Below are 140755 nucleotides of genomic sequence, written 5' to 3' on the forward strand. Positions count from 1 at the left end.
TCAGCCAGTTCTGCTAGGGACAGCAATTGTGCCCTTGTGGCCAAGAGAGCCAATAGGACCCTGGGGTGCAGCAAGAAAAGTGTGGCCAGCAGGGCTAGGGAGGTTCTTCTCCCCCCTCTGCTCTGCCCTGCTGAGACCACAGCTGCAATCCTGTGTCCAGTTTGGGGCTCCCCAGTTCAAGAGAGACAGAGACCTGTTGGAGAAAGTCCAAAGGAGAGCCAAGAGGATGCTTAGGGGACTTGAGCATCTCCCCTGTGAAGAGAGACTGAGAGCCCTGGGGCTGTTCAGTCTGGAGAAGAGAAGGCTGAGAGGGGATCTGATCAAGGTCTATCAATAGCTGAGGGGTGGGTGTCAAGTGGAGGGGGCCAGGCTCTTTTGGGTGGTGCTCAGTAATATGACGAGGACCAATGGATATAAACTTGAACACAGAAGGTTTGAGCTCAACATGAGAAGAAACTTCTTTAGTGTGAGGGTGACAGAGCCCTGGAGCAGGTTGTCCAGAGAGGTTGTGGAGTCTCCTTCTCTGGAGACTTTCCAAACCCACCTGGATGAATTCCTGTGCAGACTGCCCTGGGTGATCCTGCTTTGGCAGGGGGGTTGAACTAGATGATGTCTGGAGGTCCCTTCCAACATCTAACATTCTGTGATTCAGTGATTTTTATCTTAATGCTATGATTTCTAGGAATTACCTAAAAATGCCCAGAATGTAACTCCTTTTTTTTTTTTTTTTTTTTTAAACCCGTCTGTCTGACTGACTGGTTTGTCCCATATAGCAGAGCACAGCATTCCTTTTTCATTTCCAGGCTCTCAGATCAGAATAAAGCACCCCAATGCCTTTTATTTAGGATTTAATGAAACAGTATTCCTATCTCAATTTCCCTCTTAATTGGCTGAGTACATGTTAAGCTGCAGTGACAGGAAATGACAGATGAAGCCAACATGCACTTTTTATATGTTTTTAGGCAAGGGAACTCAAAATATTTTAAAATCATTAGCGCCATTTTACAGCTGAAAAACTGAAAGACAGGACAGGAAATACTTCATCAGACAGGCACGGGGTGGAGCTGGAGCAGGCACTGCAGCTGCTGCTTTCCCTGCTGCTGCCCAACGGCTGTCAAAATACAGTTTGATTGATGAAACTCTAAACTGATGTAGTAGTGCAACCCTGATTGTCAGTAACTACCTTGCCCCCTTAGAAATAACAAAGAGTTTAATCAAAGCGGGAGATGGGACATATTTTAAAGGAAATAATGCAGCAATTACAGTTTTATAAATAGTTGTAAAGGAATAAGCAGAATGTATTTAATGTACAATGCAAAACAGGAGGTTAGGGGTTGCAAGGGCAGGACCATAGAATCCAGCACAGGTCACACAGGAACACATCCAGACAGGGATGGAAAGTCTCCATCGAAGGACACTCCACAACCTCTGGACAGCCTCTTCCAGTGCTCTGGGACCCTCACAGTGAAGTTCCTCCTCATGCTGAGGTGGAACTTCCTGGTGCTGCAGTTTCTATCCACTGCCCCCTGTCCAATCCCAGGCACAAATGAGCAGAGGCTGTCCCTGTCCCTTTCTTCCTGACCCCCAGCCCTCAGATATGATAGACATTGATCAGATCCCCTCTCAGTCTTCTCCTCTCCAGACTAAACAGCCCCAGGGCTCTCAGCTTCTCCTCCCCAGGCAGTGCTCCAGTCCCTTCAGCATCCTTGTAGCCCTCCCTTGGACTTTCTCTAGCAGATTCCTGTCCCTCTTGAACTGGGGAGCCCAAAACTGGATGCAATATTGCAGGTGAGGTCTCACCAGGGCAGAGCAGAAGGGGAGGAGAACCTCCCTGGATCTGTTGGACACACTCCTCTGAATGCACCCCAGGATCCCATTGGCCTCCTTGGCCACCAGGGCACATTGCTGTCCCATGCAGAACTTGTTGTCCACCAGCACTCCCAGGTCCTTCTCCACAGGGCTGCCCTCTGGCAGATCACCTCCCTACCTGTACTGCTGCAGTTTATTCTTCCTTCCCAGGTGCAGGACTCTGTACTTTCCTATGTGAGTATTAGGGATCAAAACTTTTCAAATTCAAAAGGGATAATTTTGCTTCCATCTTGCTCATAATCACCACTTTGAGCTAAACTTCCTGCACGTGTGTACAGGTGCATTGACTGGAACGTGCCTCAGCAAAGCACTGAAGTGTGTAAAGCCACACAAATTACAGGCAAGTCATCTCAGATCAGCCAGTTCTCCGTGGCAATTGTTAAGCTTATCCTCTAACAGAACAGTGCTTCCTTAGTGCTTTGTCTAGTCTCATTACACAACACGCAAGCAGAGGCTTTCCACCATTTCCCCCAACGATGCAATTTCAGAATCTCCATGTCACTTAGGTTTTCCTCTTGCTTTGCCTACATTTCCCATTACTTAACACAGGAACTTCTTCTTGTTTGCATTGTTGCTCCTCCATGCCTCTACACCAGGTGTTCAGGCCCTGCCCGGAGCAAAGTTTCCCAGCTGCCTCCAGGGTCATCAGGCATAGACACAACACTGGCTTCTGCTGGTGCACCCTCCGTGGCCCTCCCACCCGTGCTATGCCCCGGAGCACACAGGTCAGACCGGAGCATTAAACCCCAATCCAGCGGGGCCTCTTCTCCCCTCTGCAAGACCTATGGCCCTGCGGCACGCTTCAAATCTCCCCTCCCCAGTGAATTTCACAGTGCCCCTCTCAGTCTGGATGGTTGTGAGCAGTCGCCACGGGTGGCTCTCCTCGGGTCCCTTTCTGTCAGACCTGCAGGAAGGGCTGCGTGGCCTGCGGTTTCCTGTGGCACCGCTTTCTGCAGGAAAGAGTGAAGCACTCCTGAGCAGGCACTCCTGCCTGCTCAGAGCCCAGAAGAAACGGTGGCACAGGGGAACCCCCACCACCTCTGTTGCGGGTAAGGGAGAGATGCAGTACGATGCTCGGCCGTTTGCCGGATCCTCTTCCCCAGGGCGTAGGAGACACACCGCCGGGCCAGGCCGGGCCGCAGCGAGCCCGCGGGCGACAGCGCTGCCCCGCCGCCCCACAGCCGCGCGCATGCGTTGCTCTGAGCTCGAGAAGCACAAAAGCCCGCGCTAGCGTCACTCGCTTTCCTCAGCCAATCAGAGGCGACTCCTGGCGGCGGGCGCGTGGAGGAGCCCGCACCCCTTCCCTGCGCGGCTCGGGGCAGGCGGCTGTCCTCTGCGCCTGCGCGACGGCCGCCCCGTCCTGACTACATTGCCATAGATGCCGCCGGGCCGGCTCCTGCGCTTCTTTCCGGTGCACCATGCGCAGGCGCGGTGGCGTCTCCCGCATTGGTGTCGGCGGCCTCGTGCGATGATGACACTGTAGGGCAAGGAGGAGGTGACAGGGCCGGGGAGGCGGTGGCGGCAGCAGTTGCCGCAGGAGGGGGGCGGCGCGGGGCGGCGGGCAGCACCTCGCGGGCGCCGGGGTGGGTGCCGGCCGTTGCCAGGTGAGTGCCCGGAGAACCTGCGCGCCCCGCGCCTTACCGGAGGGGCTGCGCGGCCTCACAGCGGGGCCGGGACTCGGCGGGGCGGCGAGGGGGAACCCCCGCGATAGGGGGGTCGTCTCCATTCCTTCTGCCCCTTCCCGGGGTCAGTGGCGGGGCGGGGGTTTGGGCCGCGACTGCCCCTGGCAAGAATAAGCGGCCGGAGTGCGCGGGGGGAGGCCCGGGGTAGGCGCTGCCCTCGGCCGAGGTCGGGTTTTTTCGGCGCGGAGGGAGTGGGCCCTGCCGGAGCCGACGGGTGACCGGGGGCAGAAGCGAGCCGGGCTTGCGGTCAAGGTGTTTGCCTAAGGACACGAAGGAGCACTTCTTCTCGGCTGGAAGAGGCTTTAGGCCAGTGGAGCACTGTAAGTGGGTCAAGAGCGCCGTAAGTGGGTCTCGTTTGTAGCCTTCTGTACACTTGTTGCTTGTCAGGACATGGAAATCTGCTGCTGCTCCTAAAATCTTAGGGAGGCGATAAAAATAATAACCACTGCGCTTGCACAATACGGGAAACTTGCCTCGCCTGCAGAGTCCTCTGTGTATCTGTAAACACAAGAATTTCCAACAGTAGGTAATGTAAATATTTGACGCCAGTGTAACCACTATTTGCGTGTTCCCAAGTGGCAGTTACATAAACTTTTGAAAAAGTTTTTTTTTACCTCCCCCCCTTTTTTTCCCCTTTTTCAGATCGAATCAGATGCTTATCTCTTACTTGTTTAGGAAGAGCAACAAAGATGTTGAGACATATGGTAATCGACTAGAATACAAGGAAGATATGACAGCTGTTGTTCTTACTGAGCTTTTCAAGCAGTGTTGCTTTCTTTTAGTTTCTGTCTCAGCTTCAAACTCAGTCGGGTTGTTGGCTTTAGTAGATGGGTGTTGTAGGCATTTGTTTAAGAAGACCATTAATATTAATTTGCACCTTCTTTGGCACAAAAGCTTTGTCATTTGTGTGTGTGTAAGCTATCCTATGCACCTGTCACATAGCAGAAAAGCTTTTGGATACTGCTCCTTGTTTAAAGGTACATTTTGTTCTTCATGCACCATCGAAGTTCTTTAGACAGTTGAATTGTCTGTGTATTTAAAACTGTGTTGTGTGTTTTTGAAAATGGGCCAGGTTTTATAATAATGGTTAGGTCCTCTGGGCAAACGCTTCTGAACACAGCCTTATTTTTAAGATTTGAGGCTTTAATGTGTAATTTAAATGCTTGATTTTGCTCCCTTGCTGTAGTTAGTGTCAGGCAGTATTAAATTCTTGGTTCCATTCTGTCTGTGGTCTTCACAGATCTGTTCTGGAAGTTAGTGATGAGCTGTGCACTGCACAGTCCTCTCTCCCTCAAAACTACTGTAAAAATCCTGATTCCTGGAGCAAGGTGCTTGCTTTCTACAGAACCCTGGTGGAGAGTACTTCAGATCTGGTAGTTGGTGTGACAGGAGTATGCGTTCCTGATGAATAGACGTAGATGTTGTGTCAGGGATTTATGGGTGCAGCACAGTCATAAAGCAGCCTGTTTTCCTTGTTATCTTCTGCTATGAGCTAATACTGTTTATACAAGAAAGGAAGTGATCGTGTTTAGGGTTTGCTTTGCATTTTCCTGTAGGGTTGCTACTCAGTCCTGGTTATGAAGATTTTATGTCGTGGCCCATGCAACATACACAGGCATAACTTCTTACATGTAAACTTCACCTGTACTGTGACAATTCAGTATGAAGACTGTGACAGTGTGTTAGGAGGCAACTTGAAAGAAGCTCATTGTTGTGTTGGAAGTGCACAATTAGTTGAAAAAATATGGAACTAACTCTCTTGTCTGAGCTGACAACTAAGTATGGTTTAAAAAGTCCAGGGATAAGGTTGTTGGCAGCTTGATGGTGAAAACCATGAAGAAGAGTTATTGATGTGGAAAACTGAATCAAAGTAAGTAAAGAAGGAGTTTTAAAACTGAATCCCAGTTCATTCCAGATTTTCCAAATGATACTTTATGAGTATAAATTGGATATGAAAGAATAATCTAGCGTGAAAGACAAGAGTGCATTTTTGGTATACTTCAGCCAAACCTTCCATGGTGAAAAGTCCTTCAACAGATTTGTACCTATTATATGCAGGTTCTCAAATATAAAATGTGATGAGTATAGGAGCTTAAACTGTATCAGGTCTTCAAGAAAGCCAGACAAAAAGGATTCCCCCTCACCCCCACCACAAACTTTACACTGATGCAGTTGTATCAGTGCTGTTGAACTAGTGGCATTACTACTGGTTTGCTGAAGGAACTAGTGAGCTTTGGCAATGTAAGTGAGATTCAGGCTTGAAACTTGACTTCTGGGTACAGCATAAAAAGGCTGGAGTTTGAAAAGTCTGTGCTTGCTCCAGGCAAGTGTTCCTGTTGATTTGTCATGATAGAAAATAAATGGGAATGGGCAGGGCATGTAGTGCCAGGCACTTTGGGTCTCTGCTATTATCTTATGGCTTCAGTTGCATGGTCAAGGAGCTGTGTCAAGCATTCATGTACAAAAGATACTTAATGTTAGGCACTGAGACTTTTGCAAGTTTACAGATTTCTGGTTGTGTAACCATATTGTCCAAGACAGTGTGCAAAGAAATCAAGCTTGCTTTTTGCAGTGGAGATGCTGTCTGCACACAAGGAAAATCTTGATAAGGAGGTTGTTGGATTATTATGCTGTCCGCAACTCAAACACTGAAACAGAAGCAGCTCTGAAGTGGGAATAGCAGTTTGAGTATTTTTGATTTGACAGTGTCTGCGTCTGAGTCACTCAGTGAATTTTCTGGCAGACAGTGTTGGTAGGTTTGAAAGACATTACACAAGATAATAGCAGTGATTATGAAAAAGTATTGGGGACAGTGTTTAAGGGGAAGGCTGTTAAACCACATCACACTGATAAAATTTGTGTGAAATGCCTTATCCTTTCTGGAGGATGCTGTATTGCAGCTGGTTGTACTTAACATGATGACCCCTGCCCTTATGTTTGTAAAGACAAGTTCAGTAAAGCAATTGCTTTTGAAAAAGTTAAGAACACGAAGACAGACTAGGTATTAGCTCCGCTTCTTGTGGAGTCTCCCTCTCTGGAGATGTTCAAAACCCACCTGGGTGTGTTCCTGTGTGATCTGTTCTAGGTGATCCTGCTCTGGCAGGGGGGTTGGACTGGATGAGCTTTTGAGGTCCCTTCCCTGTGATTCTTCAGGAAACAGACTCTAAACATTTTGAATTTCTGCTTGTTTAGTCACCTATGCTCCTACTACCAGAACATTTTGCGTTTGAAGCAGGATGCTGCATATCACTGTGTAAACCAATGTGCAGGAGATGAGTTGCTTCCACATGGTTCCTATTGCAATGCTTTGAAAAGAACAACTTCTTTGTGGCATCATCAGAGAGTCAGGCTTTTATCATGTGACTGTGCAACTAAGCTGGAGTTTGAACTTGCCTAGTGATTACAGAAATTTTCTGGATAGTTTGTCTCAATAATTTGACATAAAATCTTTATCTTAGTCCAGCTTGAAGCTGAACCTCAAGCTCTCCTTTCAGGACACAGTAGCAATCTTTTTATATAGAGGAGACTGCTCACCATGTTGCAGTGTGGCAGGTGGTGTGGTGGTAAGCAGACAGCCTTCCCTTGGGGAAGGAGGTGCCCCAGCTTATACTGCTGCTGCCAGAATTGAGAAACAGCAAAGAAGTTGAGGCGAGAAGGTGTTGGCAAAGTTAAGGTGCTCAGAATTTTTTGAAGAGGAAATACTGTATGTTTAATACCACTTTTTGTCCTCTGATTTAAGATGGTTTTCAATTATAACTACTTTGGAATTTTCAGAACCCCATGGAAATAACTGTCCTTCACTGTTTGTTTGGGGGGGGTTATTTATTTTTTTTAAAGTGACATCTGTTTGAGTTACAGTATGGCCAGGATAGGAAGAAAATTACTGCCTGAGGTTTGGGTTTCTTGGTTCCTGTTTGTTTGTTTGTAGCTTAGTGGTCTCTTAAACAGGTGAAATGTTTTAGGGATGATGGGTATGAAATAAAATTAGATGGCAGTTGTATTTGTTGTTGCATGTAGCCATGATTACTCTTGTATTCTAGGGTTACAGATCTCTGTTGCTCTGTTATTGGAGGAGGAAGTGTTTTCCTGGCCTTGCAGGATTCTTTGGCCTTCTGTGAACTGTACAGGTCAGCAAATGCTTCAGGACTTCTCAGGGCTGGTTTGTAGTTAAATTGCTTGCAGAACAGTGCTGTCAAATGTATAGGTAGGTATATGGTTCATAGGATATGCAATATCCATATAGAAGAATTTGCAACACAGTTTAGATGGATTTTGGGAGCTGTGAAAATGCAATGGAGTTTGCTGGGATGTGCCAGCTGCTGTAGCTCTCTGTGAACAGGACTAATTATGCCCTGGTGAGAACAGAAAATAGTCAGGCACTATTTACAGGAAGAAACTGTTGGAACAGGCAGGCAGAGCTATAATCATTGGCTCTAAGGTACCTTTAGAGAGCAGTAAGCAAGAGTAGACAATTTCCTTTCAGAATGGTTTGAAAGGCATTTGAATACTTAAAATGGGTATTGCAGTGTTCTTTTGGTAGATCTGACTACACTGCAGACTTCTGCTGAGGAAGGGTTACTTCCTTTTTTTTGCCTTTATTCTAATCTTTCTGCCATTATTTTATCTCAAGATGGTTAGTATTCATGTTTCTTCATGGTGAAAGCGAACTTAGACTAGATGTAGATGTCATAATGTTACACTATGGTGTGCATTTGAGTAGGTCATGTAAAAGTTTAGCTGCTTTAGCCAATGGGAATTGTTGTTTTTCTCCATGGAGCTATGATCGTCTGCATATATTCAAAGATGAGGTGTGGCTAGGCTGATTTACCATAATTACATCATGTTTCATATTTGTACATCCAATTTTCCTCCTTCTCTTGATTGAATTAAATGCTCTTTTCCCCAGCCTGTTTGGTTCCATCTGCTGAAAGGATTGCAGAGGCTGCCATGCCTTGTTTGAAGCCAAGGTTGGGTTTGCTGCTCAGTCTAGGTCAAGAGAATCACAGAATGTTAGGGACTGGAAGGGACCTCCAAAGCTCATCCAGTCCAATTCCCCTGCCAGAGCAGGATCATCTAGAGCAGATCACAAAAGAACACATCCAGGCAGGTTTGGAATAGCTCCAGAGAGGGAGACTCCACAACCCCCCTGGGCAGCCTGTTCCAGGGCTCTGTCAGCCTCACAGGGAAAAAAATATTTCCTCCTGTTTCCATGGAACTTCCTATGCCTCACCTTCCATGATTGCTCCTTGTGCTGGCATTGGGCATCACCCAGCAGAGCCTGGCTCCAGCCTCTGGGCACTCACCCTGCACATCTTTATCAACATGGAGGTCACCTCTCAGGCTCCTCCTTTCCAAGCTACAGAGCCCTCAGCTTCCTCAGTCTGTTCTCATAAGGAAAATGTTCTACTCCTTTCATCATCTTTGTGGCTCTGTGATGGACTTTCTAGCAGTTCCCTGCCCTTCCTGAATTGGGTGGCCCAGAACTGGACACAATACTCCAGATGCAGCCTCACCGGGGGTGGCAATGTGTGCTACGTATTTTGTTAGGAGATCACTGAGTGGATTAAGCTGTTCTGCAGTGTTTAGGTAAAGGCTCTTTTGGTGGTAGGAGCCTTTAGTAGACTTTGTTTTAATGACAGCATTCTGGGGAGATTCCTTTTTTAGCTCCTTACTGATGGATATGTTTATTGCTTCACTAGTATGATTTCCTCAAAATGTTGTTGTAAGTGTGTTTTAGTAAGTGGGATGTTTATTGATATTTGAATTAACAGGCTGTCCTGGAGGGAACTGTACATGTTATATGAGATGTTTTCTTCATGTCATTTTGCAGGCTTATTTGTGCTCTTTTAATTCCTTGTACAAACTACTTGATGGGTGATGGGTTGGAGGATCTGTTACCATGATAAGGACTTCAGGCCCACAGATGTCTGTATGCTGTTTCTAGGCTTTTGTAAAATGCATAACTTAGGATGGAAAGGGAATAACCGAATCGAGCCAGGCAAAGCTGCCTTCCAAGAGCAAATATCACCTCTGGCTTCTTAGATGAAATCTGAATGCTAAAATTCCTTTAGCTAGTGGTAAAATTCCTTTAGCTAATCTTTGACTCCTTCTTATACTAGAAATACTTAATGTCTGCGTCTCCCAGGCTGCAGTGGGAGTTGTTTTAAAAACCTGTGCAGTGCCAAGATAAGTTTAGCTGAAGCTGTCTATGCTCTCAGTCCTGAGAGTATTGGCAAGCTTTTGCATGCAGGGAAAGAGATTTTTGCATTTGGAACATGGAAATGGCTAGCCAGTAGGATTTCAGCTAAGAGCCAGTGAATGTGCGTTTCAGCTTCTCTTAGCTGAGCTTTAGATGTGCTTGTGTTATGAAGAATCACAGAATTGTCAGGGTTGGAAGGGACCTCAAGGATCATCCAGTCCCAACCCCCCTGCCATGGGCAGGGACACCTCATACTACATCAGGTTGCTCAGAGCCACATCCAGCCTGGCCTTAAAAACCTTCAGGGATGAGGCTTCCACCACCTCCTTGGGCAACCTGTTCCAGTGTCTCACCACCCTCATGGGGAAGAACTTCTTCCTATCATTTCCTAGTGCTCCTGAGATTTGGTGGTTGCCATTCCATTGCCATTTGGTGTAACCTGAAGGATGCACTTTTTCTGTTTTCCTTCCTAATGCTTTAATTTGTCTTGGTCTCCATGGCTGGTAGAATTTGTGGGCATATATACTGGTGCTGTAAAGACAAATTAGTGGTAGTGTGGGAATCTGGTACTTTCTGACATCATGAGATGCTACAGCCAATTTGCTCATGAAGGACTGTGCACTTCACCAATTTTGTTAGTGTAAGTGTATTCCCTATAAGAGCATATAGCATTGCCAGGCCAACAACAGCAACGTTCTGCTGTTGTCAGTATTAATCTTTTAGGCAAATGGTTTTTTGTTTTACTGGAACATATCTGTAAAAATAAGAGGAAGAGTCTATTTGTAGTTCTTGTTAAAGTAGCTATGTGACAGAGTGCCAGCTATTGGCTTTCTGCCTGCTGTAACTTCAGTGGGGAACAAAATGGATTATTTTTCTGAAATGGGTGTCATGAGAGTTGAGAAAGGCATAACAAAGTCAACAAAAGCTTTACTTAGTGGTTTTCTGACCTTTATATAGTCCAAGCTCAGAGGAAGTGGCTGGAAAAAGGTTTGTGTCCTGATGATCTTAATGCCCATGGTTAAGCCCAACTGCTCTTATACTTCCTGCTCTGCCTTTTTAATAATTGGCAACTCTTTGAATTCTGCAGTATTACAGAAACAGTTCAATAATGGATGTATTATAAAAATCCTTTCCTTCATGTGAGCTTCACTGATGTAGGGAAGGAAGTTGCTAGGTAGCTCAGATTTGATTTGTAAGATATTTCTTAAAGGGCAATTTTCAAATACGGTTTTTGGTACAGAAGAGGAACACTAAATTTCTCTGACCAGTTAATAATTATGAATTACTCATTCCACTCTTATGAAGGATATAAAGGAATAGGTTTTGGCAGTAGGTTTCATTTGTTTGTTTGTGTGTTTTTGGTGTGGGGTTTTTTTTTTTTTTAATTCTCTTTTTAGGTCATCCTCCAGAAACACAAAGCTTCATTTGCGCAAGCCTCCTTTCCTTTTTATTAGGGTTTTTCATAGGAGTTCTGGTGTTCTTGAGTCAATTAGGACAATTAGTAGCAAATGATGAAAACTTTCTGGTTTATAAAAACCAAGATTTGATTCAGTAGGTAGTGTTGCTAAAACAGAGTTGATTTGTATTTGGCTTAACAATTGTATGTGTATAACTCTTCTAATTCTGATCCTCTATGCTAGAGCTCAAAGGTAGGATATTTTCTGTCTTCTGCCATGAAGACAAACTTGGAATTTGAAGTTAAGATGATTGTTGTTGGAGAGTGAGAGGGACTCTGCAAGTTTCATAGCACTTGCACAAATGTTTCTGTCCAAAATATCGAACTAGCACATGACGTAGTTGAAAATGCCAATTATGCCAACTGGTTTGGAAGGACTCCAGCATATGGGTCAGTGTGGGGGGAGGGAGATGATACCAGTCTCAAACACTCTGGTAAGGTCAGGGTTGATGTAACAGTGCAGCTTGGCATGACTGTGGGTAACCTGGGTGTACTTTGGGTTTCGAGCTTTAGAGTCTTTAAATGCTATTGGAAAAGTGGTGCAAGAAGGTACTTTAGAAGGGCACTGGTTTGTTGATGTTCCATGTAAACCCTTTTCAGCTGACACTTTATCAGTTAGCCAGTTCAAATACCCCCTTGTTCCACATTACAGTAAAGTCATTGTGAAAAACAAAGCATGATCACAGGACCCATGACTGTTTTCCTCTGAAAACTCATGTCTTGGCTCTGTTTCAGTAGTTCGTTATTACGTAAGTGCCTGAGGGCCTATCTGCCTGCAACACTCACGTGAATGTTTTGTGCAGTCCAAAGTCATCCTCCAAAAGATACAATTCCACATTCCTGTTCTTTTAGCAGTAAGTATGATGTGTCCAGTAGTTTGTGTAGTAGCACCTGGAATCTTACTTCCTGTTGAGAGGAGTTATCCTATGTGTGGATGCTAAAACTCCCTTAAAACTGGATGCCTTCTCCTTGGAGATCCTGTTCTGAGGTAACAGAATAGTTGAATGCTTTCTCATTTCAAGCTGAAGGGACTCCTGGACTGGGTGACAATTTAAGTATTGTCTTTGTAATAATTGAACAGTTCATAAGGATATTATTTGTTACAACGTTAAAAGTCATAAGTAACAGTGATGATATTCATGGTTGACCAAAGCATAGTTACATAATTCCTATAGTTGGATGATGTTTAGTCATACTAATGATGGGGTAATTGAGAATTACTGGCACTTGAAAATAATTGCAGGGCAGACATAAAAAGGAAAGGTGTAGAATGTGTGCATTACTGCTGCTTTCATTGGGGATGTGACAGGTAACAGAGCTGATGGTGATCCAGTCACCAAACAAGCAAACAGGATGTGTGTGCTGAGACTGCTTCTCTTTGGTGATTATCCAGTTGTGTTTGTCTTTGAACTTTTGATTTAATTGTGCTAGAAATCTTGGATCATCTAAGATACCTAGAGAATTGTTTGGTAGGAGGCAAGTGGTCTGTTGGTGAAAACCAGTTCTGCATTCTGTGGAAAATACTGAATAAGGAAGACATTCAACTGGAAACTGTTGGGTGTAAGACTTCATATAGAAATATTTCCAGCAGTTACTGTACATAATGCAATACCTGTAATCTCTGAGACAGTTTTTCTGCCTTGTGTACTACCTGCTGTACAGATGAAGTAGGTTGTATAACCTACAATCTTTCCCTCCTCTGCTGGAGTACAATGAATGTCAGTTTGAAGCTGGCGTGAGTGCTGTGTACTTCAACTCTAATGACACGAGATCCTAAGATAAACTCAGCCTTCATTTAGGGAAATTTTATTGCTCTTAACGACATGCTATGAAGTGAAGCAGAGAAAATGAAAACGAGTTGCAGGAAAAATCTTCTGCATTCCTTGCTGTTTTCAGGCTGTAGTATTTATGTTGTAGAGGATCTCTCTCAAGGTCTGATTCCAAACTCTCATGTGGACCAAGAGCAACATTGTATATGGCTTGAGGAAAGTCCTTTCTGACTAACTTTAAGTGACCTGAGGCAGCTCAACATGTGGATTAATGTGTTTGACAGTCATAAATCAGTTCTAACAAGTACTGAGGCAGAAACCTGTTTGGCAGAGAGTTTGAATGAAATATGGTATCTGGCGTTAATGCTGAACGTTTTGTGGCAAATGAAGTACCTGAGATGATTAAAAAGCTCCCTACTTTCCTTGGGTTTGTGCTGGTACATCTTTATGCAGTTTAGATGTAACTGTGTGGAGTTTTATTTGAGTCCAACTTGTTTTCTTGGTGAGTGAGCCTACAAAAATCAAAAGATTCTAATTTAAATGGAATGTGTGCATTTTGTCATCCACTGTGTGTTTAATAGCTACTGCATAGCACCCATACTCTAGGGATTATTTTGTTCCCATCTGCATAATTTATTACCAAGTTTTAAGATACCTTGGAGAAACATCCTTCAGATTGTTTTCACATCCTTCCTGTAGTAATCTTGGACTGTAACCTTCTCATGAAGAACCAGTGACAAGTTTGAGGTGAAAGAAATTGATCTATGCTTCCTCAGAGGTAGCACAGCTATTTGTCAGAGCAGTAAAAAGTTAGAGAGGAGGAATACTTGGATGTCTTTGGGAAATGTATTTTAGTGGTTAAGATTGAGGCTGTGTGTTACTCCACAAGGAAGAGAAAGGATGTGTTTGTTTTGTTGTACTCAGCTCTGGTGAGGCCACACCTCGAGTGTTGTGTCCAGTTTGGGCACCTCAATCCAAGAGAGATGTGGAGGTGCTGGAGCCAGGGCAGAGGAGGGCAAGGAAGCTGGGGAAGGGCCTGGACAATAAATCTTATGAAGGAGCTGGGACTGTTTAGTTTGAAACAGAGGAGGCTGAGGGGAGACTTCATGGCTTTCTACAACTTCCTGAAAGGAGGTTGTGGAAAAGTTGGTGCTTGTCTTATCTCAGAGGTAATTAGAGAGGGAATGGCCTCAAGCTGCAGCAGGGCAGGGTTAGACTGGACAGTAGGAAGAATTTTATCCAGCAAGAGTGGTCAGGCATTGGAATGTGCTTCCCAGGGAAGTGGTGAAGTCCCCTGGCCTGGATGTGTTTAAAGGTGGTTTGGATGTGGTGCTTGGGGCTATGGTTTAGGGGTGAGCCTTGTAGAGTAGGGTTCTGGGTTGGACTTGGTGATCCTGAGGGGCTTTCCTGCCTGAATGTTTTTGTGATTTCTCAGGAACAAAGCTTACAAAAAATGTTTCTGAAGGGAGGTGACACTTAATGTGATAAGCTTGGCTATCAAACTGGAGTTGCTAGTTGAGGTGAGTGCTGGGTACACGCATGAGAGTATAAACTGGTCAGAAACAGGACTTGAACTAATTTTTCTTTTCCAGTTCAGCAGGGAAAGTGTAGGAGTGCATCAGATATTTAGTAGGGTTGTTTTTTTTTTTTTTCATTTGGAATTATTTCTGTGGGCTTTTGTATGTGTGGTTTATTTGTTCTGTTGTTGTTTTGGTTGCTTTGGGGTTTGTTTTTTGGTTGTTTCATTTGGGTTTTTTGTTTGTTTTCTTTTAAAAATTTTTCCTTAAACTTTTACTCTTCTGAATTTGGCAATGGAAATCAATGACATAAAATTGCTGTGCACCGCTTTAAACATTATTCATGGAACTGGGTAAATGCAGTCAGTAGTTAACAGATTGTATCTAATCTGTATGTGAGAATCCAAACTGGGGCACACTGAGTATCCTGATTTCCTTGAGTCTCCAGAAGAAGATGAGTCATTCCATTGGAACTTGGAATTCCAGGATAGCTATAATATAAACCAGACTAAGTTAAACTAGAAATCCTCGAGGTCAGGATCCTACCTCCATTGTGTAACTGCTGCTTAAGCTTCTTTCCATTGAGGCTCTTGGACCACCCTCTTGTGTATAACCCAAGTAGGTTGCATGATATCCATGCAGTCTGCTTCCAAGCCATGCTGCAGAAACATCTTCACATTCTTGTGCTCCACCTGCTCAGTTTTCTTGCTCGTGTTCCACCCATGCACAAAATAAGACGACTTCTACTTGAATTGGAGAGACTGAGAAGCTTTGAACTGCTTTGTGCTCAGCAGATTCTGTTTCACTAGAGATCAGTTGGTGAGTATTGTGAGAGTTGTGCTAAGGATGTGTTCATGGTATAGTTCACTTGGTGTATCCTGCTGCAAGATGAAATCCTTACATGTGTATGCCAAATGTGCCAGGTTGCAGAACCTCTTACTGAGGCTTTGACTGTGCAACGTCCTTAACCTTTCTATTTTTACCCATTGAGTCTGAAGTCTGGCCAAGTTGCAGGACCACCTACTGGTCCTGGTCAAGCTGGCCATTCAGGGGAGAAGGAAGAAACCTGGCAAATGAGGTTCTGGCAGCCATAGACTATTTCTGTTCTCTTGTCCTCTTACATAACTCGCTGGACAGAGCATCTCAGGGTAGTGCTTACTGGCTTCCTGAATGCCTTTGAGAGGTTATTTGCATCGTTAGAGTGCTTTGCCAAGTGTCCTTGTGAAATTTTATTTCAACTTCCATCCTTTCTTCTGTGTTTTTTTTTTTTAAATTTATTTTGTATCTCAATCATTTGATTTCTTCCCTATTTTAGTTTTATTCATTAGGCTCCTTGATATTTAGCAAGGATGCTGTGGTGGGTTGAAATCGCCCCTCAACTAATTTGGAGAATACTACCCCCAAAATAAAATTGCCAGACTAGCTGAGTTTGAGATGGAAGCAAGTGGAGGCCTATTTACAAGTAAAGGACAATCTAAAAATACGAGATGTAATGAATATGTACAAAATATACAATAGATGTACAATATTTATATATACAATTTGTGAACAACACAAAAGCTCCTCAGAACCCCCCTGGATGGATCCAGGGAGACTGTTCACTTCCTCCCCCACTCTCTCCCTTCTTCCTGTTACCTCACACAGTAGTCAAAACAGAGATACCATGGCAAGACAGAGAAAGTTGCAAGCAAAAGTGACAGAATAAGAAAAGACAGAGAACTGATTATGCCTCTGCTGTATATCCCATTAGCAAGCCAAGGATTTTCTATAGACCTTAGCATTATTTTCCTTTTGCATCCAATGGTAATTTATTTTCAGTCTTTGCAGTCAGGGACTAGGCTAAAGTTCCCCCTTTAAACTGTAACAGATGCCCATATCCTGAGGAAGAAAATAGCTTCTAAGCATGAATATGTGAGTAATATATGATAGACATGCATTGGTATTTAGGGGCTCCTACAGCTAGACAGGGTTTCGTGTGCTTAACACTTTTGGATGGATTTATCCTTTTCCAGTTTCCCCGTGAATGCTTATCCTGCAGCAATGACTTCCAAGGTTTACCTGTTTGCTGCATGAAGGACAGTTTTCTTTTGGTTTGAGATCACCATCTGCTAACTCTGTGACCTTACTTTGGCTGACAGGCAGTGCTTGATATTTTAACTTGTTTTGGGTGGTGCTGTTTTTGACATGAAGATTGGGAAACCTTTACACTGTGTTGAAATCTTACTGCAATTTTGAGTGGTCAGTTCTGGTTTTAAATAAAACCTTCCTTGCTATTGCAAAGCAAATTTTGTCTCAATTTAGTAAACATGTAAAATGTGATTTAAAACTTCGGAATGTGATAAAAATAGATTTTGTATTTCATAAATGCAAGGCTTGTGTTACTTTATATTCTTCTTTGCTTGGCTACAACTGCTTGCCTGTCTACATAGGTCAGGGTTTGCCAGGTTGTCTGAACAGGTCCAATATTTTGCTTCCAGTCTCTTCTAAAATACTAAGTTGACAACACTCATTTTTGTCTTTTCTTAGAACTTTCAAATCTGTCAGCGTCTATTTTTTTTTCCCTGAAAGAATGCATGTAAATACTGAGCTCTCAGTGCTGCCAGTACTGGAAGATTTCTTCATGGTTTTCATAATAGTATACGTGGGAATTTTCATAGAATCATAGAATTGGTTTGGTTGGAAAAGACCTATATGATCATTGAGTCCAACTGTTGACCTAACACCACCATGGCCATTAAACCACATTCTGGTTTCTATGAAACTGACCTGAGAGGAGAACATGCAGCTGTGGAAATACCCTAAAACCACAGGTGCTCCCCTGCAAAACCCCAAGGTTTCTCCTAAGTGCCCCATTAGCTGCCTCCTGCAAAGCAGTACCCATCTAATACCTGACTAGATGATATTCAGAGGTCCCTTGCAACTCCCACTGTACTGGGATTCTGAGATTTTGACTGCAGCAATGACCATGCTGATGGGACTGAAGGGACTTCAAAGATGATGTGTCCACCTTTAGATAGACCAAAATACTTCCAGTGCACAGTAAAATACAGAAAAAAGAAAAGGAGGGGATAAGGCAGAGAGAAGTTCTGAGGAAGGGCAGGATTTTAGAAGTGGATGAGGTGGTGTTCATGCTCCATTAACATCTGACCTCCTGTATAGAGTTATTCAGCTAGGTTTCCAAGTCCATCTTTGGCATACAGGTTAGTCGTTGGTTCCTTCCTGTCACTCTGTCTCAACTGAGAATCTTGGCCTGCTTTTACTCAGTAGGGATGGTAGCTGGCTGTGTACATCAGGTGGATCTGAAGAGGCATGTTGCTTCTTGGTCAGACAGGGTACTTAGTCTTTGCATCGAATTTATCCAAACTAGCCTTTTTTTTTTTCTTTTTTTTCTTACAGAAAGAGAACAAGATCTCTCATTGACAGTGATGATGTAGGGTTTTTTTTCCAGAATAGTTTACCTGAATAGTTCTCTATGTATTAAGACTCCTTACAGATGCAATTTAGGCTACAATAAGAGTACCTCCAGTGAGTGTTTGAGAACTAGGCCAAATTCAGTAGTTTGCTGACCCATTTCTTTTTGTCCTCCTGTGCCTACTGTCTAGGCCCTTGTCCAGGAATTCAACCCAAATTCCTACCCTTCCTACTCTTAAGAGTGTGAATGCTTATCAACTTGAACATGTTTCCTTCCTGTTCTTAGGATTTCTTAAAGCAATTGAGAGCCTTCCATGATGCCTAGGACTTCTTTCTGCAGTCAGAAAGTGCAGACACTGACTGCTCAGCTCACTGGGTTTTATGTTTGGGTATTGTTGTAGGAGTGCATATTACAGATATGAAAGGCCCTTTGATACAAACCAACCTTGACCAGGTCACCCCACCACCTCTGGGGAAAAGTGTTCCAAGTTCAGGTGGCCTGTTTGGTTGGTTTTCCTAGGGCTTTGTTGTTGCATTGTATTTTTCCTCTAATGCTTTAAAGACTAACAATGCTCTTCAGAGTTGCAAAATGGGAAAGAATGGAGGATTCCATCCTTTTTGTTGCATTCTTGTTTATGGCAAAGAGGAAGTACCCCTTTGTGTATATAAAAAAACATGCGTGGGGAAGTCAAACCAAGATTTTATTGTTAGTATAATGGGAAGCTTAGCTTCCCATTATACTCAAGAATCATTACTCTAGATTTAATACTTAAAAATCAAGAATATTGCAATTGGAGTACTTGTATGTGGGAAAATATCACCACAGGCAGCTAAAATTGTGAAGTGGACTTCTTGGGTTTTGCCCTTTCTGCAGTTACTTTCAGCCTTCTGTTGCTGCTCTGGGTATTTAAGTCAGCAGCTTTGCACTGCTGGAGAGGATAATGTTGGGTTGTCAGCCTTGAGGGTCAGTTTTTGGGATGATTATGATGTTGATGTTGCCTATTTCTTCCTCCTAGGACCCCTTTAGGATTTTTTGTATGTTCGTTAACATTCATTTATACTGTTTCTTTCTACATTGGTCTGTAGCTCCTGTTTATGTCTGAATTTACTATGTATCATGCCCTTCATGTATCTGTGTATGGATAAAGCCAAATTTATCCATCTCCATGTCTTACATATATTTTAAGTGACCACTAGTGAGTTATTTATAGCCATAGGGTCTCTGGAGGAAAGCCTATGTCCTGTATCTTTTCCTATACCTGTACTTTTCTGTACCACATCCTGCTTCCACTTCTGAGGGCTTCTGTTGTCACGCTAGGCCAGTGTTGTACATAACCCTTTCATAGAATCTTAGAATTGTCAGGGTTGGAAGGGACCCCAAGGATCATCCAGTTCCAACCCTCCTGCCATGGCCAGGGACACCTCACACTACAGCAGGTTGCTCACAGCCACATCCAGCCTGGCTGCAAAAACCTCCAGGGATGAGGCTGCCATCACCTCCCTGGGCAACCTGTGCCAGTGTCTCACCACCCTCATGGTGAAAAACTTCTTCCTAACATCCAATCTAAATCTAACCATTTCTATTTTTTTCCATTTCCCCCCAGTCCTATCACTCCCTGACACCCTAAAAAGTCCCTCCCCATCATTCTTGTAGCCCCCTTCAGATACTGCAAGGTCACAAGATGGTCTCCTTGGAGCCTTCTCCTCTCCAGACTGAACAACCCCAACTCTCTCAGTCTGTCTCCATAGCAGAGGAGCTCCAGCCCTCTGCTCATCCTCATGGCCCTTCTCTGGACACCTTCCAGCACCTCCAGAACTTTCCTGTAATAGAGGCTCCGGAACTGTACACAGAGCTCCAGGTGAGGTCTCAGCAGAGTGGAGCAGAGGGGGAGAATCACCTCCCTTGCCCTGCTGGCCACACTTCTCTTGCTGCAGCCCAGGCTCTGCTTGGGTCTCTGGGCTGCAAGTGCTCACTGCTGGCTCCTGTTGAGCTTCTCATCCCCCAGCACCCCCAAGGCCTTTTCTTCAGGGCTGCTCTCCACCCAGTCCCTGCCCAGCCTGTTTTGGTGCCTGGGATTGCCCCAACCCAGCTGCAAGACCCTGCACTTGGTCTTGTTGAACCTCATGAGGTTGGCTTGTGCCCACCTTTCCAGCCTGTCCAGGTGCCTCTGGATGGATCCCTTCCCTCCAGCCTGTCTGCTGCACCACACAGCTTGGTGTCATCAGCAGACCTGCTGAGGGTGCACTCAATGCCTCTGTCCATGGCACCAACAAAGATGTTGAACAAGACTGGTCCCAGGACTGAGCCCTGAGGGACTGTACTTGTCACTAGCCTCCACTGGGAGATGGAGCCATTGACAGCCACTCTTTGGGAGGATAAGTGGAGGTGGTATCACACCAAGGTAAATAAAAGTAAAATAAATTAGCTAGAGATATCAAATCAATTAGAGAAGCTACTGTTGCAGCTAAACTGAGTAAAAGATGGGCCCGGAAAAGTTAAGATAGAGCAAGCCTGGGTAATGAAATAAAATAAATTAGGTATGGATATCAAAGCAACTAGAGGAGCTGCTGTTGCAGGTAAACTGAGCAAAAGATGGGTCAGGAAAAGTTAAAATGTAGCAAGCCTGACAAGCCTCAGTCTTGAGGCCTTGCATCGTGACTACAGAGCTTATGGCCTGCTGCTAGCCTTGGCAGTGCTGTATTTCAGGGCTGCATGGTGATGATTTCCCCATGGTTTGATGTCTGCAAATCCCTGCCTAGCACTCACAAATGCAAGAAGGATGTTGCAAACCCTCTTATGACTTGGGCTTCTGAGCATGAACCAATAGAGGTCCATGGAGGCTTTTTTTCTTTCAATCTTCTCCTGCTTTGTGGTGCTTGTGTAGGCCTGAGGGTAAGCAGTAGTGCTTCACTGAGATACAGCCATCATTACCTTGTGTAAGTGCTTCACAGAAGCCTTGTGTTTGCTTTTATGAATTTTATAATTACTGTAAATGCTATAGTCTGTGATAAAGGTAACCAGGGTGTCCAACTTTTTCTTCTTTATGTGAAATTACAGTTTTATTTCTGTTTTCCAATGAGGTATTTTTATAAGTGTAATTATGTCTATTTCCTTTGAGGATTTCTTTTTTACTTAATCTCCTGTTGTTTCTGTCTTCTCTTTGTGAGTCATCTGCTGTAAATAGTTTGACATAACAATTTAATCTTTATTTTCCTTTAATGATGCTGATGTCATTAATCCAATGTTACAGCCAGTCCTCATTTTACTAAACAAGCAGTGTAGCTCTGTTATCAAAGGGTGGATTACAAGCACATACTTCAAAGAAGGGACAGTATATTTTTCACTGAAAGCATATAGAAGTAAAGTGCATTTTTATTATTATTTAGACAATTCCACTGTGACTGAGGAGTGTGTTTGGACTTGGAAAAGAAATTAATTTCATACCACTACCCACTCACCCCCCACCTGAATGGTTATCTGAATGCATCAATAAGTGATACTAAGTCATGCAAAACAATTAATGTGTGTATTCCCAAGATGCTTCCTGGGTTACTGGAAAACAAACTTGAAGCACATCTAGGGTCTTAAACTGTTTCAAACTTGATTTTATGCTAACATAGCTGTCCTGATTAGCTTGCAGGCTTCAGCTGTACTACCAAAAACCTCTTCAGGGAACACACATACCAGCAAAAAAACTGTTATGCCAAGATGGTAAAGCAAATGACAGCACAATGACCTTGTGTGAGTGTCTTTGTCTAGGTCTTGTAGATGTCTTGAGTTTAAGCTGCATGCTGCCTTAAAGGGTTTGCATGTATATGGCTGATAATTTTGCTTCTTAGAATTTTAGTAGTAACCTCAGAGTATTTTAAGTAGAGATGGTGTTTTACCATCTCTCTTTAGTTACAGGACAGTGCAAAGTCAAAGATTAGCATTTGTACTTTGGAGTTCCATCAGTGATAAGCTTTGATATCACTGTGCTTGGTGTTGCATCAGAATTTGAGGTAACTTCAATGCTACCATGGTACTAAATGATCGAGGAAAGAAAGTTCACTCCAGCTTATTTCTTAATCCTCAACAATGATTCTCTTATAAAAAACATTGTTCTCTAGCTATTGCATTAAGGAAGTTAAGATACTAGTTAATGAGTAGCTTTACATGGACTTTTCTAGAACTTCAGCCATTTGACTCAATCTGCTTCTGACTGACATAAGTTAAATGCAGTCTGGTTACAGCAGATCTTTTTTGCTTGAATTTTGGTAGTTAAGAAAGAATTTTAAAAAGATGCTGTAGCACTTTTTTGATCTTGGACTGATAAAATGCTCTGAGTGGATGTTGGTTATTCCTACAGTGTTCTTGTTATACACTTGCTTCACAAAAGTAATAGAGTTTTGAGTTGTCTAACTTGTGACCAAAAAATGTGTTTTTTGAGGAGGAGAACAGATGACATGTGGAGCACCTTTCCTATGGGGACAAACTGAGAGAGTTGGTGTTGTTAATTCTGGAGAAGAGAAGGCTCTGAGGAGACCTTCTTGTGGCCTTGCAGTATCTGGGAGGGACTTTTTCGGGTGTCAAGTAGTAATAGGACTGGGGGGAGTGGAGCAAAATTAGAAATGGGTAGATTGGGATTGGATGTTAGGAAGAAGTTCTTCCCCATAAGGGTGGTGAGACACTGGCATAGGTTGCCCAGGGAGGTGGTGGAAACCTCATCCCTGGAGGTTATTAAGGCCAGGCTGGATGTGGCTGTGAGCAACCTGCTGTAGTGTGAGGTGTCTGTGCCCATGGCAGGGGGGTGTTGGAACTGGATGATCCTTGAGATCCCTTCCAGCCCTGACAATTCTGTGATCTCCAACCAAAGAAATGCTGTTGTTGAGCCTAGGTAAGGGAGTACAATTTCTTTGTTCTTATTTTTTTTACAAATACACAAAATGCACACATTTTGTACACCAAACTCGTGAACCACAAAATAAACCAGAGTAAGCTAAGAACCTCATGAATAAAGCTTACCCAAGATCATCAGCAAGAACTGGGAAGAGCCTGATGGTCAGCCTTTTGCAACCGAGCTTCTGAGATCCTGACCGCTGTGTTCAAATCAGTAATCTTGGTAAGGTTTGTGGTTTGCTGTGACAGTTGTGGTCTGCAGCTGGTCAACAGGTCATAATAGTGGCTGTGATATGTTGGACCACCCCTTTAATTGTCATCTAACTGTCAGTCCTTAACAGATTAGGAGAAGGCTGCATATAAAATACATGAAGTAGTGTTGTCCATGCCACTTCTCTGATAGTGCATTAAGCCAATTCAGTTTGCTGGTTCCATAACAAACAATTGCATCTCTTTCTTCCCCTGGGATAACATTTTTCCAGACTGCCACTTGGAATGGATTGTGACAAATATTAGAGTGACTCTGAGGGGTGCAGCCCTGAGTAGTAGGACTGTTTGCCTACCCATGGCCCCACTTGGCACCAGCCAGCCCTTAAATTTGCATAGTGATGGCATATGAGTACAGAATCTAAGCAAGCACTGAAGCAATCCAAGTAAGAAGCACTGAAGGCAACTGTGTCAAATGCTTTCCTGCATAAATTTTGCATCCTGAAGTGTGTGTATTACTCTGTCTTAAAAGCAAGGTGGAAATGTTTCTCTGTGCAGTTGCTCCAGGCTTAAACGTTTTTCTGAATTGTAAAAGATCTCGGCTCAGTTTCTAGAGAATCAAAATTATCCTTCCTAAGAGGAGAGGGATATACCTGCCAGCATATGGGAATGTTTGCTTTCTGAATTGCTGCGGTTGATCTTGGTGCTGTGTACATTCTAGAGCAAAGGTTCTCTGGTTAGCAGGGTTAACTGAATGTAGCATCAGTTTAGTAGTCTAGCTCTGGATTCTAGTGCCTGCCCCAAACACTTGGCCCAAGCCAACCTCATGAAGGTCAACAAGACCAAGTGCAAGGTCCTGCATCTGGGTCTGGGCAGTCCCAGGCACCAAAAGAGGCTGGGCAGGGACTGGCTTGAGAGCAGCCCTGAAGAAAAGGACTTGGGAGTGCTGGTGGATGAGAAGCTCAGCATGAGCCAGCAGTGAGCACTTGCAGCCCAGAGAGCCAACAGAGCAAGCAGGTAGATTCAGATTGGATGTTAGGAAGAAGTTCTTCCCCGTAAGGGTGGTGAGACACTGGAGGAGGTTGCCCAGGGAGGTGGTGGAAGCCTCATCTCCGGAGGTTAAGGCCAGGCTGGATGTGGCTCTGATGTAGTGTGAAGTGTCCCTGGCCATGGCAGGGGTGTTGGAACTGGATGATCCTTGAGGTCCCTTCCAACCCTGACAATTCAATGATTCTTAATTTTTATCCAACGGTCCTGTGAGTTGAATATCCTTGAGGCAGTAGTTAAAATCATGTATTTTAAATTTTCACTGAAGAGGACAGTAATGTCTATTTCAGTCTTTCACTTTTGGACAGTGTGATACGAAGTGTTACTAACAGGAACCAACTGCATCTTTTTTGTTGTTGGCAACCGTGAAGTTAGTGTGAGTTAGTAACATGCCATAGAAATAAACTCAGAGAAGGGCATAAAGATGGAATGTTTCTCACTTGGAGAAATGGAGCCATTTAGTGAAAAATTAACCAGAAGCAAGTTTTCCAGGTCTGGGCTGTGGGTTTTTGTGGAATGTGATGTGAAAAGAACTCAAACGTCTGTTCCTCGTTTTGTACTGCTCTGGTGACAAATCTCCTGGTTTTGGTTTATTGAAGAGTAAAAGTAATTTCCAGCAGTTATCGAGTCCCTAACAAGCAGATATTGTGCACTGGGGGTGGGCCAACCTCTGACACAACAGCCCAACCCAGTTACAAAACTGGGGTCCAATTTGCAGTACAAATTGGACAAATGTAACAATGTAATGGGATCCTCTGAAATGGAAGTGGTTGCTTACTGAAGGTAGGCTGCTGGCTCCTTCCCTTTCTTTGGATCCAAATGCATTAGAATGTGCTTGATTGTTTGTCCCTGCAGCCTGCTGTGAAATAGCTTAGGCTGAAGTGTCCAGTGGCACTTTACTAGTTACAAAGACAGGTTTTTGGCCACTGACCCTCTGCGGGAGTTTAATCTTTGTTTTGTAGATGCCTCTTTATCTAGGGAAATTACATCTAAGAGAGGAGCTGCTGGATTGCTTCCTCATTGTTAAAGTTGACCTCCAAAGAATTTTTACTGCCTGATTGATACTTTTCCTGGAGGGTACACTGAGAAAACAAGGTTCTCTATGGTTTTTCTCCTTCCTTTGTTCATACATACCCTTCTTTGGTTGGTTTGGGTTGGTGTGGGTTTTTTTTTTTTTGTGTCTGTTTGTTTGTTTTTTAAACTGTAGTTTTAGAGACTATTTGGAGTGTTGCTGTGGATGTTTCGCCCCTTATTTAAAAAAGACAGCTTAATCACTGAGAGATTCCTTAAAAAGGATAAAAATACCTTTTCCAAGTTACACAAGTTCCACTCTTGAATCTTTCAATATTCCTGGTTTGTGAGCTTTTTGGCTGTGGCCGGGGCAATTCACAAATCTATTTAAAACGCCCTTCGGCCTTGCTCCGTGCTGTTGTGGGTTAAGGCTGTGATCCGGTGGGCAGGTGGGGGTCACCGGACGCCAGGTGAGCAGTACCAGATCGGGTCTATCCCCTGCCTCCTCATGCTTCTATTGAAGCCGCGCGGCAGGGGGCAGTTCCAGCCTGGCTCTCTGGCTTCCTGCCTTTGGCCTCCGCAGCAGCCTTGCCTGCAGACTGCGCGGTGGGGCCTGGTGCGCCCTGCCTCTGCGTGTCGGGGCCTACCTCCACAGAAATCCCTCCTCGGCTGGGGCAATCCGTGCCCATCCGCAATGGGGTTGTGTGTATGTATATGTGTATACATATATATATATATATATAAATATATGTATATGTATATATCCTCCCTTATTTTCTCTGTACATTTCCTTCTTCCTCAATACCTGTTATTTCTTGTTAAAAATCACCTTTTTATCTTCAAGGCCGAGTAAGCTGTTTTGTCTACCCTTTTTCTTTCCTCTATGGGGCAGGGGGGAGAGGGAGGGAATCTAAAACTCTGTCCCGGGAGGTTTTGCCCTGAAGCCTTACACGGCTTACTCTGGCCTAGTGAGACCACAGCTGCAATACCGTCTGCAGTTTGGGCCTCCCCAGTTCAAGAGAGACAGAGACCTGCTGGAGAGAGTCCAACAGAGCCAGGAGGATGATGAGGGGACTTGAGCATCTCCCCTTTGAAGAGAGACTGAGAGCCCTGGGGCTGTTTAGTCTGGAGAAGAGAAGGCTGAGAGGGGATCTGATCAATGCCTATCAATAGCTGAGGGGTGGGTGTCAAGTGGAGGGGGCCAGGCTCTTTTGGGTGGTGCACAGTAATAAGCCAAGGACCAAACTGGAACATAGAAGGTTTCAGCTCAACATGAGGAGAAACTTCTTTACAGTGAGTGTGTTACAGTTTTATAGGACAGTATTTGACCGTTTTGAAACCATCACAGAGGGTGACAGAGCCTTGGAACAGGCTGTCCAGAGAGGTTGTGGAGTCTCAATTCTCTGGAGAGATTCAGAACTCGCCTGAATGCATTCCTGTGGAGACTGGCCCGGGTGGTCCTGCTTTTGGCAAGGGTTTTGATCTGGATGATCTCTGAAGCTCCCTTCCAACCTCTAATGTTCTGTGATTCTGTGATATGCTTAATGAAAAAAGACAGCAAAAGATGTGACATGGAATGTGCTGCAAGTCTGACCTCCTCTTTCCTTTACCCAGACTTTATGCCTGCCATGAGTTGGCACTGGTGCTTCCCTGATTTCCCCAATAAATAGACATTTATATATATATAATAAAAGGTGCCATGTAGGCAGAGAAAGAAGACTTTTTGAACTACACTTTCCTTGTTATCTTGAGTGAAGCAGTGTCCTAAATATCTTGTAATGTAGACTTTGACTCCTCTGATACTGTATAATTGGGGTGACCTGCTGAAACATTATTGCCTGCTGATTCTCTTCAGAGACACCTCGAGTGTCTGTCTACTGCTTGGAAGTGGCCCTGATTCTTCTTGCTGTGGGGTTCACTTCTGAACTATGGTGGAGTGAGCAAATGGGAGTGATCATCACTTAGGCTATCATAGGTTGTGTGGTGGCAGCAGCATATTAAGTCAGCTAAAGGAGTGCTGCATTTTGTGTTTATAGGCTCTGGATAGGACTACAATAGTATTCAACCAGTAAGTACTTTGCAAAAGCAGACTTAGTCTTTAAAAGTTTTCTATATTAAAAGCAAAAAAAAAACCCAAACCAACCCACCCTCCTCCCCCAAACCCCTCCAAACACAACAAAAACAAACCCATGAAAACCAACCAACAATAAAACAAAGCAAAAAACCCAAAAAAAATGCCACCAAAACAAACCACAAAAAGTTAACAACCAATAAACCAAACTTGGTGGCTGCTTTTCTCATCTGATTTTAAACACAGTAGTAGCTCTCTTGCAAGACCTCAGGTGTTCTACAGCTTTGCATTTTCTAGTTGTTGTTTTAATGAACTGCCTGGTCTTAGAATGGGTCAGTAAGTTTCTTCATGAAATTTCAGCCATGGTTTTCTGGCTAGATGCTGCTGACCATACTTTGACTTAGACTTTGTATTTTCTTAAGAGGTGGTTTACTGTTGAATTGTTCAAGAACTTCACTGAACTGTGGAGTCATAGAAACCTTACCATGCAAATTAAAGACCATCTGTGCCTTTGCTGTTTGTATCAGCTTGTTTTCTTTAGCTTGTGAACAAATAGTTCTGGCTATTAGCACTTCTCTGCTGGTGGCTCCATGTTGCATTCAGACACGTTTTTGGCTTTGAGGACTGAAAACCAGTAGTTTTTGTACTATCTTTGGGCTTGCTTACCTTTACATGCTCAGTAAAGCAAGCATATTTAGCACTAAAAGGATCCTGCATAAAGGAGGACAACATGGTAACACCTTGTTTCATTGAGCAATCCCACTGTAATTTCAAGAAACAGCATCTATTTATTCAGACCTCTGAAGTTCATCTCTGCTGCTGAATGCAGATCTCACTTGCTGAAAGTGAAGCAGATCTTTTATTTTTAACCTTAGTGATTGCTTGGCAGTGAGTGCTGGTGAAGTAAATCTTCAGGGCCTGATTTAAGAAGTCTCTTGGCATTTTTGAATCCTGTATAAGAACAACTTTTTGCAATTACCTTGTGGTGAAGCCTGTTGAGCTGGTCGTTGCTGTATCTTGCAATGGCATGGAGGTGATGCAAGGACATGCTGTGGTAATTCTGTTGCTTAAAGCTGGTAAAAAGAACAGCTAGAAAAACTTGCTGGTTTGCAAATTGAACAGTCTGAAACAAACAATGGCTGTTTCAACTACTTGTTTGCAGTGGTGTGGAATATCAGGTAGGGCTGTGTGCATGCCTAACTGTTGTTTACAAACAGCTGCTTACTTGCAACTTTAGTTTTAGAATCACAGGATTATTGAGGCTGGAATAGACCTCTGGATCAAGTCCAGCTTATGACCTAACACCACCACATTGACCAGACCATGGCACTGAGTGCCATATCCAGTCTTTCCTTAAACGCCTCCAGGGACAGTGACTCCACCACCTCCCTGGGCAGTCCATTCCCCTTGCCATGAGGAATTGCTTCCTAACATCCAACCTAACCCTCCCCTGGCACAGCTTCAGGCCATGCCCTCTCCTCTTGTCACAAGTTGCCTGGGAAAAGAGCCTAACCCCCACCTTCCTATAACTTCCCTTCAGGTAAAGTGTGATAAGATCCCCCCTGAGTCTCCTCTCCTCCAAGTTTAACAGCTCCAGCTTCCTCAGCCTCTCCTCATCAGACTTTCCCTTGAGTTCCATCACCAGTTTTGTTGTTCTCCTCTGAACTCCCTCCAGCACCTCAATATCTTTCTTGAAGTGAGGGGCCCAGAACTGCTATGTCTTCAGATTGGTATAGTGAACTATACTGAAATGAGTCTTTTATTTGGTGCCTTAATTTAAAAGCCATCTTAGAAGTTTCATTTCCAACTGACTCTTGTTGGATGCTTTTTTTGCCTGTCTTTGCTAGATCAGTTTTGCTGAATGGCAGTTTGACGATGTCTTTGTGTTTCTTGCATAAAAATAGAATTCTGAATTAACTGCTTGAAATACAAAACCAAACCAAAACAACAAACCAACCAACCCTCTCCCCCCAAAAACAACCCCCAAACACATAAAAAATGACACCCCCCCAAAAAAAAAAAAAAAGTTGAGGAGGGGGTGGGGAGAGTGGTGGTGTGCAGGGGTGACATTTCAGTTGTTCTGTGACTTTCTAAATATTTCTTCCTGGTCTTAAAATCCAGTTGTTCAACTTTTTTTCATTGGACTTCCTGCTAAACCTTCACTTAATTTTCATGGTGTAATAGTCCTGTAGCTCTTGTGTTTACCAAGTAAGCAGCTGTAGCTATTTTAGATGCTACTTCTCAGACAGAGGTTGCTGACCCTGTAGTGGAGTTAGCAAAAAGGTGGCCATGCCATCTGCTCTGTTCCATGCTGTAACCTTACCTTGCCTGGGTGATCAAAGCAGTGTACCATCCTGAACTCAGACACCTGAGGTATCATTTAGTTCTGCAGAGCTTGTTACCTTTTCATTAGCAGCTTGCTCTTCTGGGGATTGCCAGGCAGCCATGTGGATATTATTACAAAGTGCTGCAGCAAAATTAACTATAGCACATTTGTCAGGGCTGAGAATTACCTTGCAGTGATCATATGTAAATGAATTGGTCCTTGAAGGGAAGGAGTACATTGTTTTATCGGTGTTTTGGAGGTGACATTGTGTTACAAGACTGCCAGTATAAATCTACCTTTATATTTTTAATTTGCCTTCCTACATTATGACAAAGTTCAGCATTTTTTATTGGGCACTAAAATTCCAATCTAATTATGCATGCTGGCAAGTTAAAACTTGTTAGATGGGTTATCTTAATGTTATGTGTTAGTCACATCTGAGTATTTAAACACTCCAGTAATGGAATGACACCAAGTGATTAGCGCAAAACAGATTCTTATTCAAAGCCATTCAGAAGCCTCAGCTGAGTGCTAATTCGTTCTGATGGTTTCTGGCACTCTTGATTGCAAAATGCTCTGGCTTGTGTCTTCCAAGGCTACCAGCCTCAAACAGGTACCTCTTGATTGGCTGTTGACGTGACCACCGCACAGTCATGTACAAGATAAATAGGTAACCAATAATACTCTTGGATGAGGGCTCAAATTAACAGGCTGTCATTAGGTAATTTTCTGCAAATTTCATCTTTAGCATCTTGAGTTAAATTTACCCCCAAATCCTCTTTGCAGTATTTTAAGTGTAAAATATAGTTACTTGTTTTGAGTGGAAAGCCTGAGTTATGGTTTTCTGGAAGATTTACCAGTTTCTGATTGCTGTGATGCAATTAATAGTGTTTAAATCGGCCTGGTCTAATTCCTTACAGAAGTAGAGGTACAGACCGATTGCTAGCAATAATTGTCATCATGTTAAGCAAGGGAAACATAATCAGTGTGGGTACTACTGCTCTCCTTGCCCTCTGTCTAAAGTTAGTTGCTGCTTGAGCTCTGCTTGCTTGCTATTACCTGAGCAGCTCTACCAATACTTAGTGTCCTGGTCGTGGTGCAACCAAGTCCCCAGAATGCCTGAAATCAGTTTTATTTGTGAATAGTATTAACAGCCCACTGTTTGCAAAATGATTTATAAAATATCACTATACTGTTGTGAATTTACTGTGTTAGAGAGCTTCACTTTCAAAGGATGTTTTACTTCTGTTAGGATGTGAAAGTATTAATGGTCACGAGATGAGAATTCCTTGTCCTGTAGTGTCAGAGTATATGTCCCAGGGGAGTGTTTAAAAGTAGTTGGTGTAGATGTCGTGTAACTTTTAAGCAGCTTCTTCTTCCAGCCAATTCTTACACTCTCTAACTTCAGTTCTGTTTGTCATTCAGAGCCAACACAATCAGCTAAGCCGAACCAAGAGGAAAGAGAACATTTGAGAAGGCTCCCAGCATCTCATGAATGAACTAACGGAACTCGAGAATGCTGGCTCTGCAGAGCCAGGTCTGCGGCTCCGAAAAGGACACATGTCTGACACAGCGACAGCACAGGCGGCCTTTGAAGAGGACAGCTCTGACCAGAGGCTGCTTTTAGGGAAGCCACCTCTGTCTTCTGACCAGAGAAATGTAAGTTTTATGAGTATCTGTTGGATTTACTAAGAAAAATTAGATTCGACTTCACTTTGTTTCGGTGCTTGAAATAAGTTCCAGAGACGTGAACTGTGAGCTTGCAACCACTTTGTGGCTGCTACATAATTGTAATAAACCCAGGAAGATGGCAGAAATATTCTTGTGAATGTGTGTGAACTGAGCTGAAAAGACTTGTATGTGAACTTGGCTGATAAGCAGGAGTTTACCAGCTTCATATTCTTTTATTCTCCCCTGAAAGGAATGGGGCTCCTACTGATTTGTTCTATGCTTAGATGCTGTTCATATCTCAAAAGATTTGTTCTCTAACTTCCAAGTAATCATAAGTGGAAGGAGAAGGTACACTGACTCTAGCTGAGTGCCACCCAAACCTTGGCTAAGAGATCAGGACTGAAAAAAAAAGTCTGTTTGTAAACATTCTTGTTGGTCTAATCCAGTCTGGCCATTGAGTATATCTGGGGTGCATCAAGAAAAGTGTGTCCAAAGCAGAACCTATGGAGGTTCTTCTCCTCCCTCTCTTTTGTGCCCTGCTGAGACCACACCTGCAATACTGTGTCCAGTTTTGGGCTCTCCAGTTCAAGAGAGACCAGGACCTACTGGAGAGAGTCCAATGGAGAGCCACAAGCATAATTAGGGGACTTAAGCATCTCCCCTGAGAAGAGAGACTGAGAGCCCTGGGGCTGTTTAGCCTGGAGAAGAGAAGGCTGAGAGGGGATCTGATCAATGTCTATCAATAGCTGAGGGGTGGGTGTCAAGTGGAGGGGGTCAGGCTCTTTTGGGTGGTGCACAGTAATAAGCCAAGGACCAATGGAGACAAACTGGAACATAGAAGGTTTCAGCTCAACATGAGGAGAAACTTCTTTAGTGTGAGGGTGACAGAGCACCAGAGCAGGCTGCCCAGAGAGGTTGTGGAGTCTCTTTTCTCTGGAGACTTTCCAACCCCACCTGGATGCATTCCTGTGCAGACTGCACTGGGTGATCCTGCTTTTGGCACAGCTTTTGAACTGGATGATCTCTGGAGGTCTGTTCTAACCTTTAACATTCTGTGATCCTATCTTGGACAGCAGCAAGTAAGGAAGAGTAAAAGGATGGGGAAGCATGTTGTGGTTCTTTCTCAGGATACTCTTCCAGCCTGTAGAAATTGGTGGCTCACAGGTTCCTGAGCTAGTGGCAGTGTTTTTGAATTTTTGGTGTGTGAGCCTTTGTAAACGTTCGTGGGCACAGGATGCTGCGGAAGGGCATTCCGCACTGAAATTGGGAGCTATGCAGAGGTCACGTCAAATTACCTCCTGGTAATTAATGCTGCTCCCAGGATATATACAGATGGGTATCAACACAGTTAAGTGGAGGAGGCATTCATCTTAGGCTCACTGTAAATTTATGTAGGCTTCTAGGCAGAAGAGTCCTACTGGTGCTGTAATTTCATTTGCCACAGATTTTGGGTGTGTGCATGGACCGACAGCATGGGTTTAGCTGATACAAGAACCTGTATTAGGCTGTCATAATTTCAATAGTTTGAGCCTTTATGGAATTCAATGTCAAGTGGTCCTTGTAATGAGTCAGAACAGATATTCACAGAATCACAGAAAACATCCAGTTGGAAGAGACCTCCAAGCTCATCCAGTCCAACCTTCCACCCAGCACTGCAGGGGCAGCACTAAGTGCCGGCTCCACACACTGCTTGAACATCTCCAGGGATGGTGACTCCAGCACTGCCCTGGGCAGACCATTCCAATGGCTGAGAACCCTCTCTGGGAAGAAACATTTCCTCGCATCCAGCCTGAACCTCCCCTGCTGCAGTTTGGAACCATTTCCTCTGCTCCTGTCTCTTGTCACCAAGGAGCAGAGGCTGTCCCCTCCTTGCTCCAACCTCCCTTCAGGGAGCTGTAGAGAGCAATGAGGTCTCCCCTCAGCCTCCTCTTCTTCAGCCTGAACACCCCTAGCTCTTTCAGCCCCTCCTGGTAGCCCAGTGGCTCCAGGCCCTTCTCCAGCCTCACTGCACTTTTCTAGATGCTCTCCAGCCCCTCAACGTCCTTCCTGGAGTGAGAGGTCCAGAACTGAACACAGCACTGGAGGTGTGGCCTCAGCAGTGCTGAGCACAGGAGGATGATCACCTCCTGTCCCTGCTGGCCACAGTGGTTCAGATCCAAGCCAGGATGCCTTTGGCTTTCTTGGCCACATGGACACTGCTGGCTCACTGCTGTCATCCAGAACCCCCAGGTCCCCCTCTGAGTTACATCTTTCCAACCACACATCCCCCAGTCTGTAGCTTACCATGGGGTTGTTGTGACCTTTGTCCAATTAGCCTTGGTCCACTGGTCAAACCTGTCCAGGTCCTGCTGCAAATCTTCTGTACCCTCTAGCTCCAGCATGATCTACACAGCCACCCAGCTTGGTGTCATCTGCAAACTTACTGAGGGTGCCTCAATCCCCCCATCCTGATCATTGATAGAGACATTAAAGGGGACAGGCCCCACTACTGAACCATGGGGGTGCCAGTAGTAACTGGGCACCAGCCAAGGCACTGTGGGTTGCACTGTATAAGCTGTGCAGGATGTTCTCATTACCATGGGCACAGGAAATACCCAGAGTGTTTTAATTTGCATTCCCTGAAGGTCATAAAGCACGTGTACAGGGTGCAAATTCTTAACCAATAACTGAGTCTGCTAAAAGAGTTGAGTTGTACTAGCAGATATTTCACACACATCTTTATCTTGACAGTGTTTGGAAAAATCTTTCTCTAAAGGCTGTTTTTATTCCTGTCCCTGACTCTCCTGGTTGAGTAATATGAGTTAGAGCCTTCCAGTACCTGAAGGGGGGCCTACAGGAAGGCTGGAAAGGGATTGTTTGCAAAGGGCTGTAGTGACAGGATGAAGGGCAATGGTTTGACATGAGAGAAGAGCAGATTTAGATTGGATGTTAGGAACAAGTTCTGCACCATGAGGGTGGTGCAACACTGGAACAAGTTGCCCAGGGAGGTGGTTGGGGCCCCATCCCTGAAGATATTCAAGGTGAGGCTCAATAGGGTTCTGGGCAACCTGATCGAGTTGAGAATGCCTCTACTGACTGCAGAGGGGTTGGACTGGATGACCTTTGAAGGTCCCTTCCAACCCAGACCATTCTATGATGCCACGGTGATTAGTGTGAGTTACCTGTTGGCTGCAAATGGATAGCCCAGAGTAAAAGCTTGTGATTGATTATGTTCTATAATTCTTTCTGTACATTTGCTTAGCTAAATAGAAATCATTTGGGTGAGTCAGTATTTAATTTTAGAACTTTGGCAATCAAATGAAGTACTCATTCTCTATTTTTTTTTTTTTTTTGGGCTTCTTAGCATGTGTGTTTTGAGGGTTGTTTGTTTGCTTTCTTCCTTATGTGTTTCTGTGGTGGTGGCTTACTACAAATACTTAGGTTTCTTTTATTTGGTGTCTTCTGTCTCCTAAAATGCTGTCACAGAATTTTGGTTTTGCTATTTCTTGCTGTTCTGTCTTGAATTGCATTCTGGCCTCCTGCTTTTCTAACTTTTTTCAGCCTAAGATTTTAGTCCTGGTCTCTATGATATCTTTTAAGTTGGGGTTTTTTTTGTTTGTTTTTTCTTGGTAAAAGGTCGATGATTCAGATGGATTATCCCCAGTATTCTCTGCTGACAAAAGTACCAATATTAACTTGCCAAACAGCCTTTATTATGTGGCATACTGCAGTGTTCTAAATCTGGGGAAAAAAAAACTTACACTGTGTATCTTCCTCTGTATTGTGTAAGCCTCAGCACAGCTGTTAAATGCCAGCTAGGATTCACTTTTTTATTCTACTCTACATTCTGGCTTTGTGCAGCTGCCTCAGTAGAAATTACTTACTAGTTCAAAAGCATGATTTTATTCTAGTCTTGAAGAAGTTCTTGTTTAGATAACAGTAACATAAGGTTATTGTTCTTCCCTAGATGGCAGCAGTACTCAAGCACACCTGCTAAACATAGCCTTACACAAGGACTCATGATGCATTAGTGTTCTAGTGGCTAAATGCAACCACATTGAAGCCAGTGGTAACAATCAAGAAATGCCTATGTTGGAGAAGGAAAGTGAATTGAGAGCTCGATGGTCTAACAACTGTGGTCATTTAATATGCTTTTAACTGCTTCTACTGGCAAGCTAATCATATTGACTTTCTTGAATGTCATAATATAGGTGGATTCAAATAGATGTGATGCTTCCACAAAATTCGCTGCGTCTAAGACTTGAGTTCTAATGTGAAAATGTGTGTATTTTTACCCTGTCATAATATTACATTGTTGTTGTCTTATGTCCTTGTATTTGTCATTGCAGCTCCTTTATTTACATCTTGTCTCTCATTTTCCTGTATTTATCATTGCTGCTCTTTTATAGAATGGTAGAATTGTTAGGGCTGGAAGGGACTTCAAGGATCATCCAGTTCCAACCCTCCTGCCATGGGCAGGGACACCTCACTCTACAGCAGGTTGCTCAGAGCCACATCCAGCCTGGCCTTAAATACCTCCAGGGATGAGGCTTCCACCACCTCCCTGGGCAACCTGTGCCAGTGTCTCACCACCCTCATGGGTGAACAAATTCTTCCTAACATCCAAACTGAATCTACCCATTTCTAGTTTTGCTGCATCCCCCCAAGTCCTATCACTCCCTGACACCCTAAAAAGTCCCTCCCCAGCTTTCTTGTAGCCCCCTTCAGATACTGGAAGGCCACAAGAAGGTCTCCTCAGAGCCTTCTCTTCTCCAGACTGAACAACCCCAACTCTCTGACTGTCCTCATAGCAGAGCAGCTCCATCCGTCTGCTCATCCTCATGGCCCTTCTCTGGACACCTTCCAGCACCTCCAGATCCTTCTTGTAATAGAGGCTCCAGAACTGTACACAGAGCTCCAGGTGGGGTCTCAGCAGAGTGGAGCAGAGGGGGAGAATCCCCTCCCTGGCCCTGCTGGCCACACTTCTCTTGCTGCAGCCCAGGCTCTGCTTGGCTCTCTGGGCTGCAAGTGCACACTACTGACTCATGTTGAGCTTCTCATCCCCCAGCACCCCCAAGGCCTTTTCTTCATTTTTCTTCATTTTCTTTATTTGCATCTCGTCTCTTATTTCCTTGTATTTATCATTGCAGCTCCTTTATTTGCATAAGATCTGTCCCAATCTCTCCTGTCTGAGATTCTTTTCCTCCCACCTATTTGTATATCCACTTTCTGTTCCACTCGTGGGAGGAAGCAGTCTGAGCTCTTAAGAGGCAGTAGTTGCTTTTGATGAATTATTTGAATAATCTTTTCTGAGAAGGTGTGTGTAAGCACAGTTTTATATTCAAGATTATTTTCCATCTCCCTTCCCCCAGCTTGCATTGTATGCTAGCTATTTCACATTTTGATCCTCTTCAGAAATAAAGCCATCTGTATGGGGAAAAAAAAATGGAGGTGGGATTAAGAAATCAAATCTAGTCCTAGAAGTTTTGGGGTTTTTTGTTTGTTTGTTTTTCTCTTCTCTGAGGCCTTTGTCCCTGGCACCAGTAACCCCCCTGGGTAATTCCTGAAAAACCCCCACACTAAAGATCCTGCTTTTTTGTGAATGGTGCCATTCTATGCAAAAAACTGACTAGCTGGCTTCAGCAAGCTTGTCCAAAATAATGCTAAACCAGCTGCATCCTTTTGTCAGTGCTGTTCATCTGCCGTTTTTGTAATGATGCTCATGAGGAGCATGAGCTGGCAATGTGCCTTTGTAGCCCAGGAGGTCAACTGTGTCCTGGGCTGCATCAAAAGCAGTGTGAGCAGTGGGATGAGGGAGGGGATTCTCCCCTTCTATTCTGCTCTTGTGTGACCCCCACCTGCAGCACTGTGTCCAGTTCTGGTGCTCCCAGCATAAGAAGCACATGGAACTGCTGGAGCAGGTCCAGAGGAGGCCATGAGGATGATCAGGGCTGGAGAACCTCCTATTTGGGGACAGGCCGTGAGAGTTGAGGCTGTTCAGCCTGGAGAAATGGTGGCTCCAGGGAGACGTTGTAGAGCCTTCCAGTACCTAAAAGGGGCCTGCAAGAAAGGGACTTTGTTTACAAGGGCTTGTAGTGATAGCACAGGAGGGAACGGATTGAAGCTTGGGGAGGGTAGATTTAGCCTGGGTATTAGGTATTCTTTACAGTAAGGGTGGTGAGACACTGGAACATGTTGCCCAGGGAGGTTGTGGGTGTCCCCTCCCTGGAGGTGTTGAAGGCCAGGCTGGATGGGGCCTTGAGCAGCCTGGTCTAGTGGAGGATGTCCCTGCCCATAGCAGGGAGGCTGGAACTGGGTGATCTTTAAGGTCGGTTCCAACCCAAACATTCCTATGAATCTATGAATATAAACCCAGTATCTTTTTACATCTGAACCTCTTAGTCTGTATTTTGTTTTGTAACTCTCTGTTCTTTTCTGGACTGCATACATGTTCCTGGATCACCCCTGTCTGTGCCAAAGATACACCTTTTGCTACCTTGCAAAAGGTGTATCTTTGCAGTTGCTGTTGTGGCAGATGAGTGGTGTATTCTCTGTGACTGAGGAGGAGTGGCCACTTGTCTGAATGTTAAAGATTTGGTGGTGAGAGGGGTCAGGCAAGCTGCATGATTCTTCTCATTGCTTTAGAAGTTTAAGCTTCTTTTCTTTCTCTAGTTTGCATGGGCTATGTATGTGCTTATAAGGCATTTTGCACCAGGTTCTTCCCTCCTGCCTAGCCTTTTGGACAACGTTGGTTCTGCTGTCCTAGACCTTATGTGTCTTTAAACTGCCTTTGTGGTTCCAGCAAGGATAGTTTCTAATGAAATCCTTCTTACTATGACTTTAAGATGACATAATGACTTGCTTGCGACTTGTTACTAGCTGATGAATGGGCTCTTCATGCAGCCCTAAAAGCCTGTGCTTGACTCTTTCCCATTGTGCTTTAACCTGCCGGTGATGGGGTAGGTAAACAAAAGAAGCAAGTTCCTTTGCCTTTGTTCAGGTCATTCAGTGATGGTTCCTCTCCTGCAGTTGAGCTGCATTGTGCAGTTGTCCTGTGTGGCACCAGATTGTGCCTGTGAAATGGAGACCTGTTCGAAGTAAGAGTTTGGGAGATGCTACGTGTGGCTTTCAAGTCTTCTGAATGGCCAGAAGAAATTTGGGCAAATAGTCATCTGGATTGCTTCCCAGGGAGCATGGATTTAGAGTTCAAGTGAGCTTACTTGACTTTTGACAAATCTCACACCTGCATTGTAGCTCTAAGAGTCTTTCTAGACTTGAAGGAGGGAGGCCAGAGGATGTAAGAGATTTCCAGGTACAAAAGGAAAGCTTTAGAACAATTGGAAGGTGAGCAGATGATTCAAGGCTCTTGATTTGGATCACAGAACTTACTTGAAGTCTTTTCTTGTTACAGAAGTTTGTACATACTAACTACAAAAGCAGACTGCAAAAAGAGTTTTGGTACTGCCAAAAGGGTGTAAATTGGTGGGATTGTTAACTTCTCTTTGTGGTGCATACTGAGTGAAAAAGATTTGGGTGAAGTCTTGAAGGCCAAAGGAAGACCTTTGAGTCTTAAAAGTAATCATTCTGCAGCTGATACTTGTAAGTTATGATGACCTTAAATTTTTCCTTCAGAGATTTACTTCCAAGTTTCTTACTCGGAAGCCATTCAGCTTTAGTTTCAGTCTAGCAGTTTGCTATTGATATTTTGGAGTTATGATTTAAAACTTAGCATCTGCTTCTGCTTTTATTTCTTCCTGCATTGCATTACAGGCTTTCTTGGTAGAGATCTTCTGAGTATATGGGAGAAGCTTGGTGTAACAGAATAATAGAATTGTCAGGGTTAGAAAGGGACCTCAAGGATCATCCAGATCCAACCCCCCTGCCATGGGCAGGGACACCTCGCACTACAGCAGGTTGCCCAGAGCCACATCCAGCCTGGCTGCAAAAACCTCCAGGGATGAGGCTTCCACCACCTCCCTGGGCAACCTGTGCCAGTGTCTCACCTCCCTCATGGGAAAAACTTCTTCCTAACATCCAATCTGAATCTATTCACTTCTAGTTTTGTTCCATTCCCCCCAGTCCTATCACTCCCTGACACCCTAAAAAGTCCCTCCCCAGCTTTCTTGTAGCCCCCTTCAGATACTGGAAGGCCACAAGAAGGTCTCCTCAGAGCCTGCTCTTTTCCAGACTGAACAACCCCAACTCTCTCAGTCTGTTCTCATAGCAGAGCAGCTCCAGCCCTCTGCTCATCCTCGTGGCCCTTCTCTGGACACCTTCCAGCACCTCCAGATCCTTCTTGTAATAGAGGCTCCAGAACTGGCTACAGTACTCCAGGTGGGGTCTCACCCAGACCTGCTGGCCACACTTCTCTTGCTGCAGCCCAGGCTCTGCTTGGCTCTCTGGGCTGCAAGCGCTCACTGCTGGCTCATGTTGAGCTTCTCATCCCCCAGCACCCCCAAGGCCTTTTCTTCAGGGCTGCTCTCAAGCCAGTCACTGCCCAGCCTGTATCAGGTCTTGGGGTCCCACCAAAAACATGCCTGTTTGGTTGGTGGTTTTTTTTTTTAAAGCTGTTTATGTTAAAAAATTGTTATTGTGTAGAATTCTTTATCATTTCTGCCTTTCCTCCATTTTTGATATATTATTGCTTTGGAAGCACCTGAATTGGCATCTTACTTCAGGTTAAAAGAGCTTAACATCTGAATTTCTTCTTCATGTGCTGTCCCAAGCACTGGAAGTGTCACAGAATCACAGAAACATTCAGGCAGGAAAGCCCCTCAGGATCACCAAGTCCAACCCAGAACCCTACTCTGCAAGGCTCACCCCTAAACCATAGCCCCAAGCACCACATCCAAACCACCTTTAAACACATCCAGGCTTGGGCACTCCACCACCACCCTGGGTAGCACATTCCACTGCCTGACCACTCTTGCTGGGAAAAAATTCTTCCTACTGTCCAGTCTAACCCTGCCCTGCTGCAGCTTGAGGCCATTCCCTCTCTAATTCCCTGTGAGAAGAGACCAGCACCAACATCTCCACAACCTCCTTTCAGGGAGCTGTGTAGAGAGCCAGGAGGTCTCCCCTCAGCCTCCTCTGTTTCACACTAACCATCCCCAGCTCCTTCAGTCACTCTCCATCAGATTTATTCTCCAGGCCCTTCACAGCTTCCTTGCCCTCCTCTGCCCTGGCTCCAGCACCTCCACATCTCTCTTGGATTGAGGTGCCCAAACTGGACACAACACTCGAGGTGTGGCCTCCCCAGAGCTGAGTCCCAGGGGACAATCCCCTCCCTGCTCCTGCTGGACACAGCATTTCTGATCCTAGCCAGGATGCCTTTGGCTTTCTTGGCCACCTGGGCACTGCTGGCTCCTCTTCAGCTGCTTGTCCATTAGCACCCCCAGGTCCCTTCCTGCCAGCAGCTTTCAGCCACACTGCCCCAAGCCTGTAGTGTTGCTTGGGGTTGTTGTGGTAAGGCATATTTCACTCAGACTGCTACTCATTGAATTGAGTGCTTTCATCTAGTATCTTTTTCCATAAATATACTTTTTAATTTTGATTTTCTTTTTATTTTTGGTACAGCAAAGGATTTTTGGATACACAAAGCAGGGTATCTTAGAAGTATTCCCACTTCAATAACATGAAGAGATGTGATATATCTGTGGAGATTGTTTCCAGGCTCCACAGTCTTGAGCTGGTTAAATGCTGATTCATCCTTCACTGTTGGTTGATCTGCCTAGTTTATTAACAGGCTTTTAGAGCTTGAATGTCTGCAGAAAAGGCAGAAAGTGATGACCTAGTCAACCATGAGTAGAGGGTGTTCTTGCTAGAAGGCTGATAACGGGTGGGAAATGGCCCTGTCTGTGTCTGCCCTGTCTCCCAGAAAGCTCTCATGTGGATTAACAACGAAGTTCTAATAGCTTATGGCTTGTTGAGCTGCAGCTGGGTTCAACTGTCTCCTGTTAGTCTGGAGAGTCTGAACTCTTTGAGAAAGAAAGGCTGCTCTGCTGACGGTGGATGCTGGGGGTGCTGAGTGAGGGAGGGAGGGTGGATGCTGGGGGTGCTGAGTGAGGGAGGGAGGGTGGATGCTGGGGGTGCTGAGTGAGGGAGGGAGGGTGGATGCTGGGGGTGCTGAGTGAGGGAGGGAGGGTAGGTGCTGAGTGAGTGAGGGAGGGAGGGTGGTGGGGGTGCTGTGCGAGGGAGGGAGGGTGGTGGGGGTGCTGTGCTGAGGGTGGGAGGGTGGTGGGGGTGCTGTGCTGAGGGTGGGAGGGTGGTGGGGGTGCTGTGCTGAGGGTGGGAGGGTGGTGGGGGTGCTGTGCTGAGTGAGGGAGGGTGGGAGGGTGGTGGGGGTGCTGTGCTGAGGGTGGGAGGGTGGTGGGGGTGCTGTGCTGAGGGTGGGAGGGTGGTGGGGGTGCTGTGCTGAGTGAGGGAGGGTGGGAGGGTGGTGGGGGTGCTGTGCTGAGTTTCCTGCCTGGTAGCTGGTTTTGTAACCGCTGCTTGCTGTGCTGTGTGTTGAAAGTGGGAGCGGGAGGGAGGGGTTTTGTTTGTAGTTCCCTGGCACAACTGTTTCCCTGAGCAAAGGTTCTCCCTTGTTCTCCTGGAGACGCTAGCTGCCTGATTTGGTCAGGCCTTGCACAGGGATGCAAGAGGAAGGTGCTGCAGCAGTGGGTTAGCTTGCACTTGCCTCCAGCTGTTTTAGACTGACTCTGCTCTTACATTAAGTTCAGCAGCACACTTTCAGGCTCTTTATTTTTTTTTAAACAGATTTTTTTGCCGTGCTTGTTTTCGTTTTCTGCTGTCAGGATTAACAATGGCAGAGGAGCAGAAGATGGCACCTGAGAATCTTCTGCAGTAGAAGCAATTTCTACAGACTTTTCCCCATGGTGTACTGATAAGCACATATGGGCACTGAGGACTTTGGCCCTTGTCAAGCCCATTGACAGAAAATCAGTGACTTCTTTGAACTGTATTCAGGCAATTTACTAAATGTAAGGGTTTTTTTAAAACAAAACAAAGCAACTTTTGTGCCATCACTATAAAATGAGATTTTAATGTTAAATTTATTTAATGACAGACTGTGCAGCTGGGCTCTAAAAAGGTTTCTTGCTGTTGTTTACACTGGTGCTAGAAGTCTTGGGTTTTGGCATTAAACCTTTGCCTCCCAACTGAAGCACGCTCTGAAATTCTTGTTTAGCTGATGATCTCTCCCTGGACCTGTGTTGCCTGGATCTCTGTACAATGTGATATAATGAAGTCTTAATTTCTACCTCTTTTTTTTTTTTTTCTCCTTCTTGTCTATCACTTACCACAAAAGAATTGGGGAAAACTTCCCAAAATGAAGTGAATATGGATAAACCAGTAACACTGTTCCTGCTTAGAGAATCCACAACCCCTTTTGTCTCCAGATACTTCAGGAAGGAGCTAGTTCTAATAAGTGTGGATTAACAAGGCTGCTAAAGCCAAAACATGACTTTGTCCTAGGACTGTTTGCTAAAGGAGTGTTATATGTCAGTGCTTGTTTTTAATGAGTGCCAGCTAGCACTCACCCATGACCAACTGTATGAAACTGTTTCCAAGTGCTATATTAAATGGAGTGTAGCTTTTTTAAGAAGGTGACCTATGGAGGAAAAGTACTAAACTACAGGAACTTTTCAAGCACTTGACATTTTGACCAATAGGCTGAAAGGACTTTTGGCACAGTGCTATTGAAAGACTTTTTTTGGTCCTCTGACAGCAAAACCAGCTTTGCATACCCTGTTTAAAGGGTGAATGTACTTAGCTTTTTGGAAACAGTGGTGTGTCTGTGTTTACAAGCCTGTCAGATTAAGAGAGAATGTAAACTCTAAATGACAAAGCTGTTATTTTAGAGGAACTTGGCATGTGCAGGAGTCAGGGGAAGTTTTTTAAGGTGCTGTGTTTTTCCACTTAATTACTTACAATCCAAAAAAGAGAAGCTAAAAAAAAAAAATCTGAGAAATGTGCAAGTGCATGGCATGAGACCACCTATTGCTGTTCTCCCCTTGCAAAAGACTGGTTTATAAAGGGTCAGTTGACAGAATGGGCACAGAGGAGTTGCTGAAGAAAGCAATCTGGCCAGCTGAAAGGGATGTCACAGGACTGCCATTAGAAAAATAGCATTGTTATGTTATAGCCTTGAATGGATCTTGGCCCTTCTGCTGAATGCTCTCAAGTGACTGAACCTGGCATGCTGCCCCAAGAAACATTAAATGGCTTGAATGTCATGTTAAACACTATTAATCATTCAGCTGATGAGATCAAGATAAACAAGGGCAAAACCTCCAAGTGCTGTCTAGACTTTGTGACTTCAGTTTAATAAGGGGGGTAGCAGTGGCATTGGAAATGCAGTGCTGTATGGCTTCTGACTTGCATTTTAAGGTGAGTTGTAAGTACTGAGTCTTACCATATCCCACTCTGCAGCATTGATCTAAGATGTTTGCTTTTTCTGAATCAAGTTGCCTTGTTACAGTGAGGAGGGGCTGAGGGAGCTGGGGGTGTTCAGGCTGGAGAAGAGGAGGCTGAGGGGAGACCTCATTGCTCTCTACAGCTCTCTGAAGGGAGGTTGGAGTGAGATGGGGACAGCCTCTGCTCCTTGGTGGCAAGAGACAGGAGCAGAGGAAATGGTTCCAAGCTGCAGCAGGAGAGGTTCAGGCTGGATGCTAGGAAATATTTCTTCCCAGAGGGTTCTCAGCCATTGGAATGGTCTGCCCAGGGCAGTGCTGGAGTCCCCATCCCTGGAGGTGTTTGCACAGTGTGTGGAGCTGGTGCTTAGGGACATGGTTTAGTGCTGACCCTGCAGTGCTGGGTGGAAGGTTGGACTGGCTGAGCTTGGAGGTCTCTTCCAACTGGATGTTTTCTGTGGCCTGTGATTTGTAGCAATGCAGAGTTCTGTCAGGACACAAATCAAAAAGAGATTGGGGAAGCAACTATCAGCATCTGAAGGAGGTAACAAGAATATTGGAGCAGATGCAGACTATGTCATGCTTTGGCAGCTCCTGTGATGGTAGCTTCAGGGCACTGGTGGCAAATTGCTAGTGACTTAGTATCAAAACCAGTTTTGATTTGAGACATGAGACTTCACTAACCCCAGAGCTTAATACTTATCATGGCTATGTGCATGGTCAGGTAGACCCTCAAGTATCTGAGTGATGACTCTGTCCAAAAAGGAAATGTAACACAGAAGAGTTCTGCCCTTTCTGAGTCAGAGACTTGTACTGCAGTTACTGGTGTTACTGGTTATCATGTGTGCTTCCTGTTCTGCATCAAATCCCATGCATGCAACCAATAAAGCATGGCACATTTCTCAGTGTGCTCTCCTGAAAGCTGCTGTAGGTTTTGAGGACAGCAGCCTGCTGAAGTGATCATCAGCTGAACTTTCCTTGCGAAGGTTCTTAGGCTCTTGTCTACCTGCTGAACGTTACAAAAAGGAGGACTGGAGATTATTTGGCATCTAACAGATGTGTCAAAACCAAACTTGTCCATGCGGATGAGTCACAAAGTATTCTATAGATGATCTCAGTAAAATAGGAGTTGATACTGCCTTTGCACTAGCTTGAGTTCCTTAAAGCTTGGTTAATCTGAACCAACTTCATCTGACAGGAAACTCATCTAGCAAAAATGAGAGTAATTAGTAGCATTGGATCAGCTGATCCATCCAAGGAACAGAGGTGTGCTGGAATCAGTGTAAAGGAAGATGGGGATGAGGGAGAAAAGGACCACTTACAGTAGGGTAAGTTTCTTAGGTGGCTCCTAAGGTGCTGGTTTGTGCACTCTCTTGAGCACAGATTGATATTTTCTAGCAAATTTGCAGGTCTGGAGTGTTAACAAGAGCTTGCTTGTCTCCTGTGCAATTAGTAGTCATGTGCAATCTCTCACATTTTCTATGGCTCTTGAAACTGACCTCAGAAAACTGCAGACTTCAAGAAACTACACTTTTACAATCTGAAGTCCAGAGATCACTGCTTTCTCAAAACTGGGAAAAGGTTCACAGGATGTTAGGGGTTGGAAAGGACCTCTGGAGATCTTTGAGTCCAACCTCTTTGTCACTTCACCTGCTTGTTACCCAGTGTGGCTGTTTGGCTCTGCTCTGTGGCCAGAGCTGCAGATGCAATGGTGCCCAGAGCAGCAGCCAGCTCTGATCCCAGGCTCACAGGATGTTAGGGGTTGGAAGGGACCTCTGGAGATCTTCCAGTCCAACTCCCCTGCCAGAGCAGGACCATAGAATCCAGCACAGGTTGCACAGGAACACATCCAGACAGGGCTGGAAAGGCTCCAGAGAAGGAGACTCCACAACCTCTCTGGGCAGCCTCTTCCAGTGCTCTGAGACCCTTAGGTTGTCTGTAATATTTTTCTTCCATTGACTTGACTTCTGACAGACTTTCCCATAGTAAGGGCAATAATAAATGGTGTGTCCATTAACAGAGCTGAGAGTGGTGGTATAAAACCTGTTAATCTGTGTGAGAAGGATAAGCTGTTCTACTAGATAAGAGCAATATATTGCATTTCCTAGAGCAAGTTTTACTGCAGTTTTCTCTGTATCAGGTCTTTGGCAATGTGAGCTAATTTTTTTGGACTGTTTTCAGACAACTTACTAAATGTAAGTTGTTTGTTTTTTTTTTTTTTTAACTTTTGTGCTGTCCCTATGAAAAAAGTGAGATTTTAATGTTAAAATAAACTTATTTAATGACAGACTGTGCAGTGGACTCTAAAGAGATTTCTTGCTGTTGTTTGCACTGGTGCTAGAAGTCTTGGGTTTTGGCATTAAACCTTTGCCTCCCAACCAAAGCACACTCTGAAATTCTTGTTTAGCTGATGATCTCTCCCTGGACCTGTGTTGCCTGGATCTCTGTACAATGTGATATAATGAAGTCTAATTTCTACCTCTTTCCCCACCCCCCCACCCCCCCCCCCCCTTCGTGTCTCTCACTTACCACAAAAGAATTGGGAAAACTTCCCATAATGAAGTGCATAACACTGTTTTCTTCCAGCCATTGTCACTTGTCCTACAGGCTTAAGTTTATTCTCTGGTACCCTTCTAATAAGAGTGGGTCCAGAGAAGGGCCCCAAAAATGAGCACCTCTGCTATGAGGGAGGCTGAGGGAGCTGGGGGTGTTCAGCCTGGAGAGGAGAAGGCTCCAGGAAGGGCAGCCTGCCAGTACCCAAAGGGGGCTATAGGAAGGATGGAGAGAGACTGTTTGCAAAGGCCTGCAGGGACAGGACAAGGGGCAAGGGCTTCAAACTAGAGAAGAGCAGATTTAGGTTGGGTGTTAGGAACAAGTTCTGCACTATGAGGGTGGTGGAACACTGGAACAGGTTACCCAGGGAGGTGGTTGAGGCTCCTTCCTTGGAGATACTCAAGGTGAGGCTGGACAGGGCTCTGGGCAACCTGATCTAGTTGAGGATGTCCCTGCTGACTGCAGAGGGCTTTGGACTGGATGAGCTTTGGAGGTCCCTTCCAACCCAGACCATTCTCTGATTGTACAACTCAGACTTTGTACTTGTGTAGCTTTAACATTCTCTGAATTTGTAAAGAGGGTAGGATTAACATTGAAATGATTGTTTGTCATTTCCATAGAAAAAAGTGTCCAGACCTCCTAGAGTGTAAGCATACAGAAACCACCATTTCTGCTTTGGCTGGTAGCCTGGTTATAGGCATTGCTGCAGAGGTGCAGCAGCAGAATGGCAGCTGACGATTAGCTTGTTACAAATGGCGAGGGTACTTAGTTAAAGATACTCTGAAATGCTCTGAAGGTTTCACAGAATTACTTAGTCAAATTTTGAGACTGCTTTTAAAAGAAAATGAGTCAATTAGATGATGTAAAAGAACATCTGAATCATTGGTCAAAAGAACTAGCTAGAGGTTCAAGCTAGTGGAGGGTAGATTTAGATTAGAAGTTCTTCCCCATGATGGTGGTGAGACACTGGAACAGCTTGCCCAGGGAGGTGGTAGAAGCCTCTTCCTTGATGTGGCTGTGAGCAACCTGATGTAGTGAGATGTCCCTGCCCATGGCAGATGGTGGAGGAAGTGAATGATGCTTGAGGTCCCTTCCAACCCTAACAATTCTATGATTCTGTGAACTTTCACTCTGCTTATGATTGAGAAAGCACAAAGGTAAAAATAATTCTAGAAGCACTTGATTGAGGATATCCCATACCTCATTAAAAGTGACAGTATCATTCCTTCTGGGCTTCAATTTCTTGCAGGTCTTATTAGGCAATTAAGGACATTTACCCAAGGTGTTCCCCATTTTAAAAAGTGAAATGGTTGAAAATAGGTCCTAAAGGGTATCTTTGGCTATGTTCACAGGCTCACAGGATGTTAGGGATTGGAAGGGACCTTGGAAAATCTTCCAGTCCAATCCCCCTGCCAGAGCAGGAGCATAGAATCCAGCACAGGTCACACAGGAACACATCCAGACAGGGCTGGAAAGGTTCCAGAGAAGGAGACTCCACAGCCTCTTCCAGGGCTCTGGGACCCTCACAGTCAAGAAGTTCCTCCTCATGTTGAGGTGGAACCTCCTGTGCTGTAGTCTCCATCCATCGCCCTTTGTCCTTTTCCCAGGGCACAAGTGAGCAGAGGCTGTCCCTGTCCCTTCCTTCCTGACCCCCAGCCCTCAACTATTGATAGACATTGATCAGATCCCCTCTCAGTCTTCTCCTCTCCACACTAACCACCCCCAGGGCTCTCAGCCTCTCCTCCCCAGGCAGTGCTCCAGTCCCTTCAGCATCCTTGTAGCCCTCCCTTGGACTCTCTCCAGCAGATCCCTGTCCCTCTTGAACTGGGGAGCCCAGAACTGGCTGCAATGTTAGTCTACCTTTATTCTTGAATTTCTGATAGAAGAAATAAGAGAGAATATGGGAATCTTAAAACATAAAAGGGCTTGTCACAGGGGAGACTTCATAAAAATGTGTCTTCTGAGCAGAAAAAGTGGCATTTTCCATTTCAGTCATTGTCTGAGGAACTGAAGGTCAATAGACTTGAGATTTCTAAGTGAAACTGACCTTGGTGTTGCACTCTAGTATGGATTTCCAGTTTTGATGAAGCACAGTTTACTGTTCTCTCTAATGGGATGTTACGGGAAGGAGTTGAGAGAGAATGGATGCTCCAGAATGGACCTCATTTTGCCTCCTTAGCAAAAAGAGCACTCAGAAGCTTAGCATTTTTTTCCCTTGAATGCTAATTTTGCTGTTTAATGGCAGGAAGGAGATAGTAAAATCAATTCCATTTTCTGGCAGTAATCTAGCCTATATATGATATGAATTGTTTTTATCTCTAAAAGCAGCTCAGTAATGATTTGTTTGTAGGCACATTGCCAAAATGCAAAAATTTTGGACTAGTTCATAAATAGCTGCGCTCTTCAGACTTTAGAGTCTGTTCAAATGTAAGCTTTCCCATCATTCTAGAAATGGGAGTATATGGAGAGAGGGAGCTGAACATTTTTTGGCTTTGAGTTAGTGGGCAGGCTGCAATGAATACAGGCTTTGATTCTGTGAGGGTCCTTTCTTCCTTCAATCCACCCAGTTTTGTAAATTGGGGGTTACTAATTTGTTCATCCCATTCCAGCTGATCACTGGGGGCAGTCCCTAGTGCATGGAAGGCTGACCATGAGCCAACAATGTGCTCTGATGGTCAAGGAGGCCATTGGTGTCCTGGGGTGGATTAGAAGGGCTGTGGTTATTAGGTTGAGAGAGGTTCTCTTCCCCCTCTACTCTGCCCTGGTGAGATCACATCTGGAATATTGTGTCCAGTTCTGGGCCCCTCAACTCAAGAAGGACCTCAGGGAACTGCTGGAAAGAGTCCAGCACAGAGCCACAAAGATAATTGAGTGGAACATCTTCCTTATGAGGAGAGCCTGAGGGAGCTGAGGGCTCTGTAGCTTGGAGAGGAGGAGCCTGAGAGGTGACCTCCTTCATGTTGATAAAGATGTGCAGGGTGAGTGCCCAGAGGCTGGAGCCAGGCTCTGCTGGGTGATGCCCAATGCCAGCACAAGGGGCAGTAGTGGAAGTTGAGGCATAGGAGTTCCATGGAAGCATGAGGAGGAATCTTTTTCCCTGAGAGGGTGACAGAGCCCTGGAACAGGCTGCCCAGGGGGGTTGTGGAGTCTCCCTCTCTGGAGCTATTCCAAACCCACCTGGATGTGTTCCTGTGTGACCTGCTCTAGGTGCTCCTGCTCTGGCAGGGGGGTTGGACTGGATGAGCTTTGGAGGTCCCTTCCAGCCCCTAACATTCTGGGGCTCTGTGATTGTGTGGTGCTGGGAAAGAGGATTCTAGGGCAACTAAAAGGCGTAGCAACACTTCTTGTATCAAGCACTCTGGAACTTAAGCACCAGCCTTGCTTTTCTGTAAGGCTTGTTCTTGGAAAATGAAGATCTCTTTGGTTTGTAGAGATGTGCAGACCATGAGAAAAATCTTACCCAGACTTCCATGGCAGGGAGCTGGGACTTAGATGATCTTTAAAGGTCCTTCCAACCCAAACCATTTTGTTTCTATGACCTTGAGTTAATTATTCATCATAGTAAAAACTGAGAATCCTAACCAGAGTGATGGATTAGTAGAAAAAGGCAGTAAAATGGACAGTGTGGGAAGTAATGTCAGTGACTGTTGTCAAGTTAGAATGAACCTCAAGTACTTTTTTATTAATAGGCTTTCTGGTCCAACAGGATGTGTACCTATTTTAGGAGGATATTAACACTATTTACATCTTGGTGTTACCTGATGCCTTTCTCAGTAGAATTAATGGAATAAACACAGAGTCACAGAATTGTCAGGACTGGAAGGGACCTCAAGGATCATCCAGTCCCAACCCCCCTGCCATGGGCAGGGACTCCTCACACTACAGCAGGTTGCTCACAGCCACATCCAGCCTGGCTGCAAAAACCTCCAGGGATGAGGCTTCCACCACCTTCCTGAGCAACCTGTTCCAGTGTCTTACCACCCTCAAGGGGAAGAACTTCTTCCTAGCATCCAATCTAAATCTCCCCGTCTCTTGCTTGGATCTGTTCCCCCCCATTCTGTTACTACCTGACACCCTAAAAAGTCCCTCCCCAGCTTTCTTGTAGCCCCCTTCAGATACTGCAAGGCCACAAGAAGGTCTCCTCAGAGCCTTCTCTTCTCCAAACTGCACAACCCCAACTCTCTGTCTGTCCTCATAGCAGAGCAGCTCCAGCCCTCTGCTCATCCTGGTGGCCCTTCTCTGGACACCTTCCAGCACCTCCAGATCTTTCTTGTAATGTTTTTTTGTTTTTATTCTTGTAGTAATCTAGGCAGTGAGAGTGTATTTAATACTGTCGTAGGATCTGGCTAAAGCTGATCAGTATTTATTTCCATCACCTGCTATAAAATAGGAAATCATTGCCCAAACTCCCTCAGTAGGGATGTTGGTTGGTATGACAAATGAAGACAAATTGAGAGTACAATGAACATGCATTATGATGTGCAAATGTTCATTTAGTCAATCAGGTTGTCCTAGGGTGGGCAATTGAGAGGTCATACACAAAATGTGAAGGATGTGTGTGTTAACCTAGCAGAGATGGGAAGTCTGGATAAGCAAAATTGGGGCAGAAGCTCTGTGATGAGGGAGGTGTCTGAAAGATGAAGCTTCAGTGTCTAGAGCAAGCGTCTGCTACAAAGGCAAATATTAGCATTTCATTTCTCTCTTTAAAACCAAAAATACTGAAGAATTTAGGTAGCTCACTGTGGGTTGGAGAGGCCTCCTTTTATTTATTAAGAATCCAATGTTCTATGCAGCTTGTTCAGTTAACTTGGTGACAGAAATAGTAAGGCATGGCTGTAAGGAGAGACTTCTATGTGGGACAAATACAGAGCCAGATATGCTCTCAGGGCATTAACGTGAACATTATTGATCGTAATTCATAGATGAAATATGTGAGGTGATATTCTGAATTGTCAGGGCATTATTCATAAGTAATCTTTGGGGGGGGAGGGGGTTTGGTTTGGGGTTTTTTTGTTTGTTTGGGTTTTTCTTTTTTTTTTTTTCTTTTTTAAATCTGTTAACTTTGATAGGGGAATCAGAGGGGGGGAAAAGCATTGTGACCTGGTTGACAGTCAATTAAACGAGCCAGCAGTGTACCCAGGTGGCCTAGAAAGCCAGTGGCATCCTGGCTTGGATCAGAACCACTGTGGCCAGGAGGTGATCATCCCACTGTGCTCAGCACTGCTGAGGCCACACCTCCAGTGCTGTGTTCAGCTCTGAGCCACTCACTGCAGGAAGGACACTGAGGGTCTGGAGTGTGCCCAGAGAAGGGCAATGAGGCTGGAGAAGGGCCTGGAGCCCCTGGGCTATGAGGAGGGGCTGAGGGAGCTGGGGGTGTTCAGGCTGCAGAAGAGGAGGCTGAGGGAGACCTCATTGCTCTCTACAACTCCCTGAAGGGAGGTTGGAGTGAGGAGGGGACAGCCTCTGCTCCTTGGGGGCAAGAGACAGGAGCAGAGGAAATGGTTCCAAGCTGCAGCAGGGGAGGTTCAGGCTGGATGCTAGGAAATATTTCTTCCCAGAGAGGGTTCTCAGCCATTGGAATGGTCTGCCCAGGGCAGTGCTGGAGTCCCCATCCCTGGAGGTGTTTGCACAGTGTGTGGAGCTGGTGCTTAGGGACATGGTTGAGTGCTGACCCTGCAGTGCTGGGTCAAGGGTTAGACTGGCTGAGCTTGGAGGTCTCTTGCAGGCAGATGTTCTCTGTGATTCTGTGACCTGTGATATGGGGGTCAGTCTCCATACAGTTTGTGTGACTTTCTTGGCTTGGTCCTGAGGTGCTTGGCAGCTTTCTGCATCAAGCCTGAAGAGAGCAAATGGCTTGTCCTGGAAGCTGAAGCATGGAATGGTGTCTCTGATGGGCCTTGAGCATTGTGGAGTCAAACAGGAAGGCAGAACTTTCGCAGCCCTTCCCTGCTGGGTTTGTGGGCTTTTTGTTTTTTGTTTTGTTTTGAGGTTTTCCTGAATGGACAGCCAGAATCTGTCATACATGATGTGATATCATGATGTGCTAAGTCATCATAGGGAGGAAAACTACCAGACCTTGGTCCAATAAAGTCATTAATGGTACCAGCTGAATATCCAGGCTCAGTGTTTTCTTTTGTTCTTATCTCTTGGTACCCCCTGGCAATATGGATGCTTTTCAGTATTTGAATTTTGCTTGAAACTCTGATGTCTGTTACTGCTTTCTTTTGATGACTTGCTTATGTCTTAACTGGCAAGTTTCAACCTAGTTTCTGAAATACTTTGAAAGTCAAACAGCTGAGGGAATGCCCACTGAACAGGAGTGTCAGTTGAACAGAGGAAACCTTCAGATTTGAACTGAAACTTGAGGTGAAGCATTTAGAACACGGTGAATGGATTCCTCTCCTTGGCTTGCCTTTGATTATCCTAAAATGTCAGATATGTTGTAGAGGCATTAAGGCAGGCATAGTGATACTGAAACACAGGAAGTAATCCTTCCCTAGATGTGGGCAGGCTGCAAGCCTCAGACTTCATATCTAGGCTGTACTGCAGTGTAACTCAGAGAAGAACACTGCTTTCTTCCAAACCTGCTGAAAAACCTGTGCTGAATGGAGGAGCCATAGGAGCTGTTCTCAGACACCTCAGGAGTTTTCTTTTGCTGGTTCTTTTGAATTCCTTCTCTAGTGCCAGCCAAGGGAAGAAAACTTCCTTGTTTGCCAAGACCTCAAGCCATAGTTTTGCATGGAAAATGTCCACCTTTCTCTGTTTCTCTTTCTACAAAGCATTTTCTCTTACTCATTTTTTTTCTCTTCCCCGCACAGTGTTCTGAAGAGAATAAACAGAATGATGAGTCACTTCAAGAAGATGAAGGCTTTATGGGTATGTCACCTCTCCTGCAAGCCCATCATGCTATGGAGAGAATGGAAGAGTTTGTGTGTAAGGTAAGGGCATGTGGAAACTGCTGAAGTAGTTTCCTTTCTCAATAAGCTCTAGTGGACAAGACTATACCTCCAGCAACTGTGCTACTAATGTGGGAGAGCAGGTACACACCAGCCCTAAATGCACATCTCTTCTGCTAATTAGTAACAGGATCTCAGTCTGTCACAGATTAATAAATTGTAAAGCAGGGAACAATAGAAAATACAAATGAGAGTCTAAAGCTGATGGTGTAACTGAGGGGGCTCTCTTGAGAAAAACGCCTGTGAGTGCAAAGCAGAATAAGAGCCTTCAGCTTCAAGGATGCTCCATTTACAAGGGCATTTTTTCCAGGCTTATTCATACTTGCAAATATTTTGTGTTTCCAGCACCATTTGTGTCCATTGTAGAATAAGATTTATCCCTTACTTGAAAAGAAAAGAAGGCTGTGTTGAAATTATCTCTAAGTAAATCCATTGTAGATTGTGTAACTGCTGACCTTGGCTTAAGTTGTGTTGCTTTTTAGAGCCTTGGGACTGTATCAATGTCTGGCCCCTCCTTTTGTGGTGGAAGGAGTGCTGCTCCTTTATGCACTTAGTTCATAAAATCAGCAGGAATATCTGATGTTTTGTACAGAGGCACCGTAGTGGCTTGGTCATCTTTTGTGTGAGGGTTGTGGGGTTGTTCTTTTGTTTGGTTAATTGGTTTTGTGGTTTGTTTGTTTGTTTTAATGTGCAACTTTCTCCCCTTTTAGATGTTAAGCAGGGCAGATTGTGTGAAATGAATTTGCTCCTGCTGTTCCTACCTCAACTCAAATGTTTGATTCATGAAGTAAACCAATTATTTTCTCATGTAATGCATTTAAGAACTCAGTCTTTAGCCAGGTTGATTATTCTGATTAGTTTTATTTTTCCCTTCCGTGAAGGAGTGTGGAGAATTGATGTAAAAATTCTGGGCTCCTGCTGTTGAAACTGAAATAAGAATGTAGCTCTCTGACCTTAGTGTTTCAGGAGTCTTCAGTCTCGCTGCTGTATTGCTAGCCAGCCGACAAGCCCAAGGAACCCTGCAGAAACAACCCTGGTACATAAACTGATTCCCTGATAACCTTCTGCTTGGCAGTGCTGCTCCTGAGGCCAGACTGAGGACCACATGTATCTTCTGTTACTGCACAACACCTGTGCACACTTCTTTTGATTTGGAACCAGCTGCAGGAACAGATGTGTGCGCATGCACTCTGCCTTTAAAGAAGAAATCTTAAGGAATTAGGACTTATGAATCCATTGCCTTAACTGCTCTGCCACTGTTTGTTTTGGGAACATGGGACCTTTTTTTTTTTTTTTTTTTCCTTTCTTTCCAGTCTGGATAAGGGATCGAATGCTTCTCACTGAACTTTGAACTGAACTCTTGCCACTTCTGGCCTGATGGGTAGCTCTTTTACTAGGCTGTCCCTGATGCTAGCAGATGTATAATTAGACTGGCTTGTGCTTGGAAGAACAGGCTCTTACTTTGTTAGTTCTTGGAGAGAACTAGGTGGAGGTTTCTTCAATGAAATGGAAAGGTTGCTGTGTGAAAATAACAGAATATGTATTAAATGCTTTCCCTTCATTAGCAGGAAAACACCCCAATAGCTTTTCTAGTCAATAAAATGCTGAAGCATCTCTTTCTCCGGTGATGCAGCTCAACTTCCTAATGATTAGTGTTTTGAACAGGGACAGTGACTTAAGCATTGTATTTCAAATTGTATTTTCCAGGAGATGTCCCATCAACCCTTTTCTGTGGAATGTACTCACAGATTAACACTTACTGGATGTTCTGACTTCTGGTATACATCAGTGGAACTCAGTTCCCTGCATTGAACTAAACTCTTGTAACTCGTAGGTATGGGAGGGCCGATGGAGAGTCATCCCCCACGATGTTCTGCCTGACTGGCTGAAGGACAACGACTACCTGCTGCATGGACACAGACCACCCATGCCTTCTTTCCGGGCTTGTTTCAAGAGTATCTTCAGAATACATACAGAGACTGGTAACATCTGGACACATCTGCTAGGTACTTCCATCTTGCTCTAATGCTAACTGGCTTCATTGTTCTCTTTCTTTGAGATTGAGCTAGAAAGGGGTGAGGGGTGGTCAGCATTACCATTCCACTTGCAATCTGTTAAATGAACAGCTTGGTATCCCTCCTCTAATTTTATCTCCTCGGAGCTGGATGGGACTTCCTTAATTATGTCATTTGAATTAAAATTTCCTGATGGTTAATAAATGAATGGTAGATATTAGTTTTTCTTCAAGTGTGTAGGTGTTAGTTGAGATCATGTTGTCTCTTCACACTGGAACTCACTTGAGGTGATTTTCAGTTTGAAAGGAGCCTTGGAAAGAAAGGATTTCTTTGAGCTATGCGCTTCTCTCTTTACATTTTGCAACAGATGTTTTTGTTGTTCTAGAATGTCCAACTAGTTGTTAGGCATCTTGCAAAATGAGTGAAAACACAGAGTCCATGCAGGTTTGTATTGCATCAGTCTGAGACAGAAAAGTGGTCGGAATGCATAACTGAAGTAGGGCAGGGCTTTATTCTGCCTGTGTGCTGCTGGTTGTCATATGGTTCCCATGGTTAGTGCTCTTGTACATGAAAGTCCCTCTTGTAGAATGAAGAGCTTCTGGTATGCATGAACTTGACACCTTTCTGCATTGCTGATTTTCAGGATGTGTGTTCTTCCTTTGCCTGGGAATCTTCTACATGTTTCGGCCAAACATGTCCTTTGTAGCACCTGTGCAGGAGAAAGTGGTTGTTGGATTGTTCTTCTTGGGAGCCATACTTTGCCTCTCCTTCTCATGGCTTTTCCACACAGTTTATTGCCACTCAGAAGGTGTTTCCCGGCTCTTCTCCAAGTAAGTGCCTAAGGGGACAGGATAGGCCAAATAGGAACCAGGTGGGGAAACAGGGTTGGGGTTGCCTGGGGTTGCCTGGAGCCCCAGTCTAGGAGTTGCTCGTTGCATGACTCCATATGCTTTGGAACAGAGTTGAGAAGAGATTCAATGCAGCTGCTTCTAATGATTGTTTGTTTCAGCATGGGGTTTTGTTCTGTCATTTTAGTCTCAGTGCTCCTTCATTTTCTGCTGTTGGGCAGGTCGCATCCTGCTGCTGTAGAGTTTAGTTGCAGGACGTGGAATTTTTAATGCAAGTGTCACTTTCTTGTCATTTTAACTCTTCTGAGTAACTTTGAATAGTAAGAAAGCTCCACAATCAAGGTGTCTTGGTCTTTTGGATTTATTCCACACTCCTTTTTGGCTGGCTGGTAAATATATTGTATACCTCAGCCTAGGATTGTGTCATCTGCAAGACTACCTTTAAAAGTAACGCAGCACTTCAGATCCCCTACTGAAAAACTAATTCCCATCACCTTCTGCAGAGGCATTTTGTCAGGCTGTGGTAAAAAGCAAAGGCAGTAGGAATTCCTTTTTTTTCACTGGTGTATAGAAGAACAGTGTGGTTGAAAAACGGTGACATTATTCCCCAGTGGTCACTTAATCTGATGCCTAGCTAACTCCTGCTCATCAAATACTAAAGCGTTTGTGTTGGCTGTGCCCCGTTTTTGTGTTCAGAGGACTCTTGTGCTGATTTTTTTTTTCTTTTATCCTCATCTGAAGCTTTAATCTGAGTTTCCTTCAAAAAAGTTTTGGTATAAAGGTTACTCTGTGCATTGGTGATGACTCCAAAAACGTCTGTCCATTGCTGTAGGAGGGCATCAGTTGCTGTGTGTGAATAAATGACAACAGTGAGAGTAACTTAATTTTGCAGTGAGAAGCAGACAGTTGGTCTAGAGAGTGTTGGTCCAAACTTTGCATTTCTTAGAAACTGGGTTTTGTCTCTCCCCCCATAGAAACTGGGTTTTGTCTCTCCCCCCCCCAGAAACTGGGTTTTGTCTCTCCCCACCCCCAGAAACTGGGTTTTGTCTCTCCCCACCCCCAGAAACTGGGTTTTGTCTCTCCCCCCCCCCAGAAACTGGGTTTTGTCTCTCCCCCCCCCCAGAAACTGGGTTGTGTCTCTCCCCCCCCCCCCCCCCGAAACTGGGTTGTGTCTCTCCCCCCCCCCCCCCCCAGAAACTGGGTTGTGTCTCTCCCCCCCCCCCCCCCAGAAACTGGGTTGTGTCTCTCCCCCACCCCCCACCAGAAACTGGGTTGTGTCTCTCCCCCCCCCCCCCCCAGAAACTGGGTTGTGTCTCTCCCCCCCCCCCCCCAGAAACTGGGTTGTGTCTCTCCCCCCCGCCCCCCAGAAACTGGGTTGTGTCTCTCCCCCCCCCCCCCCAGAAACGGGGTTGTGTCTCTCCCCCCCCGCCCCCAGAAACGGGGTTGTGTCTCTCTCCCCTCCCCAGAAGCTATTTTTTGTTTCCCCCTCCCAGGTTGGATTATTCTGGAATTGCACTTCTCATAATGGGCAGCTTTGTACCATGGCTCTACTACTCCTTCTATTGCAACCCTCAGCCCTGCTTCATCTACCTGATTGTGATTTGTGTCCTGGGCATCGCAGCCATAATTGTCTCACAATGGGACATGTTTGCAACCCCTGAATATCGGGGTGTAAGGGCAGGTAAGACCTGAAGTTCACTGTTTCACTCCTTGACTGCTGTTCTTCATTCTTGCTTGCCACTTTGAATAGCTGTCTTGAGAAGACTTAAGAGAGCTTAATTTTATAGAGAGCTAATATTCTGGGATTGGAACTTGGTGGGGTTTCTTTCAGCATTTGTTACAGCCAATTTGGATGCACAGCTGAGGGCTGATGCAAGTCCTGGAAGTGCATTCCGGAAAGGGACAGTAACACATGCAGTAGGGAAGGTAGTGCAAAGTTATTTCTAGCTAGTCTTGCAACTTTGCTCTCAAAAAATGACTGACTGCTTGGTGTATGTGTGTGTACTTCTGCTATTTGTCTTGGCTTTGTAATAGTAGGCTCAGGCACTACCAAATCATTGAATGATTTGCCTAGATAACAGACGTATTTAAGACAGTGCCCAGTTTTTTCTCTTCATACAATCAAAAGAACAAAACCAGATGATTTCACATTGTGAGGTATGAAGCAAGAGAAGGATTTAAGGGGCAGCTATGGAAGGGTTTACACAGCTGGGTGTTTGTTTCTTAACCTTCATGTGCTGTCTACAGTAAGTCTAGATTTCTTGGATGAGCTATGGATGTCTCTTCAGAGAGTTCAGGCTGTGACAGGATTATTCCTCAACCCGTGCACGCTTTTTTAACAAGATTTATGTAGTTGCTGCTCAGTTTTAAATGAGTAAACCACGTCTGGTATATGGCAGACCAGATGAGCCACAGATGCTCCTTTTCTGTTTCCTAGGACTAGTTGTGCAGTATATGATGATAGCCTCTTTGTTGTCTCTCCTTGTTGTCTGGCTCTGGGAGAGGCTATGGGCAAGTGAGACGTAGTTCGTGTAGCCTTAGTGCCCTCTACAGCCCACGATGTGTAACTGCACCTTAGAGCCGCAGATCAGTGTGTGAAATGCTTCAGTATCTGCTAGAGCATGTAAGGACGGACCTTCTGGTATGAAGGAAGTCTGGACGTTCTTAAACTTCCTTCCATTAAACAAATTCTGGTGACCTCCACCTTCCAAGATCTTTCACCTTTCTGCTTGCTTGAGCAAACACTGAGGTTTTCCTTCCTGTAGCTTTTGTGTTTTCATTGTTGCCCTTTACCGCCGCTGTGTTCAAACCTGACTCTCCCACGTTTTCTTTACCTCCCAGGGGTATTTCTAGGTCTGGGTCTTAGTGGGGTTATTCCCACCCTGCACTTTGTCATCTCTGAGGGGCTCCTGAAAGCAGCCACAATGGGGCAGATAGGCTGGCTGGCACTCATGGCATGCCTGTACATCACTGGTGCTGCACTATATGCTGCCCGCATCCCGGAGAGATTCTTCCCTGGCAAGTGTGACATCTGGGTGAGTCTACAGAACGGCTGGATGAGGAGACCAACATGAAAGCTGGTTGCTCTTGAGGCTGGAGGATGTTGTATCAATGTTTTCTTATTGCAAAGATCAAACTGCTGCACCAGAAGGTCTAAAGGAGCCTGATAACTGTGGGCTCTCTAAACCCAGTTTACCTGGTGCCTCTCTTGCTGAATTATCACAAACTGGCTGGTCTGAGGTAACTGCTGGTGTACAAATTCTCTCCAGGAATGTATTAGAGAGATTTCTTGGTTGGGTGAGCAACTTTGCCATCCTTTCTGCATATATGTGTGTTGAGGATCCTGCAGACACAACACCATACCTTCTGTGCAGAGCAGTTATTTCTCTGACATTGTGTGTTCTCTGAGATCTTCACCATGTCTGGCTCCTTGTCTTGTACAGATAGTGAAAGTGCTGGATAGAGATGACAGATTTTGGAGGGATCTCTGGCCTAGGAGCAGAGAAAGTGGGGTAGAGAAAACTTGGTATGAGAGAAAGGATCACAAAGACTTTAGGGAGGCAAAGTATGTGGAGAAGATGTAAAGAAAGAAATAAGGTGGCGCAAGAAGAGAGCAGGGGAGAGAGAGAGGGCCAGGAGGACCTTTGTAAGGCCAGTGTACTTCCCCTGTGATAGTTTGAGGGCCCTGAAAACGGATGTAAGAATGAGACCAGGGTTGCTTGAGTGGCTTTTGCACAGTGCCAGTTTGCTAGGTTTGTTTAAATGGACAGACGAAGCCTTGTTAGGGCAATGAAGTAGGCTCCAAAGGCACTGGTGTGCCACCAGCTCTTCCCCAGGCTTCCCCTGGAGCCTGCAAATACCCTTTTGTAGGACATTTTCAAGGGTGTTACCTATATTGGGATGGCTTCCCTCTAACCAAGGGCATGCTTTGTCATGCAGCTCCCTCCGGGGTTTTATTCTGCTGTGCTACAATGAGTAGCATCCTGGACACCCATTCAGCACATCTGGTTGTTTCTAGGTATTTAATATAATACCATTTGGTTTGTTGTTGTTTGTTTGTTTTTTTTTTTTTTATTCACTGTGTTTCTCTGCAGCAGAGAAATGAAACCATGCTGAAAATCCTGTTGATAAAACTTGTATGCCTGCAACCAGAGTAGTGTTAGTACCTATTAGCTGTGTGAGGAGAGCCCTTTTTATCAATAAACCACCAGTGTGTGTTGGAACTAGTTTTACAAGTGTTCTGCTGGAGCCTTTTGCCCAAAGCTCTGCCAATATCCTTGTTGGTACACAAAAATGAGCAGAACCTTTGCACAGTGTCTGTGTTGATTGACCAGCAGGCTAAAGATGATGTGAAGAAAAGAGCGTACGTGTGTGTGAGTGTGTGATTTGCTGATGATAGGATGTGGTGGGTTGAAATTACCCCTCCAACTAATTTGAGAGAATTACCCCCAAAATAAAAATTGCCAGACTAGCTCAGTGGGATGGAAGCAAATAAAGCTCTATTTACAAGCACAACTACAATCTAGAAATATGGAATGCAATGAATATATACAAAATATACAATACTTACATGGATTTACCATTTATAAAAGCACAAGAACCTCCCTGGACAAAACCAGGGGGTTACCAATAGCTTCCCCCTCTCCCTGCCCCAAACAAGCGAAGGAGAAAGAGCAGAAAAGCAGAGAGTAGCTTGTTAGTACTTAGCCACAACAAAGAAATGCAGCCAAGGTCAGTGAGCCAGCAAGAAGCAACCAGCTAGGATCTGCTAGAGCAAAGAGCTGAGAAAAGACAACTAACAACTTTGTTGTTATCAGGCCACTGGGATTATTTAGACCATAGCATTATTTTCCCTTTTACATTCAATGGTAATATATTTGCATTCTATCATTTTCTACTCAAGATCTGTGGAAAATTCCCTAGGCATCTGCCACATAGGAGAGGGCTGGGCTTTAATCCACAGCTTGGAGAACCTTGCAGCTTGGAATGGGCTGCCCAGGAAGGTGGTGGGGTTGACACCCCTGGAGAGGTGTTTAAGAAAAGCCTGGATGAGGCACGTAGTGCCATAGTCTGGTTGATTAGATAGGGTTGGGTGATCAGTTGGACTTGATGATCGTGGAGGTCTCTTCCACCCTGGCTGATTCTGTGATGTTACTGCTGGGTGTTCCTGTGGACTCCAGCTGAAGGTGTGGCTTTGCAGGCAGGGTATGGGGGGAAGGCTGAGTGCCCGGGGCTGAACACAAGTGTTTTCTTTCCCACAGTTCCACTCCCACCAGCTGTTCCACGTCTTTGTAGTGGCTGGTGCCTTTGTGCACTTCCATGGGGTGTCCAACCTGCAGGAGTTCCGCTTCACAGTGGGAGGAGGCTGCACAGAGGAGGATGGGATGCAGTAAGCCCCCAGGCCTCAGCCCCAGGTGGGAACCAAAACCGCGCGGCTGAAGCCTTACAGCCTAGTGAAACGAAGACCTGCGAAGAATCCAAGTTTCAGCTGCTGGAGCGCTGGGGGCTTCATGGGAATTCTGACTAACCAAGATAAATTCTATACCTCAAAGCAATGGAATGAATCAATTTGAAGACCAGGAAATTCTGAAAACCCTAATTTATTCTTGGGATCTACAGATTGAGCTACAGAGGACCCTTTCCAAATCGGCTTCTGTTCAATGCCATATTTATTTGTAGGCTTGGGGAGGGATAGCTTAGCAGGTTCCTTTTTTTTTTTTTCCCCCCTTTTTTTTTTCTTAAAAAAAAAAGAAAAAGTGAGGTTAATCTTTTTTTCCTTTTTAAAAAAAAAAGAAAAAAAAAGGAGGTTAAATTTAAATTTATATCCTCTTGGAGGGTCTGGGAGTTGATTTTAGATGCTCTTTTGGGAGATAAAAAACAAAAACAAAAAAAACAAATTGTAAATAAGATTTCTAACTTTCTGTTTAAATAAAATTTATATAAATGTTTTAAACAAGGGGGGGAAGGGTTTTTGTAAAGAATGCAACATGCAAGTACCACACACTGTTTCAATTTTGCACAAAATAAATGATTGCAGGAGGACCAGGTAAAATTCCCAGGAGTGAAACATGTTGGCCCTATAGATTGATTTTATTTTGTTTTTTTTTTTTTTTTTTTTCCTGGTGGCCAGCATACCCTGGGCAACGTGGGGTCCTGACCAGCACTTGGAGTAGGTGCAGTGGATGGACACGAGGGTCATGGAGGTTGGATATTAATAAAGTTTGTCATCCAGGTCACACTGTTAGCAAAGTTTATTTACTCAAGTAACTTGAAAGATGCATCTGCAGCCTGCCTAAGCAAGTGGGACAGCTGCTTCCCAGGCTGGTGTGGCCTATGTCATTCTGGGTAGTGGATCTTGCAGTTCAGCTGGTTTGGTTCTCATCAGATGGATTGGAGCACGGTGGGACAGCTGCATGTGTAATGGCAAACAGTCAACTCCATCAGTGCCTGCCTAATCCCAGAGGCTTCCATTGAGTACCTGGTTGCCATTTGCAGCCCTGCTCTGTTTTGTCTGAACAGAGGATGGTAACACACTTGTCAAAGAGTAGCTGAGCATGTGAGGGGAAACAGAGGTGAGGTTGAAGTGGACTGGAAAGAGGAAGCTGTGCGCTCCAGGACTTGGAGTTAACAGCTCCTGCAGACCTCAGGCACATTACCTTCTCGTATGTCAAGCTCCATATGCCAAGGGGAGTTTGCAGGTTTTTCTTTTTAAGAGAAAAATCCACAGTCAGCCCAGTGCAGGTTCAGATTTTTTGTTTAATTTTATTTTTCCTCAGGTCTGCTTCCCATCTGTGCTTTAGCAGTGGGCCTGCTGGTATTTCTTAAATTGAAAAGTAAGAGTTCAGTTGGATTGCTGTGGAGCAGACACCTCCTGTGTAAGGGGAGGCATATACCCTTCTCCTGTGTAATTGATGTAGCTTGATCTTTGGAGCCCAGTCAGAAGGCAGACTTGAAGTAGAATCTTTGGAGTCGTAAGATGAAACTTGAAGGTTTTGTTTGTTATGGCACAGGTATGGCTTGGAGTGTTTAGCTGGAAATTTGGAGCAATTACCTCTCACAGATGAGTTAAACAGCTCATGAAACACTGCATTTCACAAGGAAGGAAGGGAAAAGGTAGCTTTTTTTGTAGTGGTCATTGGGGGTTTTCTTTGGTTTTCATTAAGACTTCTGCAAGTTTGAATTTTCATCCTTCAAGAGAAAAATGGGGATTGCAAAGATCCATTCCCTGGTTATCACAGAGTGCTCTTAGAGGGAGTTACTGTGCCTAATGGGCTCAGGTAGAAGCAGAAGGCCTTTGTAAATGAGTATTGAGGCTTTGGCCCTCCAAGGGAGTCTTTGTAAAGCCTCAGAGAGCAAGGTCAGCTGCAGGCTGTGAGCTCAGAGGGACATGTTCTCAGTAGCATTACTGCACTGCATGCCTGGTTGTCACAGGTCTAACAGTGTGGTACTGAAACAAAGCAAAGAGCAGTATTAACTTGGATGTAAGGGCTAATAGCACTGGCATCCCCAGCAAAGACAGGCAGGAGGTACACTGGTGTCTGAGACAAGTGTGGCACATATCAGAATCCAAGCTGGCTGTAAGGCCCCTCTGGGATGCCTCTGTCACAGTCCCAGTGGAAGTGACAGGCTCCATCCTGGATCATCCCACGTTCACTCCTTGCAGGGTGATTGTAACCTGGTCCGACACAGCACAGAACTATTACAGAAACACAGTACTCCACCTGCTCTTCTTAACCCAGTCAGTCTCTGCGTTCCAGAAGTTTGTGTGTTCCAATAAAAACAACCTAGCTGTGCACATTTCTGTAGCTCTTGCTGAGAACTCTTCCCAGGTTGGCACCTGAATGCCTTACTCTCAGCAGTCAGAGGCTTGCTTGCTCTGTGTGCAGGTTATTGCCATAGAATAGTTAGGACCTACAGCTTCTTTCCTTCCCCATTAAATAGTGGCCTTGTTCAGTATATTTCTTTTAAAAATTGCTTACTGTTGGAAGCAATGAAGCACATTCTGGGGTTTTGATGGTTGGGGACTCTGGTGATGGTTCCATATGAGATGGGATCTTATTACTTGCTGTATTCTTAACTTCTGCTAATAAAAGAACCAAATGGATTGTTGTCTAGTTTGAGTCTATCCATGCTGTGGGTGAAGCTCGAAAGGATCCCTGGTGCTTTTTCCTTCTTAGTGCTTGCAGGCAACGTTCTGTAGGTAAAATGCTTCTGCTGGTGCAGAAAACAAGCTGATTCCTGAAGGCTTGCTTGTGTACAGACCTTCAGCTGTCTATTTGGAGGTCTGTACCTAGTGGAGTCCCTCAGAGACCAGTATTCTTCAATCTATTCATCAGTGACCTGGGTGAGGGCACAGAGGGTGCTGCCAGCAAGATTGCTGAGGACACCGAACTGGGAGGAGTGGCTGACACAGGAGGGTTGTGCTGCCATTCAGCCAGGCCTGGACAGGCTGAGAGCTGGGCAGGGAGAAATGGAATGGAATTCAACAAGGGCAAGGGGAGAGTCTTGCACCAGGGAAAGACAACCTCATGGGGCAGTATAGGTTGGGGACTGAGCTGCTGGAGAGCAGTGAAGGGGAAAAGGACCTGGGGGTCCTGGTGGATGGAAGGTTGACCATGAGCCAGCAATGTGCTCTGGTGGCCAAGAAGGCCAATGGCATCCTGGGGTGGATTAGAAGGGCTGTGGTTAGTAGGTCCAGAGAGGTTCTCCTGTCCCTCTACTCTGCCCTGGTGAGGCCACATCTGGAATATTCTGTCCAGGTGTGCTTCATGCCACCTCTTTATTAAGCTGCTTGTCATAAGAGTTCTCCTGGCATACAATAGAATCACAGAATCAGTCAGGGTTGGAAGGGACCACAAGGATCATCCAGTTCCAACCCCCCTGCCATGGGCAGGGACACCTCACACTACATCAGGCTGGCCAGAGCCTCATCCAGCCTGGCCTTAAACACCTCCAGGGATGGGACCTCAACTACCTCCTTAGGCAACCCATTCCAGGCTCTCACCACCCTCATGGTGAAGAACTTTTTCCTCGTGTCCAGCCTGAATCTCCCCACTTCCAGCTTTATTCCATTCCCCCCAGTCCTGTCACTACCTGATATCCTAAAAAGTCCCTCCCCAGCTTTCTTGTAGCCCCCTTCAGATCCTGGAAGACCACAATAAGGTCACCTCAGAGCCTTCTTTGCTCCAAACTGAACAGCCCCAACTCTTTCAGTCTCTCCTCATAGGAGAGGTGCTCCCAGCCCTCTGATCATCCTCGTGGCCCTTCTCCAAGCATGCAGGCAACTGATACCCTGGGACAGCAAACATGCCCTGCTCCATGTCTGCTTGCTTTTGACCTCTGCCGTAGTGTACAAGTAAACTGAGGACAAAGCTGTGTACTGCTAAGCTTCATCTTTTGAGCTGGAAAGTTTAGCTGAAGCCATGCTCTATCGTGGGGGCAATGGAGCTGCAGGTTTCTCCTGGCTAATCTGTCAGATCCCTCCATCCCCCAAGCCTCCAGCAGGAATAGTGTGGCCAGCAGGAGCAGGGAAGTCATTCTTCCCCTGAACTCAGCACTGGTTAGGCCACATGGGTCAATGGGCTGAGGCCAATGGGATGAGATTCAACAAGGCCGAGTGCAGGGTCCTGCAGTTTGGCCACAGTGACCCCATGCAGTGCTACAGGCTGGGGATGAGTGGCTGGAGAGCAGCCTGGCAGAGAGGGACCTGGCAGTGCTGGGTGACAACAGCTGAGCATGAGCCAGCTGTGTGCCCAGGGGGCACAGAAGGCCAGTGGCATCTTGGCTTGGCTCAGGAATAGTGTGGGCAGCAGGAGCAGGGATGGAATCCTGCCCTGTGCTCAGCACTGGTGAGGCCTCACCTTGCAAGAGAGATCTTGAGGTGCTGGAGCAGGCCCAGAGGAGAGCAATGAGACTGGGGAAGGGACTGGAGGGAAAGGCTGATGAGGAGAGGCTGAAGGAGCTGGGGGTGTTCAGCCTGCAGAAGAGGAGCCTCAGGGGGGACCTTATCACACTCTACAAGTACCTGAAGGGAAGTTGTAGTCAGGTGGGGGTCAGGCTCTGCTCCCAGGCACCTTGTGACAAGAGGAGAGGGCATGGCCTGAAGCTGTGCCAGGGCAGGTTTAGGTTGGATGTTAGGAAGCACTTCCTGATGGCAAAGGGAATTAGAGACTGGCATGGACTGCCCAGGGAGGTGGTGGAGTCACCGTCCCTGGAGGTCTCTAAGAAAAGCTTGGATGTGGCACTTGGTAGCATGGATTAGCTGATGTGGTGGTGTTGGGTCACAGGCTCTACTTGATGATCTCAGAGGTCTATTCCAGCCTCAGTAATTCTGTGATTCTGTGACTCATCACTGCTCCTCAGCTGCCAGCAAACATCTGTGAGCTGCCTGGGCAAGGTATGCCAAAGCCTTCTCTTGTGTTGGCTCAAACTGAGCCTGGGCACTTGGACCTGTGGGCTTCATCAGGTACTTGACTCAAGCTACCTGTTTTGCAGTGATTTGAAAGAGAGCCAGCACCAGTAAGTGTCTGCTTGAGGTCTCAGGATGAATTATTTCTTTCTTTGTTTTAAAATGCAAAGCAAATGTTAAGGAGTGTGGAGAACTTTAGCATCAAATGACACCCAAATGACACTACAAGAAGCTGCAGGTTTTGAGTATGAGCTGAGTTTATTCTGTTAATGCTAAGCAGAGTGACACTTAAAAGTTGTCTAGGCAGATGAAATTTGTACATCTTCTGCTTGTAGTCAGAGCTGTGCTTTGCCCTCCCCCAAGAACCACTTTCTTCTCTCATTGCAAAGGGTGAACTTAAAAAATCCTGAATGTGGATGAAAGCACTGCAGTCAAGGTCTGTGTCTAAGGACACTGCCTGCTGGTTTAAGGAGCTGAAAAGAAATGTCTGATTGGGACAGAGGAGCTGAGGCTTTGGGTCAGCTGAGGCTGCTGGAGGCTTCCCTGCAAAACTCAGTTATTTTTTTACCTTTCTTTTTTTATTTTACCCTAGTGGCTGAAATTCTACAGGCTGGCTTCCAGGAGTGCTGAGCACTGACATGCTTTGAATGTGGCTCCCTAAAAAGAGGGGGGATGTTAATTCCTAGGTCTGCACTGGTCTTTGTGAAGAAGAGACACTGACCTGGAGTTTACAGCAGCCTGGAGCGTGTCCCACCTGGTCACCTGCAGCTGTTTTAACAAGCAGTGAGGCAGGCAAAGTGCAGGATGAAAGCCTCTGCCTGGGCAGCACTGCAGTGTACCTGGTGCCTTGCTCAGCTTCTTGTGCTCCCTGGGGAGGGATGGCAAGAGGGGAGCTTGGCACTGCTGTGTGTGTGCAAGGGGATGGTTTGCTGGCCTGATCTTATTGCTGGCGTTTGCCAGAGCTTCACCTTTGCCCTTCTCTCCTGTAGTGATATCCATGTGTGAACAGCAGAGCTGTTACTGTTTCTGAGCTGGGAGGTATTTGTGATGATCTCACTTATTAACAGCTTCAGCTCTGTAGTGACACAGAGATGGGCACAGAGGCTCTTCACAGTTGGCATGAAAACTGAACCAGTCCTTGCTGTAAATGAGATGGGAAAATCATGGCCTGGCTGGGTTCCCAGAGCAGCAGTGTTTCTCTAGCAGAGGCAAATGGCACCCAAGCCAGCTCCAGGAGCTATCCTTTGTTTTCATCTCTGTCCATGACCAACCTCTGCACCTGGTCTGAGGTTGGCCTTGGTGCTGGCTGGAGCTCAGCACCCTGAAGCTGGAGGGGTCGTCTGCAGCTGACACCGGGTTGCAGGGCCACCGGCTGTGGGCAGAGGCAGGCAGCTCTCTGTAGCAGGAGCAGCTGGGGCTGTGGGGCAGCAGCTGCTGCAGGGACAGGGAAAGGGGAAGCCATCCCTCCTAAGAGAGAGCAGCCCCCGCCACCACCTCCTGCCTGCTCCTGGCCGTGACAGCCAGCCCGGGGCTGTGCCCTGGCTCCGGCCCAGCTTCCCTGCCCCACTCCCGCAGGGGAAGCCAAGCTTGGTTCGCTGCCTTTGCTCGGGGAGCCTCCTGCCAGCTTTCAAAGCGATCCTGCGGCCCTCGGAGCCGAGCGGGGGCCGTGACAGCAGGCGGCAGTCCCTGCGGCCCTGGGGCTGGCTGCCTGGTGCTGAGGAAAGGCACTGCGGGTCCGGCTCAGGCGAGCAGGAGCAGCCCGCGGCGCTGGCCGGGGCGGCACTCACAGCAGCGGCGGAGCCAGCGTCTTGGCACAGGCACTGCTCTGCCAGCTCCCCGTCCCCTTCCCTGGCAGCCTGTGCTGTGACGGTCACCTCCGGCAATGCTGGCAGCCTCCTGCCCCCATTCCTGCAGCCTGTCCTCGAGGAGTGCTGAGGAAGCAACTGCGGGCACCCCTGTTCCATCCCTGTGTGCATCCCCTGTGGGTACCCCTGGTGGCACCCCTGTGCTGGCCACCCCTGTGGGCACCCCTGTGTGCACCCCTCTGAGTACCCCTTTGGGTACCCCTGTGTGACATGATCGTGCTGCTGGTAGTGCAGGCATGGAAGGCTGGTGGTGGCTGCCTGGCAGGAGCAAAGCAGGGCTGCAAGGCTAGGGCTCAGTGCTCAGCCCTCTTGCTGCTGGTGGGGTCCTGCCTGGGGAAAGGTTGGTGCTGGGGCTCCTAAAATTCGAAGCAGGAGTGCTGATGAAATTCCCTGAGGTGTTTGCTTGCAGAAAGGTGCTTGGTGCATTCAAGTGGAGCTACTACCACTGGCACCATGTCCTGGGGACCAACGGCATGTCTGTAGCTCCTGTCATGGGAGGCAGTGACTGTGCTGTGTGCTGGCTGAGTGACAAAGGGGTGAAGAATCACAAAATCACAGAATTATTGAGGCTGGAATAGAGCTCTGAGCTCATCCAGCCCAGCCTGTGACCCAACACCACCACATCAACCAGACCATGGCACTGAGTGCCACATCCAAGCTTGCCTTAAACACCTCCAGGGACGGCGACTCTACCACCTCCCTGGGCAGTCCATGCCAGTCTCTAATTCCCCTTGCCATCAGGAAGTGCTTCCTAACATCCAACCTAAACCTGCCCTGGCACAGCTTCAGGCCATGCCCTCTCCTCTTGTCACAAGGTACCTGGGAGCAGAGCCTGACCCCCACCTGACTACAACTTCAAGGACAGGCAGAGGCATCATGAGGAAACCTACAGCTGGGGCAGGGCAGAGGCCTGGAGGAGCTCCCCAGTGTCCAGGGGGAATAGAAGCAGCAAAACTCTCCAGCAAGGGTCCAACTGGTGATGGAGGTGTTCAGTGCATGTGAGTTTGATGTTCTTGCCCTCCTTGCTTTTGAGATTGCTTAGTGCAAAAGTGCCTTTGGCTGCCCTGCCCTGCAAGCAGAGGCCTGTGGGAGCCCAGAGTTCCTGTGCTGAAAATACCACAGGGCTTCAGTGGCAGAAAAAGCATCTTGGAAAACACCCTGAGGAACTCCAGTTTGGGAGGTGTGCATAAAACCATCCCAGCCTGATCCTGGTCCTTCTCTGTGGCAGAGAGGGGCACAGTCCCTCCCTAATTCAGGTGGAGCAGCTGGCTTCTCACTGCCACTGCTGCCACCCCCAGCCAGGCTGTGAGGCCCTTGCTAAGCACCTGCGGACTCAGAGCAGCCTGCTGAGAAGCTTCTATGCCTGCTCCCAGCTGCAAACAGCTGGTGGAAATCCTGGGCTGATTTTCTTGCAGTTCTGTAGGGTGAAGTCATCTCCATCTGGCCATGCTCAGCTGTCTGCTCTGTCCCAAGCCAGGAGTCAGGGCAGGGCACATGTGTGTGGGGCTACACAGGGGGTGTGTCCCTGCCTGAGGCTCAGATGCCCTCAGTGCCCACTGCAGCATTGGGGGGGGGGGGATCAGAGGTTACCTCAGCCTACAGTGAGGTATTTCTGATGCCTGGAATAGAGCAGATTGAAGCAGATCCAGGGAGGTTCTCCTCTCCCTCTACTCTGCCCTGGTGAGACCTCACCTGCAATATTGCATCCAGTTCTGGGCTCCCCAGTTCAAGAGAGACAGGGATCTGCTGGAGAGAGTCCAAGGGAGGGCTGCAAGGATGCTGAAGGGACTGGAGCACTGCCTGGGGAGGAGAGGCTGAGAGCCCTGGGGCTGTTTAGTCTGGAGAGGAGAAGACTGAGAGGGGATCTGATCAATGTCTATCAATAGTTGAGGGCTGGGGGTCAGGAAGGAAGGGACAGGGACAGCCTCTGCTCACTTGTGCCCTGGGATAGGACAAGGGGCAATGGATGGAAACTATAGCACAGGAGGTTCCACCTCCACATGAGGAAGAATTTCTTGACTGTGAGGGTCCCAGAGCACTGGAAGAGGCTACCCAGAGAGGTTGTGGAGTCTCCTCCTCTGAAGCCTTTCCAGCCCTGTCTGGATGTGTTCCTGTGTGACCTGTGCTGGATTCTATGGTCCTGCTCTGGCAGGGGGGTTGGACTTGATGGCCTTTGGAGGTCCCTTCCAAGCCCTTCCAAGCTCTGCTGTAATGGAGTGATTTCAGGTCCACTCCCAGCTCCTCCTCCACCTACCTGTGAGCAAATCAGATGCAGATTTGCAGCTTGTGGTTTGTGCAGCAGTCAGGTGTCACCAAGTGGGACTCACAGACAGCCCTCCCTGCAGAGCACCACTTGTGACTTCTCTCGCATGGAGCCTTCACAGCATAGCCTCTGGTGCCTATAGTTTGTGTGCTTATGGGGTGGGCAGGATCTTGCAGGAGAAACAGCTGTGATCTATAGTCTGCATCAGGATGGCAGCAGTGTGCTGCTCAGCTGGAAGCTCCTTTCATTGCTGCTCCACTGCTGCTGACATCCTCTCACCTCACAGCTCTGCTGTTGCTGACCTATTTTCATCTACTGTGCCCAGCACACAGCTGAAGAAACTGGGAGCTAGAGCAGCAGCTCTTCCTGAGAGTTTTTCTCTTACTGTAGGGCCACAAACTGCTATCTGCCAGGGGAGGAGGGTTTGCTTAACTCCATCTTGGAGACCAGAAATGGGTAGGTGTGCCTGGAGTCTGCTTTACTGACAAAACCCAAGCAAGCTGTTTGCCTTCCAAGGCTAAAACCATGCCTTGGGGCAGCTCATCCCACTGTGCACCAGCAGTACCATAGGAAGGAAAGGGCTGGGTTTGCATTCCAAACATTGGGAAAGAAGCAGGGGGAGAACTGAGTGCTGCCTCCCAAGGGGAGCAGACAGAGTGGCCAAGCACACCCACTGGGGACAGCCAGAGTGACCAACACACCCACTGGGGTCAACCAGAGTGGCCAACACACCCACTGGGGACAGCCAGAGTGGCCAACACACCCACTGGGGTTTCCAGTGCAGCTGGGGGGGGTGCTCAGGGGAGCTCCCCCATTTCCTCACTCCCCACACAAGCCTGGCAGTGGGTTTATAAATTGCAGTCTCTCCCTGGACACTGAGTCATCCCCCAGGAGGGGACTATCACTGCCCAAGTGGTGCTGCAGGAGCTTCCCTGAAACCTTGGGGTCTCCTTCATCCTTCCCTACAGGCCTTGGGTGAGGAAGGGTGCTTAGGGCATCCCTATCAAGCTCTGGGTGCAAGGGCAGCGGCACAGTGGCAGCAAGGGTGCAGCCCAGTGAAGCCCAGGTGGCTGAGGACCATGGGGTCATGCCTTGCCCTCGCCCCCTTGCAGGGGGCCACTGTCCTCTGGAGATCCATCAGAGCATCTCTTGGCTATCAGCTGCCATCTGGTTTGGCAGCCCTAATCCCCAGCTGGAGCCCTGCAGCATGGGTGGGAGGGGAGCAGCTGGGGAGCACTGAGGAGGCAGCACAGGCTGGGGGCTTGGGTGCAGTCTGTGGGTCTGAGGCTGCACAGAGGGTGGTGAGTGTGTGGCATCTGAGCTGGCCAGCCATGCCCACAGCCGAGCTCTGGCTGCCTGGCAGGTGCCCCAGCACAGAGGCTCTGGCAGCTCCAGCAACGTTTCATTTTGCCTCAGCTGGGTGCACTTGTGCCAGCTGCCTGGAGCAGACCTACTGCAGAGCATGCTACTCCATGCTGTGGTGTGCAAACATTCCAAGTGACTCCACAGCCCTGTTCCCCGTGTGTGATCAGGTTTTAAGTCAGGGCAAACCTTCACTCTTCATTGTTTTGGTTTAAGAAGTGGCCCAGCTCTCACCCCTGGTGTGTTCCCTCCAGCTGCAGCCCATGCAGAGCCTTCCTGAGTCACCACATACAGGGCTTTGCTCTGTGTATGCAGGTCTCCTTGCAGGACCATCTTTATTGTGGGGTCATGCACCTGACACCAAACATGGTTCATGGTCAGCAGGACACAACAGGTATTTATAAATCAGAGAATCACAGAATTGTCAGGGTTGGAAGGGACCTCAAGGATCATCCAGTTCCAACCCCCCTCCCATGGCCAGGGACACCTCACACTACAGCAGGTTGCTCACAGCCACATCCAGCCTGGCTGCAAAAACCTCCAGGGATGAGGCTTCCACCACCTCCCTGGGTAACCTGTGCCAGTGTCTAACCACCCTCAGGGGGAAGAACTTCTTCCTAACATCTTATCACTCCCTGACACCCTCAAAAGTCCCTCCCCAGCTTTCTTGTAGCCCCCTTCAGATACTGCAAGGCCACAAGAAGGTCTCCCTTGGAGTCTTTTCTCCAGATTGAACAACCCCAACTCTCTCAGTCTGTCTCCAGAGCAGAGCAGCTCCAGCCCTCTGCTCATCCTCGTGGCCATTCTCTGGACACCTTCCAGCACTTCCAGATCTTTCCTGTAATAGAGGCTCCAGCACTGGACACAGAGCTCCAGGTGAGGTCTCAGCAGAGTGGAGCAGAGGGGGAGAATCCCCTCCCTGGCCCTGCTGGCCACACTTCTCTTGCTGCAGCCCAGGCTCTGCTTGGCTCTCTGGGCTGCAAGTGCTCACTGCTGGCTCATGTTGAGCTTCTCATCCCCCAGCACCCCCAAGGCCTTTTCTTCAGGGCTGCTCTCAAGCCAGTCCCTGCCCAGCCTAAATTGGTGCTTGGGATTGCCCCAACCCAGATGCAGGACCTCGCATTTGAACCTCATGAGGTTGTCACGGGCTCACCTCCCCAGCCTGTCCAGGTCTCTCTCTCCTCCTGTAGGCTGAGGGGGAATGGGGCTGCTGATCCTTGCTGACAGGGAGGGCAGGCACACAGGGCTGGGGGAGATCTGCCAGCCAGCAGGGGATGGCCTGAGCTGGTGGCTGCCCCCGCTGCTGGCTCCTCAGTCTTGCCCTCTGTGCTGCCTTCATCTTCCTCAGCTGCTTCTGGTTCTGATAAGGTCACTGCATCTAAAGCCTGGTACCTATCTCCACCTCCAGATTTCCTTCCAGTACTGCAGTCTTTTCTCTCTTTGCTGTAACACTGCCTGCAGAGAGGCAAAACTTACCACAGCAGGAGCTGTAACATCCTGATTTGTCCCCACCAGCATCTGCTTGCCACTGCTACTGTCCCCTTTGTGACAGAGGACACTGGTGGCAACAGAAGCAGCATCCATACTGGCATGTCTGGGGGGGTTTGTGTGCCAGTCCTCCTGCACTGAAGAGGTGAAAGCCCTTGTCCTTAGAGCTGCTGATGAGTTGAGCTGGTGAGACATCACCTGGCCCTGGTGAGACCTCACCTGCAATATTGCAGCCAGTTCTGGGCTCCCCAGTTCAAGGGGGACAGGGATCTGCTGGAGAGAGTCCAAGGGAGGGCTACAAGGATGCTGAAGGGACTGGAGCACTGCCTGGGGAGGAGAGGCTGAGAGCCCTGGGGGTGTTTAGTCTGGAGAGGAGAAGACTGAGAGGGGATCTGATCAATGTCTATCAATAGCTGAGGGCTGGGGGTCAGGAAGGAAGGGACAGGGACAGCCTCTGCTCACTTGTGCCCTGGGATAGGACAAGGGGCAAGGGATGGAAACTACAGCACAGGAGGTTCCACCTCCACATGAGGAGGAACTTCTTTACTGTGAGGGTCCCAGAGCCCTGGAGCAGGCTGCCCAGAGAGGTTGTGGAGTCTCCTTCTCTGGAGCCTTCCCAGCCCTGTCTGGATGTGTTCCTGTGTGACCTGCACTGGATTCTATGGTCCTGCTCTGGCAGGGGGCTTGGACTGGAAGATCTCCAGAGGTCCCTTTCTACCCCTAAGATCCTCTGATCCTATGAGCTCTGGTGGTGGTGGCTGCAGGAAGAGGTGGCCTGGGGGACTTGTGGAGCTTGCCACAGCCAGCAGGTGTGCAAGGTGCCAGTGTGGGCAGTGCTGCTGTCAGGCAGTGAGTGAGGAGCCCTGCAGTGGGGGTCAGGTTGGTGTGACAACCCAGGCAGCTCTCAAGGGGCCCAGGGGGATGCAGGGGGCTCCCAGAATGGCCTACCTGGCCCAGGAGGAGGCCAGGGCAAGGTTCTGCCTTGCTGTCCTGCTGTCCTTCTCCCTTGGTGCCACCATGGTGTACCCAGAGATGCTGGGGTGGCTACAGACAGGGATGGTGCAGAGCTCAAGATAAGTTCTTTCCATCTGTAGCTGCTGGCTGTGGCACCTCTAGCCCTGTGTGGTGGGCACACCCTGGCAGAGGTGCTCACACCCTGCCTCGGAGAGGGCAGAGAGCTGTGGGCTGGAGCTGCCTGGGGGCTGCCTGGCCAAAGGCTCTCTTTCCTGTAGCCTGGGAAAAGGCAGTGGTGCAGTGACCAGGAGCTGCTATTCCAGCTGGCATTCCCACCAGCTCCTGGCACATCCCTGATGGCCAGCCCACTTCAGCTGTGCTTGCAGTCCCTCTACCCACATCCTATCCCCAGGGAGAGAGGTTTCTGGGATGTAGTCAGGGCTATGATGAGCACTAAACATGACATGCTGAGGCTCAAGTATCTATTTAAAATATGTCATATATTTGCTTTTAGTGAGAGGGTATGGAGCAGGTCATACAAAAAAAAAAAAAAATGAGAAGAGAAAAGAGAGAAAAAAAAGAAATAAAAGGTGCTCCCCACCCAGTGTCCATAAAGTCCTGTGCCCACCAGCTGGGAATGCTAGGCTCAGAGCAGGTGGCTCCCTGCCCTAGAACAACGAAGGGCAGCTTCAGTGAGCAGGGGAGAAGTGCCCAGTCCTCAGCTGCTCCTGCAGGGCAGTGCCCTGAGGGAAGAAGTGCCCAGTCCTCAGCTGCTCCTGCAGGGCAGTGCTGCCAGGGCAAAGGTGCTCAGTCCTCAGCTGCTCCTGCAGGGCAGTGCCCTGAGGCAAGAAGTGCTCTGAGGGGAGAAGTGCCCTGAGGGGAGAAGTGCTCAGTCCTCATCTGCTCCTGCAGGGCAGTGCTGCCAGGGCAAAGTGCCCAGTCCTCAGCTGCTTCTGCAGTTAAACTAGCAGGCAGCAGCAGGCAGCAGCCCTCCTGCCCCCCTCTTTCGGTGGGTCACACATTTCCCAGAGGGGTTCCTCCACACCTGGGCAGGAGTCTGGCTGCTGTGCCAGCAGTGCCAGGAGGGTCTCCTGGGCAGCGGTGGTGTATCTGCAGCTAACTACTCAAGCTGTGCTACTTCCCTTGTGTGTTAGGTTACTGCAGTTCAGGTCAGGTGTTGTGGCCTGCCCCTGGGGTCCCAGTCGAGGACCACCCCCAAGACCAGGAGATGTTGCTTCCTTACTGGGGCTCTGCTCTGGCAGGGCTGTGCCTGGGCTGCTCCAGACACAGGTCAGCTCCCACTGAGGGACTAGCAGGCAGCATCCCTTGTTCCACCTGTTCTGCTAAAGCAAAATTTGCCCCATGGAGCCCTCTGCCTCTTGGGCCAGCTACCCCAACGTGGCTCCCTGGCAAGCAGGGTGATGGTGAAATGGCAACCATGCCAGTGACCTCCTGTGGGAAGTCAGCAGCTGAGAGCTGGTGGCTGGGAGCAGCAGCTCAGTAGGTGGTGTGCTGGGAGCTGACACTGCCAGCCCTTGCCCAGGCCTTTTGCTGCAGGCTTTCAAGGAGGGAACAGCTTCTGCTGTTGGCACCACCCTGGACCCTGGGTGAAGGATACAGGGTGCACTGTGCCATGTTGTTAACATCTTGCCTTCCCACCAGGAGCTGCAGTATATGTCCCAGAATGTCCTGTGTGCCTATCCCCTCACCTCCTGCCATGCCCTGCGTGCCCATCCCCTCCCCTCCTGCCGCTCTGCCCCTGGCAGCCGCTCTCTGCTGGGTCTCTGCTGCCCAGGGGTGTTGCAGGCAGCAGCAGTCGTTGCTGGCAGGGTCACTGCAGGAGCAGGGCCAGCGGCAGGAGGAGCAGCGTCGGCGAGACAGAGACCTCAGCAGCACCACCGCAGTCCTGGGCGTTTTCCTGGGAGAGAAATCATCATCTTGCTTACCTCCAGGGTGGCAAAGGGGAGGCAGCCTGCCCCTTGCCTTTGGAAGAGGGAGCAATGCCTGTAGCCAGAAGGATCACCGGGGGCAAAGGAAGGGACTGGTTTGATGCCCGTGGGCTGTGGTGGGCACCTCCATGTTAGGAGGCCACCTGCCTCCTTGGCTTTTGCCGTGCTCTGCCTCATACCCTGAAACCCATCCCTCAGCCCCGGAGGCTGCAGCAGGATCGGCTTCTGCCTGCACATCCCCCCTGCAGCTCCTTCCAGAGCCCCCTGCCCGTAAGCAGCTCCTTGTGCCTGCTTTTGGCCTGCAAGGGCAGGGGCAGGCAGCTGGGCTGCCCCTCATGCTTGGCACCAACTCCTGCCAGCTCCGCGGGGGCAGAGCTGCCCGGCTGCGCCGAGGGCTGGTCACAGGAACCGAGGCGCGTCCAGCAGGCAAACTCCCCATGGAAATCCAGCAGCCCTGTCCTGCCCGAGCTGGAGCCCTTCTCAGGTGGCATTGGCATGGCTGTCCTGCTGCTGGGGACCCCTCGGGGGCTGTGCCTGGGTCCAGCCAGCAGGACGAGGCATGTGCTACACACAGCCAGTGCTGCAAGAGCTGCCATGCGCCCGGGGGCAGGCGTGCCCGGGGCACACCCAGCACTGTGCCCTCCGTCCGTCGCTCCCCGCCCGCAGCGCCTCCTGCCTCCCTCCCTTCCTGCCGACAGCGACGCGGGGTACCTCCGGGTGGAAGGCGTGGCAGGAGTCCGGCCGCCGCCGCGGCTTCTGCGACCGCATCCGCTCGCACTTGACCGAGGCGTTATGTGCCAGGCTGTTAAGGACAGGCAGCAGCAGGCAGAGGACAGGGAAGCAGGCTGCCCAGAGAGGTTGTGGAGTCTCCTCTGGACACATTCAACCCCCACCCGGATGCATTCCTGTGCAGACTGCCTTGGGTGATCCTGCTCTTGGCAGGGGGTTGGCCTGGGTGATCTCTGGAGGTCCCTTCCAACCTCTAACATTCTGTGATACTGTGAAACAGCACACAGCCCCCCGGGGCCCTGAGGCAAGTCGTCTGGGTGTCACTGCACAGCCTGGGGGACAAGGCTGGGGGGACAAAGGCAAGGGCAGGTCAGCTGGCAAGTGCTAAAGGCAGCAAGGGATGACAGGCCACTAAAAGCACATGGAGAGGGCTGAGCTTCATGGTGACAAGCTGCACCATGTCACCACCCTTACCGGGAGGGAGGGAGGAGGACACAGCAGGTATGAGTTACAGAAGCACCGGAGTTAGGCAGCTGCACCCACTCCACACTGCCCCTTTGGTCTGGCCTGTCCCACCCTCACCTCTGTACAGCACATCAGCCTGGCCAGTGGAGGTTGGCTGCTCCCTGGGGAGTGCTGAGAGGCAAACCCATGACCTCCTTTTCACTACACTGCAGCCCTGCCTGCTCTGTGTCTCTCTCCCCACCTGTCCCACAAGTCAGGTCATGCACTCAAGCCCCATGGCAGAACATGTTCTACCCTAGCAGCCATGGTGGTACAGGGCCTGTGGAACCACATGTCCCTGTTGCCTGTGGAAGGATATATTTGACTTCGGTCACATCCAGCAGGACAGGTGGGAAGATGCTGCAGTCGCAGGTAGCATCTGTGACAAGGAGCAGCAGGTTGCTGCTGGTGATCTGCTGTGCCACAAACATCCTGCAAGAAAAAAAACAGGTGGGAGAAAGCCCTTCCCTCCCTCTGCAGAGCTTCACCTGGCCCACAGCAAAGGCATCCAAACAAGGCGGGGACCATCAGAAAGAGGACAGCAGCAGAAAGCAAGGGAGAGACACAGTGAGCATCTGTACTCAGCAGGGAGGTGGCATTAGGACATCCTTTTGGCCTCTGCAAGCCTCCAGCTGGCTCAGATGCACACCTCCATGGTAGGCACAAAAGCCAAAACTGAACCACAAACCCAACCCACCTACCAAAAACACCAAACAATAACCAAACCCCACCACAAGCCCTCCCCAGCTCAGGCAGCATGTCACAGCAGATGACACCTGAGAAGGCCTGGCGCCATCTGGAGGTGTGCCAGTGCCCACTCAATGTATAATTAAGGAAGTGCTTGTACAAGGCAAGGAGGTCCTGCACCATGGGGTCCTGCAAGGAGCAGAGTTTGCTCAATGCCATCTTACTGCAGCAAGAAACAGAAGCAGCCAAGCAGAGCCTGGGCTGCAGCAAGAGAAGTGTGGCCAGCAGGGCCAGGGAGGGGATTCTCCCCCTCTGCTCCACACTGCTGAGATCACACCTGGAGCTCTGTGTCCAGCTCTGGAGCCTCTGTTACAGGAAAGATCTGGAGGTGCTGGAAGGTGTCCAGAGAATGGCCATGAGGATGAGCAGAGGGCTGGAGCTCCTCTGCTCTGGAGACAGACTGAGAGAGTTGGGGTTGTTCAGTCTGGAGAGGAGAAGGCTCCAAGGAGACCTTCTTGTGGCCTTGCAGTATCTGAAGGGGGCTACAAGAAAGGTGGGGAGGAACTTTTTAGGGTGTCAGGGAGTGATAGGACTAGGGGGAGTGGATCCAAGCTACAGGAAGAGGACATTTAGGTTAGAAGTTAGGAAGTTCTTCCCCATGAGGGTGGTGAGACACTGGCACAGGTTGCCCATTGAGGTGGTGGAAGCCTCTTCCCTGGAGGTGTTTAAGGCCAGGCTGGATGTGGCTGTGAGCAGCCTGCTGGAGTGTGAGGTGTCCCTGCCCATGGCAGGGGGTTTGGAACTGGATGATCCTTGAGGTCCCTTCCAACCCTGACAATTCTATGATTCTGTGCTCCGTATGTTCATCTCCAAGCCAAGTCTTTGCACCTATTCTCACTGCACTGGGAACCACCTTGAGCTTGTCAAATGTGTTCAGGAAAGCCTGGGTGCCTGAGTGGGACACTGGCTACTGCTCCACAGAGCCTGTGCTGGGACATGTGTCTCCCTGGAACACCTGCACAAAGAGAGATGCTCCCAGGATCCAGAGGCTGCAGCTGCTCCTGTAACGATGGAGGAGCCAGCAGGACACACTGGCTGCTGCTGACAGAGTAAAAAAAAAAAAAAAAAGGAAAAAAAGTTAAAAAGTAAAAAAGAAAGTTAAAAAAAGGTAAAAAAAGTAAGTGGCAATGGATGGAAACTCCATGAGCTCCAGAGGTCTCTTCCCACCCCTCATGTCCTGTGATCCTGTGACAGTGCTGGCAAGCAAGCAGGGGTGAGCCCCAGGCTGCACTAGTGGTGGAGATCTGTGCACCAAGAGCTGAGCACACAAACAGGACCACTTCTGGGTCTGCCCAGAGCTACACAAGGCTTTGTTGTCTCCAAAGCTACAATCCCTTCTAAATCAGTGTTTGGGCAAGGCCTGGTGTTCCTAAGGTCATGCTGACTAGCAGAGCCTGTGTTCCTAACCTTGAAATCTTTCCTGCAGCTGATCCAAGGCTGAAGTCAGACCAGGTAGGGTTGAGGTGTGTTTTGGTTTTCTTTTTAAGAAGAACTCCAGTCAGATCTGTTTTGATGCCTCAAGTTAGGAAAAGGTGGACCAGTGGCAATTCTTCCTTCTGTCACCTTTCCACTGAGAACATCTTCTTTTCACAATGACTGTCCTGTTATTTTGGACTGTTCACTGTCAAAATGAAAATGAGGGGGGAAAAAAAACCAAAGTGGACCTCTGTTCTCATTTCTTTCAGCTTAAGATTTCTTTTTAACTCCCCTCTGCCTCTTTTTTTCTGTAGAAAAACAGAAAAGAGGGAAAATAAAAAAAGAAAAAAGGAAAGGTGAAAGCATTGCAAAAAAGGAACAATTTTCTAAGGCGAAAACTTTTGCAAGAAACATGAAAAAAAAAACCAAATCAGAAAAAGTTCATTTCTGAAATGTATGGAATAGAAATACGCATTGAAAGTCTTTGTCCTGCAGCCACCTCTGCTTCTGAACAGATGGGGATCATTCTTTTTCTCTTTCACCAAGCAACAGAAACTTTGTCACTTCACCTCCTCCTTGCCCAGTGTGGCTATTCAGCTCTGCTCTGTGGTCAGAGCTGCAGGTGGCCACACCATAGGCACAGCAGCAGCCAGCTCTGATCACAGGATGTTAGGGGTTGGAGATCTCTGAGTCCAACCCCCCTGCCAGAGCGAACCACAGAATCCAGCACAGGTCACACAGGAACACATCCAGACAGGGATGGAAAGGCTCCAGAGAAGGAGACTCCACAACCTCTCTGGGCAGCCTCTTCCAGTGCTCTGGGACCCTCACAGTCAAGAAGTTCCTCCTCATGTGGAGGTGGAACCTCCTGTGCTGTAGTTTCCATCCGTTGCTCCTTGTCCTATCCCAGGGCACAACTGAGCAGAGGCTGTCCCCTCCCTCTTGATCCCCAGCCCTCAACTATTGATAGACATTGATCAGATCCCCTCTCAGTCTTCTCCTCTCCAGACTCAACAGCCCCAGGGCTCTCAGCCTCTCCTCACCAGGCAGTGCTCCAGGCCCTTCAGCATCCTTGCAGCCCTCCCTTGGACTCTCTCCGGCAGATCCCTGTCCCTCTTGAACTGGGGAGTGCAGAACTGGATGCAATGTTTCAGGTGTGTCCTCACCAAGGGAGAGGAGAACCTCCCTGGATCTGCTGGACACACTCCTCTGAATGCACCCCAGGACCCCATTGGTCTTTTTGGCCACCAGGGCACATTGCTGTCCCATGCAGAACTTGTTGTCCACCAGCACTCCCAGGTCCTTCTCCACAGGGCTGCTCCCCAGCAGGTTTCTCCTAACCTGTACTGGAGGTGATCTGACAGAGAGCAGCCCTGAGGAGCAGCACCTGGGAGCTACTGACTTACTGCTTTGTGGTTTCTGAAAGTGTTCAACACATCACTTTCTGACACCCAAACCTGTGGCCTTTGGTGGTCACTGGTGGGCTGTGCCACAAGGCTGATGGTGCTGCCACAGCCTGGGGAGCCCCCAGGGGGAAGGGAAGGTGCAGTGCTTACTTCTGGCAGTCTCCACAGTCGATCAGGCCGTTGGTCTCCTTGATGGCCGGCTCGTAGATGAACACAGGGTACTCGGTGTCGCAGGGCTGCAAGGTGTCGTGCTTCTTGTGCTTGTGAGCTGTGGTGGTGAGGACACAGGGAGAGACAGGAAGGCCAGAGGGTCATACAGGAGACCTCTGCACACTAGGTGGAAGCATTTAAGGCTGGTGATGTAGGTGGGAGAAACAGCCCTACGTGTCTCCCCTCCCCACACCTGTGGCCAAGAGCAGGCAGAAGGGAAGGAGTTGCTGCAGGCAGTATCCAGGCATGGAGCCCTGCTCCCACTAGGTGGTGTGGGAAAACCAGGCTATGCCAGCAATGTGCCCAATATTCCCACCTGCCTTGCCCATGCAAGCCTGGGTCCTGCCCTGCTGAAGCCGCAGCTCTTGGGGTCACAGAGGCCTCAGCACCCCAGTGACCCTCGTGGACAGTTGGGCACTGGTACCCCCAGGTTCAAAGGGGGGGTGACATCTTCTGAACCAGCAGCCTTCATGAAGTCCTTCCTGCCTAATCCAGCCCTGGCAGTGTTTTTAACATTCGAAGCTGCAACTGGGCTGGCCACCAGTTCCCATGCTGAGGGGTCTGCCCCTGCAGGTCCATGACTGGGGTCTTCATCAACTGAGGGCTCCTTCCCGAGCCCTCTGACATTGCAATGTGAGCCCACAGCAGGCAATTTGAGTGGTGGAATACAGGTCACATTAAAAAGAAAACCCTGCCAGCAAACAGATCTGGCCTCAGACCACAGAGAAGTAGAAGACAGTTCCTGAGGACCAGCAGAGACCCAGCTAAGCACAGTGCTGGCTTCTGGAGGCAGCCATCCGCCACTCATCAATCACATTCTGTGGGACTCCAAAACTAATTTGGGGATGAGGAGAACCTGATCCACCTCGATCAGCCTCCCTGGAGAAGCAAAGGCATCCTTTCCAGGAGCTCAGCAAATTCTGCCCTGCCTGAAACTACCTCCTTGGGCCCTCTGGCAATTATCTCCTGCAGCTGGAGGTAGCCAAGTCAGCTCTTGGCTCTGTAAGGCTAAGGGGAATGTCACCGATGGAAATGTGGAGCTCTGCTGTCAGGGTAGAGGTGTTTGCAGCTCACCCAACAAGTATGAGCAAGCTTTTCTCCAGCAGCTTTAGGTCTGAGCACAAAAGCCTCACCCTGCAGCCTTCCACCCACACAGCAGGGTTGCAGCGGGGGGTAGCAGGGAAGAGTCCTTCTGCTGCAGAGGACAAGCAGCTGTCCCTTGCAGCAGCAGCAGCGGCGCTGAGGATCGATAGGAGAATGCAGCACCGTGGGGTTTAACCAGCAACCGTGTGGTGAGGCGGCCCCGAGACGGCATCCTTGATACCGATGGCTGATTTGCATCACAACAAAGCCCTCCCTCGGGCTGTGCTGTCCTCTCCCCGGACGCCACAGGAGCACATAGGCGAGCAGCAGCCCGCAGAGCTCTCTAAGCAATGTGCTTTAGTGGGAGGGAACAGCCGGACGACTTTCTCCGACTTTCCTCTCCACCACGGCAGTCCAGCGACATAGACACCCACTAAGAACCAGGACTCGCAGCCCAGTCTCCCCTCTACTGCCCTCCCCGCTGAATATAGAATCACAGAATTGTCAGGGTTGGAAGGGACCTCAAGGATCATCCAGTTCCAACCCCCCTGCCATGGCCAGGGACACCTCACACTCCAGCAGGTTGCTCACAGCCACATCCAGCCTGGCCTTCAAAACCTGGCTTCATCACTCCCTGACACCCTCAAAAGTCCTTCCCCATCATTCTTGTAGCCCCCTTGAGATCCTGGAAGGCCACAAGAAGGTCTCCTTGGAGCCTTCTCTTCTCCAGACTGAACAACGCCAATTCTCTCAGTCTGTCTCCAGAGCAGAGCAGCTCCAGCCCTCTGCTCATCCTCATGGCTCTTCTCTGGACACCTTCCAGCACCTCCAGATCCTTCCTGTAACAGAGGCTCCAGAACTGGACTCCGTGCTCCAGGTGTGGTCTCAGCAGAGTGGAGCAGAGGGGGAGAATCCCCTCCCTGGCCCTGCTGGCCACACTTCTCTTGCTGCAGCCCACCTCTGCTTGGCTCTCTGGGCTGCAAGTGCTCACTGCTGGCTCCTGTTGAGCTTCTCATCCCCCAGCACCCCCACATGCTGAGTACTCAAACACCTTCCTGCACCACACAGTCCCCAGCACATGTGCCTTGTGCTTTTCTTCTCAGCTCTCAAAAAAGGTCACTTGCAAGGCAGTCTGCAACTTAAATCTGCCCAGAGTGTGGGAGCCACCTTTCTGAGCCATGATTATGCTGATCCAGAAGCACTCAGGGCTTGGTTTCAGCATGATGCCTGGTTCTGTGTTCAGCCTGAATCAATGAAACTCATCGTTGCAGGGTCCAGCAGCAGCCCTGCCACCAGCCAGCAGCTGCCTGGATGTGCTCTGTCACCATTTGCTGTCCCTCTGTGCAAATCCACTCTGCAGAAGGAGGGAAAAGCCTCTCCCCTTTCTGCTAAGGGAGACCTCTAACTAGCACCTGTCACAAAGACAAAGAGTCCAGAGGATGTTTGCTGAGCAGCAGAAGCCACTGTCACAGGCACATTGCAAAGGCTGAGCCCTTCCTGATGAACACAGAAAATCCCTGTACACGGAGAAGCTGCAGAGGCTTTCCAGCTCAGATCAGCTCCAGGGCTGGTAGCTGTGTTCTGGCCAGTGGAGCCACTGGTGGACTAAGGGAGGGTGAAAAACAAAGCAGGAGCCCTCTCCTTTGCCATGATTTGCTGTACTGGTGGCTGGGAAAACAGCTCCAAACTCTGAAATGGGTGTCCAGGCTGTTGTAGTCTAGGCTGGGACAGACCTTAAAGTCATGCTTATGGCAGGACCACACCTTGGGCCCTCAGCCATCCCGTTGTGTAGACCCTGGATTCACAGCACTGAGTGACCCAGGCTGTCACTGCAGCACAGCTGTTGGTGAAGGACTGGACTGGTTCTTGCTCAGAGAAGAGCTGTGATGACCACTGAGGTGACCTGATAAAGCTGGGGCACAACTGCTTGCAATAATTTAGTGGCAAAAGGTCTTGACATAATAGAGACTTCATCCAGGTTCTCATTTTTCTCTTGTCCCTGGTAAAGAAAGACATCCTTGACTAGCTTCAGCTTCCTGCTATACTATCATCAAAGCAGATGGAGTTATAGCAATACAAAAACCACTGAAGGACCAGGTGCAGGAAGGAGCTAAATGAGACCATTGTCTTGGAAAATAAGGGGGTGGAAGAAGATTTGAGGCTTCTTAGGCTCAGCCAGTGTTGAATGAGGTCTGTCATGCTGGACTTGGTAGGCTTGGAGAACCTGGCCTCAAAGAGAAAGTCAACTAAAGAGCCTGCATGCTCCACAACCAGGGGAAACCTGGCCAGCACTGCTTGCTGACCTCACCTGCACACATAGAATCACAGAATGGTCTGGGTTGGAATGGACCACCAAAGGTCATCCAGTCCAACCCCCTCTGCAGTCAGCAGGACATCCTCAACTAGATCAGGTTGCCTAGAGCCCTCTCAAGCTTCATCTTGAATTATCTCCAGGGATGGGGCCCCAACCACCTCCCTGGGCAACCTGCTCCAGTGTTCCACTAACCTCATGGTGCAGAACTTCTTCTTAACATCCAATCTCAATCTGCTCTGCTCTAGTTTGAAGCCATTGTCCCTTATCCTGTCCCTGCAGGCCTTTACAAACAGTCTCTCTGTATCCTTCTTGTAGCCCCCTCCAGGTACTGGAAGGCTGCTATGAGGTCTGCTTGGAGCCTCCTCCAGGCTGAACACCCCCAGCTCCCTCAGCCTGTTCTCATAGCAGAGCTGCTCCAACAAGAGCTGTACCTCAGCCCTGAACACAGGTCCTGAAAGACCTGTGGGTAAGTGACCCTGGGATGAACTATAGGCTGGCGGCACTCACAGGAGCAGGCTGTGCATCTGAAGTAAGCAGTGGGAAGTGCACTGTGTTTAGTCCCTTCAGGTGGCACTTCTGCCTCTGGCAGTGTGGGCTAAGTCACTCAGAGCAGCTGCATTTCTGTTTGGGTGAGCAGTTCAGCTTGCTCTGGGCTACCTTCACCACCTGCACCAAGAGGCATTTCTCAGCCCTGTTACATGGGCACAAGTGCCCTGCACAGACCATTTTCAATTAGTTTCTTGGCCCAGGCTAATGAAAAGAAGCCACTTAAAAACTCTTCTAACTTCTGCACAGAGACAAGACCTGTGACAGAGATTATGCTTAAGCCTGCTGCCACTTAATTTGCTTGGAAGCAAAGCAGCTGAAGCAGTATTGGGAAGTTCAGAGGCCCACAGCAAATTCCTCAGCAGCAGAGTGCTTAGGCTGAGCCTCTGCACTCAATCGCTGGGCATCAAAGTGCTACCAGCACTCTGAGAGGCTGCTGGTCAGGGATTAGGAAACAGTCAGAGAGAGGCTGATAACAAATTGCAAACTTGATAGCCAAGAGTGAGTTCATTCCAGGCTGTCATTGCTACCATCTGCACTTCAAGAAAGACTTTGTCAGACGTTTGGCACCAAATCCTTCCAAGCAGCACAGGCAGCTGCCGTGGCTTGCTGTGAACTGCACAGCCCAGACTGTGAACTCTTTCCCACCAGCATAAATCACACAGAATCACAGAATTACTGAGGCTGGAAAAGACCTCTGAGATCATCAAGTCCAGCCTGTGACCCAACACCATGACTTCAGCTGAACCATGCCACCAAGTGCCACATCCAATCTTTTCCTAAAGACCTCCCAGGTCAGTGGATTTACTCTGGGGCAGGAGACAAAATCTGCCACACAGTTACAAATACAAAACACATCATTTCATCAATTTTCTTGGAAAATATCCTCTGTGTGCATTACCATGCAGCCAAAAGCCAACCTTGTGAGCTACAGAACTCTAGACATAGTCCTTCCTAGGCTGCATGCCTTGGTGTCATTAAAAGCTTTCCAACCTGCCCAGAAAAGCAGAAGCCCTTACAAACACGAAGAGGAATGAGATTGCTGAAAGCGGTGAAAAGTCTGGGGAAGCAAACTTGCCTTCTCACCACCTCTGAGAAGCAGATTTGCAGGGTGAGTGCAATCTAAATGCATCATGTCCATGTTCCAACAGCAGTTCTCCCCTTCCCAGAAAGCAAGAGAACTTAGGAAGCAGAAACAGGCTCAGCACTGTAGACCCAGAGGTGCACAACCAGGTGAGAGCAAACATGAGATCCCTGACCTTAATTCCTCTGCTTGCATGCCTGAGTAAAAGTGTGCTTAATTTCTCTCTCACAAAAAAATTTCTCTCCTTCTATTCAAACGCTTGTTGTTTTTTTTTCAGACACCACGCTTGGCCTGCAGTCAAAAAAATGCTAACATCTCCAGCAAAAAACCGACAGTCCCTTCTTAACAACAGTTCTTCCAGCCCCAGTGGTATTCCTCCACCCTGCTACTCCCTCTCCCCAATGTGGCCAGTCACTCCCTCTCCCTCTCCTCTCCTCTTCCTCTCCTCTCCTCTTCTCTCCTCTTCCTCTCCGCTCCTCTTCCTCTCCTCTTCCTCTTCCTCTCCTCTCCCTCCCCTCTCCTCTTCCTCCCCTCTTCCTCTCCTCTCCTCTCCTCTCCTCTCCTCTCCTCTCCTCTCCTCTCCTCTCCTCTCCTCTCCTCTCCTCTCCTCTCCTCTCCTCTCCTCTCCTCTCCTCTCCTCTCCTCTCCTCTCCTCTCCTCTCCTCTCCTCTCCTCTCCTCTCCTCTCCTCTCCTCTCCTCTCCTCTCCTCTCCTCTCCTCTCCTCTCCTCTCTGTTTCCTTACCTCTGTCTCACACATCTGTCTGGTGGGCAGAGAGCACCCTGGCAGATACAAGCTAGATGTGGAAACACAGAGATACAAACACAGCCCTAGTCTCAACTCTGGCTGGGGGAGGTTTATGAGCTAGAGCTTACACTTCTCAGCTGAACTGCTTGAAAGGAGCTCTACACTATCCTGGAGCTGGGCTGGTATTCATCAGAAGGAGCTAAGCCAGAGTGTGGAAAAGAAGACTTAAGTTTCCTCTTCCTAATTGATGTTGTATGCACATATAGCATCATAGAATTGTCAGGGTTGGAAGGGACCTCAAGGATCATCCAGTCCCAACCCCCTGCCATGGCCAGGGACACCTCACACTACAGCAGGTTGCTCACAGCCTCATCCAGCCTGGCTGCAAAAACCTCCAGGGATGAGGCTTCCACCACCTCCCTGGGCAACCTGTGCCAGTGTCTCACCACCCTCATGGGGAAGAACTTCCAACATCCAGTGTGAATCTACCCACTTCTAATCTGAGAACTGCATCATTTTCCCTGCAAGGAGGCATGGATTGATCTTTGGTTTTGGCATAACAAGCAGAAAGAATGGGGCAGCCAGGAGCCAAAGTGACAGACATGCCATGGTGCCATGGTAGCAGCATGGTGTAGCCACTGAGGAGGCTACTGTGTCCCTTTCTTTACTGACTTCTCAGTGACAGACCTTAGGCACCAGCTCAGGCAGCTGATTGAGCAATGCCTACTCCTTTGCAGGGCAGGGAAACAAAACCAGGCACTGCCTTGTCCCTACCACACCTTTCTGCAACTTCCCTATTGTCCATAAGGTGGAAAAAAAGTCATTCCTAATTTGGGATTTCTAGATAAATCCTCCTGTCCTTGCTCTTCAGTGGTTCTACTTACAGTGATGGAAGACAGCCTTGGCTGGAAAAGTCGTGTGGCACAGACAAGATGCACAATGGAGATGGAGCCATGGGACAGTTTCACATGATGGCAGCACAGTGAGGAGATGAATTGGCACACAGCAGCCATGGAGGTGACACAGAAGAGAGATGGGGAAAGCACAAAAGGAAGTGGTGATGAGCAGGGCAGCAGTGAGAACCCCTTCCCCTTTCCCTCACATCTCCTCAAACTGCAGCCAAGTAGCATCCACATCAGCTCCCTGTCTGCTTGTTCTGCAGAGTCTGCAGGACTCACCTGGACTGCACTTCCTCACCTGACTCTTCCTCACCATTGTGTTAAGCTGCAGCCAGGGTCATGTAAGAGGATAACTGCAACTTCCACTGCAATCTCTGGAAATCGTTTTTTGGAGTAGGTGAGTGGGACCTAAACATTCCCAAGCCACTGGGCTGGTTCTCTGACTAGAAGGAAGTTCTGCTTTCTAAAAGTTGGCTGTTTCCCCAGGACAGCAGCAGGCTTCAGCACAGGAGGCTCAGCCCTGTGCTTAGCAGGGTCAGGCACCACTGTCTCCACTAAAAGCATCATTAGTGAGGATGTAACAATGGCACCTGCATAGCTCTGCAGGGCACCCCTCACCCTTTCCTTCTGGTCACCCCAGGGCCTGTCCCGTTGCCTGCAGGAGCAGGGCTGACTGCAGAGGCTGCCAGGGTGTGCTCAGCAGGCAGCACTGCAGCTGCAGGGCAGGTCAGTGATTTGCACCCAGTCATCCCCCCCTGCACACAGCTGTTGTACAACACCATGTGTTCTGTCTTCCAGTGAGGGTTTAGTGGCCAAATGAAGACCCTCAGTGTTACTGAACCTTACAGTTTCCTTTCTGGCCAGCTTGCTGGGAGCCCTGCTAGGCTCCAAAGGCTCTGTCCTGTTCTGTAGGCCACCCTCAGCAAAGGCTGGAATGGAGTCCTTCCAAGCAAAAGGCTTTGCAGCTGATGGTTTCTTTCATCCCACTGCATGTAGGATGGGGGTCCTCAGAAAGAACAGCCTCTCCTGCCCTGGCAATTACCCTGAGGAAAGCAAGCAGCACGCTCTGAGCTGCACACACATCACTCTGATGGCAGCCTGAGGTGGGGGTGCAAATGAGGGGGGATGGAGTGGTCCCCATCTGGAAGCATCCCCCCACTGTTCCAGTGGCCATGGAGGGTGAGGTGGTGAGGCAGACGAAGGGCTCCTGAGATGAGGCCAGGCTTCCCCGTGCAGTGGCTGTAACACTTACGTACTCCAGGGCTGCTGGACTCTTGTGTACTCACCATCTGCCAAGTTGTCTGAGTGCCAGAAGCTACTCATGTTAAACTCCAAAAGGAAGCTGTCAAAAGAGCAAGAACAGAGGATGCTTTTTGAGCAGGCTGCAGGTGCTGGGGAGCTGCTGCCCTCTGAGTATCAGTTCTGAAATGTTTACTATGAATTTGCTGGCAGGGGAACTCTGAGATATATTTATTTTTAATTGTTGGCTTGGTTTTTTTTTCCCACATGATAAAGTGTAGCTCTGTATCATGGGGTCTATACTATGGAATATCTGAAAGAGCTTTTTCCTGAAGTAAGTGCAGGGGCCTGGACAGTGAAGAAAGGAATGAGCAGAGCAGCCCCTGAGGCTGAGGGCATTCAATCACCTTAACACCCACCTGAGAAGCAGACATGGATGGCTGTACTCTGGTTCTTTGGGAACAGCTGCATGTCACATTGAATTGTTCTGCACCAACATGCTCAGGTCCTCAGAGATGGATCTTTTCCACACCATCCCTTTTGCACACCCAGAAAGCTGAGCAGTGACATTTGCATCCTGATTTGTGCTTGAACTCTGATTCCCCCCCATCAGTTTGACGTGAACCTGAATCCAGAGCCTGAATCAATCTCCCTGCTTCCTTGGCTATCACTCAGACCTGAGCTCCCTGGCTTCCTGTAGTAGGTTGAAAACTCCTCCCAATGTTAACTTTGCCTGAGCAGCTCAGTTGGAAGCAAAGGAAGCTGTATTTACAAGCAAAACTACAATCTCCAATGGAATGCAATGAATATGTACAAAATATCCAATATTACAATATTTACAGGTATTTACAATTGATAAACAGCACAAGAACCCTCCCTGGCCAAAAAACAGGGGAGCTGCTAATAGCTTCCCACTCCCTGCCCCCCTCCTTGCCCCCCTGGACACAAAGGGACAAGTGAAAGAGCAGAGGGTTGTTAGAACTTAGCCAAAACAGTGCAGCCAAGGTCAGCAGAAGCCAGCAGAAGCACAAAGTTAGTGTCTCCCAGAGCAAAGAAGCCAAAAGAGAGAGAGCTTGTTTGCCAGACTAATTCTTATGGTAGATCTCTCTCCAATGGGATTGTTTAGAACTTACCATTCTTTTCCTTTTTACACCCAATGGTGACTTTTTTACATTCAACTACTTTCTGTTCAAGACCAGTGGAAAATGTTAAAGGTGCAGCCTGAAACTACCACACTTGCTTCCTCCAGCCCTCACCCAGGGAGGTGTGCATTTGCTCCTTCACAGAGGAGACAGACAAGCAAGAGGACTCAGCATCCCGGGGCCCCAGGAGGCTCAAGTCCTACTTCTGACTGCCACTTTGTACTGAGTGACTTCAGGTAAATCCCAGACCCACTCTGGGCCTCTGCCTCTCAAAATGGGAATAGTAGTAATTTTCTGTGTCCCAGGAGCAAGGCACTGAGCTGAATGTCAGGAGGGGGCTGAGAGCAATGCCCTACACAGGGGGTGCTCCACCGGCAGCTTTCTCAGCCCTCGCCCCCATCGGCCTGAGCTTCCCCAGCACCCCCATCCTTTGGTACTCACATGAGAAAATCACTGATCAGCCATTTCACTGCTGCTAGAAAGGCATAGATTGGCTGGAGAACAAAACAAGAAAGGAGAAATACCATAAGCACTAACTGTTATGCAGGACCCTGCATTTCAGACCAATTCCCTCCACTGCTCAGAGCTCTTGCAGACAAGCTGGAAATTCAGGGTCTGGGCATCACTGCAAAGCATTCAAAATACATCAGCAGCCAGCAGAGCTGCCTTGCCACTAATAATATCCTCTTCACCCCCTCCCTGGCAGGGTCAGGGAGTTTGTCACAAATGCATGAAGGACTTTGAAGATGTAATTGCTTGATGATTTCTCTCCAGTATGGATGACCTTGAGAGCTCAGAGCAGGAGAGGAACACAGCTAAATGGGACACCAGCAGCCTAGGATGCTTTTATGTTCTGATAGCAAGGGGTGTTTCTGGGACAAGTGACAGCATTGCCCAGGATTTAGCATTATCTGCCATTGATTGATTATGCTTAACTGTGTGCTTTCATCCAGCTTTTCCTCAAGATGGCATGACTTCCATCAGCTTCCTGCTTTTCAGCTGCAAATTGGAAACCCTGCATTGTCCTAGGGACAATCCAGCTGCAGAGGAGCCTGCGCAGGGCTTCTCTGCTTCCTGGTACCCCGTGGCTGATTTTCAGCTCTCCCTCTCATCATCACACCTGTATCCTCAGACCCAAGCCAGATCCAGTGGCCACAGGACACAAGATAATGTCCCATTATCATAGAATCATAGAATCAGTCAGGGTTGGAAGGGACCACACGCTTCATCCAGTTCCAACTCCCCTGCCATGGGCAGGGACACCTCACACTGCAGCAGGTTGCTCAGAGCCTCATCCAGGGGTGAGGCTTCCAACACCTCCCTGGGCAACCTGTTCCAGTGTCTCACCACCCTCATGGGGAAAAATTTCTTCCTAACATCCAATCTGAACTACCCATTTCTAGTTCTGCTCCATTCCCCCCCAGTCCTATCACTGCCTGACACCCTAAAAAGTACCACCCCCCTGGCCATGCCAGCAATAAACATATCCCTCTTCAGGGTTGCATCAACTAGCCTGAAGTGGCCTGAGTGTTGACTTTAGTTCTGCCTCTTTGAGGCCAGGTTAGGAAGGCAGAGTGGGATTAGCTAATTAGCTTGTATCAGCCTGAAGAGAGGTTGCATCTGGCTGCTGGCAAAACTCTTCACTCTGATAGTTTGTTAGCATTTCTCAGCAGCTTTAAGCTCGCTCTCTGTTGCTCCAAGCCCACTCACGCTTCCCCGAAAGGCTGAGAGCTTTCTCCCAGATGCTCTGTTCTCTGACAGTGCAACTGAGTCAACCCATGCCCTTTAGAAGCATTTCTGTTCATTTCAGCTGCTAGCTACTTCCTTGGCTTTTAGGAGAAGTCTGGCATAGTCTAGACCCTGTCCTCTCCTTGCTCCTTCTAATTTTCAGCAAGATCTTATGCACCAATAGAGACCCAGAGTGGAGACCAGTCAGTGTCTATCACTGCCTCAGATATCTTACAGAGGATCAGAGAATCACAACATTGTCAGGGTTGGAAGGGACCTCAAGGATCACCCAGTTCCAACCCCCCTGCCATGGCCAGGGACACCTCACACCAGATCAGGTTGCTCAGAGCCTCATCCAGCCTGGCCTTAAAAACCTCCAGGGATGAGGCTTCCACCACCTCCCTGGGCAACCTGTTCCAGCACCTCTCTCCTGGTTACTGAATTTGTGCTTGGGTTCAGACATTGCCATCACTTGAGAGAAAAGATCTGCTGTCATGGTAGGGCCATGACATGGCCCAGTACAAACCCAGACAGGCCTCAAGGTGTCTAGACAAGGTCCCTTTCTTTCCCCTCCTTCCTGCAGAAAGACAGGGCAATGTGGGAAAAGGAACAAAGGGGACAGGACTCTGCCTGATGGTAAGCAGGTGAGAGCACATAAGCTGACCACTGCTCCCCCACATACAAGGTCCTTTTATGGTTGTAGCCTGGCAGAACACTTTCCACTGGGCAGCTACACATTAGCTTCAGTGCCCCACTGGATCAATTGATCTCTGGCCAGATGTATATAGAGGTTGACTGGGTAGTCACCTTTGCCTTGCTTTAAACCTTGCTTCAAACCTTACTTTAAGCCTTGCCTTGTGTGGCAGTTTAGGCTGGGTGCCCCCTGCCACTGCTGCATGAGATACACCTCTGGTGTCCTGGGTGCCCGCCCAATAGGGGTGGACACAGGAAACGGCATATTTCTACCCATAAATCCTGCGCCCTATAAAGCCATCTGCAGAGTCATTCTCTTCCTCTTTCTTCCCTCTCTGCTCCCCTGGGAGATGTCCTCTCTTATCGGGTAATGCCGGGGGGGGGTATCTCAGGCCTCTTAGGCCTGACTAGGCCTAATGCCAGGAGGAGAATGGAGGGGGGGGGGGGGCAGTCTCAGACCTGGCCAGCCTGAGACTTGCCTAGCAGTGGGCGGGGGGGGGAAGGAAGAGCCCTGAGGGATTGGGTAGACCCTCAGGTGGGAGGAAGGGAGGATTGGGAAGCTTTTGGGAATTCTGTGAGGGGGTTCTGTATGCTTTAGGATGTTCTTTTCCACTATGCTTTGTAGTTTGTAGTTCTCTGTAGCTTCACCAATTGCTTTTCCATTTAAACTTTCCATCACTCTCCAATCTGTTTGCGTGTGTCATTCTTTTGTCCCTTTTGGGGCAAGAGATGTTCTGGCTGGCCTCAAACCAGCACAGAATTTTTGGTAGCAGAGGATGGTTCCTGCGGAACTCTGCAAATTGGTTTGGAGAAGTGCAGGGGTGGAAAAGTTAAAATGGTATCTGGGCGTTGTTGGTTTTGGTGGCTGGGCTCAAGGCTTTGTGCTGGTGCGATCGTGTGAGCGTTTTATGGGTTCCGAGGGGACGCCCTGGTGCATAGCGGTGGCGTAGAATCCCATCTGCCCTTCCAAGTGGCAGCGGTGATTTTGTAGCCATTTGCTTCGGGGGAAAAGCTTAAGAATGCGGTGCCTGTCCCTTTCCCTTTTGCTCCCCGCGGTGCCAGCGGCGAGCAGAGCGGCGCGGAGTCAAGGAAGGGGGAGGGACAGTCGGAAGCAGACCAGGGTCGGCTTGTCCCGCGGCGGTGGGGGCTAGCCGCAGCGGGGCGGTGAGCGGTGGCTCCCGTAATCAAGAAGGCGAGCGGTGGCTCCAGTTCAAAAGCTGCTTCCGAGGACCCAGGGAGCAACGGTAGCTTTGGCTGGAAAAGCCGCTCTTGTGGCCCGAGGGGTAGCGGCGGTTTGGATCTGTACCGCAGCTGCAGAGGTGACGGCGGCTCTCGCTGTTATCTCTCCCCTGGTTTTCGGACGCGCTCCGAAAATGGCGCCTAGCACCTGGCTCCGCCTCTCTTCTCGGTGGGTTGCAGTGCAGCCACTCCCTCTCCGGGGGAGGGCTGTGTAGCCGGATGCCTCCGTGCCTCGGCATGCGTACGCTCAGGGGGAGCGGTGTGCCTGCGCGTGGTGTGCATCCGTATTAGCCTCGGGCCGCGGCTGGAAGCGGTCAGCACTGGGCTTGGGAAAGGTCCGTGCAGCTTTGGAAAGTCTCAGCGTGCTGTTGCCTGCAAGGGGTGGAAGGAGTTGAGTCGAGGAGCCTGATTGCTCTGACTCGATTGCCCCAAGGGGTGGAAACATGTCACTTTGGTGGATGGAGATTGATGTTTGACTGAGAAGTTGTGAGGTTGTTTCCAGGTGGCCAGGATGTCCATCGGATCCATGAAGAGTTCACCGTGCAGAAGAATGAACTCTGCGTCGATGGGAGGTTCCACAGGATGAGGGAGAAGAGCTGGACTGAACTGTTACCTGAGCCCGAGGGAGAGACTCTTCGGAAGGATGCCCAGATGAGGACCTGGACTTTGCCAGACATGTCATCTAAGAATTGTCTCTGATCTGATGATATGTTTTGGGTGCAGGAATTATGGGTATGAAATAAGGGGTGGGATGTGGCAGTTTAGGCTGGGTGCCCCCTGCCACTGCTGCATGAGATACACCTCTGGTGTCCTGGGTGCCCGCCCAATAGGGGTGGACACAGGAAACGGCATATTTCTACCCATAAATCCTGCACCCTATAAGGCCATCTGCAGAGTCATTCTCTTCCTCTTTCTTCCCTCTCTGCTCCCCTGGGAGATGTCCTCTCTTATCGGGTAATGCCGGGGGGGGGTATCTCAGGCCTCTTAGGCCTGACTAGGCCTAATGCCAGGAGGAGAATGGAGGGGGGGGGGGGGCAGTCTCAGACCTGGCCAGCCTGAGACTTGCCTAGCAGTGGGAGGGGGGGGAAGGAAGAGCCCTGAGGGATTGGGTAGACCCTCAGGTGGGAGGAAGGGAGGATTGGGAAGCTTTTGGGAATTCTGTGAGGGGGTTCTGTATGCTTTAGGATGTTCTTTTCCACTATGCTTTGTAGTTTGTAGTTCTCTGTAGCTTCACCAATTGCTTTTCCATTTAAACTTTCCATCACTCTCCAATCTGTTTGCGTGTGTCATTCTTTTGTCCCTTTTGGGGCAAGAGATGTTCTGGCTGGCCTCAAACCAGCACACCTTGCTTCCAACATTGCTTTCAAACCTACTTGGACCCATCTCATAGCAGCTGCCTCGAGTTGCTGCCTCAGTTGCTGCCCTGCCTCAAGTGCCTGGTCCAGAGCCTGGGATAAAGCCAGGAGCCATACCCAGCAAGCCGGAGCAGCCAGGAGCCTAGAAGCCAGATCTACCCAGCCTGCTTCCCCTTGCCCCCAGCTTCGTGCTGTGCCTCAGTTTCCCCAGGAACCAAGCCAGCGCCCGGCACCAAGAGCGTCGTTAACTGCCTGCCGTCTGCTGCATCCAGACCAGCCTGGGACCAGGCAGGGAACCTTTCCTGCCAGCAATCTGCTGTGCTGTGCCCTACGAGAGCCCCCCAAAGCTAACACAGCAGCAGCAGCAGCATCCCTGTATGGGTAAAACCAGCTGTGAGTAACTAATTCACTGCCCTTTGGGTTTAACAGTTCTTATCGAACCTCCCCCTGCTGTAACTGAGCACTACCTGCTCTTGGGGACCTGTTCTTTCCAAGTTATTGCCTCCTGATTTGCATTTTGCCCCAAGCCTGCACAATCCTGTTGGAAATGGATATTCCAAGTGTACAAGGATCCTAGTTAAGGAGTTGGGCAATTTTCATTAAGCAAGGGTTACTAATGTTTTTACAAATACCCGTTTGCCATAGTGTTTATTATTAGTGTGAGGGTAATTGACCATTCCCTTTCACAACATCTGCTAAGCTCTTCTGGGGCAGGTGCTGGCTCAAGGTGTTGGAGATGTCCATGCAGCCAAGCCCCGGGAGGGCTGCATGGCTGCCATACGTACGCTGAGCAGGGGCCGGGCACCGCTGTTGTGGTGGTGGTAGGGGACTTTGCACATTGCCTGGTAATCATACATGGTCACCCTGCAACCAAACCAAAACAAGCAAGCAGTCAGGAGCAAGCAGAGCAGATTCTTCAGGGGACACACACACACACATCAGCCTTTCCTAAAAATGTCCTGTACAGAAGGAGGAAAGTGGCAGCCTGCTTGCACCAGCCGTGGTTCTCTGGCCAGTCTTGCAAAGCGGGAAATGCAGCCTCTGGGTTAATGTGACTGTGTCAGCATAGAAGGAAATATTTCCCTAATTTCAGGAGCTGAAGCAGGAGAATTAAAATTGTAACAAGCTCAGATCCTCCTAGTTCCTGTTTTCAAGCCACTGGAACTCTGAACTCTCTTTTGACATGGGCTGAGTAGTGGAGTTAAAGAGAGGGATCTTAGGAGGCACAGAAATGTGCTCAGCCAGCTGCAGTGCCACGTGTGGGAGTGGGGGGCAGTCAGCCAGCCACTCAGAGAAAGGCTTCTCGAGGGGTAAGAGGAAGAGCTGAAGCAGTTTATAGCCAAAATGCCAAGAAGTGTTTTCCATAGCATCTTGCCCTGGAAAAGACAAGAGGGCCTGCTGCTTTCTGGCCACATAGATCACAGCATCACAGGATGTTAGGGGTTGGAAGGGACCTCCAAATGTTATTGAGTCTAACCCCCCTGCCAGAGCAGGACCATAGAATCCATCACAGGTCACACAGGAACACATCCAGACAGGGCTGGAAAGGCTCCAGACAAGGAGACTCCATAACCTCTTTGGACAGCCTGCTCCAGGGATCTGTGACCCTCACAGTAAAGAAGTTCCTCCTCATGTTGAGGTGGAACCTCCTGTGCTGTAGTTTCCATCCATTGTCCCTAGTCCTATCCCAGGGCACAAGTGAGCAGAGGCTGTCCCTGTCCCTTCCTTCCTGACCCCCAGCCCTTAGCTATTGATAGACATTGATCAGATCCCCTCTCAGTCTTCTCCTCTCCAGACTAAACACCCCCAGGGCTCTCAGCCTCTCCTCCCCAGGCAGTGCTCCAGTCCCTTCAGCATCCTTGTAGCCCTCCCTTGGACTCTCTCCAGCAGATCCCTGTCCCCCTTGAACTGGGGAGCCCAGAACTGGCTGCAATATTGCAGGTGAGGTCTCACCAGGGCCAGGTGATGTCTCACCAGCTCAACTCATCAGCAGCTCTAAGGACAAGGGCTTTCACCTCTTCAGTGCAGGAGGACTGGCACACAAACCCCCCCAGACATGCCAGTATGGATGCTGCTTCTGTTGCCACCAGTGTCCTCTGTCACAAAGGGGACAGTAGCAGTGGCAAGCAGATGCTGGTGGGACAAATCAGGATGTTACAGCTCCTGCTGTGGTAAGTTTTGCCTTGCAGAGTAGAGGAGAGGAGATCAGGAATTACTGTCTGTCTCAGTGCTTTGCAGGGGGTGGGAGAGCAGGAGATGAGGAGAAACAGGGTGTGTGGTGAGGATGGCAGAGCAAGGCAGCAAAGAGGCAGGTAGCTGAGGAAACAGAGTCTCATTGATCACATGTGGCCTTTCTCCTACTCAAGTGCTGCTCATGGGGACCAATTTGCACTGCCCCACATACCACCTGAACAAAGTGAAGTACAGCCTGGAGATCCCCCACTTACCTCCTGAACATGCCCATGTTTAGCAGCTGGGTCATCACTGAGCCATCCACTGCACCAAAAAATTTTCCAGTCTGCAAGAAGAAGAAAGGGGGAGAAAAAACAAATAAATAAACTATCAGCAGTAAAATATCCAAATGCTGGGTAGCTCCATGTGATCCAGCCTGTCTGGAGGCCTGTTTTACAAGAAGGCAGTACTGAGCTGTGTCCTTTGGCTGGCTGGAAAGCTTGAGGGAGGACTTCCCCTGTTGCCAGCTGGGCATCCTGCACCATCCTCCCTGCGCTAGGAAATCATTTAGCCCACGTTTGTCCCTGCAGCTTGTGACAGAGACAGGCAAACTCAGGCTGCAGGCATCTAGGCAGGTTGATTCATTGGGACCTTGAGCTGGCCTGTGGAGCTGTGCCTTTGGAGAGCTGCTGTCCTGCCCCATGGCTGCAGTGCCTTTGGAGAGCTGCTGTCCTGTCCCATGGCTGCAGTGCCTTTGGAGAGCTGCTGTCCTGCCCCATGGCTGCAGTGCCTTTGGAGAGCTGCTGTCCTGTCCCATGGCTGCAGTGCCTTTGGAGAGCTGCTGTCCTGCCCCATGGCTGCAGTGCCTTTGGAGAGCTGCTGTCCTGCCCCATGGCTGCAGTGCCTTTGGAGAGCTGCTGTCCTGTCCCATGGCTGCAGTGCCTTTGGAGAGCTGCTCTCCTGCTGCCCTGGGGGAGCTGACCCAGGAAGCACCATACAGTGCACCACACAGATTTAGTTAGGTAGCAAAAGCATTTTTAGAGCTCAATGCTGTACAAGCCCTGAGCAGGCAATAACCCAAACAACACAATACAAATCCAGCCCATCCCTTTAGATTCCATACTATGTAAGCTGTGGCACAGGCTGCACCCTAGCATGTATTAGCAGGTGACAAATGACTTCATTTATTTGAGTGGGGCATTGCCACTACAAAACAAAAAAAAAACAAAAAAAAAAAAAAAAAAAAAAACAAAAAAAAAAAAAAAGCAAACCAAACCCAAACCCTAAGGCAGATTTACCTAAAAGCCTATGGTAAGCATCTCACAGTAGTGTTGCATCGTTGTGAGCCTCTTCCCAACAGGCTTTAGAAGGCATTTCACTGCATATAAAGGGATGTATATCTCCAACACCCTGTTTGGGCTGTAATCATCTCAGACAGACTCAGATGTGTCTGAGCAAGCACTAACTTTCTTTCACCCCCTGTGCTCTTTCAATCTGATTAGGGATGTGAGGAGGCCAGCTGCTTCCAGTTAATACCAGCCTGCAGCCCCAGCAGGCGGCCAGGCAGAGGGATTTAATGCAGTGCAAGCTGTAGCTGGTGTGGCAAGGGCTGCTGCAGGACTGTAAATGGGACTTGCCCTGTGCAGAGGTGCTGATGTCTGACCAAATTTCTGCAGGCAGGGTGCAGTTCCTATAGGTGCAGGTGTGAGGAGCTATTAGTGTAACTGAAACTGAGCCTGGGGAATGTGTTTGGGTGGGCATCAGCAAACTGGCCTTTAATACTGAACTGGATAGAATCATAGAATGGTCCAGGCTGAAAGGGACTTCCAAAGCTCATCCAGACCTCCCTGCAGTCAGCAGGGACATCCTCAACCAGATCAGGTTGCCCAGAGCCCTGTTGAGCCTCATCTTGAATATCTCCAGGGATGGGGCCCCAAGCACCACCCTGGGCAACCTGTGCCAGTGTTCCACCATCCTCATGGTGCAGAACTTGTTCCCCACACCCAATCTATATCTGCTCTGCTCTAGTCTGCAGCCATTGTCCCTGGTCCTGTCCCTGCAGGCCTTTGCAAACAGTCTCTCTGCAGCCTTCCTGTAGGACCCTTCAGATACTGGAAGGTTGCTATTAGGTCTCCCCAGAGCCTTCTCTTCTCCAGGCTGAACACCCCCAGCTCCCTCAGCCTGTCCTCATAGCAGAGCTGCTCCAACCCCCTGATCATTTTCATGGCCTTCCTCTGGACCCTCTCCATCAGGTCCATGTCCTTCCTGTGTTGAGGGCTCCAGACCTGCACACAGTACTCCAGGTGAGGTCTCACCAGAGCAAAGTGGTAGAACCACCTCTTTGGATCTGCTGGCAATGCTTTGGATGCAGCCCAGGATGTGATTGGCCTTCAAAGGTCAGTGCTGTTCTATATACCCTGTGCTGCAGTAACACAGGAAAGCGTCACTTGGCAGAAACCAGAGTGGTCCTGTCCTGAAACAGTGCTCTGCAAAGCAGCTCTCATTGCAATGTGCTTCCTCCATGCCTGGCTGCTGCTCTCCCAGGTATCCCTTTGCTGTGCTTCTCCTAATTCCAAGCTGTGGGCAGGTTTCCACAGGCCCTTGCCATTTGAGAGGTTCACAGCACAAAGCATCACTTCTGGCACCCTGCATGCCATGTGCTGCAGCATATCCCCCTGCATCTGAGGGGTACAGGGTACACATGCAGGCTGTGCACAGGGCAGAGCACACACATGGCTCACAAGGTACATCCCTGCCCACAGACATATGCAGCCCTGCTTTGCTGGCTCCCTGTGCAGTCTGCACTTCTGGTACCCACAAAAGCTGCAGAATAGCTTTCCCTCAGCTGGGCCAGGCTTTGGGTGAGTGTGCAAGGACACAAACTCATTTCCTCCTTCTTGAACTTCTGAATCACCTACATCTGAGATAGCTGGAAAGGACTATGAACTTTATTTTCTCATTGTGGTAGCTCTTGTTTCAGATTAGATGGATAGTTTTAGCAAGCAATGACATTGTTTAGCAGGGGTGGGTTGTGGTAGTTTTAAGCTATGCCTTTAAAATTTTTCACAGGTCTTGAACAGAAAGTAGTAAAATGTAAATAAATCACTACTGGGTGTGAAAAGGAAAATAATGATTACTCTAAACAATCCCATTGAAGAGATGTCTACCATAAGATTTGGTTCCCAAAACAATCTTTCTTCTCTCACTTCTCTGCTCTGGGAGAGACTAACTTACTTCTGCTTGACCTTGGCTGCATTGTTGTGACTGGTATTAACTTCTATGCTTCTGTCTCTTGTCCCTTGTGTTCAGGGGGGTAGGGGAGGCGGCAGGGAAGGGAGAAGCTGTTGCAGGTACCCTGGTCTTTGGCCAGGAGGCTCCTTGTGCTGTTCATTAATTATAAATCCCTGTAAATATTGTGTATTTGTACATATCCATTGAATTCCATTGGAGATTGTAGTTTTGCTTGTAAATACAGCTTCCATTTACTTCCAGCTGAGCTGGTCTGGCAAAGTTAATGTTGGAGGGAGGAATTTTGAACCCACCACACTCAAACAGAGCCAGCTCTTGCTTCTCCCCAAGCTCTGCCCTGCCCCTGGGGCATCTTGGTCTTTTAGCTGCCAGCCTGCACCCTGTCCCTGGAGCCCCACCTGGGCAGAGCTTGCAGACTACCCTGCAAGATGCCTCAGGGAGAAGGCAGCAGTCCTAGAAAAAGAGGTTTAGTGACTGAGGGGACATCTGGATGCAGCAGGCAGAAGGAGCTCAGGACCTGTGATCTGCTGGCAAGCAAAGGCAGCTAAAAATTCAGGAGCAGGCCTGGGGTCAGGGCTGCAAACATCAGCAGAAACATACTGCAGAGCAGCCCTGATGGAGCACAGCCTCAGCCTGCCACTTACTTTCCCTTCTTCTCCTGCCCTAGACCACAGGGTCCTCTTCCTCCATCCCTCCCTCCCTTCTCCTGGCTCTGGCTATTAACTCTGCTCCCTCCATGATGAGTCTGGATGGGGAGATTAGCTTGAATTAAGAGATTATCTATTCCTCCAGGAGTTATCCTGGAGGGAGCTCCCAGCTCTTCACTCATTAAAATCCTGAGTGCCTCTTTCTTCTGTGGTGGCTTCTTGCTGCTGGTAAGCTTCCTCTGCATTCAGGCAGAGATTATTAGAGCCAGTCCTCCATCCTGCTCCCCCATGCCAAGGGCAGAGGAGAGCAGAACCTGAGGCAGGCAGTCTTTACCTCGGTGCTGTGTAAAGCCACTCTGATTGCCAGTGTGGTCACCCAGGGAAGGAGGTGTGAGCAGCAAGCAGCCCTAGGCAGGCAGCAGGCTGACCACACTGCAAAGCACCACAGCTCTAAGAGACTGAGCAGTGGGATGGAGCAAAACATCTTAGAGTCCCTGAAGAGGGTCTCTGACACCAGCTGCTTGCTGAGGACTGTAGGGACTCAGGCACTTTGGCACTTCTCCACTACTCTTAGCTTGCACTAGCAGGTGGTTTGGCTATCATAGACACACAGCATCACAGAATTGTCAGGACTGGAAGGCACCTCAAGGATCATCCAGTTCCAACCCCCCTGCATTGGTCAAGGACACTTTCCACTACATCAGGTTGCTCACAGCCACATCCAGCCTGACCTTAAAAACTTCCAGGGATGAGGCTTCCACCACCCCCCTGGGTAACCTGTTCCAGTGACTCACCACCCTCATGGGGAGGAATTTCTTCCTAATGTCTAATCTAAATCTTCCCTCCTCTAGGTTTGGTCCATTCCCCCCAGTCCTATCACTCCCTGACACCCTAAAAAGTCCCTCCCCAGCTTTCTTGGAGCCCCCTTCAGATACTGGAAGGCCACAAGAAGGTCTCCTTGGAGCCTTCTCCTCTCCAGACTGAACAACCCCAACTCTCTCAGAGTGTCCTCACAGCAGAGGAGCTCCAGCCCTCTGCTCATCCTCATGGTCCTTCTCTGGAAGCTCCCTGGCTGCCTTCCCCAGGGAATTGGGGCTGCCTGTGGGTCCTGCTTGTGCTGGAGCCATCACAGCCTGCATGGCTCCATGTTGCAGGTGGCTTGGGAATGCAGCCTCACTCCTTTGGCTTCCAATAAGCTCTCTCCCACCCTGACTGGTGGAGCAGAACAGGCAGCATGTGTGCAGACCCTTCTCCCTACTGAGGGGCTGGAACACTGACCCAGGGAGCTGAGCCACTCTTGCTGGTCCTGCTGCCTGGTACGAGGCAGGGAGGGAGGGCTGTGAACTAGGTAAGCTCTGCAGAAAGAGGAAATCCCCACAAAAATCCAGGTGGGAAGGATTGTTTTGGTGTTTTTTTTTTTTTTTTTTGGTATTATGTTAGGGATGAACTTAGGGAACAAAGTGTGATGGGGCAGGAAAGGCCACTCAGCAGCAAGTGATCCCAGGCAGCAACATCCAGACAGCAAGACTATGAAACCCAGGGTGTTGCTTTAATGCTGCTGCTATCCTGAATGCCCTCTAGGGTTTAACATTTCATGCTGCCACCAGGAAATAAAAGCAGGAACTGGAAGAAGATAAAGAAATCAGAAGAAAAGTAGTGGTGAACTCTCTGAGGTCAGGGGAGGTGACAGCTGGAGAGATGACAGCTCTGGTGCCTGCCAAAATACTTGATCTTGGAGGCATGTTTCTCATTTACCCCAACCCACTGCAATGCCAAGTTTCTGCCAGTCAGATCTTTCAGAGGAAAGCTTTTGGGGGGGGGGGGGAAATCCAGAAGATGCAGGAAAAATCAAGAGACAGAACTGAGGAGGGTGGTGCAGAGGACAAACAGTGAAGGTGGTAGCTTAAAGGGTTCTTTAATCTATGGCCAAGTGCCACAGGACTCAGTGAAGCACCTCTGAAAATGTCATGGGGGTCAGAAGAGAAATTAGCAATTCCCAAGGCTACCAATTCCTCCTCAACATGCAGCAGGATAAACCAGCCTCCAGGGAAGGCAGCCAATACTAACTGACAGTATTGTCCTCCCTAAGTTTTGAAGTTTTCTTGGGGTTGCTTTTTGTTGTTGTTGGGCATTTTTTTTTGTTTGGTTAGCTTGGGGTTTGTGTTTGTTCTGGGGTTCTTTGGTGTGGTTTTTTTTTGTTTGTTTTGTTGTTGTTGTTTTTTTTTTTTCCTGGCACACCACATAACTGAAGGAGCACTTTTACTGGAATATTTAATTGCCAGGTAGGTCACTTTTTCCCTAACAAAGAGCTTGGTTATTCCTTGCACTATGCCCCCCTCTACATCTGTTTGCATCGCCTCCCTGGTGCCACCCTGTTGGGTGATTCATTTTGCTTTGTGAATTTCAACAGTTCTCATTCTCTTACTGTATAGCACCTGCAGAATTCACCATCACAGAATCACAGAGCATGAGAGGTTGATGGGACCTCTAGAGATCACCCAGTCCAACCCCCCTGCCAAAGCAGGATCATCCAGGGCAGTCTGCACAGGAAGCATCCAGGTGGGGTTGGAAAGTCTCCAGAGGAGACTCCACAACCTCTCTGGGCAGCCTGCTCCAGGGCTCTGTCATCCTCACACCAAAGAAGTTTCTCCTCATCTTGAGGTGAAACCTTCTACGTTCAAGTTTCTATCTATTGGTCCTTGTCTTATTGCTGTGCACCACCCAAAAGAGCCTGGCCCCCTCCCCTTGACACCCACCCCTCACATATTTATAGGCACTGATCAGATCCCCTCTCAGCCTTCTCTTCTCCAGACTAAACAGCCCCAGGGCTCTCAGTCTCTCTTCACAGGGGAGATGCTCAAGTCCCCTAAGCATCCTCATGGCTCTCCATTGGACTCTCTCCAGCAGGTCTCTGTCTCTCTTGAACTGGGGAGCCCCAAACTGGACACAGGATTGCAGCTGTGGTCTCAGCAGGGCAGAGTAGAGGAGGAGAAGAACCTCCCCAGCCCTGCTGGCCACACTTTTCTTGCTGCACCCCAGGATCCCATTGGCTCTCTTGGCCACAAGGGCACATTGCTGTCCCATCTCACCTTCTTCTTTTGCCAGCCTATTCTGAATATGGTAGCCAGCACAAGTCCAGATGGGAAACCATGGGACTCATACAGATGACGTTTTCTGTCTAAAAATCCCTCTTTTTTCTTTTCTTTCCCTTTCCTTTGGGATCTGTGCTAATGCTTCATGCTTCACTCTTCAACCAGAACTTCTTGAAAGGGACTCCTGTAAAGACCCCTTTCCAGGCTTTCAGCAAAGCAGTAGGTCACCCTTTGTCCCTTACCTCCTGATTTACTCACACTTTCAAAGAACTACAGCTGACAAGACAGGTTATAGGTTTGCCTCCTTTCTGGAAGCTGTGCTGCTTGTCCCAGTTACTTCCACTGGGTCTACTTCTACTTTAATTTATATTTTCAACCTGTTTGTCACATCTTCAAGAAAGTAATTTGTGGGCTCAGATCTGCTGCCTTTTGAAAACAGGCAGAGGGTATTTGTTAACTCCAGAACTATTGCAATTGTAATGAAACTCCACACTTCTCTCAGTAACAAACCTGATTCATTTCCCATTTCTTCTGTAAGCCCACATTTGCTGTTACAGAAAATATATGACATATTTTAAATAGATACTTGAGCCTCAGCATGTCATGTTTAGTGCTCATCATAGCCCTGACTACATCCCAGAAACCTCTCTCCCTGGGGATAGGATGTGGGTAGAGGGACTGCAAGCACAGCTGAAGTGGGCTGGCCATCAGGGATGTGCCAGGAGCTGGTGGGAATGCCAGCTGGAATAGCAGCTCCTGGTCACTGCACCACTGCCTTTTCCCAGGCTACAGGAAAGAGAGCCTTTGGCCAGGCAGCCCCCAGGCAGCTCCAGCCCACAGCTCTCTGCCCTCTCCGAGGCAGGGTGTGAGCACCTCTGCCAGGGTGTGCCCACCACACAGGGCTAGAGGTGCCACAGCCAGCAGCTACAGATGGAAAGAACTTATCTTGAGCTCTGCACCATCCCTGTCTGTAGCCACCCCAGCATCTCTGGGTACACCATGGTGGCACCAAGGGAGAAGGACAGCAGGACAGCAAGGCAGAACCTTGCCCTGGCCTCCTCCTGGGCCAGGTAGGCCATGCTGGGAGCCCCCTGCATCCCCCTGGGCCCCTTGAGAGCTGCCTGGGTTGTCACACCAACCTGACCCCCACTGCAGGGCTCCTCACTCACTGCCTGACAGCAGCACTGCCCACACTGGCACCTTGCACACCTGCTGGCTGTGGCAAGCTCCACAAGTCCCCCAGGCCACCTCTTCCTGCAGCCACCACCACCAGAGCTCATAGGATCAGAGGATCTTAGGGGTAGAAAGGGACCTCTGGAGATCTTCCAGTCCAAGCCCCCTGCCAGAGCAGGACCATAGAATCCAGTGCAGGTCACACAGGAACACATCCAGACAGGGCTGGGAAGGCTCCAGAGAAGGAGACTCCACAACCTCTCTGTGCAGCCTGCTCCAGGGCTCTGGGACCCTCACAGTAAAGAAGTTCTTCCTCATGTTGAGGTGGAACCTCCTTTGCTGCAGTTGACATCCATTGCCTCTTGTCCTATCCCAGGGCACAAGTGAGCAGAGGCTGTCCCTGTCCCTTCCTTCCTGACCCCCAGCCCTCAGCTATTGATAGACATTGATCAGATCCCCTCTCAGTCTTCTCCTCTCCAGACTAAACAGCCCCAGGGCTCTCAGCCTCTCCTCCCCAGGCAGTGCTCCAGTCCCTTCAGCATCCTTGGAGCCCTCCCTTGGAGAGGGATCCAGCAGATCCCTGTCCCTCTTGAACTGGGGAGCGCAGAACTGGATGCAATATTCCAGGTGGGACCTCCCTGGATCTGCTGGACACACTCCTCTGAATGCACCCCAGGACCCCATTGGCCTTCTTGGCCACCAGGGCACATTGCTGTCGCATGCAGAATTTGTTGTCCATCAGCACTCCCAAGTCCTTCTTCATGCAGCTGCTCTCTAGCAGATCACCTCCTAACGTGTACTGTACCCCTGGAGAAGGACCTGGGAGTTACTGACTTACTACTTTGTGGTTTCTGAGACTGTTCCAACACTTCACTTTCTGACACCCAAGTCTATGGCTCTCTGTTATTTTGAAACAAACAGCTCTGTGGCGAACTGAACAGAGAGCAGTAAAGCACAGCCAAGCCCTGCACTGGCAGGTAGTGTTGACTTCACCCAGCCTGCACAGGATGTTGCATCACAACCTGTGCCCCTTCAGCTCTCTAGGAATGGTAATGGGGGTACTGGCAGCAGGAGGAAAGGAGGCAACTTTTGTTGCTTATATTTTTGTTACTGTTCTGAGTCCTTTCCTTTACAACTTTCACCTCTGTGAGTCCAGCAAATTCTCCAGTTCCTTAGGTGTGCTTCTGTTTCAAACTCGCTTAAATGATTCTGTCTTCCTTTTTGCCTTTGGCATTTTGCTTTATGCTCTCTTTCCTTTCCTGAAGAATGTCTGCTTTGACTTCAGAAGCACTCAAAAGCAGCCTTCCCTTCCCTTCCCATGTCAGCCTTCTGGGGTTGTCTCAGATCATCTTTCAGTAACATCTGTGTTGAGGGGAAGCAGTCTAATTCCCTCACTTCTGATGAAAAGATATTTTGACTAGTTCCTTCCTTATCAGTGCAAACTCCTTCCTCCCCCTGTGATGTGCTGTCACTCTGCTGGGAAGCTTCCCCCTCACCACACTTCTGAATTTCATTACGCTGCAGCCGCCCTTAGTACACACTTGAAATTCGTTTGTTTTAAGCAGCTCTCCTCCTTCTTTCCTGCTCCCTTACCTCTGCAGGTCTTTTGGAGACAAATATAAAGCCGTTGTTGTCGATGAGAAAGCAATTCAGAATCTGCAGAGATGAAAGGGAGGCAGCATTAAAGACAGCTTTTTCCATGGCCAGCTGCGTGCAGGGTGGAGCGGTGCAGGCTTGTGTCGTAACTTCCATGCCCAGCCCCACAGCTCACCTCCCAGGGGTTCTATACCACCGACCTTCCCCTCTCTGCCTCTAATTTGTTTGTGTGCTGTTTGTGACAAGAGGCTGCAAGGGCTGTGTGCAGGCCTAGCAGGCTGTGGGGCACACTGAAGAAGGCATCCTTGCAGGCAGTGGCAGGGTGTTTGGAGAGCACTGCTCGGTAATAAACCACTCATGAAACAACCTCAACACTAAGCATCAGTGCTGGTCTTGGGTTTTGTTTTGCAGAACAGGAAATTGGAAGGACAGAGTTTAGGTGAAAAAGCTTTAGGTCTGTATCAGTGTGAGCCATCACACTGACCATCGCAAGGTCTCACAGGGGAAAAAAAATAGGATGCAGAGAAAATTCTACACGAAGACAGGACAAAGATGCTCTGGTGATCCCAACTCTTCAGGGCAGAGGAGCTCCTGTCCCAATTCTGCCTGAGACCAAGGTTGGATCAGTGGTGTGAATGCAAAGAGAGGTGTCCAACATGCATACCACGCTGCCAGCTGCTCTCTTTGGAGGACCTGGGGTGCCAGTGAAACAGATTTAGAGAAGATGGACTCTGCTCAGAGCTACTGGCTGGAATCCCCATGCCCCTTGCCCAGGCTCAGCTGAGGGAAGACCTAAACTGCAGGTTTGTCTCATCAGCACAAGGTCCTGCTCCAAGCTATGCAACCTCTGGTGAAGAGACAACATACAACACTTGGTTTTTCTTTGAGGGAGGCAGAACTTTGCACAGACCAGGCAGTCACTCACACCCACCACACACACACAGAGGAGACCTGGGCCACTTACATCATCCTGACAGCTCAGCGGACAGGCACCGTCAAAGGCACTGCACTGCAAGGGAAAAGCAGAGAATCAGCCAGGGCATGAGCTCACCTTGCAGCCTCTCCACTGGGACTGCTGAGCTAGAAGTCTCCACCCCAGCATCCCATAAAGCTCTTCAGTTCAGCTGGCGTTTTCATTAAGCTGAGCTCTGCAGCCCACACAGCACCACCCTCCCCCGTGGCTCTGCATACTCCCCACCTCTCTGGGCAACCTCTGAGCCCCTTCCCTGAGGGCTCTGGTCCTGCACCTGCCTCCCTAACAGGCTTCCCGTGCGCTTCGAGCAGAGACTTGCTAACCGAGGGGGCAGTACCGAGGTCTCCGGCTGCAAATGCAAAAGGTTATTGTGCACTGGTGAGAAACCAGCATGCATTCCAGCACCTCCTAGTACCTGGCCTGAACACATGGCATGGCGTTTTAGCAGGATTCTTCTCAGGCACAGATATTTTTGTTGCTGCTGCTGCTGTTGCATTCTTTATTCTGCAGACGGCTGCTGATAAAATGTGATGTGAATGGTGCTCGTGTAGCCCAAGGCACCGTCCATTTGTTTCATTTAGGATTTCTGTGTACCGGGCTTGACATGTGTTTCACAACACTGAACTGGGTGGGGACGCAAGGAATTAAGCGGAGAGTAAAAAAGCCCTTCAGGTGCTCATTGATTTCGTAATCCTTGCGAGCCTGCTGTGGCTGCGTGCGTCTGTCCCTTTGTGTTACTTTTCAACGCTGTTTTCTCTAGCAGCAGAGGCAAGGAAGCTGACACGGTGTTGCCATTTCTGTACCCGGGGTCCCCTTCCTACCAGAGGTTTTACGGGGTCAGGGAAGGACTTTGACGTGTTGCATAGCCTGGCTGCTCTCAGCCAGCTGCCCTTTATTTGCACAAAACCCCCTTATACATAACCCCCAGCCCCAACCCTTTCTGGATGATCTTATACATAACCCCCAACCCTTTCTGGATGATCTTATACATAACCCCCAGCCCCCCCTTTCTGGATGATCTTATACATAACCCCCAGCCTCAACCCTTTCTGGATGATCTTATACATAACCCCCAGCCTCAACCCTTTCTGGATGATCTTATACATAACCCCCAGCCTCAACCCTTTCTGGATGATCTTATACATAACCCCCAGCCTCAACCCTTTCTGGATGATCTTATACATAACCCCCAGCCCCAACCCTTTCTGGATGATCTTATACATAACCCCCAGCCCCCCCTTTCTGGATGATCTTATACATAACCCCCAGCCTCAACCCTTTCTGGATGATCTTATACATAACCCCCAGCCCCCCCTTTCTGGATGATCTTATACATAACCCCCAGCCTCAACCCTTTCTGGATGATCTTATACATAACCCCCAGCCCCCCCTTTCTGGATGATCTTATACATAACCCCCAGCCCCAACCCTTTCTGGATGATCTTATACATAACCCCCAGCCCCAACCCTTTCTGGATGATCTTATACATAACCCCCAGCCCCAACCCTTTCTGGATGATCTTATACATAACCCCCAGCCCCAACCCTTTCTGGATGATCTTATACATAACCCCCAGCCCCAACCCTTTCTGGATGATCTTATACATAACCCCCAGCCTCAACCCTTTCTGGATGATCTTATACATAACCCCCAGCCTCAACCCTTTCTGGATGATCTTATACATAACCCCCAGCCTCAACCCTTTCTGGATGATCTTATACATAAAGCCCAGCCCCCCCCTTTCTGGATGATCTTATACATAACCCCCAGCCCCAACCCTTTCTGGATGATCTTATACATAACCCCCAGTCCAACCCTTTCTGGATGATCTTATACATAACCCCCAGCCCCAACCCTTTCTGGATGATCTTATACATAACCCCCAGCCCCAACCCTTTCTAGACCATTCTCAGTGATGAGAGGAGAATTTGCAACTTCTGACACAAGACAATGGTTACTTTCAGCACAAACCCAACAGTTTCAGGTTTCAGTCCCTCTGCTCTGCTTCAGAGGAGGCTTAGAGATGCTTGAAGTTGTTCCAAGCCCCACGGCTTTGTAATATCACATGCTCTTGCTCTTACTCCCAAGGGCTTTTTGAGGCTCCAGGGATGATGATTTAGAGACATCCCTTTATCCACAGCTGCAAGCATTGTCTCACTTCCACCTCATCACAAAACAGCATCAGGTTGTTTTGTCTCCTTGGAAGCAGGCAGAGAGATCCCTGGTGGGTTCCTTCCTTTGATCAGCAGAGAAATATGGCCACAATGAACCACTATTATGGCCTCCAGGGACAACAAATACAGAGCCCAGAGCTTAGAAATCATCACAGAAACACAGGTGAACCTGAACAGATTCCCACAGGCAGTGCCTGTGTCTCACAGCATCTTCCCCAGCCATGGGAGGACCAAGTCTTGCTGCCATTGCTTTTCCACCCCTGGAGAAGCTCCAGCAGTGCTTGGTGCTGAGCTGGCCATATGACAGCAGGACTGGGGTGAGGAGCCTGGTCTGAGGGCATTAGCAACTTGCTGGGAGCCCCTGAGGAGGGGGCAGAGCTGAACCTGAGTTCCCTGATTGCTCTAAGACCACATCTACTGCACATCTCAGAGACCAGTGTGCCTCACACAATCCTCCTGCTGTTGGTCAGGTCTCAGAAAGGCTGAGACCCAGAGCACTTTAAGCTTTGCCAAAGACACTTAATTACTGCAAAGAAAAACACAGCCTATGACAGGCTTGGACCATCTCCAGTGACTACAGACAAGGGACGGTGGCACAGGAATGATACAATGGTGAGGCTGAGCCCCAGCAAGGCACACCAGGAAGCCAGGATGCCTGCCCAGCCCCAGCTTTGGTCTACTTACATCACTGTCATTGGGCTGGAAGGTGGGAGGCATGGTGTGGACATCCAGAGCAGCACAGCATGCGGTGAAGCGGCAAAGAGAGAGAGGAAACAAAATCTGTTAGTCCCTTGTCAAGCAGCAGCAGTGTCCTGGGGACCCAGACACCAGCTCTGTTCACAGCAGCACCTCCTCAGGCTGCAGCATGTGGGTGTTTGGCACACAGGCCTCCTTTCAGCCTCCTTAATAAACCTCTCTGCTCACTCAGCACCTGTGCAGGCTTGTTTGTGTGAGAGCTGCCTGGGTAATGGTCCTCAGGAGACTCGGAGGAATGAAGCTCTCTGCTGATGTTTCAGGATGTGCTCACGTGCTTGGCAGGAGTCTTTCCAGCTGGGGTTAGATTCCTGTGATCTCACACTTGCCTGTCACCATGGCCAGCTCTGAGCTCCTCCGTTCCCCATGTGTGCTCGCTGCCGGTGCACAGCCTCCTGCCCTTCTGTTTCCTCTCATCCCCCTCTGATGGCAGTTCCTTCTCCTGACAGTAGAGACCTGCTTCTGCTGTGTGCTGCTTCAGTCCCATCAGTCTCACCCCTCCAGTGCACCTTCCACATAGCAAAGCCTAGGGGGAAAGCCCCTGGCTGGTATGGTATGAAACGTGTTTCACTTTTCCTGTCTCTCAGGCTGGGGCAGCTCTTTTAATTATTCCACTTCTTTCAGTCCAGCAAGTGTCCAAAATTAGGACAAGACTGAAAGCTTATCCCTGGAGCAAATCATTGTTATTTTGGCAAGCTGGTAGCACTTCCTCACCATTATCAAGACGGTAAGAGAAGGCAGCAGATTTCTATTTCTTTCTTTCTTTCTTTTTCCCTGTGCCCAAAGCTGCAGATACCCAGGAGGTTTCCAAAGGGCTGAATGAGCACAAACATATTTCCACAATTAAATGTGTCATCTGCAGCAGAGCTAATGCCAGGTCAGGATGATGACACTGTCAAGGCTGCCTTTGTGGAAGAGGCTCACGACTCACGAGGGCATTAGTGCCCTCGAAGGATTACAGAAATGTGTGACTTCAGACTAAACTACTTCGTAAATCTCTTCACATGAATTCCATAAAAGCCCTCATCAAAAGCCCTGATGGTGTGATGTAACACAGCATTGGCCTAGCCGATGAAGAGCACTAAACGGTCTCTCTGCACCCTTGCTGATGCTCCTACCTGTTGCATGGCCATCCAAAACTTCAGTTGGAGCAACTCCAGCTTTATTTGCACACCCACCGCTATGGGAAACAGAAAGGAGGGAGGGCAAGAAGAGGAACGTGAAAGAGAGAGAAAGACAAACACAAGTTAGGAGAGGAGGGGTAAAAATATTTGCCAGAAGTGATGGGATGGAAATGGCTAATGGCAACCTGGTTCCAAGTGGAAACAATAAGCATCAGGAGATGGGCGCTAAGGCGGATTGCCAAGTGAGAGTCAGAGGTTTAGCAAGGAAGAGGGAAAGGGCACACTGACTGTACTGTGCTGTGGTTTAACCTTTGCCAGAGTCTAAAAGCCCAAACAGAACAGATTTAGATCACCTGCCCTCTCCTAAATTAGGCAGGAGAAAAGGGAGGTGAAAATCACAAAAGAAACAGTCTAGAATCGATTTGGAAGTAAAAGGGTAAGGTTAACAAAATCTAAAAGGCATTTGAGTTAAAGCAAGGTTACAAAGGTATAAGGAAAAAAGGGTAAATAAAAATATAAACCAAACCAGTCACAGCTGGCAAAGGATTCCCTGAATGCAAATGTGGATTCTTTTTAGATGCAGTCCTTAGGAGCTTGGGTGCAGCATGGAACAGGCCTTACCACGTGGTTACAGCAACAGCAGGAACTGCTGTCAGGCAGGCAAGGGGCAGGAGCAAGAGGGGGAAGAGTCCTCTTAAATAGGCTTTAGGTGGGCAGGAAGTGGGAGTGGAATAGACTTTGACCCAGGGCCTCCTCCCCCTGGGAGGGGTCACCAAGTCTCTGCCCACCTGGGTCAGGCTTCATTGTCCACCCCGGGGCTATGTTCTTTTCCCCCCACCCCCTCCTGGACTGGGTGTAACCTGACACATACTGAGGTGCTGACATCTCCCTCCCACTAAGCACTATGGAGCTACAAACAAATAAACAAACAAACAAAAAATCCCCCAAGCAAACAAAAACCCACAAAGCACTCCCAGCTGGTGAGTCTTCTGCAGATTTGCCTGGCCAGAGTGGATGCTTCACCTCAGCCTCCACTCCTGCACCACACAGCATTAATCAGGAATAAAGTAGGCCAGAGTGAGGAAGGGATTAATTCAAAACCCCACCTGTCTCAAGGGAAAGCTGCAGTGGTTTAGATGGCTCCTAAACCACGATGAAAACACAACAATATGAATGCCACTCGTCAGGAAAGTGCCAGCTAGCAGCAGTGCTTCATTACCCGGCCCCAGCCTGCCGCACACTCTGCTAAGCCAAATGAAGCACAGCCTCATTTCTCAGTTTAATTTCTCTTCTATTCCCAGCACCAGGCTCCTGAAGTGAGGCATAGCTCCACAGCAGGAGAACTGGTGTGGGGTTAGGCCACATCTTGAGTCCTGTGTCCAGTTCTGGGCTTCTCAATTCAAGAAAGATGTTGAGACACTGGAATGTGTCCACAGAAGGGCAGTGAAACTAGGGAGGGGTCTGGAGGACAGCCTTATGAGGAGAGGCTGAGGGAGCTGGGGGTGTTTAGCCTGGAGAAGAGGAGGCTCAGGGTAGACCTCATTGCTGTCTACAACTACCTGAAGGGAGGCTGTAGCCAGGTGGGGGCTGGTCTCTTCTACTAGGTAACCAGCAACAGAACAAGAGGACACAGTCTCAAGCTGTGCTTGATCTTGGAAAGAAGTTCTTCACAGACAGAGACTGCCCCTTTGAATGGGCTGCCCAGGGAGGTGGTGGGGTCAATGTCCCTGGAGGTGTTTAAGAAGAGACTGGATGAGGCACTTGGTGCCATGGTCTGGTTGATTAGTTAGGGTTGGGAGATCAGTTGGACTGGATGATCTTGGAAGTCTCTTCCAACCTGGTTGCTTCTGTGATTCTGTGATTCTGTCTCCCCTAGCTGTCCCGGGGTAGGGTTGCCTACAAGCACACCTAATAAGCAGGGCAGCGGTGTGCAGCCTGGCACGGTGACAGGGAAGCACAGAGCTGCATGTCAACTAGTTGAATCCGAGAGCTCTGCAGGAATTACAGCCTCAAGCAGGACCTTGAAATAGAACACAAAGTGCAAGTGAGGGAGAAAGAGAAGAGAGGGAGAGTTTGAGCCTTTTTATTTTTCTTCACAACCGCCAATATTGGGCAGACAAAGTGTTGCTGTTTTTTACAGATTTCCTCTGAATTAGCAGAAGCCTCAAAGAGGGGAACAGATCCTTTAAATCTGAATCACACTGGGTGGGTGCTTTTAAGTTAACAGTATGATCTGATGCTCTAATTCAGAGGGGTATGAATTAAAACCGGAGGATGCAACGGTAGCCTTTCTTGAAGCACGCGCAGAGACGCCGGCACCTGGCATCAGCTCTGCCCTTTATACCACTGTCCTTGTCACACTCCCACTGCTGGCACACCTGACAAAGTCCCATTCGCAGGCACATCTCTCATCCAGCTCTCCCTGCTGCAGACTGACTCTGACTGCCTGTGTGCAGTGGGGAAAGCGACGATTTTCTGGAGCTGCCTTGGCCTAAGCCTCACAGAGCACAAACCAGACAAGACAAAGAATGTAAACAAAGGAGGGAGGCCGAGGCTGAGCCTACCCCAGGTGAAGATGCATCAGTTTCAGCAGGGTGTAGCAGGCATGGTTTGGCTTGCTGCCCCTGCTGACAAATCAGCAGTCCGTGACAGAAGGCAAACGGTGCTGTCGCTGCTGAGTCCGACGAGGCCCACGCAGCCGATTTGGTAGGTAGCTTTAAATAAATTCATCCTTATGCTTTAAGAGCATCTTGAGAAAGAGTTCTGCCCCTCAGCACAGCAGATCACACCAGCAGGGCTGAGCATTACCCAGGATGTATACTTTTCATCAGAGGACTTGATACCTACATAACCAACCTCGCAGTGCAGACGCTCGGTAGCACACAGTTTTGCCACTGGAAACATGTCTCAAATTGTCTCAAACTGTTTTTCAAAGGCAGCCTAGCTCCCATTTGTCAATTCGTGCATCTGCCCAGGAGCCATGAGAGCATATACCAAACTTGAAACACCTGCAGTCTGGCGAAGGAGAGCACTGGTGGCCAGTGGCAGGGACAGAAAGCAGAGTCACTTCTTTCTCTTCCCACATCGCTCACAGTCATGTCTGACTTGTCTGTGCCATCTGTCAGCAATCCTTGTCCTTTGGATACAATCTTCGCAGCCCTAACCTCTCCACAGGGCTTGTCCTTACTTATCCCCTCTGCATTGGCTATTTCTTTCCTTCCCAGTGGTCCAAGCATACATTTTTAGCTATTCCTCACAGAGCTGTGGTGAGCACCATGCTCCTCCTCCTCAATGAAGAGGTCATTGAAAGTAAAGCTGGGGGCTATTCTGCCTTGCAGCCAGGTTTTTCTGTCTGGGTGGTCCCAATCACAGGGAATCATACTAGAGGGATCGCTTCATGTTTCTGCCTGGCAGCACCACCCCTTATTAGCTGGAGTGTATTGGCAGCTCTTGGCAAGAACTGTGAGAAACTGCCATGCAGTTTCTCAGGTGACCTGGGGAAAACATGGGAGCTAAGGAGAAACAGGTCATAAGCACCTTGTCACTGCTAGTAACAGACAGTCACCCAGGTCCCTTCAGGCTGTTGGTGAGGCTAGGGAGAAAGAAGGAAAGCAGTGATTCAGTGTGAGGTAAGGATGATGATGCTACAGCAGGTGAGAGGGAGAAAGCTGGAATAAACCCTTCTGTTCCAAAGTGTAACTGATGGTTCATGAGCCTTTTGAATATGGTGGCAGAGTATGCTGCAGGAGCAGGAAGATCATAGAATCACAGAATTGTCAGGATTGGAAGGGACCTCAAGGATCACCTAGTTCCAACACCCCTGACATGGGCAGGGACACCTCACACTACAGCAGGTTGCTCACAGCCACATTCAAGCCTGGTCTTCAAAACCTCCAAGGATGAGGCTTCCACCACCTCCCTGGGCAACCTCTTCCAGTGTCTCACCACCCTCATGGGGAAGAACTTCTTCCTAACATCCAATCTGAATCTCCCCATTTCTAGTTTTGTTCCATTCCCCCCAGTCCTATCATTACCTGACACCCTAAAAAGTCCCTCCCCAGCTTTCTTGTAGATCCAAGGTCTGAGAAATGATGAGTGGCCCTGGTGTGCAGCACAGCAGCATCTCTAGAGCCTTTGGAGAGACCATGGCTAATAGTTTTATTCCTACTAATGTGCCAGCAACCTGTGCAATTATAGCATCCTTGCAAGGACATAAAAACTGAGGACAAGCAATGCTGCACACCTTGCACAGTCAGCCATTGCTTCACCATGTCAATGAGCTACCCAGACCTGTGCATGACTTCTTACCAGCACGCACCCTGCCTGCCTGCCTGCCTGCAAAGCCAGCATGGCTGCAGCTGGCTTTCTCCAGAACTGCCTGCTGCTAGTCACTGTGGAGGTAAGAGCTTTGACCTTCACCTGTTCATCTGAATCTGTGAATCCCTCAGTTGAGCAAGTCTGCCTCATTAGCTCATCCTTTCCTTGTCTCTCTTTCTGTCTGCCTTTCCTGGCTTCTTTGATTATCCATATGCTGTTCTCATAAGGAGCTTTTCCCAAGATTTAATTCCTGGGCCTGCCTGCAGGACAAAAAGACATAACAAAGAGCTGCAAGACTACATCCTGCAGAGTGCTTATCAAGATCTACCTTGCCATTCACAACCTGTTTTCATGACAGCAAGTACAGTGATCAAGTACAACCTGTGATTCAAATGGAAGAAGGTGCCAGAGCAGCAAAGTAGTCCTGCCCATGCTGTCCCTTTGCATTCCCTACTCCCTGTTTCTGAACTATTCCCATTTCCCCTCATGAGCCAGCTGCCCCACTCAAAGCTTTCCTTGCAGTCTCCTAAAAATTCTGCTAAAAAATTAAGTAAAGATTAAAACAAACAAAGCAGCTAAAACCAAGGGCAGCCTGCTCATGATACCGGACCTGACAGAAGGGGCAGCTCAAGTGGCTCGGCAAAAGAGTAATTCCTGCAAACATGAGCTGCCGAGGTCCTCAGCGAGCTGGAGCAAGGCAATCGAGGGGTCTGATTTTGGGGATGCGGGCTGCAGGATTCCGCAGGAGAGCACAGAGGGAAGCCTGACAGCAGGGAGAGAGCTGGATTTAGGTGCTTATGTAGGGCTTGTTCCTTCTCCTTGTGTTTTTCTCTCCGGGTTTATTGTCATCAGTCATACCAGGCAGGGAAGAGACGGAGGGAGGGGAGGAGGCGTTCGGCATGGTGCCTCCTCTCGTAACCTGTGCCTGACCAATCTGCCTCCCAAGGGGCTGCCAGAGCTCCCCCGCCCCGCCACCTCCTCAGCCCTCCTGGAGCCTCAGCTGCCGGCACCCGGAGCGGGATGGCAGCGAGGGCGGGAGGGAGAAGGACTGACAGCAGCTGCCCTTTCTCCAGGATGGGTTGAGAGAAAGGAAACCCTGCCGAGCTCCTTCCTCTTGGGTGCTCGGGAGCAGCTCCTGCCTGGCTGGCTGGGGAGGTGACTCCTCGGCAGTGCTGTGCCGCTGCCATCACAGATGTACCCCCAGCTGTCACTTCGCCACGCGCAGTCGCTGCCTCTCCGTCTCTCTCGCTCCTTCCCTCCCCTCCTGTTTATTATTTGCGGAGGATTACAGCCCCTTTCCCACGCTGCTCTCTCGCCGTGCGGCTCCGCTGCCCTCCACGCTGGGCGAGCGGCTGGCTAGGAGCGGCTCCTGCCAGCTAGGGTTCACCCAGCGCCTAAGCCGGCAACCCAGAGACTTTCCTTCTGCTTTGGGATTGTACCAGGTTCCCTGGAAGAGCTGCCGTTCTTACAGGAGGGTCCGTCCTAGCCCCAGACAGGTGAGTAACGACGTCTCTCTTTTGTATGCGTCCCCAACAACCTCGGCTGTGAGGGCTGAGTTGGACCTGCCCCCAGGAAGCAGCTTGCCCGGGCAGCGCCGCAGTAGCACTGCTTGTGCGGGGCCGGCGGGCAGCGACCTCCCCAGTAATGCAGAGCGACAGCCCTGTCACGGAGGCTGCTGGTGTTGGTTCCACCACAGCTCCAGTGTAGGCAGCCAGGAGCAACTTCTCCCAGCTGTGCATGCCACCAGTGTCTGCCGTTGCAGCATGGGCAGCTCCGGAGCGGCTGTGCGGCTAAGCGCTCGGCGTTGTGGTCACCACTCACCGGGCAGCTGCTTCGGGGAGCCCTAGCTTTTGTCACCTTCTCGGGGGGCCTGTGAGAGGCGCCAGCATGTGAAGTGCCACTCAGCCGAACCGCGGTGGCTTTGCTGGGTATCATTTTGGTCTCGGCTGTCTAAGTAAGAACAACCTAAAATGGAGAAGTGAGGACCAGAAGTGATGAGGTCCAGCACTGAGGAGCCGGCCGTAGGCTGGGGAGGTGTCTGTGTGAAGGTCCGTGTATGTGTGTATGCACAGTTGCACACAGAAAGCTCACAGCCACGGCCCCAGGACACAAAGTGAAGGACGCCATATCACAAGCAGATCCAAAAATAAGCCCCAAGTAGCTTACAGCATCCCTGCAGGCAGAGACTGTGCTTCCTGAACTTTTGGATGGAAGGCATGGTACTGAGGGTGGGAGTGAAATGCAGCACAGAGCAACTTCACATCCTTTTCCAGCCCTGCCTGGAAGGAAATGGGGAGAAGGTGGTCTCAAATGAGCTGAAGTGCAGCCCCCCCTGGACAGGGAGATCCATTGGAAAGCAACCTCATGTGTGCATGTGTGTGTGCACATATACCTGTGTGTACACACACACCCATCCCACACTGGGCATTCTGTGCCCCCTTCTCCCTCTGCCTCTTCAGTTTATTCCTGCCACTGCCTCTCATGCTAATTAAGAGAGACATGTAAAAGCAGAGCTCTCCTGATTTGGGAAGAGAAGAGGTTTGCAGCTCTTGCTCCAACTGTGTCATGCCTGAGCCAGGCCCCAGGCCCACCATGTGGGCTCTCAGCTAGCTTGATGTGCCATGTCCAGCACATCCCTGATGGCAACGGCAGTGAGCAGGGTACAGCACTGCTCTGCTGCTGGTGCCTGATCTGCCACCCAAGGATGGAGGGTGAAATGAAGATCTCATCTGGAGAAGGGCTGGGGCAGCTGCTATTCCAGGGTTTAAAGGAGACCCTTAAAGGCACACAGGGCCTTGTCACAAAGCTGGGGACATTCCTCACAGTGATGAGGAGAGGATTCTGCTTCTCCAGAATTGCAGACCATTTGTCTTCTGAGCTTTGTCACTTAGATCTGTTGGGGGGCAGGGGGTGGATCTTCATCTGACTGCTGTGGGCAAACAACATTTGCAAGGGCATTATTCCACATGAGCGAAGGGCTTGCGGGAGCTGTCTCCCTGTCAGACATACCTGCAGTCTCTCTTTGGGTATCTTGCCTGCTTGGAGGAGTTATGGCAAATCCTGAGCAAAAGGAGAGAGGGGGGGAAGCCCACTTATATAATTTTTATACCACATCATAGCTTTACCTTTGCCTCCAGCGAAACAAATGCCACATGATAGCAAGGTGCACTCCCACCCTGGATATCTCCATGAACTACTCCAGCTCCCTGCCCTTTCTCCAGCTTTTCTAAGCCTGAAGCAGAAAGGATTTTCTAGGCTCTTCAGCATCACAGAAGCCTTGGGAAGGCAGATGTGTCTCAGTGGAGCAGGGAGAACCAGCAGCAGTGCAGGGCCATAAGAATACCTGGACAAGAGCACACAGGCAGCAGCAGAGACTGGACTGGGATGGAGATGAGCTCCAGCCTGTGGGAGGGCATTTCTGGGCAGTTCTTCAGTGACTTTTCAGCACTTGGCCTGTTGCTTATTCAAAAGAGAGACCAAGCAGTTTCCTTCACTTGCCATGTTTGGTTAGAAGCAGCTGCTTACACTGCTTGACATCTGTCCCAGCCCTGGGTGGCTCAAGCAATAATTCAAATTACCATACAGGGAGGCTCCTGTCAGCCGGGCAATGCTCCAGAGGACTGCACAATGACACACACTCCAGTTCTCAGGCAGGAGGGGCTGGAGTTGGAGTCCTTGGCTGTTTCTGTCCCTACTGCAGGGAAACACCTTCTAACACAAATCTTCCTCCTGCTGTTGCTTTACCAAAACGCTGTCTCACAAATATGTTTTGTGGAGCTGAGGTTATCCTAATAGCAAGAGCAACGATTTTTTTTTTAATTATTTTTTTTATTAAACCAATTCAGTTCCAGGGTGAAGAGATGGAAGAGCAGTTGCTCCAGTTGTAAGGACTAGGATTATGTGAATGTGTCCAGAGAAGGGCCACAAGGATGATCAGAGGGCTGGAGCTCCTCTCCTATGAGGACGGACTGAGAGAGTTGGGGCTGTTCATTCTGGAGAAGAGAAGGCTCTGAGGAGACCTTCTTGTGGCCTTCCAGTATCTGAAGGGGGCTACAAGAAAGCTGGGGAGGGACTTTTTAGAGTGTCAGGGAGTGATAGGACTGGGGGGAATGGAGCAAAACTAGAAATGGGTAGATTTAGATTGGATGTTAGGAAGAAGTTCTTCCCCCTGAGGGTGGTGAGACACTGGCACAGGTTGCCCAGGGAGGTGGTGGAAGCCTCAACCCTGGAGGTTTTTGCAGCCAGGCTGGATGTGGCTGTGAGCAACCTGCGGTAGTGTGAGGTGTCCCTGGCCATGGCAGGGGGTTGGAACTGGATGATCCTTGAGGTCCCTTCCAACAATCCTGTGATTCTGTCAAATATGGTTTTATTCACATTAACAAAACCAAGCAGCTGGAAGTTAGGCAATGCTGGGATCAAAGTGAGGAAATGCTGGGCTCTGGGGCAGCAGTGCCATCTGCACTGGGCTGCTGTCCTGGCTGGCAGGATCACATGCTGTGTTCTCCCAGGCTGGGGGCACCAGCTACATGGTGCTTGGGGAGTGAAGCAGGGGGCAGCCAGTTGGGTTGGTTATTTTCTTTGGCACTGCCAAGTCTGTGCCTGCCTTATTTGTTTACTGCCTGCTCTCCAAGCCCTGCAGGCGATACATCATTATTCATTGTCTTGTGGTGTTCTGAAGATGTTTGCTGCTGCTACAGCTGCCTCCTAGCTGATGATAGAGAATTTATGCTCCTGATGAGGCAAGAGAGAGAGGTTACTTCCCTTTCTTTTGAGGGTAAAAGAGGCTTTCCCTTTTAGCCACATGAGGGAGGAGCAGCAGGTATGAGACCAGAGCTTGAAGCCTTTGGGCTCTCAGTGCCATCGAGTCCTTGAGACCACGGCAGTTTGATGGCTACGCTGCCAGCTGTGAGTGCTCAGCACCTCTGCAAAATGGCCCCTGGGGTCTCATGCTGAGCACCCACAAAATTAGGAAGGTACAGCCTGTGGCCACCTGCCAAAGCCAGGGTTTAATCTTTAATGCTGACCATGTAAAAATAGCCTTGTTTATTACAACATCCTCTTTGTTAGCTTGAGTATCATGTGTCCTTTGCACTGAGTATGGGACAGGGTCCTGTGGAAAGAAACACCAGGACTTGCTTGGGTAAGCTAAGGATTGTGTGGCAATATGTATGTGCAAGGGGTTGAATGAAGGGGCTGCAGGTATCAGCTCCCATTTCAGTGCTTGGCTTTGCAAGGCAAAAGGCATCTTTTATAATGTGGCAATTAAAACCACCTCAAATAAGAGGACACTTTCTGCATCTCTTTTTGTTCTGAATGGTAAACCAAGAGGCTGCCCATTATTTGTTGTGAATGGTAAACCAGGAGGCTGTTCATAATTTGTTGTGAATGGTAAACTAAGAGGCTGCTCATTATTTGTAAACTCCAATGCCTCACACCCATCACAGCAAGGACTGAGACCTAAATTTACAGTAGGGCCATATAAGCCTGGGCTTCATAACTGCCTGCAAGCAAAGGCTGTCACTCTGAAGACAAGGCCTTGCTACCATGCTCTTTCTCACTCCAAGGAGGCTGGGAAGCTTCCTGCCCCATGGACTGTGCCCTCACATAAGGAATAAAAAAAGTGGGACCACATCTTGAGTCTGGAGAGGAGTTGTTAGTGGCGATTTGATTTGCGCTTATCACCTGGGCTCTCCTTCCACTCCTGGTGAAGCTCTCTGCTGCTGGTGCTCCCCCAAAAGGTGTGCTGCTACTGCTGCTGCTGCCATTTTGCTGTGGGGCAGGGGAGCTGCAGGTGGGGCCTGCTCTCCACACTGTTTGCATTTAGTGATTTTGATGGAATGTGAATGTTGCCACACCTGTACCTCTTCTGTGGCTGCAAAGCCTCCAGAAAACTAAAGTCACATCAAATGTGAAGATCTTCACAGAATCACAGAATTAACCAGGTTGGAAAAGACCTTCAAAATCATCAAGTCCAACCTATCACCCAACACCATCAAACCAACTAAACCATGGCACTAAGTGCCTCATCCAGTCTTATTTTAAACACTTCCAGGGATGGTGACTCCACCACCTCCTTGGGCAGCCCATCCCAATGGCCAGTCTCTCTTTCTGCGAAGAATTTCTTCCTCACATCCAGCCTAAACTTCCCCTGGCGCAGCTCAGCAAGCTCTGCAGCACAAGGCTGCGATGTGAGTGCTAACTCAGATGCATCCAATGATTCCTGGCTGGAGCTCTGGATTGTGAGAGTTGTCACTACATCTTGTTGAGTTGTGGGCGATGTTCCCAGCTTCTGAAGAGTATAAATGTGTCCCAGGGATCCTCAGGCACCCCTGAAGATGGAGGCAGCAGCCTGGGTTCCATGCAGCTTGTGTGGATGTTATGGGGATACCCCTCTTGAATGCTCTGGGAAGGCGCTGGGGGGCGCTGGGAAAGGGGAAGAACAGCTCTAGAGTCTCTCACAGGCAGCACTGCCAAGCTCATGCCACAGTGGCAACCAAGTAAAAGAGGCCTAAGCAGCTCACCAAAGCAGCAGAAGGTCTCCTCCAGAGTTCAGTATAAATCCATGGTGTGTGAACACTGAGAGGCAGCCCTTCCCTGGGACGTGTGCCAGGAGCTGTGTGCATGCTGGGGCACTGATCCCCTCATGACAACAGCTGAGAGGGTTTTTGCTGCTGGCACCTTGTGCTCTGCCCCACTGCTGCATGTGCATGGAAGATCCCTGCCCCTGTGAACACCCTCGGGGTACAGGCTGCTGAAGTGAGACAGCAGTGAAGTTCTTCCCTTGTCCCACTGTTTTCTACATCCTCTCCCTCCTCCTGTTGCAACTGCTGACCCTTGCAGCAAGTGGTCTGATTCAGAAAGGTTGGCAGGCAGGGAAGGGAAGCCAGGCTGCTGAGTGTAGGAGACAGGGAGGGACTCTCTCAGCAGCTTAAGTAGCAATAGTTCTTCATCACATTGGCTTCTCCACCAGAAGGAAAAGGAAGAGTCAAGCACCAGGAGGGCTTGGGGTGCTGCTGCATTTCAGAACAGACTATGACAAAAGGCAAAGTCAGTTCTTGGGCTAACAGAGACATGCATGATGGCAAGCAAGCAGGTGTGGGGCATTTTGTGTGCATGGGATCACCCAGGCTTGCAGAAGCTCATGTGATTCTAGGAGGGAGGAATCACAAGGAGAAAGACTTATGGCTGTAGTACCTTGGCCCTCGTAAGATATTACAAGGATTTCTTGGCGTTGATCTGGAGGGCCCTTGATTTGGCACTCTGACCACACTGACAGGTGCCTGACCTGGCACTCTGGGGACAGAACTGTGAACTGAGAGCTTATGTTGATAAAAAACCTTTACATTTTGCTATCTTGCTGCTAAATTGATATACCTCCATCTGCTGTGCGCGTGGAAACGTACCTCTCATCTCAGAGAGGTTGGCACCTTCCCTTTTAAGGTTCTGCTGCATCCATTGTCCCTTCTAAGTGACCCATGGAAGGTACTGAAGTTCCAAGTCCTCAGAGAATCTTTCACAAACGTGGGCCCATACATAGCCTCCTTCTTGAACACCACTCAAATAAGAACAACAGATTCCTTTGGGACCTGGAGCTCCATCCAACTAAGAAGTGCAGGGAATACCTGTGTGTGGAGTGGGGAATGAGTGCCACAGAACTAGGATTCTCCCACCAAACTGCCTTCTTTGCTTGGAGCCTCTCTTGGCAGTGTGCCACTCATCCACACCCCCAGGATAGGCTCAGCAGGAAGGGGGGAGAGGCATTCACTGAACTGAAGGATGCTTGGGGGTGTAAAGGAGGAACTGAGAGCAGAGAGGTGCCTCCCTCAGACCTGTCAGGTCATGAGCAGCTGCAGTGCTTCTGTCAAAGGGCTGAGTGCAAGGATTAAGGACCCCAGCTACACCTGGCAATGGGATTAACCCCTGCAGGAAATTAAAGTTGTAGAGAAGGCCCTTTGCAGCTGAGAGAAGGAGAAAAATTGGGATCTGGATTAGAATTGGCAGGGCTGGTGACAAGCCACCACCTACAACCAACTGTTCCCAGCTGGATCTGAAAATGTTATCTCAGCCTTCATGTAGAACCCCCCTCCACATCTCATTCAGTTACCAGTTTTTGCCAGCAGTGTGAGAAGAGCAAAACCACCACTCTGTGGCAAGCAGAAAAGAGGAGGAAACTGGGCAGCCAGCTCACATGTTCCTCCTCTGAGCCCCTCTCCCACTGCCTCAGCCGCTCTCCCCCTCAGCTGCCTCGCTTTCGCACGGAGGAAGCCTGCACGTGGTCTGCCATGTTCAGTAACACTTGGAGAAGCTGCTGACACACACATGGCTGCATTTCTTCCTGGCACCTACCCTCTCAGCTCTCCTCCTGCTGCTGCTCTGGGCCTCCTCCTCCATATGCCACACTCTGACTATGCTGGGACTTTCCTGTCACTCCCGTGTTGGGTATCCCAGCCTCCCCAGCTGCTTCCACAGCTTCCCAAGGAATCCCACCTCTCCACAGCTGGCTAGGTCTTTCCCAGTGCTGCTTTCCCTGGCTCCCCTTTGGATGCTTTGTGCTTTCTCAGAGGGTGTGATGAGGCCTGATGTCTTTGGTCTTCCTAATCCCTCCAACATCTCTGACTCTCGTGCATTGGTCAGGGACACTTGGGATGCAAACAATGTTTCCTGGTTAAGGTATGGGATGAGGAATCAAGACAGCTGCCTTCTCTCCTGCTTTTGCCACAGGCCTGCCAGGAAACTCTGGGAAAGCCTGGCCAAAATACCTTTATTCTGTGTGACTTTGATAAGCCCCACAACCACCTCTGCAGGACAGAAGAGCATTGACAAGCCTAAGTGATCCACTGCACTTGACAGCTTGGAAACTCTTGAGTGGGGAACTGAAGTGGGCTCCTAATGAGGTATCAAAGGCTGTGCAGCTGAAATTCAGCCAGCCAAACTCAGCAGCCATTGTTACCTCTATCATCATTTACCCCACTATAAAATGGGGATAAAGTTGATGTTTCTTGAAGGGGCTTGGGGGTAAGATTTGTTAACACCAATCACATTTTGCATTTCAGAGGTGCCTACACATTTTCATTCCAGAGATCAGAAGCTTTCTGACCTCTTCACATCCCAGAGAACAGGGCCAGGTTTTAATTCATACCAAGTCAAGAATCTGGCAGAGTCCCTTGCAACACCAAGTGGGTGTTGCACACTTTCTACTTTGCTGTACAACTTCCTGTGTGTGATGTTTTTCTTAGCTGTCAGACAGCAGCACCATTCCTTCTGCACTAGGGGTTCTAGGGTGAATTTTAAATGGGCTTTCTGTCAGTTGTATGAGCACAGCACTAATGAATCCTGAAGAGGTGTTAATAAATCAGGAAGTGCTGGAAATGAAGCCCCCAGCTACTAAGCTTAGAAACTCACTAGGGCAGTGACACACCCTCCATGTGCCTGCAGTGCTGCTGAGCCTGGCTCCCACCTATGGACGCTTTTGCTGTCCAAACAAACAACAAATGAAGAGCTGCTACTGGCACAAGGTGACCTCTTGTGGTCAATAATTTGCTAGAATGACCTTGGTCTCTTAGGGCACCAAGAATAGGCATCATCTTCATGCCATCTAAACCCACTTGTGGTACTGCCAGGATCAGGATTTCCTACTAGGAATCATCAGCCATGTCACTTCATGAACCTTAAACTGCTGCAATGACAACCCATGCTGCCATGTCTCCCTGCCCTCTCCTCCTGCAATAAATAAATCACAGAATGACAAAAAATATCTGGTTGGAAGAGACCTCCAAGCTCAGCCAGTCCAACCCTTGACCCAGCACTGAAGGGTCAGCACTAAACCATGTCCCTAAGTGCCAGGTCCACGAACTGCTTAAACACCTCCAGGAAGAAGCAAACATAGAACAAAATGTTTTAAACACTGGGCTCTGGGGTACCTACATTATGGGTGATGGTAGTAAAAAGGAATCCTAAATGCAACCAGAAGAGGAGTAAAAAAAGAAAACCTCCTTAAAGTGTCCTCCATGCTGTCCCCTACTCTTCCTTAAATGTCTCCATGCTGTCCCCTACTCTTCCTTAAAGTGTTCTCCATGCTGTCCCCTACTCTTCCTTAAAGTGTCTCCATTCTCTCCCCTACTCTTCCTTAAATGTCTCCATGCTGTCCTTTTCCTTAGTGTCTCCATGCTGTCCCTTACTCTTCCTTAAATGTCTCCATTCTCTCCCCTACTCTTCCTTAAATGTCTCCATGCTGTCCTTTTCCTTAGTGTCTCCATGCTGTCCCTTACTCTTCCTTAAATGTCTCCATGCTGTCCCCTACCCTTCCTTAGTGTCTCCATGCTGTCCCCTACTCTTCCTCAAAGGGTCTCCACGCTGTCCCCTACTCTTCTTAAAGGGTCTCCATGCTGTCCCCTACCCTTCCTTAAAGTGTCCTCCATGCTGTCCCTTACTCTCCTGCTTTCTTGATAAAGGCTGAAGCAATTCAGCCCTGGAAAGGGGAAAGAGGCTTTGCCACCACTTGTGGAGGAGAGTGTTGGGGAGGGATGAGTGTCTGTGTGTACTTCCTGTTAATTTCTGGCTGGCATCTGTTGCAGTCTCTGTTATCTACCCTTTTCTAATGTAGGTCACCCACATGCCCTGCCAATGCTCCTTAAGCCAGGCTGTTAACTGAGTCTGATCCCTGAGCCATGATCCAAGGGTTAGCAAAGAGGACTGGGAGAGATAATCAGAGACAGAGGTTGCTGGGCTGTGTTTCTGACTGTGACTCAACCTGGTGACACAGTCATTTGTCCCTCCAGCCTCAGTGTCCCTGTCTGGAGAACGGGGTAGCTCTATCCACCTCCCTAGAGCAGAGACACTACTAGCTAGGACCTCAGCCTTCCTTGTGGGGGTCACTAAACACAACATCACATTACCACCACCTACAGCTATGGCAAGAGCCATTTGTAAAGCAGATGGAAAGCTTTGGATAGAAGGTGTCACAGAATTGGGAAGTGTTACTAAAACAGTATGTGGATACAGTAGACTGAAACCCTCCCCACCCTCACATGTACTTCTTGGGTCCTGACTTATGGAAGCTAAGGCTTGAGAGTGATACTGCAAATATTACTGGTGTCTGAGCAGTGCTTACAAGACCATGATAGTGCCTGTTGTAGCTTTTATGCCCTGGGAAGTACAGCAGAGTCACTACAATCTCTTTAGCATCCGCCCTCCCCCCAGCAGTAAAGTTCCCTGCTCAAGCTAATTAGGGGAATCCTCATTAGAGAGTTCTCTAGAGTCTGACAGCAGGCCAAATGTCCAAGTAGCACTTCAGCTCAGTGTATTTTTGGCCACTGGAGCCCATGGGCCAGGAATGGATGATTTCATTCTGTTGCTTTGAGCTGAAACGAAAAAAAATTGTCTTTTGCTGTCCTATATCAAATGGCAAGAAGAAAAGGCCATGGCCAGCCCCCAAGGCTGCTCTGTTCATTCCTCCAGAAGCTGGAAAAAAGATTCAATTCCAAGCACAGGGAAGAAAGCTCTGAAAACCATGCCCTGTGGATCACAGGGCATTTGGCTGACATGGTGCTTCAGGGAGAAGGAACCATCCAGTAAACCTGGAAGAAAGACTAACACCTGGATTTTGGAGACCTTGGCAGATCAGCCTTGAGGCACCAAACCCAGACAATGCCATGCTAGTTCTGAATGGATGGCACAGTGGCTCTCCTCTTGGGCTGGGGATGCAGAGGGGGCACTCCTAGGTGGAGCAGGCTGCCTAGGGTGGGTTGTGGAGTCTCCTTCTCTGGAGACATTCAAACCCCACCTGGATGTGTTCCTATGTGATCTGCTCCAGGTCACTCTGCTCTGGCAGCAGGGGTTGGACTGGATTAGTTTTTGAGGTCCCTTCCAGCCCTTAACATTCTGTGATTCTGTGACTGATTCTGTGATTCTTGCAAAGTCCTCACTGCTGGGAAAGTCCCCAGCTGTCAGGCTGAAAGCATCCAGCCAGATTTGGTGGTGCTCTGGAAAGTGTTGAGGTGTGGGGAAGTGCCAGCTGCCCCAGGATTACAGACTTCCCAGTGCTCCACTGGCAGTGAGACCAGTTGGCCTGGCACTTTGCAGAGAAGAAGGCATCTCTTGGGCCCCACTAAACCAGCTAATTAAGTCAGAATTCAAGATAAGTCAGAGAAAACCTTTAAAAAGGAACCTCTCAAAAATCCTCTCTGCCTTCTTGCTCTCTCCTAGCTGCAGAATATTAATCACCAAGGGTCTAAAATGCTGATGGGCAATAGATGCATGGAAGAAATTGTTTAGTTTTTGTTTTTTTTTTTTCTGGATGGCTGGAATCAAAAATTCTCCATAAACATACTTCTTCAGGGTATAAATGCAGAATCTCATTGTTCCTTGCACTTCACCAGTCAGGAACTGTTCTATATGCCCAGGGAGGTGGTGGAAGCCTCATCCCTGGAGGTTTTTGCAGCCAGGCTGGATGTGGCTCTGGGCAACCTGCTGTAGTGTGAGGTGCCCCTGCCCATGGCAGGGGGGTTGGAACTGGATGATCCTTGAGGTCCCTTCCAACCCTGACAATTCTATGATTCTCTCTCTCCTGCTCTGCCACCTGAGCATATGCTATGCTTGGAGAGGCAGGCAGTTCTGTGCAAGACACGGATGTTGATGAATATGGGTCACAGAAGAGACCCTGCTACATAGGCAAGCCCAACTCTGGGCACAGATTTGCAAATGTAAGCTAGATTGGCAGCTCTGTCTGCATATGTACAGGAAGAGAGCTGCTTCTGAGCCCTAGGAACATGTGTGGGAGCTCATGAGGGGTGGCTGCTCTCTGTGGGGTGGGGAGTGCTGTGTTTGGGTGACATGCTGTTAAAATAATCTGGGGGTTCTCAAGGTGCCTCCATCTTTGGTGCATGTTGCAGTGCAGGAGGCAGCATTAAAGCCTGAACAGGTGTTAATCACTATGCACTGTAATAAATTCTAAACATAGGGAAAGGGATTATTTATACACAGCTGCTCCTCCCACCCCACACTCCCTGCTGGAGCCCTGGCTCTGCCTGGCAGAAAGAAGTGTCCCTAAGTTGGCAGAAAGGAGTGCATGAGCTGGACCTGCCCTGCCATGGTAGAGGAACTGGGGAGAGAAACCCATTGTAATGGGCTGCCCAGGGAGGTGGGGGGGTCAGCATGCCTGGAGGTGTTTAAGACTGGATGAGGTTGGGTGATTTATTGGACTTGATGATCTTGGAGGTCTCTTCCAACCTGGTTGATTCTGTGATTCTGTGACCCTGCCACCACCCTTGAGCCCAGGTATGCTGGTTCTGCTCCCAGCCCCTCACTGTCACCTGGGGATGGAGTGGCTGAGTGGTACAGAGCAGCGAGCAGGGTAGGGGAGAAACTAGAGCATAGCCTGAGTGGGAGCCTGAGCTGAGGGGACACCTCAGAGGGAAGCTGTGTCACCAAGCACCCAAGGAAGCTCTTTTGGTTTTGTTTTTGGAAAGCTTAGCCCCCCCTGATTGGAGCCAAGCCAGCTGATACAGATGGGGTGTTACAAAACAGAGCCAAAAGGCAGGAGCACAAGGAACAGAGCTATCTATAACCCTGACAAAGTTAGATGGAGTGAGGGTGGGCAAGAAGGAAAGCTAGAGCGTGGCAGGCAGCCCCTGATGCTAAGAGCAAGGACACAATGATTCGGCAGCAGGATTTGGAGCTATCCAGTGGGCAGATAAGGCTCTGTGCCTGTCAGCTTAGCTCTGCCATTTATGCCTGTGCTGTAGGGAGTTAAATAGAGCACACGGAGAGCCTGCTGCTGGGGAGTGAAAGTCAAGGAGGGAGAGGGACAGAAGAGGCTGTAACTGGGCAGTGCCCGGGGGAGTCGGGTGGAAGTGGCTGTGAGCAGAGCCCCTCCAGGTAAGTGCTTGTGGTTTCTTGTCCTCCTTGTCGGTGCTGACATCCAGGGTCAGGAGACTCCAGGGGTGGAATTTAGAATGGAGGCACTGATACAGGGAATGCTGAGAGTCTCCTTCTCAGCCAGGGTGAGTGCAAGCACTGACTGGGGACAGCTATCTCTTGTGGCTTCTCCTTCAGCAGGGACTGCAGAGAAAGGGCTTTATTCAGGGACCTGCAGCAGGTGAAGGTCGGATGAATTTCAGTGCCGTGAGAGGTATTAATCTGTTTGCTGCACTGGCATTTGGGTAAATGATCTAAACAGCCTTGCAAAATGTACTGGTGAGGGCGCTGAACCTGCTCATCATTCTCATTGAGACGCTAAGTTAAATATTTCCTGGTCATTTACATTCCCACATAAAATAAGTCAGTCATGGGGACCTGGGGGAGGGGAAGCAGCTGGCACGTGTGTGGGGAGAGTGTCCCGGTGGGAGTGCAGCACCCAATGAAAATAATGGCCCTGGATGTTGCCAGAGCCCCTCAGAGGGATGGAGGATGGCTTATTTCTATACCCTGGCTGAAATTTGTCCATCTCTCTGCCACTGCAACGGTGGGTGGCACATCAGAGAGCAAGCAAGGGGGACAAAGAAGGCCCACAGTGTCTCTCCTTTCCCTGCTTGTCTGTATCTGAAAGGGAAGTGGGAAGGAAGTTTGAACCTGTTGTCAGTCACTTAGTGTCAAGGGAGAGTTTACGGTCCTTGGGTTTCTAATTAGATGGAGCATTTTTCCTTCTTCTAATTGAGATGTAATTCCTCTCTTTTCAACACTCCCACTCAGCCTCCCCCGCCCCAGGTCCTCTCTTCTCCTCTGAGGCTGGCTCAGTCCTCAGCTACTGCAGTTGCTGCAGCGTAAAATCCCCAAGCTGAAGCTGTGCTATGCTCAGCCCTGCTCTACCCACCACATCTTTTTCCCCTTAAACAGAGCCACCATATCCTTTTCCCCTTAAACAGAGCCACTATATCCTTTTCCCCTTAAACAGAGCCACCACATCCTTTTCCCTTAAACAGAGCCACCATATCCTTTTCCCCTTAAACAGAGCCACTATATCCTTTTCCCCTTAAACAGAGCCACCACATCCTTTTCCCTTAAACAGAGCCACCATATCCTTTTCCCCTTAAACAGAGCCACTATATCCTTTTCCCCTTAAACAGAGCCACCACATCCTTTTCCCTTAAACAGAGCCACTATATCCTTTTCCCCTTAAACAGAGCCACCACATCCTTTTCCCTTAAACAGAGCCACCATATCCTTTTCCCCTTAAACAGAGCCACTATATCCTTTTCCCCTTAAACAGAGCCACCACATCCTTTTCCCTTAAACAGAGCCACCATATCCTTTTCCCCTTAAACAGAGCCACCATATCCTTTTCCCCTTAAACAGAGCCACTATATCCTTTTCCCTTAAACAGAGCCACCACATCCTTTTCCCTTAAACAGAGCCACTATATCCTTTTCCCCTTAAACAGAGCCACCACATCCTTTTCCCTTAAACAGAGCCACCATATCCTTTTCCCCTTAAACAGAGCCACTATATCCTTTTCCCCTTAAACAGAGCCACTATATCCTTTTCCCCTTAAACAGAGCCACCACATCCTTTTCCCTTAAACAGAGCCACTATATCCTTTTCCCTTAAACAGAGCCACTATATCCTTTTCCCCTTAAACAGAGCCACCACATCCTTTTCCCTTAAACAGAGCCACCATATCCTTTTCCCCTTAAACAGAGCCACTATATCCTTTTCCCCTTAAACAGAGCCACCGTATCCTTTTCCCTTAAACAGAGCCACTGTATCCTTTTCCCCTTAAACAGAGCCACTATATCCTTTTCCCCTTAAACAGAGCCACCACATCCTTTTCCCTTAGACAGAGCCACCACATCCTTTTCCCTGAAACAGAGCCACCATATCCTTTTCCCCTTAAACAGAGCCACCATATCCTTTTCCCCTTAAACAGAGCCACCACATCATTTTCCCCTCAAACCAAAGCCACTGCATTCTTTTCCCCTTAAACAGAGCCACCACATCCTTTCCCCCTTAAACCAGAGCCACCACATCCTTTTCCCCTCAAACCAAAGCCACTACATCCTTTTCCCCTTAAACCAGAAAGGAAGCTCTGCTAGAGAACATGGGGCAGAGAGAAGTAGCTTGGCAGCTGCTGGTGCCCAGACCTCAGTGAATCTGAGCCTGTCCGTGAAAAGAGGATGCCCAGGTGGTACCAGCCTGCATAAAAGTGAGAGGGAATCAGCTGGAGTCTGCTGCCCTGGCAGTGTCACCTCAGCAATGCACCAGGTTAACCTTGAGCATGAGGCTGCCACAGCTACCATTGCAGGCCCTCGACACGAGCTTGTCTCTTTGGCACTTAGGTGAATCAGGCCTTCTTTCTGCACTAGGAGGTTCAAAGTGAATTAACTTGTGCCTTCATCATGATGTGCCTCTTGAAACACCTTTTATCTGTCCTCCAAAGCGGAGTTGATGCCTCAAAGGCAAAACTCTAGTAGAGGGAAGGGAAAGGACAGCAATGAGTCCAGCTCGGCGTTCTGCAGCGAGGGAACTGAAGCTGCTCTGCTCTGCTCTCCCCAACCAGGACCTGGCAGGCAGACTACAAGATCATTCCTCCTGCCTTTGGGGCTGGGTGCCAGGCTGGCTGGTGGATGTGAAGACACGCTGGAGAAGACAACCATGCTGCCTACAAGTTCTGGCCACCGGTGGAGAAGCAGGTTCCTCATGAGGTGGCAAGAGGCTTGTCGTAAGTAATGCCTACTCAGGTACTAAGTATGGTGATCCTGTTTGTCAAGGGAGTGGAAAGAAAATAGGTCACATCAGGGGTAAGAATAGGGGAGAGGGACAGCTAAGAATGGAGATGTTTGAACTAATTCCTGATTCCTTTAGAGGCCAGGCTAGCTGGGAGGGAGAGTGAGATGCTGAAGCTGAAGATGGGCTTGAAGTGGGACAGTGAGTGATGATTGCTTCTGAATTCCAGTGGGTCTGGCAAGTGAGAAACAGTGAGACAGAATCCACTGCACAAAAGTCCACTCCAAACAGGTCTCCTACAGGCATCCCAGAAGCTGCAGACTCCTCTCTGTGGTAGGAATTTATGTGCAGGCTGCTGGGCAAGGGTCCCAGCTCTTCAAAGCAGAAGTCATGACAGATTTTAGAGAGGAATGCAGGATGCAAATGCAGAATTCTCCTACTGGGCACTGCCACATGTAGTGAAAATCAAAGAGTAAATAAAGAAGATCTCTTTTAAATGAAATTGTAGAAGTTCAGCCTTGTGCATCTTCCCAGTGGATCAAGGCACCTGGGACAGTATCCCTGAGCACAGAGCAGAGACTGCTAAGGTGATGTGGGGCTTCAGGGAATGTACCTGAACTTTGGAGAAGCATCTGGAGACTGCAGCAGAGGACAGGGAGCCCTTGGAGAGTGTCCATCACTGCTGCATGCCTAGTAGCTGAGCAGGTCTGTGGTTTCCCTTGTTCCTGCCCCTTGATCAAATATGGGGCTGGGGGAATGATTTCCTTTTCCAGAAGACAAGCATCTTTGTAATCTATCCTCACAGACTATACTGCTGTATAAATTATTGAGAAGGAATTCTACTGAGTCTTGTCTTAATCTGATACACCTGGATCAGCTTTCTGCCACCTACTAGAGTCACCAAACACCCTGAAAAGTAACTTCATCTTCCCCTAACACTAAACCCACATATTCCTCATCCTTCCACAGGGTTGGAAGACAGCTTCGGGTTCTGTCTATTGCTTCTTTGCCTCTCTTCCCTGTAGCACTGCATCCTCATCAGCGTGAAGAATTCCTTGGACTCAGAGACTGAAAATTGAAGCAGCCCCTTCTCTCTTTTATTTTAGTAAAACATTTCCAAGAGCATAAAGAAATATATGTGTAGCAACAAGACATTTTTTGGCATGTTCTACATGGCTGCAGAAACTTGGCATGAATCCTGCTCCTGAACATAACCACAGCCAGCTGCCTGAGGCTTTGATCCTACCCCAGCCACTGCCAGCTTGCATTCTGGTGGAACCTCATAACAACCCAGCCAGGGCCAGTGGCAGGTAGGCATTGTGAGAGCAAAGTCCTGAACAGACTGCCACCTGTATAGCATTACATACAGTCTGCTCTTGCCTTTATTGCTGTACAATGTTATCTCATCCTCATAGCTGCCAATCTATTATTAACACTGTACCTTTGTTAAGCATCCAGGAAAAGGCAGGGTCACTTGAGTGACTCATGGCTCTCTCCCTTCCCCACTCTAGCTCCCATTCTTTTAATTCTTTGCCTACAACAAGAGCATGCTGTATACTGAATGGAATTAAATATCAGACAGTGCTTGCACTGTGCCAGTCTGCAGCTTCTGATCTGCTCTCAAGGCAGTCTCTGCTGTTGACCCCAATCTTTGCAAGATAAGAAAGCAGAGAGGAGCTCAGCTAAAGACATCTCACCATAAGGATCCATAATTATCATTAAAAATCACAAGGATTTGCTGTACCTAGGCTGAGGTAAACCTGAGATCTCAGCTGCAGGACAGAAAACAATTCATGAAGGGATTGTGCAAGGTGGATAAAATAAAAAAGAGCTGATGAAATAAAAAAGAGCTGAGACACTCTCTCTGAACACATATCCTTTGGTCCTTAATGAAGTCATATACCTTAGGCCATATGGATCCAAACTGTGTAGTTCTCCTTAGGCTACCAGTCCAAAAATCTGCCAGTGCCAACAGGGATTACTGGGAACACAAACAGGCCCTGTGCAGGGATGAAGTATGAAGGCAGCATCAGTGACAGAAGCCAAGTGGCTACGAAAAAATGGGCTATGGATCAGACTAAGCTCTAGAGAATGCAATGAGGCAGGAGAGGCAGAGTGTGGCTGACTGCAGAGCTGTTCCAAGCAGAGCTGCTCCAGAGCACAGTTCTCCACCTCTCCCTTTCCTATAGTAGTGCTTTCACAATTCCTTTGGTGTTAAGAAACAGAACACCTGCTTGTACATTCTTTGGGGAAAAAAAACCCCAACAAACAATCTGGACAGAACAATTTGGTTTCCAGTCCAGGAAAGAATGGCAAAGCAATAAATGCATCCACTTCTGCTACTCTTCACCCCCTAAAAGACTTTACCAACCCGTGGTGGCTGTGTTCTCTGAAGAAAACGGGTGAAGGGAGAGGACCAGGCATGATATGCAGTTTTAGTCAGATGATCAAGCTTGACACCTTAAAAATCATCAGGAGGGCTGAATTTGCTTTCCACATTGAAGAAACTCATCCCAGTGCCACAAAGGAACGAAGACAAAGAACACAAATGTTTTACACAGTCTGCTTAAACACTACTCCCACTCCTCTAATGACAGAAGGCACAAAACTTTCCTCCTTGTTGCTGAGGTTTCTTTGGCACAGAAATGAGAGTTGTTTTAAGTAATCCACTGGTTGCCAGGAAGGGTTGGTATGTAGTGCCCTGATGCCATTCACGGGATCCAGACCCACGCCTGCAATGGTGATCCACAACACCTCTAAAAAATGCTGGTTTTTGGCTTGTCCAACATCACTTCTCAGACATTTCAGGAGACAGGGGATGTGTGCTAACCTTTTCCTTAACACCTCTTTCTTCAACTGCCAGCCTGCAATTTCCCCCCCATCTCCATTGCTATGGGAGGTTTTGGTCAGAGGAGATACTTGTGGAGTTGTGCTGTGGGATTCAGAAGCTGAGAGCAATGGCAAGTACCAAGTGCACAGTGGCTTAGGGTCTCCTTGTTACTTTTTAACAGCTTTCTTGGCCATTCCTTTGTGATGTAATCTAATTAATAAAGAAGCCTTTTATCAGGAGGCCCATGCAACACATTGTAGTTATAGAAAGCAAACAATACCCTGATTTAGGGACCAGCTTAGATCCCAGTCTGATTTATCACAAAAGATTAGAATTCAAACTGCAGGAGTGCCACTGAGGTGTAGGTTGCTTTGTTTTCATGCTTCTTAAAAGCTTTTCATGAACATGTCTATTTCTGAAATAAATAAATAAATAAATAAATAAATAAATAAATAGAACTTCTTAAATATATACCAGTCCCTCCTCTCTCAGCCCTACTTAGAAAGAGCTGTCCTTTATCAGAGGTGACACTTCCCACAGCTATCTTTTCCACTCACCCCTGACAGGTGCCAGTGCTCTAGTATCTGGCAGCAAAGTCCTCTGGGATGCACTATTCTAACTTCCTTGTGAAGCTGGAGGGATATTTACTCTCTTGCTCATTAAAAAAAAAAAAAAAGCTAAGAGGAAAATCATGCTGCCAGGGTGCAGCTCAGCAATACAGGAATGCAGCTATGAGGAAGCTCATCACACTGCAGGGCATTGTGGCACAGTTCCACTGTGAGGGTCATACTGCAGCCAGAGCTGTGCTCAAGTCAGTGATGGGTGAGGATGGGAAAGCAGTTGTGAGGGTGGGGAAGGAGTGCTGGGGGTGGGAAAGCATTGCTGAAGGTGGGAAAGCAGTGGTGAGGATGGGAAAGCAGTGGTGAAGCTGGGAAGGCAGTGGTGAGGGTGGGAAGGCAGTGGTGAGGCTGGGAAGGCGCTGGTGAGGATGGGAAGGCAGTGGTGAGGATGGGAAGGCAGTGGTGAGGGTGGGAAGGCAGTGGTGAGGATGGGAAGGCAGTGGTGAGGGTGGGAAGGCAGTGGTAAGGATGGGAAGGCGCTGGTGAGGATGGGAAGGCAGTGGTGAGGGTGGGAAGGCAGTGGTGAGGATGGGAAGGCAGTGGTAAGGATGGGAAGGCGCTGGTGAGGATGGGAAGGCAGTGGTGAGGGTGGGAAGGCAGTGGTGAGGATGGGAAGGCAGTGGTGAGGGTGGGAAGGCAGTGGTAAGGATGGGAAGGCGCTGGTGAGGATGGGAAGGCAGTGGTGAGGGTGGGAAGGCGCTGGTGAGGATGGGAAGGCAGTGGTGAGGGTGGGAAGGCAGTGGTGAGGATGGGAAGGCAGTGGTAAGGATGGGAAGGCGCTGGTGAGGATGGGAAGGCAGTGGTGAGGGTGGGAAGGCAGTGGTGAGGATGGGAAGGCAGTGGTAAGGATGGGAAGGCTCTGGTGAGGGTGGGAAGGCAGTGGTGAGGATGGGAAGGCAGTGGTGAGGGTGGGAAGGCAGAGGTGAGGATGGGAAGGCAGTGGTGAGGATGGGAAGGCTGTGGTGAGGGTGGGAATGCAGTGGTGAGGATGGGAAGGCAGTGGTGAGGGTGGGAAGGCAGTGGTGAGGGTGGGAAGGCAGTGCTGAGGATGGGAAGGTGCTGGTGAGGGTGGGAAGGCAGTGGTGAGGATGGGAAGGCTCTGATGAGGATGGGAATGCAGTGGTGAGGATGGGAAGGCAGTGGTGAGGGTGGGAAGGCAGTGGTGAGGATGGGAAGGCGCTGGTGAGGATGGGAAGGCAGTGGTGAGGATGGGAAGGCAGTGGTGAGGATGGGAAGGCAGTGGTGAGGGTGGGAAGGCAGAGGTGAGGATGGGAAGGCAGTGGTGAGGGTGGGAAGGCTCTGGTGAGGGTGGGAAGGCAGTGGTGAGGGTGGGAAGGCAGTGGTGAGTGTGGGAAGGCAGTGGTGAGGGTGGAAAGGCAGTGGTGAGGATGGGAAGGCAGTGGTGAGGGTGGGAAGGCAGTGGTGAGGGTGGGAAGGCAGTGCTGAGGATGGGGAAGCAAAGCACTTCTCTAATACTTGCACTCTCTCTCCCCTGCTTTTCACCTACCAGTGCTTGGTTGTTGGCTATCGCTATGTGCTGCTGAGTCCTTCTTTGCTTGTCCTTCCTCCTGCAAGTGTAACAGTGGCAGCCTGGAAGTGGACTGTAGTGGCTTGGGCCTCTCTTCCATCCCCTCAGACATCCCCACAAACACCAGGACCTTCCTCTTTCTCAACAACAAACTCAGCATCTTGCCAGGAGCAGTGTTTTCCAACCTCTCTGCCCTACAGAGGCTGGATCTATCCAACAATTTCTTGGACCAGCTCCCTCAGAATATCTTCAGCGACCTGGGGAACCTCACAGAGCTCCAGCTGCGGAACAACAGCATCCGGGCCCTGGACAAGGACCTGCTACAGCACACGGCCCTGCTGCGCCAGCTGGATCTCTCCATCAATGGCCTGGCCCAGATACCCTCGGGCATCTTCGACGACCTGCCTGCTCTCCGCTCCCTCTCGCTCAAGTCCAATCGCCTGCAGAGCCTGGACAGGGTGACCTTTGAACCACTAACCAGCCTACAGCAACTCCAGGTGGGGGATAACCCCTGGGAGTGTGACTGCAACCTGCGAGACTTCAAGCACTGGATGGAATGGTTCTCCTACAGAGGTAGGTGCTGGGGCAGCGGCAGCCAGGGGCTGAGGTGCTGGTCTGCCGTGGAAAGACAGACAAAGGCAGGCAGAGAAGAACCAGAAGCAGATATATCTGTCAGGTCAGGCTGACCTGGATGCCAGATTTCAGCCAAGGAGCATGAAGGCTCTGCTGCAATGCTAGGAGATAGTTTAGTGCCATTGCACCTTCCCACAGCAGCACTGCTAGGCTGAGAAGTCCTCCACAGCCTCACATGTTTCATTTCCTTGTTTTGTTTCTAATCTGAAAGATTATGGCTTTTGGTTGTTTCTTTGGCAGAGCAAAGAATTTCTCTCAAACATTGAAATTTTAAGATTAGGAATTCTCTTCACCCCTTCTACCTAAAGAGAAGAGATTATTTTCACACTTGAAAATGACCACCCCATGGGAGAACTAAAAGCCAGATTTGGCTGTAAAGCACTGGATTTGCTTTCAGCAGAAGATCCATAGGACACAGAGCCACTTAGGGAAAATCTCAGAATGTTCACAGAATCACAGAATGTGGTGATTGGAAGGGACCTCAAAAGCTCATCCAGTCCAACCTCCCTGCCAGAGCAGAATCACCTAGAGCAGATCACACAGGAACACAGCCAGGTAGGTTTGGAATATCTCCAGAGAGGGAGACTCCACAGCCCCCTGGGCAGCCTGTTCCAGGCTTCTCTCACCCTCATGGGGAAAAAACGTTTCCTCATTTTTCCATGGAACTTCCTATGCCTCAGCTTCCACCACTGCCCCTTGTGCTGGCATTGGGCATCATCCAGCAGAGCCTGGCTCCAGCCTCTGGGCACTCACCCTGCACATCTTCATCAACATGAATGAGGTCAGCCCTTAGTCTCCTCTTCCCCAAGCTACAGAGCCCTCAGCTCCCTCAGGCTCTCCTCATAAGTAAAATACTGCAGCTGTAAAATACTGCAACCAACATTGGCAAACCCAAACCAAAGCTCCAATTAACAAGCCAGGCCCCAAGTCAGACTGGCTAGAAAACTGTCACTTCAAACGAAGCACCTTTCTTTTTTTTTTTTGGGGGCAAGTTTGTGTTTGCAGCTTTCCCTCAAAATACAGCAGGCTGGAAAGGTCCTTCTCACTTAGGAGGGATGCTGACAGGAGGAGATGGTTTGAGGAGCTGCAGCTCCCAGAAAAATGGCACATTTTGCAGGAATGCTGATTGAAGGCCTGATCTTCTGCTGTTGGAGCCACTGAGTAGGAAAGGGTCTCAAATCATGTGGATAGCAACAGTCAGCTGTCACATCCCTGCTGATCACAGCCATGCTGCTAAGAGATGATCCCTGCCTATGGCTATGCTGCAGTCAGAAATATGCATTTGTGTGAGCAGAACCAAACAAGCGGAGGAGTGCCACTTCCCTCTCTCTTTCCATCCCCCCTCCCCCCTTTAATTTGTTTTCTTTCTTGACTTAGAGCCATGAGGATGCTTAGGGGACTTGAGCATCTCCCCTGTGAAGCCCCTGAGAGCCCTGGGGCTGTTTATTGTGGAGAAGAGAAGGCTGAGAGGGGATCTGATCAATGTCTATCAGTATCTGAGGGGTGGGTGTCAAGTGGAGAGGGCCAGGCTCTTTTGGTTGGTTCACAGTGACAAGACAAGGAACAATGGGTTCAAACTTGAGCATAGAAGATTTCAGCTCAATATGAGGAGAAACTTCTTTAGTGTGAGGGTGACAGAGCCCTGGAACAGGCTCCCCAGAGGGGTTGTGGAGTCTCCTTCTCTGGAGACTTTCCAACCCCACCTGGATGCATTCCTGTGTGGACTACCCTGGGTGATGCTGCTTTGGCAGGGGGGTTGGACTGGATGATGTCTGGAGGTCCCTTCCAACCTCTGAAATACTGTGATACTGTGATACTCTGACTTTCATACAACAGAGTCAATAGGAAGCACACAGAGTTAATGTTTCTCCCCATCCCCCCAAAGAAAGTGCCCAGACTCGTCCAAGCATTGTTTCAACATCTGTCACTACTTGCAGGGAGTGGGGATGGATCAGTTGGTAGAAGA

The 140755-nt window shown here is 48.8% G+C and overlaps 3 protein-coding genes across 6 annotated transcripts in view; 2 read left to right on the forward strand and 1 right to left on the reverse strand.

Annotated features, from left to right (window-relative positions):
- The first annotated feature begins 3434 nt into the window (after positions 1–3434).
- On the forward strand, positions 3435–61634 carry ADIPOR2 (adiponectin receptor 2). Of its 4 annotated transcripts, none has more exons than XM_054386488.1 (8): positions 3435–3473; positions 30870–31103; positions 52879–52998; positions 54851–55022; positions 55675–55861; positions 57373–57560; positions 58721–58914; positions 61141–61634. In XM_054386488.1, exons 2-8 carry the CDS (start codon positions 30936–30938, stop codon positions 61270–61272), a joined length of 1161 nt encoding a protein of 386 aa, XP_054242463.1. In that variant the 5' UTR covers positions 3435–3473; positions 30870–30935; the 3' UTR covers positions 61273–61634. The 4 variants fall into 4 exon arrangements, with proteins under 4 accessions (XP_054242463.1, XP_054242464.1, XP_054242465.1 ...); XM_054386489.1 differs by lacking the exon at positions 3435–3473 and adding an exon at positions 3852–3871; XM_054386490.1 differs by lacking the exon at positions 3435–3473 and adding an exon at positions 4236–4255.
- A 14416-nt stretch (positions 61635–76050) lies between these two features.
- CACNA2D4 (calcium voltage-gated channel auxiliary subunit alpha2delta 4) overlaps positions 76051–140755 on the reverse strand; it is a 205158-nt gene continuing 140453 nt past the window's right edge. The window contains exons 28-40 of the mRNA XM_054386414.1: positions 112197–112258; positions 111010–111024; positions 108142–108186; positions 107175–107237; positions 97696–97766; positions 96034–96112; positions 90675–90727; positions 89139–89194; positions 87838–87858; positions 81121–81238; positions 77721–77833; positions 76880–76962; positions 76051–76137 (exon numbers count right to left, since the gene is read on the reverse strand). Coding sequence (XP_054242389.1) covers positions 76051–76137; positions 76880–76962; positions 77721–77833; positions 81121–81238; positions 87838–87858; positions 89139–89194; positions 90675–90727; positions 96034–96112; positions 97696–97766; positions 107175–107237; positions 108142–108186; positions 111010–111024; positions 112197–112258 — 866 coding nt within the window. The remainder of the gene's footprint in view (positions 76138–76879; positions 76963–77720; positions 77834–81120; positions 81239–87837; positions 87859–89138; positions 89195–90674; positions 90728–96033; positions 96113–97695; positions 97767–107174; positions 107238–108141; positions 108187–111009; positions 111025–112196; positions 112259–140755) is intronic.
- LRTM2 (leucine rich repeats and transmembrane domains 2) overlaps positions 133107–140755 on the forward strand; it is a 9168-nt gene continuing 1519 nt past the window's right edge. Inside the window, exons 1-2 of the mRNA XM_054386415.1 lie at positions 133107–133173; positions 138139–138729. Coding sequence (XP_054242390.1) covers positions 133107–133173; positions 138139–138729 — 658 coding nt within the window. The remainder of the gene's footprint in view (positions 133174–138138; positions 138730–140755) is intronic.

This window comes from Indicator indicator, chromosome 14 (assembly GCF_027791375.1).
Source record: "Indicator indicator isolate 239-I01 chromosome 14, UM_Iind_1.1, whole genome shotgun sequence".
NCBI lineage: Eukaryota > Metazoa > Chordata > Aves > Piciformes > Indicatoridae > Indicator > Indicator indicator.

What these genes read in the sequence shown, in the direction of transcription:
- ADIPOR2 (XM_054386488.1), top strand. Translation starts at nt 30,936, where the DNA reads ATGAATGAACTAACGGAACTCGAGAATGCTGGCTCTGCAGAGCCAGGT. An exon ending in TGTCTTCTGACCAGAGAAAT is followed by an intron (nt 31,104 to 52,878) that starts GTAAGTTTTATG and finishes TTCCCCGCACAG; the next exon opens with TGTTCTGAAGAGAATAAACA. An exon ending in CTGGCAAGTGTGACATCTGG is followed by an intron (nt 58,915 to 61,140) that starts GTGAGTCTACAG and finishes TCTTTCCCACAG; the next exon opens with TTCCACTCCCACCAGCTGTT.